We start from the raw sequence: 144179 nt of genomic DNA on the forward strand, positions 1-144179 counted from the left end.
CATGATCTGTTTGGGTCTTGCATTTTCACTTCAAAGAAGTTTACAGGAAAATTTTGATTTCTTAAGGTACTCAGAAGTTAAATGGATAGCTTGAAAAATGCCAAGTGAAATGGCACCTTTCAGTGTTCACAGCTGATTTTCCTATGTTTTGGAGCAATGTAACTCTAAGCCAATGTGTCCCAGTACATGAAGTTCCTGTAAAAGTCGGTCAGGATATATCCTGTAGGATTGTTATGGAGCATGCAACCACGAAATATGGATCAGAAACGTAAAAACGGACCCAGAAATCTGCAACTAGTTAGGGCTGTGCAAGACGTCCACAATAAAAACAGAAACCGCATGACATTTGTTTAGTTTAAGGATTTGTTTAGAAATTCAGAATAAAACCTGTGTTTGTCCAAAGGTTTGTTCAAGTTCACTAACTTGCCTACTGACTCCAAATTAATTTTCAGATAAACCTGGGTTGATTTATAAACTGGTATCAAAATCACACTAAATTTATGGGTTTGTACAGTTTAAACTGGGCATGTTACTAAGCCAAGTAGCACTCGATGGTTTCGGTTGGGTTTTGACTGGCTATTTTGAGTCCATTAGAGCCCCAAGCTCGAGGTTGAAAGCCTAGAGGTGCCACCCCTGCCCTGCTCCCTGCTTTGGCAGGGCTGCAAGAGTCACACAGGGGAGCTGGGTGGGCTTCTGCAAGGACAGGACTATAAGTGAAGGAATCTGTCTTTCTCGTGGCAGTAGAGGCACTTCTGCGCTCGATCGCAGAAGAAAGTGCGTGTGCGTGTGTCTGTGAATTGCTGAAAAGCTGATTTGGCGAGTATGCATTCAGGCAGGGAAGTAACTGCTGCGAGTTCAAGACTTATTTATCCAGTTGTGAGTTGAGAGTGTTTCTACTTGCGTTATTATGTCTACTAGTATTGACCTCTTTCATGCCAGATTTTATCAGCGATATATGTTTTGAGAGACAAGTATCTATTTTTGGAATGGGGCTTGTGTTTCTGTGACTGCTTCTTCTGCATCTGTCTTTGGTGATTTGGGAGCAAATTTATCCACTTGTCTTCGCTGAAGTATAACCTGCCATGCTTCCCCTCTTCTGTGCATAATTCCACATAGTTAAATTTATTTCTTGTGCTGTATTTATTTTAAAACTTTACTCAGTCACATGTCTCTGTGTGCATTTAAAAGGAGCCACAAATATTTACAGGCCAGTTTTAATGCTTACCAATTGCTTTTGTGGGGCTTGGTATTAGAGTAGGTACTCCAATAGCTGTGGTTGTATCAACCTTGGCTGATATTTCCTAATTACTCATATCTAGAAGTGTTATCAGCCATCACAGAGCGTTACCAGCATCATTTTAAACTCTCTTCACCTTCTTCAGTCTGGGTTTTATTTGAAAAGCAGACATGCAGTCCCCAGTGAGAATTAAAGTAGAAGCATTAGCTTGCAAAATATATGCCAATGACCTAATGATTCTGACATTTCCACAATACAAGCTTTACAAGAAGGCATGCAGACAGCAAAGTCTGTTTTTCTATCTCATATTTTTTTAATGGCTAAATGTTTGGAGGAAACAAAATGGATTTATTCTGCTCAATCCAGGGTATAATATCAGGACTTATCCGGTTCCGGGCCCCAGGGCTTCAGACAACTAACAAAACACATCTTACTTCTGCTCTGCTAGTTCTCTGTTATGCTTTTCACATGCAGGAAGAAAGAGTAAAAGCATAACCCAATTGAATAAAGCAGCATGGCCTGCTATTCTTTGCTTATGAAGCATCACATGATAGACACCAAATTAAGAAGAACCCCCCACCTGTGGTTAAGTATGTATGCAACCATCAAGCCGTTTTATACAATATAGAGGGAATTTTACCATCCCCTTTGCTGCCAGAGTGCATATGTTAAAAATGTTAATGTATTACCAAAGCATCCTTCATTATTTTTGAATAATCCAGTGATTTTACGTCATTTAAAGAAAATCAAAGATGCTGCTCCCCAATCTATTTTGAAATGCTCCAGCCTTTCAAAATTTTTGCTCTGATATATGGAAAGAAAACTAATCTGAGGTTCTCCTTGTAGAGTTTAAGCTGCAATTTGTTTTTTGGCTATTCAGTAGCTGTTTATGTAAGGATGTATTGGGATAGGACTGTCTGCCATGATATGGTAAAAAAAAAAAAAATCTTTTCTAATAAAAATAAGATGCTATTTAAACAAGAGGTTACAGGAAATCTTCCTCTCCATTGACCTTTCAGACTGTGGTAAGCATAGAACATACAGTGCCAGTTTTATGACACAGTCGCATCAAAGAGATTGTATGTGATATATATTAATTGCGATTTCAAAGGGTTTGATGTAAGAGTTAGAAAGGAGAACTCATTCGAATGTGTTCTTGTTACTTCTCATACAGTAACTTCATGGACCAACCTCCTAATGCCTAAGACATGCCATATACAAGAAGATTCCCTTAACCACGGGTTTTTCTGGTTCATTTGCTTGAAGTACTCCAAATTTTTCCTGTCGTTGCTCTGGTAAGTCATAAGCAAACCTGGCGGTGCTGTCAAAGTCTTAGGGGTGTCTGGCAGTTGTTTGGATACTGAGCTGGTAATTTTGTCTTTTGTGTTTTTCCTTCCTCTCCCTCTTTTACAGGCTTTATCTACTTAAGTGACGAGCGAGATGCAGTGATTTCTCATATCTACATATATCGGGGTCCTTGCAGCAAAAGGGCTTAAATTTCAGAGGCATCCTGTGTACATTAAAACCCTGTAAATCTGGATTGCTTTCTTGTGATACAGTGTTCAGTAAATAAGCAATGAAGGAATCGCTTCAAATTCATTGGAAGGATCTGTACCACAGTTGCCGTTGCTGACTCCTGTGACAGAAATATTTCAAATACCTGGCTATAGACCAAGGAAATGCCAGCTTCAGAAGTGGCAGGTCACTGTGTGCAAAACCCCGTCCTTGCTAAGCATAAGAATCATTAGTTGCTTTGGGGGATTTAGGCTGGAATTAAGGTGACTCCTTTTCTTCTGAAATTTCCTCCCTGGAGTTGCTGCTTCTCTCTGTGCGTATGGAGGAGAAGCATTGCCAGTGCCATCATTAGCTTACGGCGTCTCTTTTCTTTCTAACGTGGGCTTCTATTTGCCACAGAGGTGAAAGCTGTGGAAGGCTTCTGCCTTTGAAGAACTACTTAAGATGAAATGGTTCTGAAGTGCATTTAAGGGTGTTTACTTTAGGCACTTTATTTTTTTCTTTATTTTTATTCCTATTGGAATTGGCTAATGTTATTCATTAAACTAACAATTTCTCCCCTGCCTGTTCTTAAGTGTGACTTGTGACCTTGCAATCTGTGTATTTTGTCATCACAATGTGTTACCATGGAACTGATTTTGATGTCATGAATAAGGGCATTGTGAGTTTCCACGTTCCCAAGCATATTTGAGACACAGGTTTGGAAACAAAAATGACTTCACCAGTTAAATATTGTTAGATCCTATAGTATATCAAAGGTAAGAACACTTGTGCCCTATATTCCTTTACATAGAAGAATCTAAGGTTAGGAATTTCAAAGCAGGTATATACAAGAATGACACTACAAATAACATTTCACAAGGTTAAATATTTTGTGAGAGCATTGAACTCTAACCCCTTTATGTTACTGTAGACAAAAATCTTTCATATTGTTCGTGGAGACTTCTCAGACTGTCTAATACGGAGCCTATATAAAGAGGAAGAAACGCAGTGTGCACAACAGCACTGGGATGCTGCTGGGACTTAACTCCTTCAGGACAATAGTGGCCAAAGGGAATTTTCCGCCTGAGATCGCTCACAGGCAGGCAGAGGGCAATGTAACATTGCTGGGTTTGACGCTGAGAGTAATATTTGGGCATTTTTCAGAAGAGAGCCTTAAACAACGCACAGAGGAAAAATATACTTTTGTTGTGCAGCAGAGTGCGTGTATTGCGTGCCTCAAATTAAAAAAAGAAAGCAAGTTCCCTCAGTGATCTACCTACCAACATGAGGTTAAAAGAGTTCAATTGAATCTCTTGTCAGGCTGTTCCCCAGGGTGTTTAATTCATCACAGTTAAAGGGTTGATAAGGTTCTGCAATAATGAAAAAGTTTGAAAAGCCTCAAGTGAGGTTAAAATCCTGGCTTGCATAAAAAGTGCTGGTATATCAGTAACCTCAGATACATTCCTGTTTATTTCCAGATGAGACTTACCCATCCTTTGCATTTTACACTCTAGTTCAGTACCATTTTGCTCCTGGCACCAGGCAAATATGTCCTCATTAAGTAAAATTTATGCTAATACCATTCTGATTAGCCAGCAGTCATTGATATTCACTCTCATTAGCTAAATTGGTTCACTGGAAGACATCCCACTGAGGATTTTTTTTTTTTTCTGTTTTAAGTGGAATATAAAATGTATGGATTCGCAGAGATGACAGATGATGATAATTATACCCTGTGTTTACTCGAGCAGTTGTTTTTTTTTTTTTTATCCTAGAGGCTCCCAAAGTACTTTGCAGCATTTACATCTGCAAGGAGAGAGAAGACTCTTTTTTTCCCCTTCTGGTTTCACTGTTATTAGGACAGATTGCACAAAGGAATCTTCCATTCTGAATTCAGGAGCACTTTTTAATGAGACAAAATGCAGGTCAGTTCATAGGAAATCTAGCTGGGGAATAAACTCAATTCATGAAGTAATGGGACTTTCTACCTACAATCTTTTTGGAGTAACCTTGAGACTCTGACTAAACATCTCTGGGAGTTTTGCCTGCAGTAATATTGCAAAATTAACCTCAGTGTGAACCTTTCATCAAAATGACAAGGATTCTGTCAGCTCATCCTTACACATCTTGGTTGAGAGGACTGATAATTGCAACTGAGAATTTTATTATGTTTTCTTGTGTTAAAGCATATATGATTAATTCAAGCCATGGTTTAATACAGTCTGGTGTGATGAATTATCATCCATTTTCTGTTAACTCTCTTGTTATGCAGGGATGACCAAGTAGGAAGCTGTTATTGCCAAGGTGTGATAATCTTGTCATTAACACTATTAGAGCTAAGAATGTGTTTCTCTGTACCAGAACCTCCATTTCAAGTGCAATATTTTTTATATTTTAAAAAAATCTCAGTAAATGTCTGTCTATATATGCAGGCATATCTGTCCTTTAGAAACTTTGCCCCTATATTCTTCTGATAAAGCTCTGTTTACCTTTAAATATTGATACTTCGTATACAGTGTTTTCTTTAAAGAGGAAGAACATTTCTCTGGTCCATTCAATCCTTGACTTAGCTAGAAGAATTATAAACAAGGATGTCTCTTCATGCTAATTTTTTACCTTTTGAATCTGTAATCAATACTACTTCATTTAGGCTGCCAAGCAGCAAGCAGATGGCAGCAACCATCGACCATCGGCAACGACAAGATGGGAAACGCTGGCCTACAGTGACCTTCGACTGGGCTTGAAATTCCTCAGTTTGTCTTTGAATCCCCCACTGCTGAACAGTTCACATCACTCCTGAGCAGTAATTGCAGTGTTTTCACATGTGCTCTTCTGTTTCAAATCGTCTCACTCTTATATTGATCTAATCTTTTCTTCAGTAATCAAAACTAATTTCACATCCAAAAGATGCTTTGGAGGGGAGATCTGTGATCACAAACGGTAACGTGAAACCACCCAGATGCAGATAAATTGCCATTCTCTCTCACTGCGCAGAGAAATTGCGTCCTAATAGTATGGCAATTACTTTGTTTCCATGGTGACGTGTGTGTGTGAGAGAGCACTATAAATAATGTTTGATGTTTATAAACAATTCAGTTTATACTGAATTATAAATGCTATTTGTATGCTAATATCCAGGATGCACTTCTAGTTATTTCACAGCAACAGAATCGAAAACAGAAAGCTGAAAGTTTTGGGAGCACGGCAGTGAACCATGTGATTTATTTTTTTTCCTTGCATTTACATCCAAAGGAAAAACTACATGAGATGAATCTATTTCCTTATCATAATCTATACACTTAATAACTGAAAAAAATACCAGAAAGAAAAACTCACAGAATTAACAGATTTTTTTGCTACCCATCGTCATTACTATACCAGGGGTTTGTCCCAGAGGTAAAAAACATTTAGGTTACAATTCAGCAAACTGTTTCTGTGCATGTTCATTTTTAAGCATGTAAACTGATAACTTATCTTAGTTTGATGTTTTAAAATTACTTTTTTCCCCATTATTGTGTAATAGCAAAATGTTTCCTGTGTTGGCATCGAATTTTCATGAATGCTGCAAAACCAACAAAGAGCCGTCAGCATTTGCTTGAATAAGGTAATAAATTCACTTCAGTAGAAGTTTGTTTGCTAGTCGCAAATAATTGTCAGGGAAAAAAAAGTGGCTGTTGCTACTATTTAATATGGTTGCAAGAATAGTTGCGGTGGAGGGAAATTTTGAGAATACACACGTGAATTTCCCCTGGCAGGTAGAAACGCGCGGGCACAGGCACAGCTCTAAAATGAAGGACCGCTGTCAATAGCAACACATTAGAGGCACGAAGGGAATTCCTCCTCCTTCCCCCTCGGTGGCTGGGGAAGCACAGTTCACTTCTGCAGCTCCTTGGCCACCGGCCAGCGCGATTAAAACGCTGCACCCTACCTCGACGTGCTTTAATTGCTGCCTACACACTTTGCGAGCGGTGTTTGTACTTGTTTAGCTTGGGACCTTTGATAGGCTTAGCAGCCAGGCTGGAAGAGGGAAGCAAACACAAGCGAACAAATTTATGTTAACAGACGGTAAGTGTTCGTACTGCATAACACCTGTGGGCAGACACGTAGACAGCGGTGGGTATGCCATTTAAACATCAAGAGAGTGCCATTTACCCATTGTTTAGGAGTAAATGAAATACATTGCATTAAATTTGTTCCTTGGCAGTCATCCCAGTCAAACTGCCATGCTGGTTAGCCGTGGACGCCCCTGTATTTACATTAAAATAGTTTGGAAAATTTCGCCTTTATTCAAGCCCTGAGTCTGCAAACACGGTCTCCCCAGCACGAGCTGGGGGCGATGCGGCGAGGTGTGCTGAAAGCTGGGCTTACGCCTCGCCGGCTCCTCGGGCTGCGCCGTGGCTGTTTGCTGGCGGCAGGGCAGCCATCCCAGGCCGATCCCCTCAGCGGATGGGGTCCTCCGTGCCTTTGATTTCTTGACACATGCCACTGCCAAAATGAGACAAATGGAATATTTGCTTATCAGGTGGGGTGGGGGGGGTTGGTTGGTTGTTTGCCTCATCCACGCTTGGAGGGTGCAACCTGTACTGAAGATGTGTAACAACACGCTCTCATGACAGCATGTTTGTTTTGCACTGACTTGTCACTGGTCTTGAAAAGAAAGACATTTGCCACCAGGTTTTGGGAAAGCACCAAGGAAACAAATATGACCCAAGGCTTTCCAAATCATAGAGGCTAAATATTGTGGGATCCAGTAGGGAGCTGGTAGCATTAGTAGGACTGCACTGTCACTTGAGAAGAGCTCGGTGCTTGGGCACCTACTGCATCTCGCTCTTCTCCCTCAAATAATTTCTCCATCATTGGCCATCAAGTGTTCTGAGCTGAAGCTGCGATAAGCAGAAATGACCGCGCTGATGCCAGAGCTCTAGTTTTCCAGCAGTTCACCTGCAGCTCCCAAAATCAAGCCTTGGAGACTTGCCTTCTCCCCTCTTCTCCCCCAGAGGATGCAGAAACAGTCACCGCTCGATGGTGTGGAGAAGACAAGCACTTCTCATGGCTGAAAATAACTCTAGCCGCGAACTGCCTATGGTAAGGCTGTTGTTATGAATATTTTTGTGATTCACAAATAGCTGTGGTCACGTTAAAAAAGCCATCCTGCCACACCAGGCATGTGCTCCCTGGCTCCCCAGTTTTGATTTGGTCTCCCTGAAGTGTCCTCTGCTACACCTGACCTCAGGATCGAGTTCTACCAGGGTTTTCTGAATGAAGGAAAAGGTGAAACTATCCAGTCATTGGGCAATGTTTCACAAATGAGATCTCAAGTCTGGCTAGTAAGCTCTTATTTAATCACTTGTGTTTATTTTAAAACTGTGAGAGAATATGACAGCCTGGCTTTGTTTTAATATCAGGCTTCTACTATTTAAATGTTGGTCGCTGCGGTTTGTTTTTTTTTCTTTATATTCCCACTGCCTTTAAAAAGTACTCTTAACACCTTTCAGCTTTATATATTTATCTAAGATGAAGATGACGGTATATTCCAGTTTTGTTTGTTTCAGTGCCTGAACTTGGAAGAATGACATCTTATATACTATATATCTGAGAAGGCTTAAAGAGGAGAAAAAAAAGGAGCTGTCTTCTTTTGGAACTGAAATATGAAACTCCACCACTGTCACATGGTGGGTCTTTTTACCAAAGTGGGAGGGGAAGAAAGACTATGGGCTCTATTTGAACCGAAATGTTCAAAAAGATAACATACTCCTTAAACTAGGAGTAAAATGATTTTCCCAACATGCACACACCCAAAAAAAAGAATCCTGAAAAGTATTTTCTTTCCAAAGGAGCACAAAAATTTATAGTTCTGGGATTTCTTGGATCTAAGATAGGGTCTAGTTTAGACCAGCCAACTTATTTCATTCTGATAGTTGTGAAATCTTCTAGTTTCTTGTTTCTTTCCCTTTTTTGAGCTTTTAGCTTAAATATATTAAAATATATAGATAAAATTAAAAATTAAAACATTAAGGTAGCCCACTCTAAAAAATTTTCTCACTTGCTAGTGTCCCATTTTTAGGAACAATTTGAGAGATTCATCCCAACTCTACCTTATTTTGGTCTTGATTAACTTCTCTTTTTTCACCAAAGACATTTTTTTGCAAAGTTCTCTCACAGGTTTGGAGGCTTTTTTCCAACCAAGGTAAGTGTGTGAACCTGTTATAGGATAGATGAATGTGTGCAACTCTGCCAGCCTCATAACTGTTGCAATTATATACAGTTAGGATCTGTGTTAACGTTACTGTTCTGCACAGACTCCATCTTTTCAGTACTTTCTATTTTTTAAGCTTCATGTGGCTGCTTTTATGATTTTTTTTTCTTTCTGGTGCTTCTGTTGAGCGTTTGAGCTACATTATCAATTTCAGACTAATCCCGAAAATCCCTTGTTGAGAGGTCTTTTTTCCAATAGGTGAATTACTGAAAGGTAGTGAAACGTGGGAATTATGCTGAACAAAGCTTTTAAACAAAAAGTGTTTCAAAATTTTCAAAACTGAAAGGGATATTTAGAATGAGGTGTTCAAAAATCAGAGGAAGTTAATCACTTTTGAAGCTGGACTTAGGAAACCCTCTCATTTAGGTCACGGCATCCTCTAGTCCAGCCCTGCTGGACATAGAGTCGGAGCTGAATTTGGTGATAACTGTCACCGTTGACAAGTTTCGGATCAGGAGCCTGAGCAGGGCCTGGTTTGATTTACTGCTCCTTAAATTGATGGAGCTTACCTTGCAGTCATCCGCAGTTGAAGGGTAAGCTCAGTTCCCTCCTCTTTCAGCTGGAGACGATGGGAGCAGGCAAACACTTCACTGCTCTGAAGTGCCAGCAGAAAGGCTTTCGGGACTGTGGCCAACACCCTCTACAAGTACTTTTTGGATCTGTCTCAGCTTGAGTAGAGACATTTGAACAGGCATCAGATTGTGAGGGAGTGTCGCTAACTAAAAAGCTGAAGTGGAAAAAGAAGCTCAAGTGAACCCATCTAGGGAAAAGAAGCGTCTCTTGAGTGCAAAAGGTTTTAAACAGAAAACTGGGGGTACTGTTTTTAAAGAAGAGCAAATGGAGGTCCTCAGGAAATCACCCATTTGGCTAGTTTTTAAAAAGTGTGATTTCTGTTTGTCCTCTTTGCTGGCGAGTATTTAGGGATGGGGAGAAAATTTCAGAAATACCTGAAAACAAAAATTGTCGGTGCTGGTTCTTTCACTGAAAGTGTTTTGCATATACATGAGTTGCTCAGACAGAGTTGAAGACTACAAATCCAGTTCAAATACTGGTAGAGGGCATCTGACTTATTAAATCTTAATTTCCACTTCAGGAAACCATCACCGAAGGGGTGTATGATCTCTTATTATCTGCTTGTAAAAATGCATTGAATGAAAATGAGTACTCCCCCTCATTTTAAAAAGTAATATGATTTTTTAAATATGCACAGATTAAAGATAAACATTTTCCATACATACATTATCATTTTAATATTAAGTTTGCAAATACAGTCAAATCATTTAGTAGCACTACCAGGAAGTGCTTATGGCTCATTGCTTCCTACTTCAGGTCTTCGGGACAGAAAGTTGATATTTACAGATACCTGTAAAATGGAGATACCTCTAGATGAGCTAGTGGGAGCATTACAGGCACTCAGGAGGTTCTCTCTTATGAACCTGAAGACTAGAGCAGCTGGATATGAATAAAGTCATTGGGAACAAGGAAATTTGGTGTTCTGACCTGACACCTGTGTCCTTTTGCTACTACTTTTTCCTTTTCTAAAATTAATTTGAAAATTTTATTGGATATCACAGGGATTATTTCTATTTTGTGGAAACTTTTCAGCACAGAATATATGGACTGTTGCAAAGGGTTTGGAGATGAAGAGTGCTAGGGGTATAAATAGTCAAAATTAGTGTGGGTGAAAAAAAAAATCCAGGATATTCAACTTCTGTAAAAAGACCATCAACCAGAATAAAAGAATCTTGTTCAGAGGCTTATACCAAGTATAAAATGTATTATTAATGCTTAGGAGTGGCTCTGTTTGACTAAGAAAATGCCATTAGAACCAAGTATTTATGACTAAACACACTTGAATAGAAAACATGCAGAAAAAACTCTTGGTAGTTCATTTGTCAAAAGCTGGCTGAACTGTAGCCCTGTAATAATTATGTACTGGATATCACAGGCAGAGAAGCTGGTGACCGCAAACTGACTTCCTCATTCCTTCTCCTTCCTCCAGGAGTGGTTTGGATTAGGTAGTCAGCTGAAACTTCCAAAGCACATATTTTCTTACCATGCTGCTGCGACCTATCTCCAGGTATTTCTTGCTTAGATTCCCACTAAATGCTTTTATTTTTTTCCCCCTTTTGCCCATGAAATGAAAAGTTTATTAGAGCATCGACTTAATTAAATATTTCCCAAGCCCCCCTGCATGCGTGCACACACACACAAATGCACAGAGAGGAAAGCAACCTATGCACTGAAAAAAAAAAAAAGACAGCTGGGCATTGCTGAACGTAATCCAACAACTCTCTGGTTCCTTGTCCTGAACAACAGATATTCTGTATCACCTAATATTAACAAACAAAAGACTTTTTCCCACGCCATTATATATTTACATTAGCCTACTGTTCAAGCTTGGCACGCTGGCTTCCTAAGACTATTTGATCCCAGATGCAACTCTGTGCCAGAATTGCTGGAACAAAATGCAGTGGGTGGACAAACCTGTCCTGCTGCATTGCTTCTAGCCTTTTAAAAACAGAAAGCATTTCTCTGACTCATTACTGTAAATGTACTAACAGAGCATACCAGTGATGATTTTCTGACTGAAAGTGCCTGCATCTGCTCAAAAGGTTAATACGGGTGCAAAGTAAGTGCACATCATGACACATTTGTTGATACCAGCCAGGGGCAAATATTAAGTAGCTTATCTTTTAAAGAGAGAGATAAGGAAGAAGGGTTGTGAGGTGCTTGCCAATAAACGTATATTCATCACAACTGACGCTCCCGTATATTGCAGTAACCCTGGCGGGTAGGGCTGGCAATCGGAGCACCCGTCCGAAAACCACGACATCTGAGTTGTAGCCCTAACTCTTGACTTCTGCTGAGGCCTTTGGCAAGTGATTTAGAACTAAATTAGGCTGCCTCCTCTTCCTGACTAGGTGAAAGGGGGCTGGGAGGCAGGTTTCACACATCTCCACCTTCTCCAACCGCAAAATGAGAGATTTTTTTCTTTTCTTCGAGACCTACAAACAAAGAGACCTACCAATGAAAGAAAGAAGTGTTATCAGGTGTTATCACGGTGCTGAGGACACAGTATATCTGGAAGGAAATGTGAAAAATTTGTATCCCTGTATTTCAGTAAGAGGCCACAAAACCCACTCCTCTTGAAAATGGAAGAATTGAGGAATTTCTTAGAGAAATTGCTCTGAATATCTGCAGTGTGTATTTTTCAAAGATGCACACACATATATATATTTTTAATATATTTACATATATTTGTGTGTGCGTGGAAATACAAGTGTGATGCGTGTGCATTTTAGGCTTTTTACTTGGGATGTATGATACAATCTGAGGAGTGCCTTTCTTCCTCTCTCTGGGTATGCTAATTCTTTTTAAGTACTGTTATGTATATGTTACTTTGTCTTTAAAGGATCTAATACTTACCTCAGAAAGGTGTTGAGACAAGGAACCGTATTCTGTGTGATGGCTAGCATTACTGAGAATACATGACTGTTAAATTTCACTGCGTTTTTAAGAAGCCTAACCCGTAGGCTGGGCTCAGCTTCAGTGGCAGGGTGTGATCCGTGCTGGTGATTGGGATGCAGCTGCCGCAGGAGCCTTTCGGCGGAGCCTGATGTGCTCTGATGAAATAACCAGGAGAGCATTGCAGTGGACACCCATTCAGATCCTTCATAACCAGTATCGTAATACTATTAAACGTTCACCCCTTTGGATTAAAGTTCTCTGCACAGCACGTATGTTAAGAGGAAGTAAAAATCATAAATAAGCTGCTTTGTAGGAAACTGCTTCATCAAATCACTGGATAATAGTCTGGCTTTTACAATTCTCTCTGAAATCATTTCTGCAGGGAAATAGCTCATGCATAAAATCAGGAGTTGGAGACTGGTTGGAAGAGACAAGAACAGGGTGGCAGTAAAAAGGAAAAGCAAAGCCAATTTAACTGACATAATAGAGTATCTATTCCACAACACATAAAATAATAAAGCTTGCCGTTTAAAAAAAAAAAAAAAACCAAAACAACACACTAAGGAAAATATAATTAGTGCCCAAGAGCATCTGAGGGAAATGGTAGAGGAGAAATGGGAGTTCATTCACACGACACAATTTTTGGTGCTTAATTTCAGCAGATAAATTATCTGGCATGTCTCCCTGGGGTTTTTCTGCAGTTGAGAAGGAGGAGAGGGCCTGTCAGAGCTGAACTAACGCCTCCCCCAGAGCAAGCTTGCTCTCCCTATTGTAGAGGGAGTCCAGGGAGGCTGTCAGCTCACTTAGCCTGTCTTTTAGTCTTTTAAGTTGAGTGGTGTGAATAGTCTTCAAAATGCCTTTGGGTTTCCCTTTACCCAAAGATTGAGGGAATGCTCCTTTTCATTCTCAGCCACAGGAATTAAACAATAAGATCAAAATCTTGTAATCTCCTTGGGAATTCCTTTTAGTTGTATGGGATCTAAAATGCTGGTTTTCCCTTAAATTGCTGGGCAAATGAAGGCAGAGGCTAATCATACAGCTGGCTTTTGATGCAAATATTTCCAGTGTCTGGTGCGGTGCCATTTGTTTGGGATCGCCTATGAAGCAAATATCTTAATTGTTTTTGATACCCATACACAAGTTTAAATGTCATTAAGCTGATTCCTTATTGATCTTATGGTCTGTTTACAGCTAGAATAAGAGGACCCAGAACCAAAGTAATCTTTCTTATTCCCATTTCTTTGGCCTTTCATAGTACCAACTTATGAAAAGGACCATCCTATAAAACGGAATTGTGCTAGCATCTCCAAACAGGTAATATTTAGTATTTTGCTTTCAGTAAAACCAGCATGACTAGAGATTTTGAATTTACAGCAGTGTTATTCCCTCTGCCTCAGCCCCCTGTGGAACACACTACAAACAACGACAATGTATTAAGTGAAAACTGCCATCTTTATTCTTCACCAAACAAATCTTTTAAAGCACATGTATCTGTACTGCAGGAATGTGCAGGGAAAAATTTCCTAGATCTTCATTTAAAAAATGAGATGCAAATTTTAAATTTGCAACTGCGTGTCGCCTGTCCGAAAATGATCCCTTACAATTTCCTAATAGCAAGTAGAACACCAAAAGGAAAATACTTGCAAGGCTTTGGGTGTACTTGTTCTCCAGTGAAACACCCTGAATGTGTAGAGATGCAGACAGGGACTTTGGACTCGAGGGGAAAAATGTTTGTGGGTGAAGTTCAGCCTACAATGCGGTTTGTTTTGCATGCAGGAGGTTTCTTACAATATCAATCTCACAAACTGAAATTGCTTACTACTTCCCCTGCCTTTCCAACTTGGATGTTTTTTTCCCTTAGACATAGTTTCAGTTGTGTATATCCCATCGTGTGGCCGTCACTCGGAGAGAAGAATGTTGAGTCTTTACTGTACCACTTACTGTACCGCCTTCGCTGTGGGAACTGTCATTGCAACAAAAGGTCTGAAGGACTGAGAAGGAAACGTGCAGTCATTCTGTCCAGTTATGAAAATTGCTATGAATGCAAATTACCTCTAGCTTTATAGAAGGCGTTTTCTGTTGAACGCCAGTTGTGCCTTCAATAGTGAAAGGCTTATCGAGTCATTCACATGGGAAAGCTGGTATAAGGGAAGGTCTTGATCTGTTACGTTGGAGGTTTCTACCTTAAACTAAGAAAGAAATCCATGGAAATATGTTTGAAACTTTAAGTGACCTACTCGCAACGTGCTTTAGCTTTGCTAAAAGATTTGTAAACCTTTTGACGAGTTTCATCTACTTTCCAGATGTCATCATAGAAACAAATGTAATATTACCATTTGCTATAAAAGCTTCCTGCAGCTCTATTAACAAGTTTCCCATGATGTAATTAGAAAGAAGGTGCAGTGTTTTCTTTGGCATCTGTGGGTAAAATGCTGTGCATACTTATGCTGCTATAAACCCAGGGCAACTCAGTTCATTTTAATGAAGTTATTTTGGACTTAGTTCCTGTGGAATTTGGCTATACCTTTATCTATAGCTGGTTATCTTCCCTGAGGGGCAAATACAACAAAGGTTGTACATTTTCTTTAGATTTTGTATGGGAAGACACTATTCTCAGCATCAAGGAGGTTGCTACTATGCTGGCCAAAGTAAATGCTGTAAAATCTTTTAGGTCCAGATTTAGGTAGAGTTTTCAGATGTGTCTATAACTTGTTTGATTGAGCTGGAGCATGTGCAAGTGCTGAAGTCAGGGCCTTCAAGACTCTCCTCTATGCCTCTTATTCCTCTCCGTTCACTAATCTGTTATGTGAGGTTCATGGTCAAGAGCCATTTTGGAGTAGGATGCCACATTTCTATACAAAAACATTTATCTCCTCCTCATTTGAGCCAACTGAAGTCTCTGGTATTAGCAAGGTTGGTGCTTGTGCTGGTTTCTTTGTACCACTGGTGTAGGTAGACAACTTTGGACTCTGATACCAAACACAGGCAGGTTCATTACTGTTTCTCACAAAAAACCAAAAACTGCTTTGGCCTTGGAATCTGCCTAACATTTCTCATCCAGAGAAGCCTGTACACAAATGGCCTTTGCATGAGGCCTTGTTGCCTTCTTTCTGATTTCTAAATGAATAACAAAGAAAAAGAAAAGGAACTAGAAGGGGAAAAAATTAAATTTTAATGGAAACACATTTCATCTTTTGTTTTCTGCTTGCCATAAAACATTAACATAGTAAACAAATTGATCTTTGCTGTTAAATTCTTTAATAACATACAGTATTTTGAGTTTTGTCATGGCTAAGGTATGGTTAAACCACATTGTGTTGCTGGTCACATTCAAACCTCTATTGTCACAGTTCTCTGACATCAAACTACATTTTTTAAAATAAAAGTTGCATGTAACCCACTTCTGTTCATAGACACCTTCATTAAAAGGTTGCCATTTGGGGGGCATCTCTCAGTACATTAGTGGTAATGGTGTTTTCTGACCAAAACTGCTTTTTCTTGGGACATAGTTCAAAGTCCATGCGTTCCCGTGGTCAGCCCCTGCTTTGTGCCATACAGTACCTTTCTGAATGCTGCACCCACACACGAGCAAAACTTTTATAGGATGCTCTGAAATGTTATATTCTAGACAGCTAATCCAATTTTAGGACTGTTACCATGGTGTTACAATAGCTGACAGAGCTATTTGAAATAGGGGTATGTAAAAAAAAGAGAGAAAGTGTCACTTTGGTCCACTTTTCAGAGTGGTTGGTGTTATAATATATAACCTTTTTTTTCTTTTTTAACGCAGTGTAGTTCACAATAATTTAAAATACTCTATAGACATTTAAACGATATACAATAATATAACTTAATTGGATTCCTCAATTGTACTTAACAAATACTATTCTAATATATTTACAGTATCTAGTACCATAAGACTGTGCATTACTGTATTTGGGAGCTTAATTTGCTTCCTGTCAAGAATGTAGTGAAAGTACAGTATATCACTATTATTCAACAGCAATACCCATGAATCAAAGGGACTTTAAATCATATGGAGTGACTCCAGCATTTTGGGGGGCCCCTGTTGACTTCTGTGGAGTTGCACTCATTCACGCCAAGGCTGGTATTTAGAAACCAACAGCAACAATGACAAAAATGGGCTCTTCAGTTTTGGATCGCTCCGTGGGAGACTCATCAAAGGGGTCTGATTTTCAGAGGATAAGTGCTTGGGGTCAGAAAGGCAGGTCCTCATGAGTGTTCAAACGAAGGTCCCCAAGTGGTTAGTTACTTTTGATAATACAGGCCCATAAATTACGGAGGTAACCCTGGCTCATTCACATATCCAGCATGGGAGCGGGCAGAGCGGTAGCTCCACCAGCCCCTTGCCCCAGGAGCACCGTGTGGTGTGGCAAGTGCTCCCATGTCAGGTGGGGAAGGCTCATGGCTGTGCAGCCCCTCAATAAAAGTAATAAAATGGAACAAAAGCTAGAAATGCAGATATGCAGACATTGGGAAATTTTTAATCCAAGTTTTCAGAAAATCAGGTAGGGACCCTTGCTACAAGCAAACATTTATGTGATTAAATTTGCTGTGTTAGAAGTGGGCATATCTGGCTCTTGGGATTAAAAACTCTAGATTTTTTTACAGTAGTAAAATATCTGAGGATTTTTTTAAAAATCTCTCATAGTGAAAAGGTGTGTGAATTAAAATTGAGTGCTGGTGTAAAAAGTCAGCTTCTTTCTTAACATTCATGTATTTACCAGGGGGTATGTTATTGCCAACCTTAGAATAACGACGACACAGACTAACTCAAATTTTAGCTTTCTTATGCTCGTGAAGCCACCACAGCTCACAGGTTGCAGCAACCTAGAGCTCAGCTACCGTATTTTTATTACCTTCTCAGTTCATACTAGGCATAAGTTATTTAAAACTATTGGTAGTATTAACTTTCAACCACTAAAGGCAAAATGCAATGCTTGGAAGATCCAGCTAGTGCATTTGACGGCAAAGCAAAACCTTTGATACTTGTCGAAGCGTGTCTTTGTATCCTAAAACTCCCTACGAGGAGCTGAGAGCAGGTGCTCCACGCCTCAAGCCTGAGTCTAAAAAGAGTCATTCTTATTCAGGAGGCAAGCGGGAAAAGTCTTTATCAAGCATTTGTAACCACAGTTTCGCGTGATCTTTTTGCTCAGTTCTGGTAATTGCTTAAGGCCTACAGTAATTGAACTCTCTAATAGTGGAGTGACAACAGATCAGTAGCATTGAAGAACTTAGGGAGAACCAAATACAAAAGTCATAAAGTCAGAGTTCCAATAAGTTTACATTTAGTACAGAATTAAGACATAGCTACCCGTTAGTGCTTAGAATTTTTTGATACTATTAAAAACATAAATAATTATTTTTAATGTTCATTCAAAGAGTTCCAGTGTCACTGGCAGCTGATGTAATTTTGTGAACGTTATTTTTTTCTGAACTGATAGTGGAGTGTTTCAGCCACAGATTTTGTCTCCCTACCAGTTGTTTTCTCTCTACCTGCTTTCTTAGAAATTTAGGTTTTTGCAGCAAGAGTGCTGTGTTCTAGTCAGTGAAGATTTCATTTCCTTAAAAAAAAAAGTCTTTATTTGCACAGGGCTCGGTGGTTTTGTTGTTGTAAAATAGGAGAAAGTGTCTTTTTCTTTTAAATTTCATGGGAGCTGCAATGCAATCAGCTTCTCTGATATGTATAACTTAAAACACATACTAGGAGAACTCTACAACACCCAGATTGTAGTTAAAAAAAAAAAAAAAGAGAGAGAGAAAGTTTCATGTGGTGGTCAACATCACCTTAATCCTGTTGCCCTGGTTTCCAAAGCAGTTACAACAGCCAGCCAGCCAAAATGCACCATCCTTAGAAGTGTAAGTAGTGGGGAGGGAGTGGTTGTGGTGGTGTTGGTTGGGGTTTTTTTCCCAAAGAAGATTAGATGTGCAAAATGATGCTGTCGTCGTTTGTTGTACTCCACTTTCTTCACTCGTGGTGATTTGTTCTGTTCGTTTGCACATGATGCCGTTATTTGCAGGTGAACACCTCTGTCCGCTCGCTACACGTGTTGCACTTCACAAAGCAGCACCAGTGGAATTTGCAATTACACTGCCACACCTTGGTGTACTGGTGTGTGTTGTACCCTCTTCCACAGCACATCATGTCACACCCATCCGCGTTGGGAGAGGTACGGTTGCAGAGTCGTCCCTGGGTACCGACGCTCCCCGTGGAAGCATCTTCCTCACAGTAGTTGGGTGACTTTTCGATATACACTAAATCCGTTTCCATGGGTTTCTGGTAACTCTTAATCTGCTTGATCTTCAGGAAGGTCGGCTGTCTTAGTCTACTGGCTCGTACCACCTCCACTTGCACTGCAGCATTGTATTTCTCTTTCAAAATATATCCAATCTCTCTGAATTTAGGAAGCGTGGTCCAGCAGGTCTTAGTTGTACAGGAACCTGAAACTCCGTGACACTTGCACTCCAATTTCATTCTCTCTTCGAGAACCTATGTGTACAGACATTTGCATGTTGTTACTTCAGGAAAACAGTATTGCAAGCTTGCCTAAACCTCAGTCTGTTCAGTTCATATGACTAGCCATTACTGCATTACTGCTGGTTGAAATTTTTCGAATGAATGCTTATCAATCTTCTCACCTCCCAGCAGAATGCTCGTAACACTTTTTGTTTTATGTGCCACCTGGTCGGAAACACAGTGTTTTGTCATTTCATTGGAAAACATTTGCATTCCGTTTCCAAATATTGGAGAATATTTACTTAAATTTCAGAAGACATGTCTTTAGAGCCAAAGTAATTCATGGGGCTTCAGTGACTTAAAAAAATATTGTCAAACCATTTTCATTTTGAAATTAGAAAAAAATACTGTTCTTTTAAAACATTGTAAGATGCAGAATATTTAATCTTAATTGCTTTAGGAATGTTTTTAAAAAATTTTGACCAGCTTTAATATCACAGAAATATATATATTGTGTGTCTGAATAGGTTCATGTTCACTGCACAATTAAAAATTTTGCCTATACCAGCAGTGGGAATACTAGCATACCTATTAACTATTCAACCCACAGAGCATACCATCCCCTTTAAAAGCAGCACTGCTTGCAGTATCTAGCCCGACTATCAAGCGAATGTTCACCCACAAATACATTTTTTGCACCAGGGCAGCAATTGCACAATGTTAGAGGAAATAAAATCCACTGAGGGTCCTGCTCAGCTGTGAGCCAAATTGAAATGGGAGCATTTATTATTGCTATTGTTAGGGGAGGTTAATCTAGCAGAGGTTAATCCAGCATGAAATGGTCCCTAGAAGGTACCCAGACTGGTGGGTGCTGGGGCTCACGCTCCGCTCCCGATCGCCCGCCTCCTGGCTGGCACATCCCTCCTTCCCTGGGCAGGGGTCTATGCCCGGGGGGAGGCAGGCAGATGCCCTCCCACTCCGTGTGCTCAGCAGAGGGGAAACCGGCCTCACGGAAGCGCCTCTCTGTTTTTCTGCCCTCACGCTACCACTTAAGCCTGACCACAATTACACCCACAGTCATCATTAGCTTATGAAAATCAGGGCCTAAGAACAAAGCAAACTGATCTTTCCCCTTCGCAATGGGATGCTAACAAAGAAATATGAGCTACCGAGCTTGTCTTAAAGCATTACTGATGCTGCAGACCATCTCCTGTAGTGGTTTCATTGCAGATCCCAGAACATGACTGAAATGGGCAAAGGATAAAAGGGCCGAAATCTGAGTACAATGGCATAATGAAGTAGAAGGGAAGTAAAAAATGCTTACTGCTTAAGAAACTGGCCTTAAAATAAAAGCTGTACAGATCTGGTTATCCCTGCAAATAGAGGGCACCCTCCTGAGTTGTTCGAGTTTCACTTAAATTGTATGTTTTGTTTTTTCCCAAATTTCTGGGGTTTCAATATTAAAGAGAATATTTGGTTTTGATTCTCCCTTGCCAACGTACAGTAGCAAGTACAAGATAGCTGAGCATCCTATTCAAAAATACCTTAGACCTTCGGGAACCACAGGCTTTTCCAAGGTCAAGGTCAAGTTAGCCTGAGGCAGAGAAGCTGATTTCCAGGAAGGGTTACTGGGTTAGGGAAGAAGTTCCTATAGCTGCAACTACTATAAAAAAGAAAATCAGCAAGGCTGCAATGAGCTGCTTTTTTGTGGACACTGGAAAGCCACTGACAGGCTGTATCACCTTCCTGTCTTCCTTACAGAAAAAAGCAAAAACTTGCCACCCTCTGCTGCAGCAGCAGCGTTTCAGTGGCAGCAGGTAGAGGGATACCTTATGAAATACTCCAGGGTCGTTCAGGGGTCTCCTCTGTGCAGAAGGACATGATTTTTCAAAGATCCCCAAACAACATTCCAATCCTTTTCCACAAATTTGGGTTAAAACAGTCTATTGGTATTTAGATGTGCATGTAGATATGTCTAAAAGTTTTGCTTGATATTACTGAAATATGTTTTTTTGAAACTAGCTTGTTCCTACAGCTTTCTCAACCACTGGTCAAGAAACCAGTGGCTGCATTGCAGCCACAAGAACTACAGCAAAATCCATGACAAAAGGTGAATGGAGGCAACCTTCTCTACACCTTCACCGAAGAGCACCAGGAGCTAAGGGCTTCCAGGAAAGCATTACCAAAGAGACGCATCTGCCACACCTGACTCATGCTCCTCTTCTCCCCAGGTAGTAAATCTTGGTGAAGAGTACATGTTTTGTCATGTTTTGCATGTGTTTCTGATGTCTGGTTTTTGGTTGAAAAGGCCAAGTCAGTAACTCGTTCAGAGAGTGGGACGAAGTGAAGCTTGTGAGGCTCCTTATGCTTCCCTGATACAACAGAACGTGTAATTTTTCCTGAAAGACAAAGATATCACCCATTCTGGTGTCCCAGGTGATATCTTTGTATATGCATGCATATGTATATATGGATGTGTGTGTGTATTTGGTTGAGATGCTGCCATTTATTTACAGCACTGCCTGGCACCTCTCTGTAGTGCAATCTCCAGCAACTTTATCCTAAGTCTTGCTTTCTTTTTTTGTTGTTGTCTTTCTGAAGGTCCAGTTTCATGACTCATTTTGCTGTACAGAAATCTGATTTCACTGCTGTATTTTTTCAGAAGTCGCCACTGTTTATGGTGGTGGAAGAACTTGCAAATGCAAGCCACACAGGCTCAAAAAAGCAGAACTTTCAAAAAGTATTAATTCATGATCCTGAAGCCAATCTCGCAGGTTTTTTTATTTTTTTGGAGGCTTCTCTCATGAATGTGGAATGCTTGGGGTTACAACACTGAGCGCAGGCCCAATCATCAGGTAGTTAAATTCCTGAATGCTATAATTTGCGTGCCCACAGTCAGCTGTGGGTATAGAATTGTGCCCAAAAACTTGGAGGTCAGGGAATACAAGGCTCAAGCTAAGCAGATTCTAAGCAACATTTTTTTTTTCCCTCTTTCCACCCAGATGCTGCAGAGCGTTCCTCTTTGCTGACAAGCCAGCACACTCTGGCTTTCCCAGAGGTACGTCTGTCTGCGCGGTATCTCGAGCAGCCTCCCACATGCCAGCAAGGTGTCACTGGACCTGGAAAGGTTGGCAGGATTTCACCTTGTTCCCTCAGTGCTGTGACTGAAGAGCAACTAACGTTTTTCTTCCTAAATGTCCCTCCAGCTCAGTTTTCCTCAGCAGAATTCCCATCAGACCTTTGACCCTGAGCCTTATTTGCTCACATCTAATGCACTATGCCAAGCTAGGTGCCTGATTAAAGATTGAAAATCATTAGCTCATATGACCCACTCTTGCAGCAGTTTCATTTGTCATATGTCAGTGCCTCGTATCTAATCTTAAGCGGTTTACAGCAAGATCTACCTCCCAGAGCAAATTCCCATCGTTGGACTGTGCTGCCTCAGACTAATCGTAGGAACATTCCTCAGGTCCCTTTTCCACATACAGGCCCACTCCCACCCCAGTATGATCTTGCCAAGTAAAATTTTCTAGCTACTGCTACTTTGTTAAATGAATTGTGAAATATAATGTTAAAGATTTCTTATCCCACATATTTTTATACCTATATAAATCATACACTGAAAATGCAATTTGAGGGTTGTCCGCTGCCAGTTAAGTAGAAAAAGACTTGCGAAGACTGAAATAAAGCAAAATGATAGGCATGAAAAGAAATTCGTTTTTTCAAGTTCCATATCTAGACCCAACTGCTTAACATCAGATACAGTTTCTGTACATATTAAAAATCCTATCTGGATAAAATATGTAAAAACAATAGTAACATTTTGTGTGTGTTTGTTTTGGCTTGCCTTTTCTGGTTTGTGTTTTCCTTAGTGGAAATGCACATTTTTGGACCAGATGTTGAATGTAACAAAATCCATATTACTTTTTGACTGCAGTATCAAAAAGAAATAGAAGACGTTAGGAGTTTTCCTCCATCAAATATGCAAGTGATCATCTTTTGTTTTGGGTAATAACAGTACCAGAAGAGATGGATCCTGGTCGCAAGATGTCACCACCCCTTTGATACTTGTGCGGCTGCAGCCGCGAGAGCTGATGGCTTGCAGATGATGTGTGGGCACTGGCTAACCTTAGTCTTGGTGCAGCCTGGGGTCCACTACTGCTGACAAAATGCTGATCTCATGGACCCATCTGCTGGGTTTGTTTGGGTTTGGGTTTGAACTCAGATAGGCAGAGGTGTAACTAATATTAGTAGGGTGTAATGCTGCTCTTCTAATACAAATGTCCTGAAAATATTCTTCATTAATAGCAGATCACAGAGCCCAGAATTGAGCAGTTCGTGCCGTCTCTCCTCACATTGTGCCCAGCCCTGTGAAGAGAAGACATGGAGCCAGCAGGAGAGGAATACAGGTGCTTCAGCTGCGTATTTTTCTTTCTGCCTCTCTGTGAGGCTGTTCCATCAAGCACCGCAACAGCGTTTATACTCTGTGGGATGGGAGATGAGGAACTGAATTACTATGCTCACTCCTTCTCTTGTCACATCTCTATTTTTCTTATCGTTTAGTTCAATGGGAGCAGGGAGCCTCTGCTTTGCAGCAGGTCAGTATCCAGCCACAGCATGAGATGGTTTTTCCCTGGCACTGGCTAGAGCTCAGCAGGGCTGGGGACCCTCTAAGTTGCCAAGAGGCATCAATTCACCTTCTCCAGCCCTTCACCTGCCTCCCTGTGTAAGGCATCCTCTCCCACAGTAGTCCCACTGAATGCATTTATAAACCTGAAGAAGACCCACTAGTCTCTTTACCCAAGTTCTCTTCTTGGCTAGCAGGAAATTAAACCTGGGATTTTGGGACCTGCTGCACATCAGATGAAAGTCCCTACTATTATGAGGATGGGCTATAGAGCCTAACCCATCTGTGCCTCTTCCCTACCTTCTAGAAGAGTAAATAGCTGCTAAGTTTGAGCAACAAACTGCTGCAATTGGTTAAAACTTTCAGAATTTTATTTTTACAGTGGAATGTTGCAAAAAGTGAAAGTCTGGAGAAGCACCCTTCAAATCATCCGCACATCAAGTATGATTGCAGTATTTCACTCTCTTTTCTATGGAATCTGTTGTAAAACTTAAAGGTAAAATTTTAAATATCGTCTGAAAGGGTTAAAAATATTTCATTGCTGTTTTTATTCCGTCAGGCAGCATAGAGATGTCAGGTTTGAGGGGGTGCAGTAATATTTTACTAGATGGATGATATCTTTCTTGCATACATTGCATGGTATGCATGGGCATGCGCATTTCTAGAATAAAACCATTTAGCAAGTCCTAAAATATTTGGCTATTCCCCCCTCTAATTTTAAAGCAAAATGTTCAAAAAGTAGGATAGTACCAGATGTAGCTTCTGGCAGTCAATGTTAAGGGTGTGTTTCTGGAAGAAAAAAATAGGCTGGTAAATCCAGCCCAACTGGAAGCAGGAGAACTATCCTCATGAGATTTTGAGCCAAAGCTTGCATATTCAGGACATATGGATAAGCATTAGTTATCCATCTAACCCACCCAAGCTGTAGCACCAAACTTTTTGAAATTGGAGTTAGAGCTGTCTGCAAATCACTTCAAGTGGGAAAGTGGAAAGTCTGCCATGAAGCACAACTATTGAAAGCTTTTCTCTCATGAGTGTTCTCACAAGGGATGTGCACTGAAATAGTTTGTCTCTTTTAGAAAAAGAAACTTTCAGAAAATGATGGAATCAGGGCTGTAAAACCTGGAAAGTCACATTTTTTAAATCGCTGAAATGTCTTAGGAAACAAACTCACATTTTTAAGAATATTTTAGGCTTATAAGAATATAAAATTAGTTGGCTTTCACTTTTGAAACCGGGATTCAGCCTCCACTGTGACTTTGGAGCATTTCATCCAGAGTCTTTTTCTGGGTATTGCTTCTAATCTTTATGTCCTGTTAGGTGACAGTCTGCAGCATGTTAGGGCATGCTGTGCATCTTGCAGAAGTGAGCTTATTAATTTAAATTTCATGTGAGGTGAAGTGAGCTAACACTTTCTTACATATTTTATGCACAAATATCACATAAATATGTATAAATATCCATAATTATGCACACACACACTCTACATATATATATGTGTGTGTATATATATATATATATATAATGAATGGTGACCAACAAATCACCTCATTAGTTGTCCTACAGCCAAAGCATGTCAGCAAAAAAACCCTTCCCAGTACCACAGTCCTGTGGCGCCAGGAACTGTGAGAATGAGCCATGGCTTAGATAGAAATGTTGTCCCAAGTAATTGAATAATCTCCTCTGAAGAGAGTCTGAATTATTTTTTTTTTCCCCACACTCTTATTGTTTCAAATGTAAAATAAGATGTTGTCATCTTCTAGGCATTCCAAAAAAACAACAAGAAAAACCCATCAACATTACAAAGGAATAAATATTGGGATGGTACCAGGCTGAGTTGCTGGCAGTCAGTGTGATGGGTGTGTTTCTGGAAGGGAAAGAAATAGGCCAGCTTTCCCCCACATAACCACAGTCATTGTCTATCATAAAAGGCTAATTGATTGATAAACTGTTAGAAACATTTATTTTCTTCTTTTTGGTAAAAGCTGTGATCTGCTACCAATTTGTCAGCTTGTTCTTTTAGCTCCCCCCTTAAAAACAAACAAACAGAAAACCCCATTTTTCCAATTGAGATTGCCCACGAGAGCCGGTCATTGTTTTGAAGCTTTCAACAAAAAGTTAAGATTAATGACATGCATTCCCAGATGTTACTATTTCTAAGTTCGTTTATCCAGACTAAAGATACTTGTTTCTAAAAATACATGGTAGAAAGCTGTCTCATAAAACAGCATCAAAGCTTACTTGGTTTTGTTGGTATTTAATTTTTCATTACTCTATCAAAGTTTTGCCCACAGATCTCTCTGTAATCATTCAGATTTGCAACAAGCCATTCTTTCAGTAACATTGGCATTAGACTTACACTAGTCTTCCTTCGGGGGCTTGTTTTCATTTACCACACTTGTACTTTCCATCCTGAATCATCGCGGCCATTTAGAAACCGATGGTGAAGTTAGCTACTTCGCTTTTTTACACAGCACGGCGCTGTTTTGCCACAAAGCATAAATCTTCCATCAGTAGTGTCTCATGTCACCAGGAATCACTAAGCATTTATTTCTTCCAAATGGCACCAATGGCAAGTTTATTATTTCGTCACTGGTGCTATTCATTACAAATTTATTAGAAAATTCACAAACTTGCCATTAGCTGAAACAATTCTTAGAAATGCAATGTAGAGCCATTAGGGGATGCAGTGCAGGGCAATTAGGGGATTCATTCTTTCCACAGTCGTCAGAAATTCCCTGAAAATCCTAAATATCATCTTCTTTTTTCCAAAGAGGTACTTTATCAGTGTTGTGCTCAGCATCTCAGCCCCAGACTCAAGTTAAAGAGCCCCCCAGAACTCTTTCTTCCCTCATCTCTTTGCAAAGTTTGTGCAATTATTTATACAGCGTGCTGCCTTTTCCTCAAAGAGAAATTCCTCAGGACCCTATTTTTAACAACAGTGAAATACCAGCAGGCCAGCTTTTGGGAACTTCCCTATGAGAGCAAAATATTATAGTCACTGCTCATAAATGCCTCTGACTCCCAGGCGTGTCTGGGACAAGTGCTGCGAGAGATTGAGGATGGGCAAGATTGGTGCTTGGCACATGAAAATAGTTTAAGAGAGCATCCAAATAATTGCTCTGGGGACAAAACTGGTGGTCAGAGTCATGGATAATGATCCTAGCCATGATCTTCTGGACACCTGGTAGAGGTCTAGAGAGGCCATCAAAGGCCTTCCACTGACTTCAGAGCAAGTTGAAAATAACTCTAGATGGGGTTGGGAGCTCTTTGCATCGTTTTTTTTCCTCATGTTTCTGTCTTAGGAGGGTCTGGGATTTAAAGAGAAGGCTAAAATGAAGATAGCAGATTTATTGGCTAAATACTGTTGCTTTTACCTAACTCAAAAAGCCAGTTTGGTATGACTGAATAAGAACTGTGATCCTTACCATTATAGGTGTAAATGCAGGTTATTTTAAATAGTGAAAGTGCTGTGAAATCTCTGCAGGAAGCTACAAAACCATATATTTCCTTTACTGCCTTGGCATTACCACCCTAAAGTTGAAAAGATTATCTGAGAACTTCTGAAGCAAGAAAAAAGTAAAAAAAATAATCTGAGTTGCCTGTGGTCTCCTTCCTACCTTTTATTTCTATTCATAACAAAGGTAAAATATCCTTACTTTGGTCCTTAATAATAGCCATCATGAACCAGTTTGGCTCCAAACTGTTTCCAAATTTTAAGACAAGTCACATGCAGATCAGCAGGATGGTACTGACAGTCTCACTCAGAGAGGTACAAGCTTTTCCCAGTTGTGTTGTGAGGTATTTGGAAGGGAAAAGAAAGATGATGGAGGTTCAGTGTTGTGCTTCAGCAAGTGTCCAGCCATAAATGCAGTTATTTCTGACTGGTGTGTGAATAAGGACTGTGTGGAATATGTCAGAATGACATCCACACATAAGCAAAATCTGGTTTCAGATCTTGTGCCAGGCTCACAATCCAATCTAGATTTACCCAGGACCCCCAAAACTGCCAAATTTCAGATTAATGTAGGTCAGATTTTAAGTTTGCCTGGATTCTCAGAAGGGAGTTGTGATTTCATGTTGAAATTGCACAAAAGTCTGTGGCTGCTTTTGGTCCAACCCAGAAACAAAGAAAACATATCCTAGTTTCCAGAGTTTTGTTCTAACCTTAAGTTTCAGTCAGTCTCGAATGCAAAATGTCTAATTTATACAAATAGCAGATGATCTCAGATGAAGCAAAATCACTATTATATACTGTACAACTTTGCATATTCATTTCACATGAATGTGTGTCATAGCACCAACATTATTTCTAAACATGACCCCCAAACTATCTTTTATATGAGCACATTCCTCGGGATTTGATGGATTGTACTTAAAAACAAAAACAAAAAGCTACACCAAATCCTTTCAATCATCCTTAGCTTTTGAAAGCAGTATGATACATTCATGATTACAATGAATATATATATGGGTTTAAATAACTACTGAAAAATGCAAACAACAAAGTGTGTAAATTCCAAAATACTATTTATAAAAAAGTGTATTTGGGGGAAAAAAACCCTATATTGTCAGTATTTACAAGCCTTTTTATTCCTGTCTCAAAAACATGAAAGTCAGTGTTATCATTTGGTTTTGAAAGAACATTTGCAAAAAATTAAGTTTTTAGAAATGTTAGAAGAAATGCATTTGCATGAATGCTGCTACCAGAAATATCTGTAAAAACACACACTTCTTTGGTTTGCTTATGTCCCCCTGCTTATGAAATTCTGATGAAGAGTAAAAATATAATTTGCTTAATAAGAATCAGCAATGTGGTCTAGTGGTTACTGGGCTATATTTAGAACGAGGGGACCTGGGATCAGTGTCTGGCTCAGATACTGAGCCGCCTTCTTGGGCAAGGGACTTCACTGCTCTCCTTCTACACATCCACTTTGGCTCTTTTGTCCCTCTTTCACATCTAGGCTGTAACACATTCAAAACAGGACATTCATCAGCATCTCTGTGGGGGTGGCACAGTGCCCACCACGGAGGGTTGCCAGTTTAAGCAGGGATGATAACGCATCTAGCGGTAATAAATGCTCCCTTGCAAGTTTAACATGTGGCTTCCATCTTCTTTTTGCATCCAAACACGATGCATGACACCGACATGAAGTGCCCAGGCTCAGAGAAGTGCTAAGACCTGGATAAGTGTTACGCGATAAGACCTGGAGCTGGTCTTCCAAGCTGCTGGTCTTCCAAGAGCACCTCATACAGCAATATGAGGTGCTTTCACATTATGAGGTGCTCTTAGACCCGTGGCAGCAAGTTTTTGGAAAGAAGACTGTGCCCTTCTTAAGGATGTTTTTCTGTCTGGCTCTTCAGTCAGCTGTCTCCTTCACATCTGAAGACCTCAGTACTCAACCATCATTTGGGTATCGATCCTGTCTCTACACTTGAGATTATGCCTGGTCTCTTTCATTGTGTTGAATTTATATAGTAATTTCATCCCAGTGGATAACTGCCCACACACCACCTTCAGCTACCTTCAATCCCCAGGAGGTTTTGTTGCATGGACTGAGTGTTAATAAAGGAAATACAGGCAGTAAGATAATTGTACTGCTTCTGTCACCACCAATTCAACCCTCTGTGCCCACCTCAGCATCTAGTGCTCAGTGTAGGACAGAAAGCACACGCTTTCAGAGGAGAAAATATCAGTCTAACTTTGGAGGCTAGGTGTGGAGGAGTGGTATACTGGAGTCTCCTACAACGCTGGAGGGTAGAAGCAGCATTTTTTCACCTGGGGGGAAACACTTCAAAGGGTTTAGTAAAATCTCTCCTGAGGTAGGTATATACTATGCAGAAAGACTTGTTGTACTTTTTAAAGGGCAAGCTTTGAGAGCTATGAGGATTGTTATCAATGGATATAAACTGGTGTAGCTCCATGATGTTTATTGTTTCCATTGCAAGCAACTCAGTCATGGTTGTGGGCATGAAACTGTTTCTTCTTCCAAAGTGACGCTTACGCAGCCGTTTGTAGCCCACCAGTGAGGAATGGACAATTGTGCATTTTCTATGAAGTGTGTATTTCATTAGAGCTGTGGTCAAAGAAGGGGTTTGGGTTTGGACAGAATAAATAGCTGCAAGTGCTGTGAGAGTTCAGCAATGCAGACACTCCGTCCTGTCCCATCACAAGCCCTGACATCTCTTGCTAGATTTTTGCACAGGAGATGAAAAGCAAAGATTTATCGTTATGCCAAACAGCTCCAACAAAGTCCTCTCTGTTATCAGTGGGACCGGAAAAAAGGTTTAGGAAGCAGAAACGTCTAGGGGAGCATCTATAATATATGGCCAGCTCTGAATAAAAAGAAACAGCAACAAGATGTAAACATTAGGTGCCATTGGGTAACCTGCTGTGGGTGTGGGATAACAGCAGAGAGAGGGGTAAGTTTCCTGGGAATGCCTCCTGCCACCAAGCCAGCCTCCCCCCGTCCTCCAGCGCACACATTTCCCCATCCCTCATCCTTTCTGGAATACCTTTCTTCCAGCCTCATTGTTGTGCAAGTTCATCAGCCTCCGTGCATTCTTTTTGATTTCTCGGGCATCAACAAACCTCCGGGAGAACTCAATGCCGTATCTGATATCCGCAGAGCAGCCTCCCCACTTCCAGCCCTCCTCCTGGTTGTAGTAGCCCTGTTTCTCTCGGTCACAGCCACAATTGCTGAGGTTGCCCTGGCTGCAGGCGGCCGTGACAGCGTGTGCAACCCCGGCAGCAGTAATGGCATAGGTGAACGCAGCCTCCCTGCTTCCTGTGGAGAGAAGCCAAAAGCTGGTGGGTTGGCAGAAAGGCAGCACTTACTAAAGAAAGTACATAAATTATCTACGGCAACAGTGTCAGGCAGCAACGTGAGGAGGGCATAACTACTGAGTGTGTATTTCTCATTCTTATAGAATTACATATTTAAAATATTTGGTTCAGCTGGGCCATATTACCCCAGGTAAGTACCAGCCATATGACAGTGCCACCTAACCTCCCTCACCAGAGGGGAATTTGGCAATGAGTCTGGACAGTGGTGAGGTGAGGCAACACGATTTGTTTTTACACTGTCTAGTCGGGTTTGCAAGCTGAACTTTATCTATTTCAGATGAATAATAAGCGAGTCACTGGTGGCAACACTCACCGGAAAACAATAGTTACCTCTAACCATTGGCACTGCATGGAAAAAGAAAAGCATTCAGACAACATAAAAAATACCAGACCCTTTCAGATGTGTGAGAGGGCTAGGACACAAATGAGGAAGATTAATAATCCACTTTTATAAATGCTTCAGTAGCATCCATTAGTGATGCTGAGTGTAGAGTATTGCAAGAGAGGCCTATAGACACGGGAGCTGGGTAGGTTTTGTTTTCTCTCACTGTAAAGTAGAGGCTACCCCTTTCCCTTGCTGACTTCTCTTGCATCTTAGTTTTGCTGTAATGACCCTTTTCCACTCCTACTCTGACTCAAACCTCTGCATTACCTTGGCTATTGAGCATACAAGGGGTATGGAAGTGCTGCAGCAGCATTATTTCCTCTCCAAAACAAGTAAGATACTATCATGGAAGCACAGTCTTTTTTAGAAAAAAGTCCTTTTAGAAAAAAGTTCTTTTTGTTTTTCTATGATGCCACTAGTTGCCAAGGTTCCTCATTCCCAGTTCCATGTTATAGCTGCTGATACTGAGTATATGAAGAAAGGAAAATAAACCCCCTTTCTTTACTAGACACCGGCTGACTTGCCCGTGGGATGCACATAAGCAAGAAGATACAGAGGCAGAATGAGCAAAAGAGAAGCTACAGCCCATTCATGCTCTCACATGAGACCACATTCTGTCACTGGCTTCATTTAGGGCTGGATCATGACCCTTGGTGTTTTGCTGTTCTTATTTATAACATTTCCCTAAAAGTTCCCTTCTCAGCGCTATCCTCATTTTCATCTGTGCTTTTATCTGGTGATAAACAGACAATCTGGTAATACTGCTGTCAAAGAATAACTGTAAAGAATTTGCAGAAAGTTGCTGAAATGCTTTAATGACCACACACAAAGCTTTAACATCGTTAATAGATTTGGGAAGAAAAAAAACCAAACACATTTTTCAGAGGAGGAAAAGAAAAACACTAAAAACTTAAATGCTATTTTAATTTTTTTTGTTATTTTTAGGATTCACAGATATCATAACTATTCTGGGATGACCAGTGCACAGTGGGGGGGGTTATGTTTTATATTTCTTATATTCATAGATAGCTTCCTGAAAGGTTACACCTCTGCCGGATATGAGAAAGATCCTACAAGAAACAATCATAAACTGTTTTTTGGCACCATTTACTTGTTTCTCCAAAGCAATAAAAAAGAAACTTAAGGTAAGAGAAAAATAAAAGCGTGCTGTGTTCTTCAGGTACCAAGAAGGTTAAACTGACTTGTGTATTATTTGAGTACATCGTGCAATAGAAGGACTGACTTTGCTTTCAGACACAGAAGTGTTTTGTTGAGGTGTACTATGTGTGTAGTCTGGTTCAGTGGTTCCCAAACCGTGGTCTGCAGAACACTGGTGGTCCAGGAGGCGACGGTAAAGGGTTCGCAGCTAATCCGCAGAGCCATATTAAACACTGTTTTTAATAGTGTTTTCAATTAAAAGTTTGATGATAACGATGCCTGGTGGTCCACAAGAAATTCTGAGGGTTGATTGCAATCCAAAAGAGTTTGGGAACCTCTATTCTAGTTCCTAGTGTGTTCTCTAAAAACACCTATCTATATTCACTCCTCTCTTCTTCACCCGCCAGCTGAAGTCAAAGCCAAGACCGTGTTTTAAAATGTATCCTGTTGACTTGCAGGATTTCTTTCTTCATCTCCTTTCAAAAAAAATCTATTCTTATCCTATAAATTGAAAGATTGGAAATATGAGATATAGTGGAAACTACATATATAGATACATTTTCCTTCCTCTTCGGGATGAGGGTAAATGAAAGTGCAAAATCAGACCCAGGAAAATTTTTGAGTTCACACATCTTCGAAACACATGTAGAAACGCTTGTAAACAAGCAGAAACATATTCCTGTCAGGGAACATAGCAATTGGGAGCTACAGTTCAGTAGATCTACTCAGAGATTAACCAGAGAGAGGCTGCTTACATTTTAGGCTCAATGTATTCCACATGTACCCAGAGTGGAACGTAAGCCATTTTATCATGGCCACTGTGCCTGGGACCTGTCTGTGAGTTTTCACACGGCGCTTCCCTTGATCAGTTTTGTAAACCTAAAGAATATCCTGTCTTCATCTGCCTTTTGCTCCCCCTCATTCCAGTGATACCCCTGATTACCTTCAGGAACAGAGGAAAGTATCTTTCCTTCACCCAACTGAGAGCTATAGCAGCGATGGAATTAACTCAAGTCATGGGATAATACCAAATGGAAACCATATTGACTCTCTGAAGAGAGTACTCTTCTGTTTCAATGCAGCTCTAAAATAAGAAGGGCTTGGAAGGAAGACCTGGCTTGAAAATCAGATTCCTTTTGAAAGTTAAGTTGTCCCGCTAAGAATTGTTTTGGGTTTAGTTTTTTTTTTTAACCAGAGGATGTTCCAAAACTTCCCTTGAACTTCAACGTAAGCATTACCTCAGCAGTTCTCTAAAGTCCTAGGATCAGTAGAGTCTATCAGAAAATGCTGATGGGGGAGGGAGGGGAACCTCTGTGCTCAAATAATGTGTCTGCTGTACACAAAGCTTTCCATTAGCATGTCATCACTTGGAATCAGTTCTAAGCAAGCCTTTGTCAGGCAGCTAAAAATATTTAAGTAATGTTTGCTGTGATACCTGAATGGAGAACAATAATCTCATTTTATGGAATTTTCTGAGATTTGAAAAATATTCTTGTTCGGCAACAAAACAGAGACAAGTCTTTCCAGAAATATTTGTGAAATGGAGAAAGATTATAAATAGCAGAAGAATTGGGATTTGACCCAACTTTGAAGCTAGATTTTTCTTTTTCCAGTGACTATCCTGGTCACCTTCTTATTTGGCACTATATATGTTCACTATCTATGTCTCAGAAGAAAAATTCTTGTTTGACTTTTTAATGTTTTCTGCCATGTAGACCAGAATAATTCTGTCAAGATTTTATTTGGGTGGAAAAGACACTTTTTTGTGTGACCCTTGGAATCATCCATTTCCCTCAGAAATGCCTGCTTTGGTGTCAAAGAAGAGAGTTCTGATTTAATTCCCAAAACACAGAATGAATGTTTTCATGAGTAATGTGAATGTTACTCTGTCTGATCTAATAACTGTCTGATCTGATAACTGTCTGATCTGATAACAACTGTCTGATCTAATAACTCCAATAGGAGATTACCACCAGTACTAATTGAAATGAAGCCTTTTGTCATTGGTGAAGGTGCTGAAGGTCACTTCTTGCAATCTGCCAGGCCATGAGAGAAGTCTTGCCTGTGATCTGCTGGTCTGCGTTACTGCCATTTGCTACCGTTCATTTGCATTCTGAAAGCTGTGTTTTAGAAGTTCTCTAATACCCAGCAATGCAAGCGGTTGCTGCTCAGACAGATATTGGATCACTGCTTCCTAAAATGATTGATTCCTGGCAGGTAAGGTGAGAAGAGACTATTTATTTGTCATTGGAGTTGTGAAGCAGCCTATACTTTACCCCTAATTCAGATGTCACCTCTGACTAAGTTTTAGACTGCTAACTGAGCACTAAACTTCATATGGTCTGATGTGGAAATTATTACAAGTTCCATAATTGCTGTAGTTTACTACATTCTAGCATGCACACATTCAGCAGCATATTCTCAGCATGTAACCACAATCAGCTGAGACTCATATGCTATATATATATATATATATATATATATATATATTGATCATTCAGCTGTGAGTGCAGGGTTAAAGATTTAACTGTTTTCTAGTTATTAGCAAAACATCTATTTTTCTGAGTAACTGGATGAGAATATTACTATTCCACACATCATTCTGAAATGTCTTATGTCAGCAGCTAGATGAATGAGTGCCACTGAATGTCAGCCATTAGAACTGTAATTTAACTTAAAGTATTAAACTGTAGAATATACATTGTTTAGCCAGTAATTTGGTAAATCTTGGATCAACAATGATAGAGAAAAATACTACACGCTGCTGTTAAACAAAACAAACTCTTCATGTCCTTACACCATCTGTACACACCAGATTGATTATATGACACAATACAATATAGGTCAGTGGTAAGAAGAAACGAACCATGGCAGAAGTTTGATTTTTTTGCCAAACCTATCTTTTTCAACAAGTCTTCTTTTGCAAGTGAAAGCTGAGGACACATAGAGTTTTTTACTGGCAAAAGACAATAAATACACTAGGTGAGTAAACTAAAACTCAGACAACAGCACGCCAAGTAGGGCTGGATGAAGACTTTTACAAAGTTTAGTTCCTTTGTAACTTTGCATTTTATTCAACACACTCATTAGCAATTCTCAAGGAAAATAGTACAGGCTCTTCTCTTTGGGTTCGATCCAAGGGCAATAGAAGTCAGTGAGAGTTTTCTCACTGTCTGGAGCAGATCCTTTCCCTGTTTGCATTTTCAGTGTAATTAATTTGGGGCTTCTTGGTTTATAATATAAAAGCAGGGATTGGTTTAATTTCTCTATCCCTGTAATTTACTACACCCAGTGCTGCATGTCAGAATTACAGACCACTGAAATCACTTTGTACAAGCAGAAAAAAACATCATAGAAAAACAGGGTTGGCAGGAACCTCAGGAGGGTCTCTAGTCCATCCCTCAACCCTAACATAGGCTAATAACACAGGTGTCCTTCACAACAGCTTTTTGTTTTTTCTGTTCTGAAAGGGGATTCCACAATCTATTGCAGTGCCTCAGGACCCCTGTTGGTACACATTTTACCAATATTAACCTGAAACTGTCTTTCTGAACGCAAACCCACTGCTTCTTCCTCTACACTAAGAACTGATTGCTCCCTTCTTCTAGCAGCAGCCTTTAAATATTTTAAGTCTTCCACCCCTTTCTAGACGTGTTCCATCGTCAGTCCTTGCAGAGCAGTTTCAGGAGCTCTGATCCTTCCCGCTGCTCTCCGTGGGCTTTCCCAACGGGCTGGCCTGTGCCTTGCGGTGCGGTGCCGGAGACACGGCGGGGAGCTCCAGCTGAGGCCTTGCCTGCTCGGGGCCGGAGCAGAAGGAGCACTTCACATGTCTCACATACTACACTCCTGTTTACTCATGCCAGCATGGTGTTTTCACAGCAGCAGGATATTTTTGACTCTTATTCAGTTTGAGGTCGTCTTCTGTGCAGCTGCTATCACACCAGATGTTTCCCATCTTGCATTTGTGCAGCTGATTATTCCCACGTATAGATCCCCGTGTATTTGTCTTTTGGATTTGCCTCCTCTTTCTTTTTTTTTTTTTTTCTTTTCATTTTCTTCTTTTCCAGATCATTTCTGCATGATCATTTTCAATTTTGACCCCAACTTCCTCCAACTTTCTTACAGTCCCTCCCAGCCTGACATAATTTGTAAATTCAATGTGCACAGTTTATTGCCTTGGTCAAGCCAAGAGTACAATACTGACTGGTACCAGATCCAGCACAGATCACAAAGGAAACCCAGTTAGTACATCCTTCCATTTTGATAACTACCCTCCAAGTATGATTTCCAGATAGTACGTGCCCATTCGGTTAGCTTTTCCTTAGTTTTCTTATGAGAATGTCATATAAAGCAGTGTCAAAAGCTTCACTTAAGTCCAAGATATATGGTATAAACTGCTGCTTCTCTGACTCTGAGGCCCTGGGTGGCAAAAGAAGGAAATTAGATTGGTTTAACAGTATTTGTTCTTGACAGATCCTTGTTGACTGTTAGTCATCTCCTTGTTCTCAGTTATGAGCTTACAAATGTGTTTTTGTTCCCATATTTTTTCATTTACTGAAGTTAAGCTGATTGGTCCTATAATTCCTTTCTTTTTTTCTTTTAGACAAAGGCAATACATTTGTCTTTTCAATTCTTCTTAATTAGAGTTCTCCACAACTTTTCAGCGCTAATGTCTGTCAGGGCTAATGGGTCTAAAATGGCTTCATTAAATGTTCTGAGATGAGGGACAGCTAACTGGAAAGCATTCAGCCTGTACAAATACTTCCCTCTACCTAATGCTGAGATTGTATTTCTCTGTCAATGATATTAGTTCTATAACTATCTGCTCACCATTGACCTTTTTGGTGAAGGCTGATGCAAGAAGTACTTGACCTTCTTGACATTATCCTTGGTTTACACTCTCCTTGGGGATCCACTCCACTGAGTAGTGGGCCAGCTATTTTCTTCATTTTCCACTCATTGACAAAGTACCGACTGAATGATTACTGTGTAGCCTGTTGTCAAAAAAACAGATATAGTCATCTGTGGTCGTGAGGTTCTTCTTGTAGCACCTGTGCTCAGAAGTGCTCTTGAATTATGAACCTAGTGCAGATTGAATACCTGTTACTCTGGCAGGACCTTCTGGTCAAATCTGGTGCAGTCTTCCAATAGCCACGTTGGTAATGTTCTTTTTACAGTATTTATTCATTTCCCATTTCCCCCCTAAAAATCTTTTTTTGTCTATTAGAGTTTAATTAAAATAGTCTTGTTTAATTTTGCTTATCCAGATAGAGCTAGAGCAGGAGTTGCACATGATTTCATCATCTTCTTCCTAGACTGCTCATGATGTCTATTTCCAATTACACGTGGTTGGGACAAATATTGGAGATTTCAAAGCTGAGAACGTGTAGTGCTGTGACATAATATTTTATTTACAGATTCTTCTCTTATTCAGCGTTTTTCATCTCTAGACTCCCACTAAGCTTTTATGGGAGGTGCCAGAATTTTGGCCATCAGTCTAGAATCACTCTGTCAACTGGATTGTTTTCTGTTGCTCATGTGGGTTTGTCAAATTTTCTTTTAGAATGGGCTGTACATGAGACAGATTTATTGCACACTTGCCTTTATGCAGCTCCTTGCTGTCACTATTTATATACTTTTGGAAGTATGTCTATTAAAAAGAGCTGTTTACTATGCCTCTGCTTTTCACATTTTTTCAAGTATTTTTCCAATTTCATGGTTATTTTCTAAAGACTTGGTGGTACTTTCTGCAGGGGTTTCTGTAATGAGGCTTCTAACAATTTACGGGGTTTTTTAACTTAATTTACCCCCTAAACATATTCAGTGAACTCCTGGCAACTGTAAACAATAGTCAGCATTTCTCTTCCAAAGTGAGCATAATTCTGTTGTGTTTTTTACTGTCTTTTGGCAGCACGTCCCTTGGTGGAGTTTTCTGGGACGGCTCCTGAGAGGTTAGTGAGTTAGCTGTGATCTCTGGGAAGATGTTTAGAAATGCCCAGAGAAATACGAAATTTTTGGTCTCTCCCCTGTAAAACTATATTTGTTGTAGCAAATATTTCTTACTAACTCAGCCCTAACAAACAATCTGTATCTCATTCTTACAGAAAATGGGGAAATTAAGTTTTGATCCCAAAGCACCACTGCTTGGTTTTGTCAAGGTTTAATCAGAACACGGTGCTAAGCACTCATATAAAGAATGCACAAGAGCATGGCTTGAGAAATGCACAGTGCACAAAGCATGAGGGGTTAGTTCTCAGATACACTGTACCATTGAGAAAAGCCTGTGCAGTGTCACAGCCGGCTGTGTTTTCACAATGCTACTGCTAATACTGCCAAAGTAGCATGTGGGAAGCAAGAGCTGGAGCAGAGACATCGTCTCCTGCCTGTGTTCTCTTCTGGACCTTCTGACGTCCCATTGTGGGACTTAATGATTCCCTGCTGAATGTTTGGTGCTTTTTCTTTTCAACGATAACTAGTGGTTTGATATATCATAAGATGTGAAAGCTCAGCTGGAGACATCTTGCAGAGTACGGGGGTTTAAAAAAGTTCTTTGCACCCCTTGTCAGAAAGCACGGATTCCTGGAGGCATCTCAGAGAAACTGGGTCCTAAAGTATGCTAATGTCCTTAAATTAAATGGGGCTATGAGGAACCAGATGTTGTTACATATTCTATTCTATTCTATTCTATTCTATTCTATTCTATTCTATTCTATTCTATTCTATTCTATTCTATTAATTCAACTGCCTCAATCTATTCACGGTGACAGTTCTTATCTGTAGGATTTGCCAATGCATTACGATCTCTTTTTTTTTAAGGGCATTTCACATGGAGAAATAAAAACAACATTTAAGAAAAAGGGAAGGGAATCTATAGCTATGTGGGCATGTATTTTTCTTTTTTTTTTTTTTTAGGTTCGCTCTTGATAGTGTTCTTGCACTACAATATGGCCTGTTAAAGGTTTCTGAGATACCTGTGTGATGCTCAGCAAAGGAAATAATGTCCACTCTGATTTAAGAAATAAAAAGTATGCTTGCCACACCATCAAAAAAAAAACCCAAAACCCAGCAGAAAAGAAGCCACCACTATGAACCTGTCAGGGAAATGGAGGACAGTGCTACCACATTTTTAAAGTAAAATGATTTTCACGTCAGCTTCATGCTCAATTTGGTAAGATACAACAGCAGGGTAGGTTGCTACCAAACCATTTCAGTCCCTGAGACTTTCATGTGTGTGGATTCTATAGGCTTGAGCCTTTAGTGAATGAATCAGTTCAGAATGGCTGTTCTCCTTGGTTGTCAATAGAGGATCCTTTCAACCTAAATTATTCTGATTTTGTGATTATATTTGACTTTTCTATGGGCCCAATTTCACAAATACTCTGTCATCCCTACTATCGTGCTCATGAATATTAAGAAGTCATCACCCTGCAGAATCAGACCTTTTCAGTGGACTCTCTGTTGGGTCAGTATTTTAACTAACTCATTTAAATCATTTCAGTGGCCTGATATAAATAAATCGTGTTGAAGAACAGCTCTCTAAAAGTAAATCTGCACTGCCATTTGCATGAAGTCATCTTTTCCTGTATCATCTTGTGTCACTTCTAACCTAGATAACAAATCCCTGAGGGCAGTGGTCATGTCTGTATTCTTTTGTAAATCACGGTGCACACCTGTGTTTTGCTGTAGAAACATGTTAAATAATAACACCTTTTAAAGGGTTGACTGAATTATCAGCAGTTGTAAGCACTAAGATCCTATACCTGGGCATGTCAGAGTGTCTGTGGGTGGGTGTCTCTGTGTGCGAATGTCTGTGTACGTTGCAGATGAAATTTCAGCTCTTGCTTCAGAATTTCTTGGGGCGGTTTAATTGAGCCATGAATGTTACCTCAAAATATTGCGCAGAGCCTATTATTGGGGCAGTACCACTTTGCCATAATTATTGAATTACAGGTATACTAAGTGATACCCAGCTGGAATTGGTGTTAGACACAAATCTGGTTATGCAAGAGGTAGTTCTTGCCTTAAGTGTCTTTCAGCTGGAGAGGGCAACAGAAGAGAGATACTATCACCTCTCTTTCACAGGGACACAAGGAGGTTAAGACGTTTATCCATATGGCAGAAGGACCTGTAAGAGAAGAAGCTGTCCTCTTGTTGGATTCTCTTTGTGGGAAGGCCACAGAGGAATTTAGCTGTAGACTTCTCAACCGACAACTGAAGCACAAATTCAACCCTGTTTTCAGGGAGGATGTCCATGCAGCTGCATGGTGGGACAGGAGAGCTCCAAGAAAGAAGCAGCAGCTCCTGGGACTGGATCTTCTCTGCTCTGCTCTTCCACATACTGTTCTAGCACAGTATGGAACTGGTCACCTAATGCCAGAGCCATAAAGGGGTTTGGACACAGCAGTGCTCAGTATCACCATGCCTGCCAGAGAAATACACAGCACTGGGAGTCCACTGCTAACGTTCTGCACTCACACCTCCTCACATGCCACACCTGCATAGCATTAGATCCACATCCTTCCTTGACTTCTAATTTGAAAAAATAACTAATTCAAGTGTCTTGCCAAAAGTTTTGCTGAGGTTGTATCTGCTTTTGTTTCAGAGGTGCTAAATGTTTCTATGTCCCCATTTGGAGTCGATAATATTTCTTGACTACTTGGTAAGACTTGTGCAACTTTAAGCAAGGTCTTAAAAGATGGCTGCTTCTATTTGTCAACACAGACTTTTTTTCTCGAACGCACTTCTTATGTTAGCCAACACAATTGTTTGATATATATGTATATATGTATTAATCTAGAAACTCCCTTTTGGAACTACATACAAAGCAAGCGCAGTAGCAAGCAAGCCCAGCCCAAGACATTTTGCAGGTATGAGGTACTGTTTTCAGATTAGACACCAATGTTTACTGTATACAAAATTAATTACATCTATAGGGCAACAGCTAGGCACCTAGTGCTAAATCTGCAAAGGGATGCTAGTTCTAAAACCTGTCTTTTAGATGTTCTTCCACCTAGTATTTTCCATGTGGCCAGGACAGGAATCCAGCCTTACCAAGCACCGAGAGAGCAGACACCAAAAAAGCAAGACTTCCAGAAGCTGTCAAGCTGTATAGGGAACTCCAAAGCTGGGAGCAGAAAATGCAAAGAAAGGGTGAAAGTCTAAACTGATCCCATCAGAGAGTTAAGCCAGATTTCCCTTCACAGTGAGCCTTTCCAACTATGCTGGCAGCAGTCATCTGAGTGTAATTGCTGAGGGTATATAGTGGTTTTAGAAAAGGAGATCCCACCCTTAACATATTCCACTATCAGTCCATTATCCTGTTTTATATTCTGACTGGAGAAAAAAGATTTCATTACGTTAAAGGCCAGATTACTTTGTCGGTTTCACTGATTAGGATAAAAATATTCTACTGAACATAATATAACTTCTTCTAGTGTATTTTTCTAGTTTGTTTCAGAGTATCGTTTAACTTGATTCTATCAAGTACAGAATTAGGATGATTTTATATAAAATAAAGTACTAATTCTTCTTAGTCATGACATTTGTAAAATAAGGTTTATGAAGTGCAGCAGCATCTTTTATTAAACTGAATCACATACACTAAGCATCTACTTGGTCTAGACAGGATCTAATAAATAAATATTTATTTAAATTATTTGTCAGATTTCCAATCTAAATCCAGAGAAATATCATAAAATGGCATAACCATCTGTCACGTTATAGCTTTCAGTGCAACAGCAATACAAGAGGAGTATTATGTCAAATAACTATGAAATAATGACATCTAGAAATACCTTGATATACACACCCTTCTGTGGTAATAGCAATGAATGTGGAGGAAGTGCTGCCCAAGCTCAGAAATGGAGACAGACAGGCTGGGGGCTCTGAAAAGCATTTCAGACTACTGGTCATGGAGAAAGAGCTCTTGCGTGCCTGGGATAGCACTTTTCAGGCACAGAAATTGTTATGCTTCATCTTGTCCAGTGACTCTGCTCTTCAAGGTGGCCCTAAGATATTCTTCAAAAGTGTGTAGGCATAGACAAAAGACTGTTTCCTATGCTTGACAAAAAAGGAAGAATAATTTGTATCAAATAGTGTACCAGAATGTTGCCTTTTTCTGTAAAATTCTGCACCGGAATGTAGCAGAGAGGTTCTTGTTGCATTTGCTGGGAATTGCTGTTGGATTGTCTCCTGGAGGATAATTCTGCATATTGTTCTTTAAGGTTGTCCTACAAATCTGTTGCTGACATAAATTCCTGGCATGTTTTCTGATGACAGGCAGGACACCTTAGAAGACCAACTCAATATGTCAAATTTCACAAGCAAATCTGTACCGTGAGCACTATCACCACTTGTGACTCACCATTCATCCTTTAGGTGTGTGGGCCTTAATGTGTTTCTCTGGTGCATTCTTGGCAAGGTGGGGTTTGACAGGTGAGATGCAGAGAGTCTTGATGTGGCTGTTTAGGATGTTACCACTCCCTTGATAACTCCCATGGCAGCAGAAGGACCGTGCCTCATTGGCTTTAGCTTACAGTCCAGCCCAAACCAGCCCTTCCTTGGTGGTTGCAGCAGAAAGGCTGTGTTTGCAGATCATCAGGATGAGCCTGCATTCTGCTCTGCTAATTCTGCTGCAGAGATCACATCTTCCAGGCGTAGGGCAAGCAGCTGGGCAGTAACCCCATAAGTCACTGGAGTCCCCTGTCAGAACTCATCTTTCGTGGAAAGCAAATGAGAAAGTTCTGGTGAAAGGGCTGAGTTGAAAGTTGCTTTTGAATTTGCTTAAATATTTTCCAAATGCTCTTACACTCCTTGTGTGTCTGCATTCACATTTCTGATACATTTGACTTGCCTGACAATCCTTCTGGGAGGAGAGCTAGTACAAGTAATGATGGCTATGCTTCTTGGTGTTTAAAGGGTCTTTGCCTGGTAGTCAAGTTTGTAACCCCAGTGAACAAGACATGGCACAAATCACACATATGAAAGAGATTTAAGAGAGTAAAGAGCTCAGAGGGTTTTGGATAAATACACAAAATTTAGATTCTAGTCCAAACCTCTCTGGTTTGCAAAATGAGTCTGGAAGCATCACAAGAGCAAAGTCTTTTTTTTTCAGCTCTGGAGTTTCTGGTCCTGACAGGAGTTGGGGATTGACAAGATTCACTTAAACAAGGAAGAATCATATGAATCTGCTCAGGACTCAAGAAAGCTCCTGAATCAGTGTTTAACCTGAACCTGTTCAGCTAACCCTATCAGTCAGGTTGTCTTATCTAGTAGGTTAGTGGTCAATATTTATTATTTGTGTTGTGTTAAGTTTGTGTTTTGCTAGGTACTGAGCAAGCTCGCCCTAAAATGCTGATCCACACCTGCAAGAGTTTGACAAACGGGTGGATGCTGGCCCTGTGAGTTAGCTGCCCTTTCAGCTGAAAAAAAAGTTATGAGGATAAAAAGATCAAATTTCTAGCCCACAAAGAGCTTCCATTGTTTTTAAGTGCGATATCCTAGAACTGAAGGATGAGTTTTAAACAAAGATGAGAAGCAAAATCTGTAGGTTTTTAAGATACTCCAGCTTCAGACCAGGATCCAAGCTTTGTGACCAGGAAAGGAGAGACAAGACCCTTTCTGCAGTATAAATATAAGAGTATTTAAATAGAGTGGCATTAACACCAGTCTTCAAGATGCTGCTTACGTAAAAGTACTTCTGAAAAAGGCTAGCAAGTGTCTCTACTGCAAATCCACCATTAAAACGAGATATGGGTCTCATTAAATAATCTTTTCAGCCCCCTGCTTTGTAGCAGCCCATTTCCAGATCTGAACTTTGAAGCTGACCCCTGTCTTTGTGATGGGCCAAACCAAAAGCCAGATCTGAACACCACTGAACTCTGGGAAAGTTCAAATCTATCGTTTGTGGTTCAGGTTGAGCTCTAATTAAAACAGAGCAGTTAGAAAGGCAAATGTCTTAAAACCAAAACAAAACAAATGTTTCACGTGAAAAGTCTTGCATTAGGCTATATGGTACCAAGTAGTGTTTTTGTCTATCACATGATGTCATGTTCCTCTGGCTAACGCAAACTGACAGCATGCACATGCTGCTACATGAGATATTCCATGCAGACACTTTGAATTTAACTTCGAGCAGGACACAGTATTCACAGAAATACTTCATGCTGTGCAAAAACACATCAGTAATCTTACTGCCACTCAAATTTGAGGGTAGTCTGCTGCCTTTCAAACTTTCCATACCCATCCCTAGTAGTACAGTAGTCCAGGGTCTTTTAAAAATCAGTGTCTTGCCTTCTTTGAGCGAAGCTTATGCCTGATTATGTCAGCAGTATGTGGAATATTGCCACTAATCCCTGAAAACAAACAAGAAAGTGGTGCTGCAGAAACTTCAGTTGTGTAAGAGGGCAGGGAAATCCCAGCTAACTCCCCTGCTAAGAGCTTCTGTTTATACTGTAGTTAATACTACAGTGTCTGTGATAAAGCAACATGGTTGATCAATGGACAAGGGAAAAGCAAACAAAAGGGAAGGGAACTCAGTTTCAGCATTACTGAACTGCCAAAGTGAAAGAAAATGGGAGAAAGCAAGGAGAAAAAGAAAGAGAAGGAGGGGAAAAGTGTTCAAGCCCCATCGCTGGTGTCAGGATGTCACTGTGCACCAGTAGGTAGAAAAAGAGGGTCCTAGGCAGGAAGATTTACTCGAAGAATCACAGCACACATCCAGCAAGCGTACCGTAAGTAACCAGCAGTTACTCTCCCTGTGGGCTTTATTCTCTCTCTTTTATGTTACATGTAAGTACTGAACATTTCCTCTTTGTGAAATTTGAGTTTAGGCTCTTTGTGGACAACTGCCTAAAGCTTCCAAACTTGCTTCTTATGCAGACTAAGCTAATAAACTTACCAGGCCTATTCTGCTGAGAGTTTTTAGTATGGTCTTTTTTCAGGCCTGGACTTGCTTTCTAGAAGACCAAATCCCTCCACGACATTTCTGTCCTTTGCTTACTGTTTGGATAAGAAGACTTTTAACACCAACCATTTTAGTTTGAGGAACCCAGAGTACTTCACAAATGTTTAAGTGGAGGTTAGTCCACATTAATTAAGCTTTTCAATTCCCCACTGAAATTAGTCATCTTTAGTGTCCACACTGCAAAATATGAAGTGACTTGCCCAAGGTCAGAAGAAAAGTATATGGCACAGCTGGGAACAGAGTCCAAGTCCATTATCTCCTGATCCATGCTTTAACCATAAAATGATAGTTCTCACATTGAACTAGGAGCCACAGGGTATGTGAAAAATTATAGGAAGGGAATTGTATTGAGCTTGTTGAGGTGACGCCTTCTTCTTGGCTTGGACAAAGAGAATGAAAAATCATTTTGTCCATTCTGAATGAGTACTTCTCAGGTTAAAGACTATTCAAATGTTTTCACTTTTTGCTCAGAGGAAATTTTCAGTTCAGACATGTCTTTACTGGTCAAGCTGTAATTAAACAAACAACCTTTCTAAATTTCTAATTAATCATTCTCTAGCAATATATTAAATTCTATTTACAGCATCCTTTAAAACATACCAAAACAATAGAAAGCAGTAAAAGACATACCTATGCAAAAAAAATGAAAGACTCACAATATTTTCTTCTGCATCAATTTTGTAATGTTCATGAAAGAGGATTGCCAGGAACCTATGTATTACTTTAGAATTTTCTTTAAAGCAAGAAGTACAGCAGAATGTGAAGAGACACCTACTCGTGTCCTACATATGATAATGCATTGATTTACAGCAAATCTAGTTGAAAGATTCACATGCTCTTGTGACATTGTGAGAAATATGGCAGAAATTGTATGCTTATCGCCTTGTGCTAAGCTTTCTCTTGAGTATGGAGTACCACAAGCGCTTAGGAACAAGAAGCAGTTAGAGAATAAAAAATGCTTCACTGTTTAGGAAAGTTCACCACCTTTGCTATGCAGTTAATAAAATATCCCATGTGTTTTCTCCTGGGATACTGGCATTGGCAGTTTTACAAAATACTGACTTAGACATCAAGACTGTCTTTTGGAGATGCCCTGACCTCAGCCTTCTCCCAGCTACCTACCATTAATAGCCAGGACTAGCCCAACTTAATGAAAGAGCAATGCACAGCTGCTCCGTGCTGATCACTTCTGATTTTGGAGCCTGCTCGTTGCCATTCACCGTTACCAATTTTTCCTGCTCCTGGCCCATCTCTCTTTCTTTCCTTCTCCCTTTACATGCATTCATAGATCTGCTACACTCTTTCCCACTTCCTCATGTCCCTAGCCAGGCAGTTGAAAGGCTTCCATCACGGAGATTGAAAACACACTCCATATTAAATGTAACAGAATAGTATGACCGGCAGGTCCATGTTTCAAACACATTCAATTTATATCACAGCTGAGAATAAACAGCAGGGGAAGCAACTTGATGGGTTGCTGGAAGCTGTGGCTACCCTTTCTTGTGGAACATGTCTCTGTCACTTGCTAAATAGGTGCACCATCTGGTGGTAATTTTGGACTCCCACTTGTTCTTAAATTTCCAAATAGCAGCAGTGGTTATGCCTGTGGTCGCGGCATTTTTTTTTTTTTTTTTTTTTTTTTTTTTTTGCCAGTATCTGTCTGAAAGTCCTCGGCTAAGACAACTTTTTCAGGTACTACTGGTGAATAAGTACCAAGAATAACTAGGACTTTAAATGAAGATCAAGTTTCCATGTCTATGCGGGGCAAGCAGGTATGACTTTATGAGAGGACCGCATGGTCCCCTGAGAAACATACATGGAGAGGTGGAAAAATTTCATAGACAAACAAAAATTAGATATTAACAAGCTTGATACCTAATTAGGGAGCCTAAGCTCCCAGGATAGTCAACAGGGACCTCCAAACAGTCATGCAGTCAAATTAAGATCCAAATCACCCTCTGGAAGTGCTTCTCTCTCTTCTTTGACCATACAAGGAATACAGGCTGACTAGGTTCCTATCTTAGACATCTCATGCAAATGCCTGGAGCTATGTGGTATGAAACTGGGCCAAAGAAAAGAAGAGAGGAAGGGGCTCCCCATTTTTCTGTCTTTGTTGTCTGAAGCCCTTTAGTTCAGCAAAAGAGACAGAAACCGCTGCTACCTCTTGTGCCGTTCCCCTCAGAAACTGCAAGGTTGCACTGACCATGTCAGATGGGACTTTGCATGGACACCTCTTCTGAACAGGATGGGTGGAGGCTGAATCAGACAGAGAACAAGTTTCCATGTTATCATAAGGAAATGAGTGAAGAGGGAAAAATAAATCATGATTCATGAGTAAACTTTTTTCATTTTAGCAATTCGAATAGATCTTTCCAGTCTACAGCAATTCAGTCCGTGTGTGTGGAGCTTCTATCTAGAGATAGAAGTGTCTTCTCCAAGGGCACCAGTGAGCTTTCTGTGGTGAGAGCAGATTACTTAGAGACTCCTCAGCAACAAAAGGTCACTTTTTACACCGACACTGTTTAAGTCTTAGGAATCATCTTTCTTTCACAATCCCAGAAATTGGAGATTGAACCTCTTCAGTGGAGAGACCATTATAGATAGCAACGGATTCCGCTTTGACTAAAAGTTGTCTCCTAGATCCACTTCAATCCTAGGGCCAAATCTGATCAAAAATGGATAGGTGTGACAGTTTTTACTAGTTGAGGGTCCCATCGTCAGCTTGATCTTGCATGCTGGCTGTCACTCTGACTTCTGTATTCTGCAAACTACTCGGGCATGCATTTAAAGTGAAACACTTCCAAAGCATCTTTAATAGGGCTTTAAACAGTTTAAAGTTAAGCACATATTGGGTAAACAGAGCACGACTAAAGTTGTTGGCCAGTTTGAATCCTGAGAGCTACCTTAGCACTAGCATGCTAGATTCATTTTTTCAAGCCTCCAAATAATAAAGGATATAGTCCTCTTTCTTGCTTGATTTATTTCTTTCATTTTAATTTGACTCTTATGTCAGTAACAATAATATACTTCACACTTATGGACATACAATACGTCAGTAAGAAACAAGCTACAGTCATGGGTAATTTAATTCAGTGCTAAAAAGTCATGCACGATACTCAAGAAGGAAATTTTGTCAATTTGAAAATAAGGTATTTGTCAGATGTAATATTTTGGAATACGCCAGCCACTTCATTAGAAAAAGAAATTGCTCGTGACTGGAGGCAAGACAGCAAACTGCACGGATCGGTGCTCTAACCCTGAATGCTGAAACATTTGTTTGCAAACCAAAATGTACAGATCAATGACTGCTGTGTTTTTTGTAATGTTTGTAAATGCCTCTCTGTGCATTTCAAGCTTTTCAATTTAGAAACAGATGGTTTACCAAACAGAATGTATCCCAAAGAACAGAGGAGGAAAGGGAGGGATGCTGCTACACATGTAACTCTGAAGTCTAATGTTATGTTTAGCCTGTCCTGCTTGATGTAGAGGTTGAACTAGATGACCAAACCTATCATCTGTAATTCTAGGGAAGAGATTTTGACAACATAGTTAACCGCAGTAGTAAAGCTCAAGGAATCTCCAAAGTCATTAGAACCCCGAGTTATTACAGGATCGCATACTGGCAGGTTAGCTGCCGTCCCACGCTACCTGTCATCTTACGTAAAGAACTTTCTTTGCAGTGGCAAGATTTGGCAGCATCTGCCTGTTTGCAAAGTTGCTCTGCACTTAAAAAATCAGATGTAGTAAGGTTGATTTCCATTTAACTAATTAGGTTTTAGCTGAGTCCCTGCTATGGAATTCAGCTCCACTTTGAACTTCTGCTCGTGCCCAAAAGCCAGGAGACTTTTTAGTGGCTGTAAGATCCTGGCTCTGGTGAAAGCAGTGGCAAAATTTCTACTGACAGCAATAGCACCAGAATTTGGTCCCTGTCATTTTGGATTAAGCCCAGCACCACTTTATTTAACTTTAAATGTTATTTGCCTTCCTGTTTTAAGCATGCATTACGTTGTAACTCACTGATCAATGGGACTGGGACACTGGAAGTAACTAATTGAGTCAGCATGTTCTGGATCATTTGTAGCCAGCAATTTTATTACGAAGTGACATGAAAAAAAATTATGTTAAAGGAGCATTAACGTTCCAAGTGAGGCACTCAGAAGTAAGGAATTGCCAAACTTAATGCTGTTAAGCAAAGTTAGCCCTGTTGTGTCCAAATTTTGGTACAGTATTCAATTAAATAACAGCCTAGAATTTGCATATTATCTTTTCCACAGGACCTCTGACTCACTCGTCCCAAGGCAGACCAGACAAGTGACATGGAAAATTTTATCCTGAGTAGCTAAAGATGAAGTTAAAAGCAAGAGAAAAGGAGGATTTTTTTTCTGGCCAGTGCTGAGCAGGAGAAGATCAGAGTTACAGGTCATTACAGACTCTGCCTGTAAGGCCACATTATACATAACAGTACCCTTTTCCACTACAGCTAATTACATATTTATTAGGATGATTGCAGAATGCCAAAAACCACAAGTACCCACCCCTTTCCAAAAAAATGTTTCTTTTCCATACCGACATTTAAATGGAGCTATTCCATTTAATAAAAAACGGGTCCATTTAGTTTTGAACCATTGAAACAAAATATTAAACTGCATCCCATGTCAGTCCGTTGTTTTTTGAGAGACCTGAGGTTTAAGGTCACAGGAAGAGAGTGTGTTATGCTACGTGATGTCTCTTATCAAGCTGTGTGGTGTGTTACGGAACTATATAGCTTAGAATACATACAGAAGCATGCGAGAGCAGAGCCCATGTGATATGGAGACTTGAGTCTCCCCAGTTACAGTTGCCTACACCAATTTACATCAATGCACTTAACTAATTTAAATTAAGTGCACTAACAAACCAAACTGGAGTTGTTCAGAGTCAAGTATATCAGTGTATTCTAGTTTGAAAATGTCTACAGAAAAACATCTGTTCCAAGAAAATCTTCATTTTTATATGTAAAAATGGAATGAAACAGAAGTTTAAAAAGTTAGGACTTCCCTCGGGATGGAAATTCCAGATTTCATTCAAGTCAACATCTACCATTTCTCATCCAGCTGCAAGCCATGCAGAGTTCATGAAGTAATTGTATTAACATATTAGTGTTTAAAATAAGGATGTCTGCCTTTTAAAGCAAGCCTGCTGCCAAAGAGGTAAATATTTAAATGGCAACAATAACATTTTAATTTAAGAGAACTTGTACTTTTCCTCAAACTCATGACCCTTGAGGGAAAAGAAAACTCAACTGAGCTACACCTGAACTAGACAGTAGTACCTTACAAAAAGACTAGGGAGTAGAAAATTGGGAAATACAAAAATTTGTCTGTTCATGATTGGAAATTATTGTATGCTACCGATTATATATGCTAGACATTCTTTTTATAGGGAGACAAAGAAAAAGACAGAGATGATAAAATTAAATGTAGCAAAATGACATTTTTTCTAGTAAAGTCAAAATTTGTTACTGTCGACTCATAATTTACAAATGGTACTGTCCACTCACGTTTATCTTTTCACCTATGATTTACACTGTGTTTTGAAAACATTACTAAAGCCTCACCAGATCTTTATGAGACTCTGGCATTAAGGAACTTTTAAAGCATAAACAAATTATCACCCACAAATTTTCAAATTGATTCACTAAGCTGGGAATCATCCGTCCTCTCAAAATAGGATGTTTCCTTAATACAACAGTACTTCCTTAGAATAGAAAGGTATTATTTCTCTAAAAACCTCCAAGTGACAGAAACCTACAAAAATGAAGAAGAGTCTGAACCTACCACTCTCACAATAGGCTGTCTCCTCAGTTAAAATAATATAAATTCTTAGCACAGTAGTTGTTTCATAACTTTTTTACCAGTCCTTCCCAACCTCAGCTACCGCCAGCTGGGAGGTTTATTTTCTTATTCTGGTTTGGGTTACTGTCTTGCTTTGCTACTTGTGATAGTAAAAAGCTTATCCATCCTTCTACAGTCAGAAAGTACGAGCTGCTTGAATCAGCTCCTTAATTTCCTCCAAAGATGATAATGCAAACTAAAATAGCCTTCTCACTTACTTTACCTTGTAACTACTTATCACAGCTTTTTGACAGTGCTTGGCTTTCCATCAAGATGAATTGCATTGAAAAAAACTGTCCGTGTAAGGCAGCTTGCATGCCTTATAGCAGTTACTGCCTGTAGGGTAACTAATATATGTGCGTGGGTCTTCAGGTGGAATAGCCCAGCTTTGTTCCAGAATGGCCTTTCTAGTATTGCAAGGCAACTTGTGGGATAGTCACTGACATAACCGAAATCCTTCTGCAATATTATATATCTAATAAGCTAGAACAAATATACTGAATATCCTAAAGGTTAAGGAGATTTTTGTTTCTCCGTCCAGCAGCATGTCAGTTGTGAAAAGAAATGCGCTGAGACATTTTAAGAGAAAGCTTTGCAATGAGTATTTGTGGTGTGATAAATCTGTCCTACAAAATGAGCACACTGAGGGCGTCCTCAGATTTTGGGGTTTTTTTCCTCTTTACCAGCTGCCTCTGCCTGCCTGCCTGTCAGTTACCCAGCCAGTATGGGTGGTGGTTTACTATGCAGGTCTTGTTATTTTTTTTAATTCAGCCTAATAATGAGAAAACTCTTTCTCTAAATAACCAAGAATTATACATCTTGTTATACACCTCTGTGCTTCTATTAAAAACTACCCTTGCGTAAGTGACAGCTCATTAAATTTGTTAATTTTATTTTGCTAATGCCATTTATAGATATAATGCTATATTGCTAATGGTATTTATTGCTAATGGTATTTATAGCATCTGTTAGTTTAACTAAATCACACTTGCCAATGCAATGCCTCCACAGGCCATTTTGTGACAGGGACGTTGGCAGCCGCTCCAAGGTAGCCGTGTGGGTAATAAAGACCCAGTTTGTACCGGTCCTGTGTGGTCTTCTGGAAGATGCACACAGTCCTAGTACAGATTTCAGCTGATTGAATGCATCCTGTGCACCTCTCTCCTGGCATCCCAGGCAGCCAGCTGTGCTAGGACTTGAAAGCTGATGCCATCTCCTGAGAAGCCACCTCTCAAAGTGACATGCTTTTTACCATATCCTAGCACCAGCACAGACATCCAGTTCAAATTACTGAAAACAAGTTTCCTTCTGAGCAGTTGCTTAAACACTCAAAGGACATTGTTGTCTGGGACCGTGCTATATGACAACAACAAAAAACCAGAAATTTTTCTGCATTAAGTCCAAAAACCACTGTGTAATTGAGGTTCACAATAACTGACAGATGCCTAAACCAATCATAGCACCTACTGCTATGACAATGATTGCTGCCTTTCCATCGGTGAAGTGTGTACCCTGCTCTGTATCACATTTAAAATAATCTAATTCCAACTCATTTTCCCCCTCCAAATTGTTTCCAGCTGTATGATTCCTTTCTTTCCCCCATATTGTTTTTATTGGATATAACGCAAGTCCGTAAAGATAGATTTTCCCATAATAAATACACAGATGTTAGAATAATAAACATACAGTCAACCTGATATATGAATATTACTAAGCATTAGTAAATATATAACTAACGACATAAATTGATTAAAAAATCAGAAAATGAAAACATAAAGTAACAGAGAAAGAAATGGCAGGAGGAAAGAAAGGCAAAAAGTGAGATAGAAATGTACTTACTTTAGGAAAACTATCTGGATTCATTTATGGTTCCTTTTATTGATTTGCTGATAGCATTAAAGCACAAGTATGGTTGTAAAGCATTCCTAAGAATGCCGCGTGTCTTCATGTCTTGCAAGTTTTCTGCTCGTACTGAAAGTCAAGCTTTCCAAGTTGGCCAACTCATACCATACTAGATACTACTGTGCTAGATTAATGTATCTGCTTGGATGTGAATTTCCATTTTCGGAGAATCATGAGCCTCTCTACTCCTCCCATTTTTGGTAGGAGGTTTTTTATGAACATTTGGCATCTCGGTTAAACCACCATCATAGCCCAGAATAAAAATGACTGGATTCATATGTGAGCCTGAATCCAAATTTAATTAAGCCTATATATGGCCTGAACCAAGAATAATTTACTGACTGACACCCCCTCAGCATGTATAATAAGATGCCAACCATTTCTCCATGATGTCATCACTTTTTCGTGCCCAATTCCCATGTCCTTTCAGGCCTGCAACTAAAACACTGGGATCCAATGTGGACTTAGTTACCTGTTTCCAGTGCAAATACAGAAAGAATCACTTTTTTTTTTTTTTTTTTTAATGAGTATCTGTCCTTCAGAAGATGTTGCCTTCCCTTCCTTAATCTTCTGTTTGAAATTTTGCTGTCTTCTTAAGCAGTTTATGTGGGCATGTGTATATAACCGTGACATTCAACTTTATTTTCTGACTCTCAAAATAACTTGTAAAGTCTTCCTCACCTGTGAGTTAACAAAATCCATGCACAGATTTTGTTAGTCTTTAAAATTGTAGTTTCTGTCCCATCCCTCCCCCTTTCTGCCTGGAGAGTGCACCAAAAGTTGAGTGAATGTGTAGCGATAGGAAGCTTCTTAAAATTATGTTCTTCTCTTAAACGTCCCATGGTAACCTGGGCTTTAACCTCCCTTCAGATGCATCCTTTCAAGGTGCCAGAAATCTACAGACCAATACAAAAGGTCAGAGATTTTTTTAAAAAACTTCAGAACTCCCTTGGGTTTTGCCTATTTCTTGATTCTTCCCTGACGAGTGTATCAATGATATATCCAAATGAATACTAATCATGATCATTATCCACATCACGAGTCTGACAAAGGAGATGTCTACAGATTACTTTTGATATTTTAAAAGCTATATTTCTCAAAACACCTCATTTTTTGCCCTGGATTTAGCACTGATAAGAGCAGTCTGTTTATAAACACTTCAATCTGGAGAATTCCAGCAGAAATGGTCAATACACGAAGAATTAGCCAGAATAATCCACTTTCAAAGAACAACAGTAGGTTTGACTTCTGTTATTGATTCTGACTCCATACTTCAGAGGCTGTACTGCTTAGTTTTTGCTTGGACTCACTTGCTTTCAACTGTTACTAATGATCTGTAACTTTTAGAGGTACCTGCATGATAGATTGCTCCAACCATCATTTGGGGAAATAGAGACCAATCCTTAGTGCTGGAGCATTTTTGCATCAATAACTTGAGAGGACCAGAGGCTATACCCTTCCAGATCAGAGTCCTTGCCTTCAAAAAATTAGGACAATTATCTTTCATCAAAGGTTATCAATAATAACAATTGATATATCATTAACCAATTAATTTGTGGATCCATTTGCTAAAGAGGTAATCTTTAAAGAGGTAATTTGTTAAAGAGGTTTGCAGCAAGAGGAATGAGTGGAGAGTGCAAAAGATGATTTTGTGAGACACCGGCATGAAAACTAGGGATGAGTGCAGGAAGGTGACAAATACATGTACAGGGACAGGATGAGTAAAGTGAGTGTAGTAGTTACTTTTCTTTGGGGTTGGCATGACTATGGAAAAGTTCCCAGCTATAAATATACCAAAAAAAGCTATACACAATGCTTGGCTAATTCATCCCATGCTACATCCTTTGTTCATGCTACTAATTTGGATTTCTCCATCACATTTTATCTCTGGCTGCTATAAATCTTTCACACCAGCATAAATGCCCCATGACTAACATAAATGTTATGTTGTTATTCTGACCTCTGAACTATTTCAATTGTTTTTAATACAGACTCCCATGTATTATATAGGTGGTACAACCCTCATTCACTGAAGTACCTCTTTGAAAAAATAGCTCAGCACCAATCCAGCTTAGCTAACTTTCTGGGGATTCCACTGGCACAGCAGGATCCCCAGAAGTTGCAAGGATGGACATTTGCTTCTATGTCTTGCCATCTGGCTGCTGCTTGGTTGTGGCTGGAAGACATGCATAGTTGGAGCATAATGGCACCCAAGAGGTTGTGTTGGCAACAGATGCACAGCTGTTGGAGAAGCCTCATGTTGGGGGAGTCTGGGGGTTTGCTTTGAATTTTGAGGGGGGAGTGTTACCTTGGGATACGAATTAGAATAACCATAAATATGCACTTGTCAGTGCTCGTGGTAGAGCCTTGGCCCAGTGGCTAAAGAGTAGATCCTCTCTTTCCCATGCAGACTGAGAGCAATTAATATCATGCTGTCGTAGTTTACTTGCCCTCTCCACACTACAACCTGAATAACTTGCCTTGATCGTTCATCTCCATAAGCAGTTCTGGGAAGAAGCTAGATGAGCTTTCCTTTGGGGTGAAATGAAAACCATGCCTGTCTTTTTTAGTCTTAATGCTTTCTTCAATCTGTTCAGGCAGAACCAAATGTCTGGTTTAGTGTTTCTGTATGTGTCAGACACGGATGTGTTTTGTTACACGTGTGAATATTTATGCTTACAAGTATTTTGTACCTTTAAGTGGTTTGGGTTTTTTAAGCTTTGTCTTTTTTTTACTTTTTTACCCCTCACTAGTGTAATAACACCACTTCCTAAACCCTGTCCTTTTCCTAGATATTGACCACATCATCTCTGGGTGCTACTCCACTAATAAAACAAATAAAGACATGTGGATTATGGGATCCTTTATAGACCTGCATGGAACTCATCTGGCTCAGCTGGCAGGGGTCATGTAAACCTTCTCCATCCGTTAGAGTTTGTGTGGTTTCACACCCAACAAATGTCAAAGCAGAACTCAGCTGCAACTGCCAAGTTTTGTCTGTGTTTGGGTTAAGCCATAAAAGAACCCACCAAATTCCACATCAGTCATTTCAGAGTTGTAAGAAACCACCCAGGTTCGGTGAAGAGGTCAAGAATACAGTGATCATTTTGGCAAATATGGATCAAGAAAACCCTGTTTTTTCAAACTTGGTATAGTCTGACCAACCTGATAGCTGGTCCATCCTGATGCCAAACAATTTTTGTTCCTTGTAGCTCTTATTTTGTTTAGAAATGTTGAGAATGAAGGCACAGGCATGACTTGTAGTCCTCTAGGCATTTGGACTGTGCTCACTTGCAAGATTTCTGAGGATGAAAGGAGTCTCTCTGGTGAAGAGGATTATTACTCATGAGTACAAGGATGGAGCTGATGAGGTGCCACAAGATTCTCAGCTTGAAGAAGAAAGCAGGAGTAGTGAAAGCCTTTTCACCAGGAAGCTTAGTGATGACATCAACTCTGGTACAACCCTCCAGAGAGTGCCTCTTCAAGGACATGAGCGATCTCACAGAAGTTATGAGGACTTATTCGTCTAAGGGTCAGAGCATGCCTGCAAGGTTTGGCAGATCAAGACAACATACCACAAAGAAGTACAATGGTAGCTGTATATTTTCTGGCAGCAATGTCATTTTGGACATCAACTTCACACAAACAAGCATAAGACCAACCAAGAAGGACCAGACCTGTGATTCTAATAGTCAAGGCAAGTGACTAGATGTTTTTCTGGTTCATTTAAAGTTGAAGGTAAAAGTCAAATGTTAGGTTATCTCCTGTATATGGTGTCTTGATAACGTTTAATGCCTTCCACTTACACTCTTTTTAAGAAACAAAAGTTAGGCAAGAAGTATTACCTAAACAGAATTAGAAATATGTTAGAACAAATGTGGGAAGAGACACTAAGCAAATTCCTCACCATCAGCTTTTCAGCACCAAAATCAAATTCTACCAAACTTTTTTCTAAAGTTCAAAAATTTCAGGCTTTGCTTTTGCCATTGATTTGTTTTACTGAGTCTTTTTATTACTAGTTTTAGCCCTCTCCACTTCACTTCTGTGATTCGGTGTGGAGTAATGCTCGCAGAATGACAGATTCTTTGCAGGTGTAAGTCAGTTCCCCTGATGCCAATGGATTTATTCAATTACAACACTTCACAGCTGGGCCACTGTGCCCTTAAAAAGCCCAGACCTCAGCCAGACTCTCAGACTTGCATGTCTTTTGAAAAAATATTCAGTTCCATTGTTGACTTTTGGTGTTCGTTTCATGAGGGTGTTGGGAAGAAAAACCAAAGCCTTGATCTCTAGTAACAACCAAAGCACCATATAAGTAGTTTCCTCTGCACAGATGGGACGCAATGTTATGCCTTTTTTTCACACAGCTTTAACGAGATCTTTTGTCTGACCACATTCAGTTGTGTTGGAGGCACAAGACTACCCAAACCAATGAATTCAAGAAAGAGGTGTCACCCAAAGAAGCACCAGGCAGAAGAAGAACAGGCTACAACCCCACTGAGAAGCTGGATGGTATCACTCTGAGCGCCCTTGTGAGAGCCACCCACTACAAAATGTTATCCCAGCACTGAGCAGCAAACAGTATGGGGGATGGTAATTGGGCAGTTCTTGGGGGAGAGAGAAAAAGCCAGGAATGGGCTAAGGATACTTAAGCTGTGTGATGAGGAAAATAATGATCTCAGTGCTGGAAAAAATTTGCATAATGTCCCCTATGAAATAATATCAGCTGTAGGATAAATGGAAAGTGATCAATTTAACTTCTGTCAGCTAACAGCTTGTCAGGCCAAGGTCCTGTATTATTTTATTTGAATATATTTCCTGCCTCAAATCATTTGCAGTATTTTCTTTACAGTATGATAGCAACACTAGAATGGTTATGTATCACTGTCATATATTGGAAGGCCAGTGTTGTAGGCATTATACTTCCATCAGTTAATTGAGACTCTGCTATTACTTAAGCTTGTGAGAAGTCTTCAGAGGGATGTTTTTGGAGCTGATTTTAGTTCCTTTTTGATTGGCCATAATATGCACTGCAGTTATCATGGCAACCTCTAACAGGACGACAATTGGAAATACTTTTGCATGGGGTGTGATGACTCTGCCCTTGGATGCCTGTGCAGGCATCTGGGTCATTGCTGGGTATGAAGTCACACAGCTATGAACGGCTTATTCCCCAGATCAATAGAGATTTAGTGTCTCTTGTCAGTTACTTTTCAATGAATGAAAACATACAGACCACAGTTGTTCTGGGAGCATCACTGTTGAACTCCAGTAGACAAATACTAGAGGGTTACAAACCTTTACAGGACCACAGTGAGATATCTAAAAGAAAACCAGCCCCAACATATCACTTCAGGACCATATTAGAGACACCCTTACCTACTCGAAGCTCTTGTCCAAAGACTGTTTTCTCTCCCAGCGCGGAGCAGTTCCACCTCCCGTACCGAAACTGGTACTGGCACTCATTGATTCCCATTTGTGCCCCTTCCCCAATCACAATGATGGCATCAGGGCGGCTCTGGCAGATCGCTCGCTGCCGAGGGGCCAGGCCTGGGATTTTGTTGCAGATGATATTAGCTCCTAAAGCCACCACGGATGACAAAGCTCTGAAGAAAAAAAGCAGAAAGACACATTATAACCAAATTGAGGCCATTAATTGCTTTTGCCATGTGCTGCCATGCAGGCACTGGGCAAAAGGGGAAGGGTTGGAAGTTGGGTTCCTGTAATTATGCCAACTTATCCCAACCTCTCTGGTCTGCTAAAAGAGGTTGGAAATCTTGCAGTGATTGCTGATCTGATTTGTGCCAGAAACAACAAAGAAATGGAATTTTGGCACTTCTGCTTCCAGCCCTACACAGAGCCATCAGCTGATGAGATGTGAAAAGCAAGACGTATTTAATAGTGATAATTGATTGTCCACAAATCTCTGAAACTCATGTCTGCTTTGAATGGCCTGTGTAGATTCAGGCTCAGTCTTTTAGTTACTGCAGCCAGTTCATCCATCCCTCATTTGAAACTGTTAAGCACAATTTAGAGAAAGACTTGACGCTACCAACCCTCTTGTCCGTTATTACCCTCAGGGTATTGAGTGATTAATGAAAGTTCACCAGCATATCTGTGCTTTTAGATCTGGCAAATATCATGGAGCACATTGGAGTGATCCTTAATATGTGCCATCCAGACTAGAAACATTTGTAGTCCTCATTCTTCAAGTATATTTTCAGAATCCATTATAAAGTTTGCTCATAACTTGCACCTGCCATATGTTTCCACTTTAGTGCGTTTATTTTTCATTTTTCAGCTCGCTTTTCAACATCTTTACAGGCTCATTTTTCAACATCTTTACAGGCTACATTTTAAGTGGTAATATTTCTGAAAAAATGAGACAACATAAGTACACGTTCAGTGATGCCTCAAGTCGCATCTACCGAGCACCAGCCAGGCCCATGCCAGGATGTTTCAACTGGCTCTGGCCAAGTCAGCAGGAGCAAAGAGAGCAGTACAGCTGCGTTAGCAAAACCAGCCTTGCTCAGCATGGTGTCATGGACCCTAGAAAAGCCCCTGCCATGCTGCCCAGCTGGCTGTCCCGCTCCTCAGCTGGCAAACCGGGGTGCCGAGAGCACCGCTGCTTCTCGGCACCTGCAAGGAAGGATCTCCACAAACCATCTCCCCTCCTTAGCTTGTCCCAGCTTAGTATTGGATCATACGGGTAATTTCATTTTCCCATCAAATGCTGTTGTTGGCTGCCTCTGTAATGTAAAGATGCTTGCCCAGATCATGCTGCAGCACCTTGGATTTAAGTGAGGTTTCACAGTAACAGAAGTCACCATATATAAATAGATTAGTAACAGGATACAGACTAACTTCCCCATTACCTTCCTCTCCATCTTGAACATTGACTTAAGCCTTTCTCAGTGTTAAAAATTTCCCACTGGCAATGCTCCTTTTGGAAAATGATGACTAAAGATAATTGAAGAATTTTATAGGAATTTATCAACTTCATTGCAAAGGTAACACCAAAATTACATAAATGTTGCATTTCAACAAAATCAGAGTGTTTCATTTTGCCATTTCAATAAACTACAGTAAAGCCAAAGCAAAAAGGGTGAAATGGAGAACTCTTCCCTGGCCAAAATGAAATACTACTTTTACTGTGGAATGGAAATTCCATGATGATTCACTCTACCTTTAATAGGTATTTGTGCATCTTTTCCAAAGTTAACAATCCATGAGAAATTCGCCAGTTGTATTTTTTTTATTTATGGCTTGGGGGGAATTTATAGATATAGAGATAAGGTATTACAAACACAGAGCATGCATGCCATGTGGTACTACTACCTATTAAACAAAAATAAGAACAAAATGTGGTTGCAGCTCCAACCACTCACAGTGTTTGGAGCCGGAGCACTCAGACCTGTAGCTTTAATTCATGTTCCTTTGGCACTGAGCAACAAAACTGGAGCATCAATTGCAACCAGCAAGTCCCCAAGATTCATGCAGCTTTTGAGCTACGGTTTTGTTTCTGGTCCACCTCTACTTAAGCAACTGAATAAAATACTTAAATTATGAAGTCTTTAAATCAGGGCTTTCCAAGAGATATGATAATCTTCAAAAAAACATTGTGAGTTTGATGTACAGATAATAAGATTCTCTGACCTTTATCACTGCACCTAATATATTAATTTGTGGATTCAAAAGTTAATGAAAATCACAAGGGAAAGTATCAATATTTCTTTTTTTTAAAATCAGGCACTTCTCAACACCAAAAAGTTAAAGTGTTGTTTTCTTTCATAGCTCATGGAGATTTTATCTCTCTGACTTCAGCAACTTTCCACATCAAGTAGGATGTACATTCTGAAAATGTTGCAGTAAAATGGAAAGAAAAGCATTTTCACTTTATAGCTGATGTGTTGCAGTCCGAAACATGTACTCTCTGATGACTCTAAAATGCCAGCACCCTTTCCCAAATCATGTTAAAATCCAGGTCTGACCCTTCCTTTTATATTATATATAAAAATTATTTGTATATGGTATAAATTTTTTTAATTAAAAATACTGATGAAAGCTATGAGATAACTTTCTGACATCATTTTTTTTAAAGTGCTGAGCCCCCAAGTTTCCACTAACTATTCTCTCAAGTTGAGCAGCAAAAGCATGACTTTCAAAACAAAGGAAAGCAAGAAAGATTTGGCTACAGTATCTACCCCACGTATAATTTTCAGTTTAGTTGCTTCCTCCATACACATTGCTACTGTCTCATAATTAAGTTAAAGAGTGTATTCTTTGGTCTCCCATTGTTTTTGGAGCAGGCCTTGGTCAAAGTATTTTAATACAGTGGGTCAGTTTATTTATCCAGAAAATAAGCATGATCCTATCTGCCTCAGAAGGTATTGTGAGGATATCGTAATTATTATGTGTTTGTAAAGTGCTTTAAGACATTTCTCATTAAAAGAATTAAACTGCAATTATTAGGGGTGGAGGAGATCTTAGTTTTTTTATTATTACTTCCAGGGACTTCCCCCTCTCTGGCCTGAATTTACCAGCATATTCCCTCAGACTTGTTTAACCTACTTTTAAATTGTTACTATGATTTCAGTGCCAAAAGAAATGCTGAATCATGAAACTGAGGTTTTGGAAAACTTTATTTATATTAAAGAAATGCACCCAACAGCATTTCAAGCTTCCTCTCTGCTATTTCTTGCGGCGTCCCTCAGTTTGTGCATCTGTCACACATTCAGGAGGGTTGTGCCACGCTCCTGCCCCTTGGCAGGTTGAAGGCTACATTTATTTTTTTTTTTTTTAACTAGATGGAGAATGTTTCACTTTATAACTGTCAAAAGGCAGATCCCCATGCCACATTTTGGCATGTTCTCCCATCTAATCTTTCTCTGTCGTGCAAACTTCTTTGATTCTTATCACAAATCCTGAGTGCAGCATTTTGTTAAGATTTCTGGGGCAGTTTACAGTAATTGCAACCATCCCACACCACGACAGCCTGCACACGCTTCAGAGTTTTAAGTTGGGTCATCCACATGAGTTATCCAATTAAACATCATTAAACACATGGGTTATCCAACTAAAAAGCATTAGTGGAATAATGTCACATTTCCTAAGCAATTAACAGTAGTGGCTGGCGTATGGAGAGTCTTCACTTTTTTTCATCACTCACTTAGTCATTAATCCAAGGGAAACACCAGCACTGAAATTGAGCAACAGTTATAAACAGAGTTACATCCAAACTAAAATAACACTGATCTGGGCTTGGATAGGACCTTGCAGTTCAAACTTCCAACAAACTAAACCTGAGGAGCAATATTTTGGAAGGACGGATTTCTGCATCAGAATTCTGAAACATCAAGGTTTTCATTCTTTGAAAAAATAACTACGACTGCAGTCACAGCAAGCAAAAGTTCATGGCAGTGGGAGACAAGTTTCAGCTTATTTTCTGAAATAATGCTTGCTTAATTATGCAAAGACAGATGACTACTGTCGCAAAAAATGAAAATTCTCCCTCAAAATGTATTTCCTATTATAGTTGTGTCTTCTCTCTGGGACCTAAACAACTACAGCTTTCCTTTTCACAAAATTATGTGAAAAAAAATTGAAATATCACAACCACAAAAATTATTATATATTCCAAGCAATTCATAAAAGTCAGGGTCTTTGAGAACACTTCCAAAACTAAACACTGAGGCCTAAAATCATGTGAGTTTTAAGAACATAAAATTTAGTGCAGTATTGCTTGTCGGAAGAGGACTATACTCCTCATTCATAATTTGCTTTCTTGAGTCTCTATTTTGTATTTGCAAATGTAGGCATTTGCTTAACTTGATCACATTAGTCATTTCATTGATTTCAAATGGTATTATGTTCTTGCAACTTCAGATGAATTTCACATATAGGAAGGTTGAAGTCACTTGAACTGTAGTTTATAGAGGGTCTTAGAGCCTTTGCACAAGTGGAAAACATATAAAGTAAATCCTTATAACAGACAGTTGTACAACCATATGCGCTACATGAGGAAAATTATGATCTTTACTGTTGTTAGAAGAATGTGAATTTTGACAAAATTATTAAATAGAACCAAGTATAGATAAATGGCAGTAACTAACCAGTCTTCAGAGTAGTCCCCAAGCTCCTGTAGAGGCAGAGATGTGTACTGAGATTTCTCCAAGGAGCTTAAAATTCAGTTCCGACAAATATATAACAAAAGAAGATGTAAAATAGAGAGATTAAACCAACAAATTTCATCCAGACAAAGCACTTAATAAAAAGTTGATTTTAACCTTTTGATTTAAAAAAAAAAAAAAAAGGCCCTAAAAATTCTTCTCTAGCCTCCTTGCTCCCTGGGCAAATAACAATCTACTGCAGGCCAGGGGTGGCTTCGGGAGCTACACCTTCTCCTCCAACACCCTCGCTCATTTGTATTCCTGGCCGCACAGCAGCACAGTGCATATTTCCCCCCAAGCCGCTGAGCCAGCCTTACTGCAAGGCCTTTGAATAGATGCCCATAGGGTCACTGTGATCTCACCCCTAATTCTGCTACTCGATATCCACCTGAAGCTGCTGTTGGGCAGGGGGTTCATTTTCAGCAAGGAATGAAGGGATTTAGCCACACGAATCCCATTAACAGCAGAGGAGCTGCAGAGCTTAAACCTCAGCGCACTGTACTGAAAACTTACCCCACCGTCTCTGATAAAAATCCCCATAATGGATTCTTTGTTAGAAGGAACCACCGAGATATTCTGTGGTGACACTGCAACTCATCTGAAACACTACACCACTACCGAACGGTTTACTTAATTAAGAATTCCTAAGTAAATATTTTGAGCATGCATCAGTTGCAGAAATTGGCAGGAGCATCCCGGGCTCTGAATGCCATCTGCATATGTTTAGGCTTTCAATTTTGTTTTCCACTGCTGGCTTTGGGAAATCATTGCTCGGCACATGTGTTATTGAAATGGAAATCAAAGAGGGCTGCGTGGTACTGTCCTGCGGTGCACTGGTCTCTGCTGGAGCTCCAAGCCCAGCCTTCCAACCTGGGGGCCATGGACAGCAATGTGTTCACTCCCATTATAAATGAAAGGTGGAGATTTCTCTGAGGAAATCGCCCAAGAAAAAGAGCCCACTATATCGTAGAGTGCGATTACTGGCATGGTCAAGGATGAAAGCGGTGGGATAGTTAAGCTTGAGGGATGACTTACACAGGGGCAGAGCGTGCCTCAGGCTAAACATTGACTTTAGAGAGGAGTACGAACAAGGACCCCAACCCTGTATTCAATAGTGATGGGGGGGAACATCAGCAAAGCCTTGGATGCACGCCCTCCCCTACCTGCCAACTGGGAGGTGCAAGATGGCTGCTATGAAGCTGGCAGTGAATGATTAGACTTCAGGAGGAAGGAGAGGAGGCATTGCCTAGCAGAGAGACGTCCCAGCACAGCATGGTGGCGGCCTGTGTGCTGTCCCTAGGACCCATGCTTACAGCAGCCAGCAACAGCTCTGACAAGGAGCATCCTCGGGATCCACATGTTTTCAGCTCCTCACAGATGACACTTTCATGCGATGGCTGCTGGTGTGGTATCTACCCCACTAGTTTTCTACTTTATACCAAAGAAAAGCTTACACCAAGTACCAGAAACAGCAGGTGCAGGTGTGAACATTATGAGACAAAACGGAGATGGTAAAAGCCCCATTACTCAGCTGAGCACCTTCATCTACAAGAAGGATTTGTAGCCTGTGCTGTGTCTTTAGCTGCTGTGCAAAACCATGGGATTACCAGTGGTCCTGAGCCCAAAATAGAGGATAGCTGGGGAGTGGTACTCGCTTTGGCTTCCCAACACAAGAAACTCCAACTGAAGGCCCAGAAGCTTCATCTAAAGAGCATTATGGCAGGGCAGGAGGACTGGGAGTGGTTAGAGACAAAATTTGACTCTGCAACTCACGAGCTGTCACAGAACCCGTCAGAGCTTGGTACCAGCCTTTCACTAATTCTTACTGGTTGTGACAAAGCAATGGACAGCAAAAGCATCTAAGAGTCATGAGTATTTCTGGCATAATGTCTCCTGAGCATTACCCTCAAAATGACAATCCAGTCTGGTTGCAAGTTGACTCATAGCTTATTTGGTGCATGGCTGGTCCACTGTAATAATTTTTATTCATCAGTCAGTGAGGCAACCCTTGATACATAACAGCATCTCTTGAAGACCTGCTAGATGTCTAGTTTACCTGTGTTCATTTTTTTTACACCAAGGGAAGACTCACAGAGAACAGAAATGCCTCACATGCCTCATACGTCCTATTGTATAGATCAGACTAGCAAATTGGACATTTACATTGGACATTTACTGTCTTACAGCAGGCATTCTGAATTTGCACAGCAACCTACTATATAACAAGCTTTTTCTTTCTTGTCTCCAATCACATTATTCTAAGGGCATCTTGTTATATGGTGGAAAACATTCACATCTTGTATATATAAAAATCAATAAAAGTAAAATAGGATGTTAAAATATCTGAAGTGTGGGAAACGTTGATTCCAAAGCAATTTGGGTTTCAAAAAGCGTTTGATTTGCTAAACCAGAGTAAACTGATAGGCCTGTGTTGGAAGCTGCAGGAAGGCAACAGCTCTGCTGGCATGCATGGGGAAATTTGTGAAAGGTTGGAATAGTCCTGCTATGGTCTTGCCAGTGATGGGAGTGGTGACACGTGTGGCATATTTGAACTTATCTGAATAAGTTTCATGAAAAATTGTGTTGATATAAAATTGATTCCTTTTAAAAACCCAGGACCTTACCAGATTTAGAAATCAAACCGAAACACTTCTGTTTCATACAATTTTTTTCTTACGGATAACACAATTAACAGGACCTACCATGTCAGTTCTGCAGGCATCCACACACCTGTGTTATGCCCTGCAAAGTACCAAAGAACTTCCACCATCAGTAACAAAAAAAATGTCCATTCCTGAGTGCCAAGATGGCTGCTGAGCACTTGCAGTTGGTATTACTGTCTTGCGCTATTATTTGCCTTCCACCCCATTTCTGTTTTCCTTTAGCGCTAGAAAGAGTCATGCTGATATCTAACAGAAAGTTACAGAGTTTGCTGACTAGTGATCCACCACAGTGGAAAGCAAAATTACCTTGCAGAATAACTGTGGTGGGATATTGCAGCTCCCCTGTGGGGCAATACAGCTTTGAAATACCAAAACGGCTGGAAGAGATAAGCCGTGGATTTTCTGTGTCGACACAAAAACAATTCAATATCATGGAGAAATAAATTTTCACACTTGAAGATTTAAAATCCATGCTTTTGTTGTGTTGTTCATATAGCAAATAAGAATGAATAAACTCTCTCCATTGCATATGACATATGGGCATTTTCCAAACTTTATCAATTCCAAGCCTTAGTTAAGCACAACTGGAGTGCGTATTTTGGCTTTAGTTTAGCAGTCCTCTCTATTCTGTGGAAAGGTTAAAAGGGAAACAGAAAGATAAAGTCCTTCGGGCAAAGTCCAAGACTTGGCAAGACCACACCCATCTCAATTTGTGAGATCTGATAAATGTGTGTCACAGTATGGTGTGAAACCGTGGTAGAAGAGTCCTCGTGCACAGAAGTATCTATTCCTTGGTTAGCTCACTCTAAAATGTCATTCCGTTAATAGCAGGTATGCATCGTGCGTTTGAAATCTTAAAGATGGACTGCTGGTGGAATCCATTTTAAAATACATGCTTTGTTATACTTCCCATTTAACATTTAAGTATATGATATATCTTAATTTTTTGGCTTTGCGTGCACAGGGCTTCCACGGATATGATGCAAAATCGAAAGAGGAAACCATGTAATCGTGGGTCTACAGGAAAGGAAGATACCTGCTTCTCAAAAGGAAATAATCTGGATTTACTGCTATGGTGGTTCAGGTAGGAACTCGTTTTTGTTAGCCAAGGTCTGAGCAGTCAATGAGAATAAATTCTGAAAATATACTAATAAGCCATTATGTTGAAAAATTAGTCTTCTGTGTTAATTTTAAGACCAGTGGCTGTTGATCATGAGGATGAAATTATGTATCTGGCTTTAAGCTTCACCTGAAAAGCCATACGAAGTAGTCTCAGAGGTCCTTTGGAGGAAGGTGTCAAGGCCATATTGACCCCACACACAATGTGCAATTTGGACCAAATGACCACTGGAGGTTGCTATTTGTGCACAGATACATGACCAACAAACAAGCTGTCTGACTGGTCTTGAATTAGAAGCAGAAGGAAAAAATTAAATTCACTTTGTCAGTGACATTGAATTTTTATACACTGAATACACCAATATACTCTGAGGTACCATTTATTTCTTCTTTTCTTTTCCTCACCACTATTGCCATGGTGGTAAATCTTTGCTAAGGCCATGAGATATCAGGATATGAAATTAAATAACATCCACAAACAAAATTAAAACCTAAACCCATAGGCTTGATGCTGTCAGGTTTACCTACTGGTCTGTTTCTACATCTGGAATGGGTGCAGTGCTCAAACCAGTGGCAACGTTTGTTGCTCTAATTGACCCACTGAAGGCAAGACCGTTGTCTGCCAACACAGAGGACAAAGAGCGTGAGGTCCTCTCTTGATTTTTCTCTACAGTTGATGAAGCTTGGGATGACACACCAACAGGGGAAGGGCAGCCTCTACTGCACAGGTGTGCAGGAGGAAAGGGAGCGAGTGTGAGGACTGGGTGGACGCTTGACAGAGCCCAAGTGTACCAGGCAGACCGTTGGCTCCTTGACATACTCCCAATTTTGTTGCAGGGCCTTGAGCCCTAGACTTTTTCCTCCTCAATGGCCCACTTTTACCTTTCCCTCAAATTACACTAGTTGGTGTACATTCATTTATAGTGAACACACTTGCATTGTTTCCAAGATGTGGGAAAAACTGGGAAAGAAGCACCATCGCCCTGCCATGAGCTCAACTTCATGCAGATATATCCAGACTAGCTTTAGGTGAAGTCAGAAGTTGCAGTGCAACCACATACCAGAAGTAGAAACCGTTGACCTCTCCAGGTTTGGCATGAAGGAAGATATTCTTTGCCCTTTTTCAGAGCAACTAATTACACCACAGTTTCTCCTGGGTGATCTGCTTTTGGAATTAAGATATTTTGTCTATTCTAATATTTTTCTGTTGATGTAGAGGCCTCACACCCATTCTGTGGTTAGTACTGTCATGTTGCTACCAGTAAGCAAAATGCCATGTCACATTACTCAGTGGTAGGTCGGCACAACCAGAAAAAGAGTCCACGGAAAATTACACAGATGCAAGCTAATGGAAGCAGAAGAGCAGCATCTGTTCAATTTTAGGTGATGTGACAGATACAGCCTCCCTCCCGTCCTTGGTGTTGGAGATGCAGAGGATTTGCCTGCCTCTCAGACCAAGTTACTTCCACACCATCACCCTGCCATGAGCTCAACCTCACGCAGATATAGCCAGACTAGCTTTAGGTGAAGTCAGAAGTTGCAGTGCAACCACCACAGGCCTGAGATCAGCACGGGCTGATTGCCTGGCTACTTGTCCTGCTGCTGGGACAGGTTTGGCGAGCAGGAGGTTGTGCTATGGCTATGACAGGTAGCTGTAAGAGAGCTCACTAGGCTGGCTGCAACGTGAGCGTGCTCCTCAAACAGAGGTGCCCTGAAAGTCCCCTTCAGCCTGCACAGCTCAGATAAGGCCTTGTAAAGCCTTGATTGGAGGAAGGAAAATGCTGTTAGGACCAGCATATTAAATGAAAGAGATCTGTCACAGATTTCAACATGCTAGATGCATATTGACACCCTTTGGCCATCTAGTCCTATTTGCTTCAGCAGGAAATTTGATATTAAGCCACAAGTCAGCCTCACTGAATGTATCAGAAAAGGTCCCTGCATGAAGACTTCATAGCAAACACCAAGTCCCAAAATGAATCAAAGAGGTAGAAGCTTTGCACTTAGGCAGGTAACTAATACGAAGTGCAGAAATGCTGCATTTGGTAGGTTTTGTATACTTTGAACAAATATTTGTTTAAAAGCAAGAGAAAAAAAAGAAAAAAGCAGTATATTTTTGAGCAAATACCAAACCAAGCTGCGCTTGTAAAAATATTTTTTTTAATAGCCTATTAGTGTATCAACTAATCTTGCCTTTCGTCTTCAGAGTCTGTTTGGTGACCTTCATTTCCCAGTGAGAAAATTATCCGCAGCCTCTCTGCACCATCATAACCAACTGTAAGCAAAACTGCTTACCACTTTTATGGAGCAGGCCTGCATTCCTTGCACCCAGCAAAACTCCCACTGGCTCTTGGTAATCATGCAAAGAGAAATTCTGATCCATCAGATAGATAATTTATGCTTAACTTCCTTACATGAATTATCCCACTGAAGTTGTGAGACAGTTTTCCTACGTGAGGTTATTCACGTTAGTAAGAAAAGGAAACAGGGTTTGGTTGTTAGTACACTATGAGACTCATCAGACCTTCAGACCTGTTCCCAGAAGTTGGACATTAGTATAAAATGGCTGCAGTCTAAGAAAGCCTTGAGGATAAAAAAAAAAAAAAAAGGAGGGGAAAAAACCCCCAGAAACTGTAGAATATAAAAACCATATATCCTATATAGATTTCCAAACATTCAAAATGTTACTGTATTCAGCATGTGGGCTTTCTGCAAACAGAAACACTGTGTTTTATAATCTGAACTGTCAACGCTGGCGCAAAACAATGTAACACCCAACAGGGATATCCATGAATTTCCAAAGTTTCTTTCAGCCACTTATTTCAAAATTTTAATTTTGAGTGATGTAAGAGCCATGGTAAGCCACACAGTAACTTTTCTAGCTCCCTGGTTTGTTGAGCTTATTCCAGGTGTTCAGAAGGATCAGCAAAAGCCATTTTGAGTTGTTTTTCCAGAGGGAGTTTCTAAATTTGGTAGGCAGCCATAAAAATTGTGCATCTGTGTTATTATCCCAGTGGCCCATGTTGGGTGTGTCCCTGGCTTTTTGCAAATCGCTATAAGCTTCTGAAAGCAGCTGGATGAAACACTCCTTCTAAAATCTCCTCTCAAAAGATCACATGCACACTGACAGTCATCACACGTAAGCATTTACCTGCAGTTTTGTTGTGTTGTATATTGACCCCAATTTAGCTGCTTCTTGCCTTCCAACTGAAGATGCTGTTGGCTATGGGCACCTTGCATGCCTTTTTCCTCTAGTTCTCTTTCTAAATCTAATAATTTGAAGAAGTCCCTTTATGGCCATGCAATCCAAAGAGTGAACATATTTAAAGAGGTAAGTGATAATAAACGTCTGGGATTCACAGCTGAGCCAGCAGAGGTGGTACTAAAACAGCTACATAAAAATGAGGTGTATGAAATCTATAGGGTACGTAGGCAGATGGTGTGGCACACACAGTGTCAGTCAGCGAGCACCCAGGGCAGGTTAAGCATGGCTTTTAAAAGCTACATCTGAGCCACACTCCAGCCTTCATCTTCTGCTGGCCTCACGCTCAGATAAATCTTTCTTCACTGTTAATACTTACTCTGTTTTTTTCCCAATGCTGCCATTCTTTTGCCACTGATATTTTTAACTTCTTCACCCTTACATTCTATAGAACTTGATAGAGAAGTGTAATTTTTCTGTCTGAATTACATTTAACCATTCTAGAGAAGAAAAACTTAGGTTAACAGCAGTATCATAGACTATAACTGTCGTGAAAGTATCAAATTTTCCTAAAAACCTACAAGTTACAGATCATTAAGCCCTATGGCACTTACCCACTACTCAGAAGGTGAGGTTAGTTAAAAAGGGTTGTGATTATAGCCAATAGTCATCAACATCCTCTAAGGTGTGAAATCTGCAGCCTGCATCCTTAGTTTCTCCCAGTGGTTCCCCAGATGATGTGACATGCCTTTGTGTATGGTGTTAAGCCAACCCTGGCAAAACAAAGCACTATCTTTAAGCCTACCCAGCAGAACACAGGCATCAAAGGATCTATAAGTACATGCCAAAGCACTCTGCTGGACTGGCATCTGTATGCACAGCAGTGTGCAGGGCTGGCCACTGTATGCTCACACTGAAAGGCTCCTGCTAGGATGTTACAAGACCACAAATGCTGGAGACTGAATGGGCTGCATTCCCCAGAGAGAGTTTTGTGAGAAAGCAATGTGGTAATCGCTTCTGTCTGAATGGCGATGGGAAAGCACAGTATTAACAGAAGGGAGTAAATAGGACAGAAAGTGATCTGGAGGAGATGGTAGTCCATCCACCTCCCCTCAGGCAGGATCAGCTACACCTTTCTCACTCCTGACAGATACTTAGTACTATTAATAAAAACACCCTAACTTTATTTTCCCTAAATTTCTACAATCAAAGCTCAGTGCTTCTTCTCTGACCCCCAGTAGAAACAGAAGATTTTGTCCCCAGAGGTCTTGCACAATCTTTTATACTTTTTATAAGTCTTCTGCAGAGCAAAACAGTCCTCATTCAACTTTTCCTCTCAGGCATGAGACCTCTGATCATTTCTGTCATTCTTTGAAATGTTCCCTCCCACTGGGCCATGTTTTTCTGCACAAGAAGGTAAACTGAATATCATGACTGGCACTGAAGGAAATACACTCCCCTCTCCTCCTCACAGGGATACTATACTAAGATAACTGGTTTTGCTACCTTAGTGCCATTCTGGATGCTGCCTGCTACCCAGTGATCCTGAGCTGCCCTTAGCTCTAATTTGGGCAATACCTCAATACAGCCGTGATCAGTGGATATCTTCTATATCACGCTCTCAGCCTTCCTTGCTCACCAACATTACATCCCAAATCAAACCCCAAAGTGTCCCTCCTTCCTTCATACCACAGTCTGAAAAGGCACAGAGCAGAAAAGGCAGGAGTGCTGCTCCCCTCGGGTTTGGCCCAGTGGAGAGCTGTCCTGTAGGAGGGGGATAACTGACTCCACTGACTTAAGTAAGGACCAGAGACCTCAGGCCATCTGCAGTGCTGAGGCTCCCTGGCTACCCGTGTTGGCTTAAACACCACACCCTGGGATAGCTGTAGCTGAGGGGGAATGAGCTGATCTGAGAAATTGTTACCATATTGAGAGTGAAACTTAATATATGGAGTGTATCAAAACCAACACTGGCTCAACACTGAGGTCTTCCTTTGTATCCTTCATAGCTGTATAGGAGGAAAATGAAGCAAAACACTGCCAAATCTGAAAATACATACACGTGGAGGGAACAGAGAAACAGAGGTGAGACCTGAAGTGACTGTTTATTCCTCATTTTACAGGGAGTTTACATTGCTTCTGGCTTCCTCAGTTCCTGCACAGACCCAGTGTTAAGGCTATCCTGCAGCTGTGTCAAATGGGCCCTTGCAAAAATATTTTGACTCCTTGAACTTGTGTCGCACCCCCTCATTAGTGGAACAGTAGCAGTTGTGCAATTAGCATTCAGTTATCGGCACTCCTTTGATTTGCAAATAAGGGGAGTTGCAGCATCTGACTTTGAAAACATGGGGCAGATGGAGGGGAAGTACAGTAAAAAGTGTAGAAACACAATTTGCATAGATCATGCCTGATATTTACGTTAAAGGATCTAGTGTCTGAGACAGGGTAAACTCTGGCAAGTGAAAGTATCCTCACTAAATACTTAAAATACAAAAACTCGTTTTAAAAACATCTATTTTGAGAGTTAAAAATATTGCATACATTGGCTCCCACCGATACACAGTCTGAATAAATCTAAACCACGCTTCGGTGCAGTATTGAGTGGAATTATGGCAGAGGAAACGAGTTTCCCAGCAAACGATAGCCAAAGTAGGCTTGACCTGGTTTGGTTTCATTGCACTTCCGAGAATCGGAACAACTGCACAGAACTGCTCTAACCTGAGATCTAAGAGAAATAAGGAGGTGGCATCACTTCCAGCCTTACTGGGTCATTCTCTCATGTCTCAAAACAAAGCCAAAGACGTTTTTGTTGTAAGGAATGACATGTGTTGGTGAAAAAGTGTCTTTCAGTTGCAGGCTGAAATGCAGTCTCTCTTTAATTTGTAGGCCAGTCAGTATGCTCAAGGGACCCTAGGAGTTAAGAATAAGACTCCAAATCGTTAGATGCTTCTGAATTTGCTATCATTCATGGATTTTCTATAGAATACAGTATAAAACTTTCTATCCAATACTGCTTTAAAGAAACATCTCTAGAATTAGGTCAGTGTTTACATTTTTTTATTCAACTTCTGAGCATTTCATCCCTAGTAAAAATCAAAATGCCTGATTTTACTGGATTACCATTGCGTTATTCGATCAAAGTGAATCCTTAAACTCCAGTTTCTCTATCTCACACACAAAGGATTTGGGTCATATCCTCAAGCTTTCCTAGCTTAGCCTGTAGGATCCAAGATGAAAGTTTACTGTCATGGCAAAACAAACATGTAGCACGGGAAAGACAACACTGTAACATACAATTGTGCAAAAGCTGAAAGCCCAAAGTAACTTTGAGAGCTGGGTTTTGGTTTCTTTGGATCTTTAATTCCCAGAATGGCTCAATTTTTTTATCCAAATTGTTCACCCAGGTCTAATGACCATTGAACAGTCTAGCAGGCACTACACATGAGATAGGATTAGGAGGTCATGGGTTCAGTCCGTAAGTAGGACCACTCACCCCTGTCACAAATCTACTCAGTTGACAGACAATTCTTTGTGATAAGTTGGCCACCCATTTTGAGGGTCAACAGAAATCTCACTTATTTTGAAAATTTGACCATGAGACACAAACTGCCTTTCTGTGTGGGGAAGCCCACCCCACAGATGCCCAGAAAAAAAATTACAGTTCATGCTGTTCAAATCCATCCTCCCAAAGCTCTTCTCATGCTGGCTAGTGTTTTCCAAGCTGAGTGCTTTTATTCTGACTTCTGCAGTGTTCTAAAAAATACTTACAGAATGCTGTAAAAATCTTTATTTTAAAGGAAAAAGTAGTTGCAGTGAGTGAACACCATACATATTTGTTCTGTAACTTTAATAAAGAGAATGTTTTGAATGCTTTCACAAAAAAAGGTATTATAAAATAATACCTTAATGCCATGTCTTAAAGTATACTTTAGACCTCTCTTAAGCATCTTGTTTGCTATGCTTCAAAACTTCCTGTCACCAGAAAGAAAAAAAAAAAATCCACAGCATTCTTTCTGTCTTACAGAAGTACAAGAGTAAGAAAATCGCCCCTTTGAGGTTTTTTGTTTAGTGTTTGGAAAACTATAGCTTCATGAAGGATCTGATAACTAACCCATATGGTGCATGATCCTGATAATACAATCCAAACATCACAAACCAACTCCCAAATGCTAACAAGAATCAGCGTCTTTGTTGTAGAACAAAACAATGCGATCTCATGCTAACCCAAAATCCAGTTCCTCTGGAGATACCAAATGCCTAATTCACAATGAAAAGAGATGGTGATAGATGGTGACGCATGTCCTACAGTTTCATGTTGCCTCCCAGAGATGAAACAGAGGGCTTGATCTCTTGTGGTGTGAAAAATTCTCTGGCATTTTTTGGAATCAGAGAACTGATGGAAAATCAGATAATCGTACTTGCCTGTGTGAAATTCTTGCAAGTATTAACTATATATTGTATTGTCCTCTTTCTGTTTAAACTGTTTTTCTGCATTTGGTCTGTACAACAATCATCCTTGCTTTTTTCTGGTAAGGCTGCGGGCAAGAAACCTGCTGAATACTTGACTAAATGTGATACCATTTCCTGCTGAGCGGCTGATATTTTCCAGTTCTGAATGGAATGATTCTACCTAGGAAATTAGACATGGTTTGGTATTAACTCTATGGCCCAGTGGGACAACCCTGTGAATGTAGAATCGAGCACACATGTTAGAGGCCATGCAACTGTTTTGGGACTTCTTCAGAAGGGACAGAAATATCGTACATTCATGACTTAGTTATAGACAATGCGTACGAAGTGTACGCGCAGGGGTGTCTAACTCAGAAAGAAAAGGTGTACGATTTTGTGTGTTTGTTAGGATGCTTTCTGACTGGAGAAGCCAAGTGATGCCAGGATGGATTTTGGCCATAACCTACCACGGAGGAATTGTGGGTGGCAAAACAGCTGCCTTACAGTACGGCCAGACTTACAAAATAGACTTATTACTTTTGAACTTAATTCATGTATTTTGAGGGACTCTGGGCTTTCTAGAAATGGCATTGGATGAATCCACACTGCACAGAAGAGGATGATCACCCTTCTTGTTTTGCTAGTAGAGGAAAATGTGATTCACAGAACTGGAGACTTCAAACAGGAAGCTTGACATGATAATCATTTTTATACCATAGACCCTTTTTGAGCCATAGATGTCATGATCAGTCCTCTAGCCAGTTCGGTTATTTAGCTCAGAACCACCCTTGTGCTATTTCAGTGAAAGACATAAAAAATTACAGTTTCTTGGTGAAGAGGTTATTACCAGTTCTGCCAAACGTTCAGCACAGTGTATCCTCTGTTTATACACAATATCACTACATAAAACTCTAACGCAGAGAAAAGTTCATCAAGAGTAAGAAATGTTTCCCATGACAGGAAAATCAGTCACTCAGAAGGAAAACATAAACCCAAAAGAGAAATAAAATCATTTGTGGTATAAGGTCCTAACACACTGCAGCCCACTAAAGTCACTTTTACCGACTGAAGTCTACAGCAAGACCTGACTGAAATGATAATTTCCAGGAATGAGATAGGAAAGACCAGAGAACACTGTAATTCTTGGGAGAAAGAGACCTCATAGACCAAACCTGCTGCCCTCCATTGTTAGAGTGTCACCTGTGTCCATAATGTACTCACAGCTGTGACAGCAGCGTGGGAAGATCTATGCAGGAGACCAAGCAATGTAAAGAAGGTAGAAGGGAACGCAGTCTGGTCTGAGGAAGCTGCACTTGGTAGGGCTGCTATCCACGTCAAGCACCATGCTGAGCTGCTAGTGGTAGCCAAGCTAAGCAGGGTCTGGTGATACCAACAGCTGCAACATGCAAAGGGCAAGAGTGATCCCAGAAAAGATGTGCGCTATGGCAGAGATGACGGAGCTGCTCGACCTTAGATGACTCAGTGTGACAAATATTGCAAAAGAAAATAAAACTCTACGTAGCCAAGATTTAAAAAGTGATAATTCAATAGTGGGTGTTTGCCTGATGGCTTTTTTCCAGTTATAGAAGAAATCCTCCTCCAGCTCTTCCAAGATATAGTTTGTGTATCTTTTTAATTTGAGAACGACAGGACAAAAAAAAACCTTTTGGCATATTTCTTTTGGTAAGTTTCTAAAACTGATGTTCTCCCTCCTTTATTTCCCTCTCCACACCCAATGACTGCAGTATTCAGCGCTGAACTGGAAAAATCTTCTCTGAGGGTGAAAAGGTAGTTCCTTTTTTATAACCATTCAGTCCTTGAATTCTGTGTGGAAGCTGTCAATGAGGCAGTGGCAGATAACGGCAGCTGTGGTGTTCTGGGCTGCCGGAAAATATCCCAAGGCTGCTCAGACTCACACCATTCAAAACTACTAGTTTCATCACGATCTGAATCAATGGTGTGAAAATCAAAAGCTGTGTTATATTTGCCTACAGAAACTTTTCTCCTTGCTCACTGATTCCTTGCAATAATGTCTTTATGTCTTCAAGAGTTTAAAATTCTGCACCAAATACTGCAGATTCCACCAATATCACTCACACTTCACTTAATTCTGTAAACTTACACAGAAGTAAGCGAATATTTTCAAACTGTTACTTCAAGCTAGAGGGGATGGAATTGCATATCCCTTACTCTGAAGCACGGTAAACTGTTGGGTGGCTTTTATTTTTTGTCTTATTGACAGACTGTCTTCCTAATGGATGAGATCCTTGGGTTTGATTGCAAGTTGTTGACTTGCAAGCTTACAGCTATCCTGGCCCGCGTTAAGTCATAAGGAAAGTTGTGTAGGAAGCAGCCAAATTGTAACCTGACACTGGTATAGATGACTAAAAAAACCACATGAACAAGTAGGTCCCTGTGAAGATCTTGTGACTTAACTGCAGCCAGGAATCAAGCTGGACTTCTGCAATTTCTGTACAGCAACTTTATCAAGGAGTTGAGTGCTGCTGCAGCAACTCTACACTTACCCTTGCTACAGTGCATTAGTTTCCATTATTTTTTCTTAATTGGCATCAGCTGTCAGTGGGACCCAACACATTCTGAACCTTCCTCTGAGCATGGTAAGACACTGTACAGGCAAACTAAAACCTTTTCAAACCTGTCCTGTCTGAAATAAAGAAAAGCCTAGGGTCTTAAAAAATCAGGGATTGAAAATCCACAGCAACAGCAATAGATGAGAAGTGGCACTGTTAGAAATGTGAATACTGAGGCACAGAACTATGCAAAAGACTGTTTGTTTTGAATCTGAATGTGGCAATTAATCCAAAACATCTTCTGCTTCACAAAGCTTTTGATGGAAAAGCTGGAGAAGAATATCTTAAATGGCTCCCTACCATCTTAACTTAGTGAAATTTTTCACATGCAGTATCTTTGCCAAGCAAACACTTACTCAGCTCCTCAGTGCTTATTGAAACTTGCAGAATTACCCGTTCCCTCTTGGGGTTGAGTGATTCCAACCATTATAGCACAATGTAAAAGGAAGGGATCAAAACCCCACACATAATTTTGTAGAAAATTATTTGCTATAGTTTTCAATAGATATATACCTTTAGATAGGATCGAAATCAAGCAGTTGCTGGACACTAGATTAAGTTTTGCTAGTTTTAGTTGTCTGCCTCAATATCCTCCACATTATAGAGGCTTGAAGCTTCTAAATGGCACGGGAAGCCTCCCTGGCATATACTTAGTGCAGTATTTTACCACGTTTACCTTCCTATTGTCTTTCTGAATGAGAGACCTTAGCACTATAATGTTAAATCAGGAAGGTGATAGGCCAGATCATCCCATATGTTTAGGATTTGAAACAGAAATCTGTGAGTCACAGACTCATAGAAAACCAGACAACCCGACTCAGGGCTCACGCTGCTCTGTTCACATCTAGGGTATCAGCTCATTTCCCATGTTCACAGCCTGAGCTGTGGGGGGATGTATCAGATAGGAGCAGGTTATCGAGAGTGTCCTGGTCCATTTTTCCAGACACAAGATGGAGACCCACTTCTCCAGTGGCTCAGATACTGGGTCAAAATAACAAGATCTGGTCCTAGTCTTGGCTCTGATTTGCTGTGTATCTTTGGGCAAGCCACTTCATTGCCTCGTTCTTCTTTCCTACTTCCTTGCATTCATCTGGTTTACCTTCCTGGATGGTATGTGGGCCAGGACGGTGACTTGCCCATTCTTGTAATCTCTTCCACAGTACAGACTCAGTGCTAGGCATTAATTTAGTTGAAAAATTAATTAGAAGGCACATACCAACTGACTCCCACATAGGTACCACCAGTAACAAACAAGCTGACAGTAAAAAAGGCAGGCAGTGAAAAATTAAAGAGTACCATCATTTTTAGTGCTTCCTTCTGCCATCCAAATTATCCTTTTCAAAATCTTTTAAATGATCCTGATCATTTTTGCTGTAGTTGCTGTTATTCATTTGCATAGAAGAAAGATGTTGGGTTAGGATTTTGTTTTGTCTTTCTAGCTGCCCATAGGTTTTTTTCCTAGCTGCGCTTATGTTGTTGCCAAAGTAGAAATTCTAAAACAAAGCATCCTCTTCATTTTTGCTAAACATATGTCATGTTTCCCAGCTCCAGAGTGTAGGTATAACAAATCTTAAAAGTCTCCCTCAGGTGGCTCAGCAGTACCATCTTAAGAACCATTTTTATATTCAGGTATGTTAAACAGACTAACATTGACTAACATCTTAGTTACGTGCCTAAGATGTTAATGTTGGTTGGTGTATTGAGTATCTCCTACTAAAGACAAGGAGGACATACTGATTATAGTATAGCTCAAATTCTTATCATAGATGCAGCCCAAGAATAAACTCAGCAGAAGTTTTGTGAATTTATAAATGTTGACTCCCCACTTGGCAATAACACACCTCTTCTCTGCTTCGCTGTCCTTTCCTTCCTTGCTTGCTGCACATCCCCCTTGGTCGGGAGGAGCTGAGCCCCTAACGACAGCTGCTGTGCTGTGCCTTGGCGAGTGCAACCACAGGACGCCCATACCTGCACTGCCTCTCACTCCTCCACCTTGCAGGAACCAAGTGGCTGCATGCTGCCATCTAAAACTTTGTAACATCACCCAAATCCTCTTTTGACCCTTAAAGAGGTCACAAACTACTCAATTGAGAAACCCAGAACTAAAGCACATGGCGGAAAGCATCCAGACTTTACGTGAGTGCTTCCCAAGGTGAAGAGCCCATCACTCCCCTTAGCAGTTTGCTCTAGTGACTCCTGTTGTAACGTTGGCTGTCATAAAAATCTGAATGATTCTGTTTTCAGCTTCCAGTCATTGATTCAGACACTAGCATTTGTCACAGAAGAGCAAACAGCAGTCAGAAAGAAAACCGAAACCTCTGAGATAGGAAATTTAGTTCCACCCTATGACACTGACAGTAGCATCCTATGATATAGTTGCTTTCTCTTTCTTCACTAACCAATCTCACTGCTTTTCCTCGGGGTAGTTAAACGGTGAGATAGCAAATTTAACCCCTTGAGTCCCATGGTTCTTCCCAGCTGCCTACTCTCTTTGGGTGTTCAGAGGCCAGAGGGTGTTACAATGCTCGCTCTACAAGTTTAGCCACAACCTAGGGGCCTCTCAGAGGGAGAACTCTCACCTTCCCAGGCCTGTCTCTTAGCCTTGGAGCTAAGGCTGGAAAGAGGGGTGTTAATTACAGAAGAGGCTTGGTGGGACCCACGGGAGAGCTGCTGTTAAGTTACAGCATACATTTTCTCCTCAACCACCCACTAGCCGTGGTGTGATGATGTCTTCCAACTAATGCGGCTCTAGACAGAATTTGGCCAGATCACCATGAAGGTGGGAGATCTCTGTTCCATGAGCTTTGGTCGACCTCAAGCCACCACTCTCCTGTTCAGATGTATTCCACGATATTCTGCTTCTACTACCACCCTTCTTCATTTACCCTGGCCTAATGCAGCCAAGCTGGTTTGCAGGCTGCACCTTTTACAAGTTTTTTTTTTTCTTAAAAAAACCCCAAAGCAAAACCAGAAATTGCCAGGGTTGTCTTTTTCTTTCAAATAATAGTTAACTCAACCTTTGTTACAGATACCTGCACACACACGCACACATACACACATACCTATGCTCACACACATCCAGCCATTCCCTTTGTTTTCCTTCTCTTGCAAAGTGTAATCACCTGTAGAAATTACAGTGTCTTCTAACGTCTTTATCTAAAAATACACCTTGTTTTATTAAGACCTAGAGTTTAAGAGTTAGGATGGATTTAACCAAGAGCTTATAAGCAGGGTGCAGTCTTCAGCAAACTGCCATGTGAAATTATCACTTAGCGGTTTTCTATCAGCTATGTGGCAAAGTTTTAATTTGCCCTGTGAATGCTTTTGTTTCTTTGGCAAGACACAAAGTAGTTCTTTTTTTTTTTTTTTTTCCCCTGCATAGGCATCCAAATATGTGTCTTCATTTATTGAGTTGTTGACACAAAGGAGCCCAGTGTAATAAATGAAGTCGATGTATCTCTTCATTGTGAGTAAGACTAGCAGGATTAACCTTCCAAAATGAAAGGGGTGCAATAAGCCAAATACCAAAGTCATTAGAGTAATACGAGGGATGAATCTGGGCAATGCCTCTAAAATCCCAAACTGTTAAATTCTAGGATTTAGCAGACTTCAATTAACTCACTAATTTAAAAGTGAGTGAGCCAATATATTAAGATACATGTCATAGAGGAAGCCTCAGAAGATCAAGTATGGAAAGACCTGTTCCCTAAAATGCAAGGGGGAAAAAAAAAAGACAATTTACATCAGGGTTTCATGCCCTAGTTCATTCTATCAGTCTTTCCATTTAAACCATTATAAGCATACATAATATTAACTGATAGAAAGCAACTCTGCACTGACATTTTAAGGTCATGAGGTCAAGTACTTGTAAGTTAGGAAATGCCAGAACAAGGACTGACAATGAAACTCAAATTCAACTGTCTTCTGTGTGTGCACAGTGATACAGCCTGAAGTTCAACAGCAACACAACCTTTTCATCCACAGGACCCTCTCCTCCACTTAGTGCACAGGGTGGATGCACTGCCTTGATGAGAAATTGCTCTGTCTTGTTTTCTCCTTGTTCACTGTGCACACCCCAGGTTTTATTAGTTCTTCAAACTCCATTTTATTGTTGAATTCTGAGCTTGACCTTGGCTTTTGTATAGTGCTGATCAATACAATGTGTGAGAGAAGCACAGAAAAATTATTTCATTATACCCCTTTGAGGAGAGAAGACATGGTTCCTCCCACCTTAGAAATTTAGCAAGATTTAGCTATCAAGTATTCACCAATCCAAGGAATTCAGTTTGACAACTCTTAGGACACCAGCCTTCAAAATAATATTTTGGTCTGAAACACTGATCCTTCTGACTTCTGCTGCATCTGGGATTGCTCCCCACTTCAGCAAGTCACATCCTGGGAACCCAAATCAAGCAATCAAATACAGGGAACAGCTACTATTAACTTGGGGGGGAAAAAAAAAAAAAACAAGTTTAAATGACTCAGCCAGCAATACACAGGCAGTTGGGCCAGGGGAAGAAATAGGACATAGTTCCTGATAGCAACACTCAAATACTTGACCCACAGGAACCCCGCACTTCCCCGTGCTCAATCACAGCCCCAGGAGGAAGGCCCACCAACCCAAAATCACTCAAAGTAAATGCCTCAGAGTGTGTACTCTTGAAGCAGGGATCCTGTAGAAAAATGTGACTGTGAATTAAAGACCACACACTAATGCCCACTTTGGTAGGAGCCACACTCAGGATCCATTGGCAGTTCTCAGGAAAAAAACAAATAACTACTAAACTGAAATTTTAACCCAAACTTGGAGCTTTCAGAAGTCAAATTTGGACACAACTTTAATACCAATTGCAAATTCCTGTTCAAGAGCATACTAGAGATTAGGAGAGAAACAGTCACGAAGCTCGGGGCAGTATCTTTTTCTGGTAGCCTCTTTCTAGGAGTATTCTGAATTGTCTTGTCTGAAATTACTGAGACAGTCACAGAACAGGAAAAATCTCAACACCAAATTAAATCCCTCCTATAATCTCAGATTAAAATTCTCCCTCCTTGCCTTGGCTTGTATCTATAGTCCTAATTTATATCAATTGTGGCCCAGTTTCTCACCCTTCTATCCGTTCTGAATGGTGCTCTACTTAACCTGTAGATGGAACCACCTGAGAAGGTTTAGAGTCCAGCATTGACAATTATATTTGAAAGTCACTGCAATCTGTCCTCCAGAAAAATTTGTTTTAAAAAATCACTTCTGCATGCTGGGTATGCCCAAAGTTTAGGCTTTATTTTATAACATTCTAAAAGTCAGAGAAAACTCTGCATTTTCCTAGGAGTCGTACTGCTGCCTTACCTTCAAAGATGCATTTCTACCATTTTTTTTCCCAATATCTTTTTTGTTATTAAAATCAAAAAGCTACGTAAGAAGATTGTTATAAAGCTTATAATTTCCTTCACCCTCCAGTGCATTTTCTGAAGAAGAAAAATGAGTCATTGACGGGCTATTGCACCCCACAGGGCAGGCCCTTGTGAGAGATAACATTGTGAAGTAAAAGTAGTAAAGGGTGATCTCTGCATCAACAGAGCTCCCCAAAAGCAGGTTTCAGAGTTAAAAATATTTCTGCATAGATTGTAAGCCTCACATTTCAGTGCCATCTGAAAAACAAAACAAGCAAGACACATAAAACTGAAATGAAGCAGCACTTAAAAAAAAAAAAAAAAGTATCTTGCAATGCTTTTTGTGAAAAACTTACAGAGTTATGGAAAGAAAAGCCACTAGAATAAGAAGGGTTTTTCTTGTATTGTTCATGCATTCTAGCACTCTTTAAATAAGAGATTACTGGGAAAACAACACAGCATCTTTCTGGAAAAGCTAATCATCTGATCTTGTTGTCCATGCCACATAATTGCTGCTAATCCATATTCCATTACGTCATACTCAGCAATACCCCTTCCCTTGCATTCACAGTCCTGTTATCTCTTTTTCCTCCACTCACGTCTTCTTCCCTGGTCCATCTAACCACAGGATACAGTTTTCATTTACTACTTTCTGAGAGTTTGTGGCTGCTAAAACCTCTTCAGTATTTATGATAAATATTAGTATCTATAGGATTCAATTGACTCACAGAGCAGCCCTCTGCTCTTTCATGGTATTTGCCTTCCACCCACATGCTCTACCTTCCCAGATTTGAGCTCACTTCTCTCTCTCTCTCTCTCTCTGTCCCTCCCTGTGACTCACTCTTGCTGCCTGGAAGTCCCAAGCACACTTCAGCAGCTCTAGAGATTGTGTTACCTCTCCCAGAACTGCTGCTGAACCCCTTACCTGAATTAGAAAACAAGTTTGCTCTGCCTCCTCCTCAACTGTACACTGACCAGGCACTGATAACCTATAACAAAGGCTGAGAAGTTATTTTTTCTTCAGCAATAGCAGACTGTTGGTGTAAGTGGGTCTTCACTACGCCACCTTCAAAGAGATGTTGCTGTCTATCAGTGCCATCACCCTACTCGGTCCAACAGCCTAAAGAACCACTGCTGCAGGGCCTCAGGACTATTTTAATTTATGAGGAGCTTTTAGAGCTCCCATTCATCAGTCTGAAAATCCTTGCAGCACAAAGACTGCCAGTGCTGCATTTTTCCTTACACTACTTGTGACCCACACGTACCTTGGGATCACGGGCACAGAGCAGACTTTGGTCCTCTGCCTCTTTAGCATCCATCCCATTTACTCCCTTCTAACTCTTGCATCTCAGCATTCAGGCAGCCAGGCTAGGTCTAATCCATTTTAATGGGAATTAAAGAAAGATGTTTGGTAGGCTTCTTCGCTGGGCCCCATCTTCTGGGCCATTCACAGTGCTGCCAGAGGTGCCCGAGTTAGGCAACCAGGCACCCCAGGTTCCCTCTGCCATCAAGGAAAGAGCCAGCCACCTCCCAGGATGATTCAGAAGGGAGGTGGATTGAATTACCCCATGCACCTGCCTGTTTCTCCATTAACTATAGGAGGCACCCAGGGAGACCAGACTCCTAACTTGAGAGCCTTTCCTCATTGCCTAAATTTGGTTGTATGAATCCACCTCTGCATGTTGCTGCAGATAAACATTCAAATGGATTGCAACACGCCGCTGCCTTTCATGGCTCCTTTTGTTCTTCTCTTTGTCTACCTCTTATCATGGAGCAATTGTGGTTTCCACATATTGAATTTTTCAAAGGAAAAATCCTACACACAAATATGTATTCCAGTTGACTTTGAAAACAACTCTGGATATTAACACTGAGGCCAATTTTCTGCTACTCCACAGCAAGTCATCTCTGAGGAGCCACTCTGGTATGCCTTGGCTTTAAGAGGAGCTACCAAATATGAGCAGAAGCTGCGATAGCTGCCATCCTTCTGGGCCACAGTTAGTGCTCGGTGTGCATTATCAGCCACTCCTGGGCTTGGTCCTAAGCCTATTGAAAACAGCAGGAGTCTTTGCACTAGATTAGTTGGACTGGGAAGTCAGCTCTCGGATTAAAAAGAGTACTTTGCACCTTCATCAGTACGTGACAGATAGGTGGGTTTCAGGTGTTTCAGGAGAAAGGGGTCTGAGCTATGACTGGATTGAGGTGTCAGTTCTCCAAAGATCAGGGGCCACTTGGGGCCACTGTTACAATTTCTAGTATCTATACTTTTTAACGCTGCTGGTGGTGCACTAATCTTCATTTGTTAGGCTGGGGATGACTTGTCATAACACATGAGTGGTTTAACAAGTGAAGATAAGAGCCTTTTCTAACACTAAGCTCTTCTATATCTGCTTCATACAGCATTCTGCATTTGAATAACAGGGCTGTCGAGTAATCTCAGACTTGCACTACCATTTATGGCTTAGCTTTCTACTTTTATGCAATTAGCAGAAGTGGTAGCAGTTATTTGCTTTTAAAAGAGACTATTCCCTCTTTCTCCCTCTCACTGCAACCTCCACACCCTCTCCTTCAATCAGCTGTGTCTCAAACTGGGAGGGAGCTGGAGTAATTTGACTCACCCCATTAAAACAAATGATTGTATCAAACAAAGGTGGCTTGTGCCAAAGTCCGTTTACGTCTACAAGAGTCTCTGGGGACTCCAAGGAAGTGACTGTCCTCACTGGCAATACATATATAGGTAACCAGGGCTCATGACTGTTGCCTTAGTGTTCCTGTCCTGTGCAGGACTTTGCCTCTGCACAGGTTTTTCCTTTTCCTTCCCTGTTAGACCAGGGGTGGGTAGTAGATGATGAACTCCACTGGTGCTGGTGACTGGCCCTGCTAGAAGCCACTTTGTATGGGCAGCTGTAGAGCAAAGGCCCAGCTTAAAAATAAATAAACAGCAAATGTTAGAATGGCACTGAGCGGGAAAGGACAATGCTAGGGGAGGACCTAGAGCAGAGCTGGAGAAGACCAAAAATAAAGGGTCATGCCATGTCTCTGCATACGGGGTGGGGAGGCAGCTGGGGGTGCAGCTCTGTGAGAAGAGGCACTAGGAAGGGAGCCAGTGCTATATGCATATGCATCTTCAGCCGGATGTACAGACAATTGCACACACATGTGAGTGAATGAATGTTCTCCAGGCTTTCAGGGAAGGTGATTACCTTCAGTAAGCTTTTAACAGTACTAGGGATAACAGCGGAAACAGGTAATTAAAAGGAAATCTGTCCAGCACCCAGATTTTCCAAAGAGTTGAAAGCTAGATTGCCAGCACAGGAGCAGTCTGATTTCCTAAAGAGCTCCTATCTCCTTTAGGCATCTACGTGACGTTACACATTCAGCATGTTCCATATGCAGATTTGTCCCTTTCGATTTTGACAGTTGCAGGCAGATTTCCCAAAGAGGTCTGAGCTCCTGCGTTAAAGGCAGCTCTTAAAAAGTGACACAAGCCGTCCAAGCAAAGGCCTGAGAGCAAAGGGACAAACTAAACAACCCTGGTCAGGAAAAAAATGTAACTGAAAACAGTTTGGTGAAGCAACCACCCACCCAAGGGAGCGTGCTGTGACCAAAGCATACACGTCACCAGCGGCTGCTGATGGCACACAGCCTTTCGGTGTTCATCCCATGGAGCACGCTGGGCACGGGCTTTAGACAAGCTCTTAAGAGTGTGTGGAAAGTTTTAAAGACGCATATGTTCCCACTGAGTTCGAACCAGAGCCAGTGGGATACTCCCAGGCTTAAGTACTTTGGTGAAATTAGGCCACAAAACGTCAGCCTCTTGCTGAACTGAGCTAGGCGGGAACCCAATACAACAGATTGCTTTGTTCAGCACATACATTGATATCACTTACATTGTGGTGATATCAGCTGGTAAGCTGCGGAAATGCCTCCTACGTTACTTACCCTGCACCTCTCATACTCTCAGTACATTAACCCAGGCTTGCTGGAGCCACTTCTGAAGCTCCAAACCTAAGCAGCAGTTATAAAACCACTGGTGCATAAATAAACATATTTCCCCCCAGAATCAGTATTTCCTACGTCAGAGAGGCAACAGTCAGCCTTGGATGACTGACAGGCTTCATGTGTCATATAAATTTTATAAGTCATATGTGTCTTAGAAGTCATTAACTGCTGGAAAGGAGTGCGCTGTACCACCGAGGAGCTAGGAATTGTCTTTTGTTCGTTTCTAGGCCTTATAGGATCATACTTATTGACTCTGGGACAATCCACATTTTTATGTAGATAGTGGCCTCAGGCTGCTGAAAAAGTGCTCCTGTTATGACATGTTCTCATTTGCCCCATGGACTGTAAAGTAGGGAACTTTTCGCACTTATAAAAATACAGTTGCGTTTTCTCCTGGTTGCAAATAACTGCACTAGATAACAAAATATCCCATCCAGCATCAGGACCAAAGAAGACATGATTCTGAACTTCCAGATCTACAACAACCACCAAGTCATTAGGGCAGTGTTGGCTGAAGGGATTTTACACAAGTGGACACTTTTACGACTGGATGCTTTTGCAGCTCCGCAGTGCTGGTGCTGTATTACAGACAAGTCCCTCAACTCTTAGTATTAAAAACACCTGGCTTTAGAGGGAGATGGGCATGACCAGTAGTAAAAATAATATGTTTTATAACTCTCTCAGGTATTTCTAGCATAAATCTTTTTTCTGTACAGGGCAGCACAGAAGAATATATGAAGGTGGGCAGTGCTGGGCATCACTCCAGGCACATCTGGCTGCAATCCCGACATACAGGAGTGCCCACAGGGTCTGCCTGGCCATGCGTGGGGCTCCAGGAAAGCCTTCCCTGGAATACATGATGACAGAGGCAACAAGGCTTTGCTGGCAGAAGTTACACACACCCAGCAACACTTTGCACATATGCTGGCAGGCTCTCACACAGACAGTAATTGGGGCCAACCACATTAACATGTCCTCGCTCACTCTTTGGAAGCTGCAGCACCATTCCGATCCTGAGTATTTTCTTAACGAGTTCATTAGCCCTTCAGCACGCAAACTACTGTAACCTTGCTGTTCCCCTCAGTCTGCAAAGAGTCTGAAACAATAGCTCTGAGAGAAACGTGAGCTGCGCAGTTCATGCTACAAATCTGCTTTTCCTGAAATCTGGCGGAAATGGCGATTAGTGCGCTTAACCATTTCACTCCTAATAATGTAATCAAAAGCTTTTAGGCAATGTTCTTGTGGATCACTTCACATTGAAGGAGCAGCTAAAAGGGGTGCAGCGTGGAGAAGGTTCCTCAGAGTCATTTATGGTTGTGGGACTTAAGGAAGGAATTCAAGCTCTGCACCTTTGCATAACAGCCCTGCTCCACCTCCTGTCGAGAAGATATCCCAAGGGTTCAAGTCACCAAGAACCCCTCCAGTGTGTGAGAGATGAGAAACCAGGCCTGCGAGAAACTAAGAAAAACAGGGACGTGACACAGTGGAAGCCTCCCAAGTTCCAGAAGTGCCAATTCCCAGATCCTTGTCTCCAAATTTCTGCTTCTCCTCTGACAAACTCTTGCCTTAAGGAGGCATGGGAAAAGGATTAATATCGCATAATTAAAATCTGGAGCAACACAAAATGCCATGTATTTTATATCAGAATATATAAATGCACAAAATAAGTCTTTTAACAGCACAAGAGGTCATGCCCAACTAAATGTCTTATGTGACTTCCAGAGGTATAATTTAACTGCAATGTTACTGTGACACATTTTGCTGGTGCAGGTATAGGCCAGGTGAGCACAGCTCCACGTATTTCCTCTCTCATAAAATTCAAACTTGTTTCCAAAGTCACAGTTCTAGTGGGATTGGAGATTTTGATGAAGAACAGTGTTTGAGTAGGTGCTTGGAGTCAGTCCAGCTCCAGAGGTGGTGCAGTACAGAGGAGGAGAGCAAGCAGACATAAAAACACTAATAAGAATGCGTGTAGGACCTTAAAGCAAGAGGTGTAGACGAGTATCGTTCTGATATTAGCTTTCCCCCTGTGCTCTGCAGGATGGTTAGCAGCAAACTCCAGCATTTTTCTATCTGGTCCAAACCGTGCCAGCATACTGTCAGACAATTTTTGAGAATTCCCTGCTCCTCAGTAGTTAAATTTTGTCCTTTGCAATTTTCAGATTTCTGACAGAACTGCTGGTGACAGTTGTAATAATATTCTGTAAAATGTTGTGGTGGTGATTCTTTGAATGCCTTTGTGGTTTGCTGTCCAGAGTTATAATAACCTATGTTTGCCCAGATATGTGTTCTCAACTTGGAAGAACTGGAGCTAGAATTTACTCTTCTGCCTGGGTGACTGCACGTGTGTGTCAGCGTGTGTTGCTGAACATGTGAGCGAGTTTCTCTCCAGGTATTTGCCAGGTGCTTCCTGGTCCCTGGGAAGGATATTTTTGGTTCACGTCTCAAGAAAAGTGGGTGACTTGAGGTTTATTGCGAAGAGCAGGATCCACCGATGGGGATCATAGGTGGTTTCTGAGCCTCCTTTCAGTTTCATGTGTTTCTCTATTAGTTATTTCCTTCCTTAGAAGTTTCTTTTAGAAACAATAATGGAGGGAATAGAAGAGAGGGAGAAAAACATACGGCTCTGTGATTGCACGGCAAGACTGAAACCGGCATAGCTACACTGAGATTAGTTTTGATAAAATAGTTTACTTCAGATGACAATCTTGCTCTGTTCATCTCAAGGAGCTTAATTTGAGTTCCTCAGAAGGATGAGATGCAATAGCTAGCTTACATTAACATTTGCCTGGTCTTAGGTCTACGCATATATGTCCTTGGTGAAAACTGCTGAGTGAAACTTTGAGAATCAGGCTTCTGAGACATAAATTGAAATCATATATGTGTGTATGAAGCACCAATTTCAACTAAAACTGCATGTAGCTTTGGAAAGAGAACTCTAAACAAAGCTAAAAAGAAGATCCCCAAACCACTCATAGTCATAAAGGACCTTCTTGGGAGTCTTTCTATGTCTTAAAAACCCTTTATATATATTTGCATCCACGAAGAAAACAACAGAAAAGGACAAGGGATGTGAAATATGCATGGTACTGGACCTAGTTTTATATAAACAAAGATATTTCACAAAAATACTTTACAAAGTAAGAAACTAGACCCTGGTAGTGCATGGATGCTATAAAAGCCAAGGTCTCTGTTCTGTGCCAAGCAATAGCTCCTATATATATTTTAAAAACTGGATCCCAGTCAGCTGAAATATTGAAAAGAGTTAGCTCTAGAGATGGAAAGAAAAGAGCTGAATTTAATTTGAGAATAAAATCCTTCATGGTTTGGCTGCACACAAACAATGCTATACCCCCTGAAAGCCTGGCTTTTGAAATTAATTCATGCTCTAGAGGAAGGGAAAGCTGAGCATCCCCTCAGCAGTGACTGTCCCAGTTCAGCCTTGCACACCGGTATTACACAGCATTTGCTGTGACTGAAGAATTGCAATATTATCTACTGCCATTACACACTCCAGTTGTGGACTCCCAAGCCAAAGAGTACATTTACCCCAATACTCACAAATAAAATCCTGTAAAGAGAGCCCTTAATCCGTGTCTTTTTTAACCATTAGTATTACAGCATTCCTGAATCTCTAAACTTAAAAGTGCACCCACACAAGGCTTTAGGTTTTGTGGATGGTAACATATTGGGATGCTAAATAGTAAAATTCTCCTTAGGAGTTGAAGAGCCTCATCAGAGACCCCAAAATCCTGCAACTGTAGAGTTAAGCACAATTTATGTGGAGCAGCCATGCAGAAAATCTTCTTCTAAAGCCGAATTCTCTTACTGATGTAAACTGCGCTTTGTCTCTTACCTCTTTTACATTCCCTCTCCTGCACCTCTCCCCCTGCCCCCTCCTCAAAAGGGGGATCATCCTCTGCCAGCTGAAATTAGCCAGCTATGAGTCGTGCTCTGTCCTTTGTTGTCTCAATTCCTGGCCAGTGATGGTCAGTCTCATCCTTCCCGGGGACAGACAAATAAGCCTCAGCTGTACAGCGGGTGGCTCTGGGCTGAACAGCTCTGCTCGTGTTTTCTGATCATGCTTCCTAACTCCGTGTTTGCCTCCTGGTTCCAGGCTATGCTCCTCTCCAGACTGTTGTCCTCATGCTGAGTTGCAAAAAAGCTGCTCTCGAGTGATTAAATTTCTGACCAACTGACGGGGCCATGACTTGGACCAACAAGACAGGTTGAACGACGATCGGCTAAATACTGAACCTCCCAAGAACTGCCTCCCTCTCTGGCAACCATCCTAAAGCCTGATTTGTTCTCCAGCTCCATCTTTTCTGTTTTCCATGCTTACCTGACTTCTCACTTTCTTCCTTCCAGCTGCTGGGCTCCTTCCCCTTTTCTCTTCCAGGTTCACTCACTCTCCTTCCCATTGGGTTTTCCACCCCACACTTCTCTCCATTCCCTTCCCCCTGGGGACCAGCCAGGCCCTGCCCTGGCTGTCCTTCCCCATCACCTTTCATCTCAAAACTCCTGGGATGGTAAGTTTGGTCCTTGCACACAGCCAACAGGCTGAAATGAAAAATCTGACTTACTTATATAAACTCATATGCCCCAAGCTGAGATTTCACTGACTGACACTGTGCATTTTCAGCTCACTTTTCATGGGTTTGCTAGTGAAAAAGTAAAATTGAGAGCTATCACCAGAATTTAGAACTTGGTTTAGGAAAGAGCTAAGCATGTGTTGGAATCCCTTTGTACTCAGGGAACATACAAGGGTGCTAGGTACTGTATATGTCCTGTGTTTTCTACATTTGGGACATGGTCTGCTTAAATACAAGTAAGTAACTACAAGCTCTCTTAAACTAATATGCTTACATTTCTCCATGTGTTTTCCTGAATTTAAGCCTTGGCTGATACTGAAAGGGAAACTTCTATTCTGGAAAGAGAAACTGTACATAAAAGGGCTCCAAATAATCAGAGAAACTTTGTAGTACTGCTTTTTTTTTTTTTAAGAATTTTTTTAAGAATTAAAGAATTATGGTTTTTATACGTATCTATATGAATGCATATAATCTTTCAAACACAATTTTTCCCCTACTTTTTCCATCTTCTTCTATTTCTCTTAACAGAAACAATTTTTCACAGTGGAAGGATAAATTGAATAAAATAATTTTTTGTTTATTATTTTAAACAAAATAAAAGGAAATCCAAAGTACATGTTTCACAGCCTAATACCAATAAACCACTGTGAGATATCTACTGGTAAGATGCTCCTGACACTTTTCTTGCTTGACAAAAAGCGGATTCTACCAGAGCCTCACAATACCATCAGCTCAATACCATCATTTTTTCCTCTATCTGTTGCTTATGAACATCCACAGCTGTAATGGATGTGCTCAATATTTTCTATCATCCTAACAGTCCCTCTTTGATATAACAGCATGCGTCACGTCCACATAGAATAGAGAAGAAGAAGGTAAGTGACTCACTGTTCTGAGGAACTAATGCAAACAAAGTAGTGCCTTCGTGCTAGAGTAAATATAAGTTACCCCCAGGAAAGAAAAACCCAGCCCCCTCTTAGGATTCGCTTCAGCTCAAGGCAGAGCTGGTGCCAATATTGCGCAGCTTTGTATTACCCAAGAAAGTCCAGAAAGACATTCTTTCAGCACGCTGACAGTGTGCTGCTCATCCCTGGTGTTCTCTGAGACTGGGTCTCTTCTGGGCAAGAGACACGGCCCCAGAAAAAAATACTGTTCATTGCCAACCAAACTAAGAATTTCAGCTGGCCCTAGCTCCACTCACAGGTGTGCTGAAGAGAAGAACTGCTAATGGCTTGGGGGCTAGGCTGAGATCAGGAAAACTCCACTCCAGTTGCCTGTCCTGCTGGGCTGTGTGATTTGAGGCAAATCGTTTAATCTCTGCTCCCTGCAGTTCCACAGCATCTGTGAAATAATTCATCTCCCAACAAGGTGGGGTGCTAATGGGCATACACAAAAGTTTGTGGTGGGTTCAGCAACGACCACTGATGATATAATTAGCTGCTGGAAGAGCTACCAGCAAAGCTGGTCGATGACACAGACCTGACACAGATATCTAGGTATCTCCAAAAGAACAAGAGCAAAGGAAGCAACGTGATCATCTTCAATTGAATGGCAGTTTCCCTGCTGAGGGAATGTGTGAAAAGTTTGAAGGTGTAAGACCAGTCTTAGGTCCAAATATAATGCCAACTGAGGTGCCAGAATGTTCACCCACTATCTCCGAGAACTCACTTTGGATCACACCACATGGATCCACCACCTGTCATCTTCCAAAATCTTCCCCAGCATCTGAACCCTCTGCAATCAAGCAATGAAAATTATGCACCTTAAAGGGCCAATATGCACGCTGAAAATCAGCAGATCAAAGGAGAGTCTAGGACAATAAATAATGTTTTCCCTCTTTAAAAAAATTATTCCGGGAAACTGTATGGCTCGGGGAATTGGTATTGGGATATGGAGCCTTTCATCGCTGATCCAAACATGACCCAAGTCAGTAGTGACCAAAAAAATGGTTACTGTTTGGCAGATGCTTTGTGGCCTAGAGTATTTGAAATGAGTTGATGGTCTTAATCCAGTTCCCAGTGGACGACTATCCACATCACAGAAACCACCACCACAATTGGCACCCTTATTGGCAGCCTTAGCAGGTTGGCCAAGGATTAAATAAGTACAGAGACTGAGCCACCCGCTTATGCCTAGCTAGAGGTTGCCCCTCTAGGTCATGGATGAGACACAAGGATGGGGTGGAGTGGGGAAGCTCACACACCCTCTGCTTGTGCTGTGCTGGTTTTGTGGGTAAGGAGAGGAATTCATTTTCCAGGGCTGTGATTCAGGCACCCTTCATAAGCAGTGTGTTCATGTACACGCATTTAAACATGAATTTTAAAAGGAGTCAGAAATGGAGAGAATTTCAGGATTTGCTCTGAAAAAACAAGGCGCCAGGTTCATTTCTGGGGAATTCATCAAAGTCAGGGTAATTATACCAGGGCTGCATTTAACAAAATGTGTACAAGCAACCTGTAAAGCGGCTCCACTTTGAGAAACATTCCTTTTGCTGTGCTATGTTGTCAGTCATCACTTTAATTATCTCACGAGATGTCTTAGAATGAACATAATCCGTGCCAGCTATTGTCAGAAAGGTAAAGCTGCTTTCTAATTAGATACACAATGGCAACTATCATGTAAGCAAAGATCTGATACACCTCAAAAAAACATATCTGTGCAATATGAAGAAAATCAGGACTTTTGTTAGCACTGAAAGTGTTTTTCATTTTTGGAGAGATAAAATACACCAGTCCCTCTGATTTATCTTCACCCAACGTGGGACATCTTCCTCAGTGAGTTAATGGATTTTACCATTTCTTTCCAATAAACAGCACTCTCCTAACAAAACACTGCGACCTAAATCCTGCAGTTATTCAGGCAATGTCTGGATGAAGCCAAAATTTAAACTTCAACTTTAAACTAGGCAGGACCTAGGCTGGACGAGTGCAGGGCAAATAGCACAAGTTTTGCCTGTGCTTCCCTGTGTGAGGGCACAGAAAGATCTTTCCCCACTGGCAGCCCAAGCAGGCAATGCTGGAAGAGGAACTGCAGCACACAGGCTTCCCCAAAGTCACACCAAGACCTTGGCAGCCCTTGAAGCTACTTCTGTGCTGTTTCATTTTATACCTCTTTTTTTTTTTTTTTTGCAGGGGCAGAAGACATGGCAAGCAATGACAGCTCTGCCCAAGTATAGACATGGGGAATGCATTCTGCAAGCAGCTGGAGGCCACCCCTTTCCTATTCACCTCTGCGATAGCCAGAGCATCTCATTGTCTGTTGGACCTTATTACACCAAGTCTTTAATAAGAAGGTAGGAACCTGTGTGAGTATCTGACTGGGATATTTCACTGCCAGACTGATTTAACACCTAGGTTCCTACCTACAGTAAGACTGAAACGCAAGCCAGCCTGTGAAAGCAAGGCATTTTCTACCTACAAGAAGGAACTGTCATCTGATCTTTGCTGCAGTACGGCCCTCATATATTTTAGGTTTTTAAGCACTTCTTGCAAAATGGAAATCCCAGGAAGCCAAAGTGGCAAGCTCTTAAAAGCTTCCTTGTTTGTGACACGTACGAAACGGAGTGTCTCGTCCCAGGGAGCCTTTTCCATTTAGTTCTAGTTGCACCTGAATTAATGCTCAGACTCGTGGGTCTTCATGAAGGGAAGGTCCAGGTTCAGAAATAAGCAAAGTGGTGAGAAGAAGGATCTCTTCATTGTTACTTGCAGGAACACCACTCAGCACAGTGCATTGCCTGACCCTGGACGTCCACATGCTCCTGCCATGCCAACACATGTTAGATGTGAAGAGCACCCTAATAGAAGTACTTGACCTAAACTGAACAAATTTCCTAATTGCAGTAAGACAACACTTGAGGGTGTGGTTACCACAGAAAAATCACACCCATGGACAGATTAGGAGCACCTGGCTGCACCTCATGCCTCCTAATGTCCCAGGGGCACGATTATCTCATCAGGTGCCACCTGCCAAGTCTTGTTGCTGAGGAGCTGGCTTTGGCACGCTGTGTAGCTGGGGTGGGGAGAGGAGAGGAGCACACAGGGGCAGGCACACATGCTTGTCTCAAGTGCATTCCTTAAAAGTGAGTATTTACAGCAAGACGATGCCTTGGTTCTGCTCAGGAGCACGTCTGCGTTTGGGGTTACAAAGGAGCAAGCTTTGTAACGGCACCCCCCTATCCTCAGCACAGCTTGCACTGTGTGTTACTGGTTCATGGACACCCCTGAACTCCAGCCACAGCTTTTCCAACCACGCAGCGCAGCCTACAAGAGACCCAATGAGCCTGGAAAATTGCTTGGCTGGCAATTTGCAAACTGGTTTGCCTTTTTTTTTCCTCCCAAAAGAGGACAAAGCCAAAGTGGGCTTTATGACTTCCAAAGTGCTCTGACCATGAAAACAGCACGCTGACTTCAAAGTAGATAGCGTGTGTCCAGGTGAGGTTATGCTGTGCACGTTGCCCCTGCATGCAAGTCCTTCTCATCTCTCCTATTCTCTTTCATCCCCGGTTCAAGGTGTGAAGCCTAACCTCCACGCAGCAATTAGTGGATCATGGCCCAGCAAGAGAAGACAGACCAAACCTCTGCCTCTGCCAGGGCTGTTGAGCTCCTCTGGAACAACGAAGGTCGTAAAACACAAGACAAAGCTCTGAGCCCAGAGGTACGTTACTCTCGGTCGAAAGGATCTGTCTGGGGAACAAACTTTCAGAGATTAGACTAATCCAGAGGCTGATGACCTTTAGGTCATAGTGCAAGAACTTCCTCTTTGATACATCTTTTACAACATCACCAGAGTGACATTAACAACAATAAGCTGACCCCATCCCTCCCTTCAGAAACACCTACCCTGGGCAGAGCTCCCCAGAGACAGAGAAGGGAGAAGAACAAAAGACTCCAGGAAGTCTACTAGGGATGTGCCAATCTAATTATTATGGGCAGTGCTCAGATACTGTGATGAGAGGAGCCAATAAAAGAAAACAACCAAAAACTGTAAAGCTAGCTGGTGTACCCTTTAGGCCATGGGAGTGGAGAAAAAGGAATTTGCTATGAATCAGATGAAGCCATATTTATTTGCACTCCCACCCTTAGCCCTTTTGATAGCATCAGAGTCCACTGGATCTGAAGCTACCCTGACAGGTTTAGGGGTAGTCCACAGCAGTAGGGAATAGATTTAAGCCCCATCCTTTGCTCCTTGCTCCCTGTGCTGTACAGCAGTGCTGTTCTCCATCCAGCAAAATCCTCCTCTCCTTTAAGGCTCAGCACAACAGGTCTGATTCAGAAATGTTCCCCTTCCTCTTCATTCCCCTTGAGTTTCTCACCCTGAGTCATCGGACTACACTATAACTTTAATGTGGAAAGTTTTGTGGGTACGTTTTGTTTTCTTTTAACTTCAGAAAAGAAAAGGTACAACCAGAGGGGGGGGGAAAAAAAGTGTCTCATGGTTGAGAGGACTCTTTTAACCAAGGAGTCACATGGCTCCCTGGCAAGCAGCCAAAGGAGTCATGAGAGATGCTGCCATTCCCCTCAGCACTCTCTTAACCATGTCCTGCCTGCTACCCAGCTTGCCACCAGCCACCTCGCACCCCGAGGCCAGCAGCTCTCCTCGGCCCAGCCTGGCTCCACTGTTCCCGGGGTGGCTGGCTGGCTCCCGAGGAAGGAGGAGGCACCATCAGAAACAATGCTCATGACTTCAGCAAGGCAACGCTTTCCCCCTGCCCTCTACCCGAGGCCGCACTGGACATGGTGTTGGAGTAGGCCGTCACGATGCCACGTTTCAGATGAGACGCGATCGTGCCGTCTCTGCTGCTTGCGGTCAGAAAAAGAGTCACTGAAAGTAATGACGTGGCACTTACACCGCGTTTTCCGTTTTCAAAGTGCTGCAGCAGCTTTCGCTCTCCTGCCCCTCCCCTACCTCCAAGCCGTGCCAGCGTTGTTATTGCCCTATTAAAGCTGTGGGAAACTGAGGCAGGCAGAAGTCAGGATACTGCTATTCAGCATCTCAGGCATCGGTCCAGTCTCAGACCTTGACTATCCTCACCTCTGAGCAAATCCCACCGTGGAAAAGCGGAATCTTTAGAGGGGCCGTCTGGGAGCCCTGGCCAGGGTCCAGATCAATTAGAGATGCACTTGGCCTTTTTCAGATGCTTTCTTGCCTTGCTGCCGGGGCTGTTAGGACCGGTGCTGGCCCTGCAAGTCCATACAGCTCTGCTGGGTGCTCCACAGCAGCTGCTGCATTCCACCCCAGTGGTGAATGAAACGGTCCTTGCCCAATTCACTTGAACACTGGGAAGATTAATTCACTTACGATCCTTGAATGAAAGAAACTATTATTAAATAGTAGTCACATTTCATAATTGTGTCTCACTTCAGCCAGATTAGGAGGGTGGATACAATATCCAGTCCCAGTAGTGCAGCACTTAAACAATTTTAAATTAAACACACCTCAAGTTGTTTTCCAGGCCCTACTTGCAGGCAGACAGTGGTTTATATCTTTATGGCTTCTGCTCACTTCCAGCTTTGAAAGCTGGGCTGCTCCACAATGCCTTGCACATAACGAGCAAATGCCACAGTGCTTTTGAAGTGCTTCTCCCCTCAAAAAATAAATAACATTTTGTTTTTATGTCAGCTCTTACTGGCACCAGAGGCCATAATGATTCTTTCAATAGCCCATAGAACTGATTTGGGGTTTTCTCTGACATGGCCTCCTATTAATATTGCTTTCGCTGTATGTTCTTGGGAAATATGGCCACATTCCCTTTAAATTGCGTAATATGGCAGCCAGTGCCAAGGCTGTACTCGAATGGATACTGGAAGAACAAGGCTTGTGCTGACTTTCTCTTTGGTTCTCCTCTCACTTGCACCAGAGCCATTCCATTGAGTTGCTCCTGCTTTATTAACTTACTGAGCTGTGGACGTAAACCCACGGGAGAGAAGCCTTAGGTCCTCAGGGCTGAAAAGACAAGACATAAGAGCTTCCCAGAATGCTGCACCAATCTATAGCGATGGCCATCCAGAAGAAAATGCTTTTGAGTGCCTCTGTTGTGTATTCCAGGTGCGTGCTGGTGGAAGGTGCAACTCATCAGCGTTATCTTTGTGCCACAAATCTGCCAGGAGAGCCCCCGGAGTTCAATCGGTTTTGAAAGATGTGCCACTGATTAGCAACACGGTGGCTTTACTTCAAATAAAAAATTTGGGACACACAGTACAGTGGCTAGTGGACTTGGTGCCACTTCACAGGGGAAAATTCTTCCGCCACATGTTAAACATCTGAGGCTAGCTTTTGCCCTCATTTGCACACTTGCTATACTGCTGGATGTCCTTTTTTTCATATTACTTAGGAACTCAGGGTGAAATTTGACCTTGGACAAAGAGCTGGAACAAAGACTATGTCACCATGATGATTAAGTGGGATTTTTGCATAAACGTGAATTTTATTCTTTGTGGGTTCCTGCCACGAGGGAAATCTGATCCACAAGTACAGGCTCAAAAGAAAATAAATGTTCAAAACTGTAACTATGACATGGGTACAAACTGTATGCACTATTAAAATTATTTCCAGAGAAAGATACATCAACTCTCTAATTTAGCCTGTCTTCAGATTTTCTAAAGAAGGTATGATTTGCCACAAAATAATTAATAGGTGATAATCATCTTGCTATCAGATCCTAGTGGAAGAAAGATTTTTTTATGATGAGAACAACTATTTGGCCATAACTATCTTAACTTTCTAAAAGCTGCCTATGCCCCTTTAGAACTGAATGAGGCAGCTAACTTTCAGCTCCATCACACTATCAAGAAAACTGCCTTTAGAAAGAAAGCCTGAGAGGAAAGTGGGGAAAAGACAACTTTATCTAAAGGTGTGGCCTAACAACATTTAGATAGTAACAGAAGAGAGAAGTCATATATTGCTTATGGACAGAAAAACCTACTGAGAAAATACTTTAAGTCTCTGTATCTAGTATTTCTTCACATTTACTCTAGTTGAAGTATTTACAATGCTCCTTGTGCGTGTGTTGTAGCAAAAGCAAAGGAGCTCTCTAGACAAGAAGTAGCCAGCAAATCCTATGCAGCTCTCCACAACAGTGGGAAAATGTTTCCTTTTACCTTTGGGGGAGGATTGAAGGGAAAGTAAAAGAGAAGGAGAAGGTGCTAATAACCCTTAAAGGACCGAAAGTCATTCTCCAGGAACCCGCTTTTCTTCCGGAGCGCTCCTGTGCCTGAGCTCCTGGTCTTTGTTAGCCTCCCAAGTAATTCTGGGCTTGTAAATCTGAAGCTTTTGGTGACATGTTTGTTGAGCTCGTTGCCCAGGTATTCACATGTGCACGGCGCAATCTCATGACCCAAAACTGATGGAGATTTTGCTTTCGTGCGTAGACATTTTGATCACGGTTCTTATGACTTGACCAAAGGCCTGGCTAGTTCCCATACAGCCCTTCCACGTAGTGCACTACTGTATACTCTATAAATTATATATCTGGGGCAGGTTGGGCTACTGCTGTACAGCAGAGCAGCCAAGCATCAAGGAGGAAAGAGCAAAAATAATGAGAAGAATCAAGCAGGTAGACCTGGAGTTGCGAAAAGCCATCTGTCAGGTAGTTAGCAGGTAGAGGAGGTTTGCCAGCATGCATGAAAAACACTGGTGAGAGTCCGCTGAGGGTAAAACGACATGCAAAGGTTATGGGCTGAAGAAATCGAGCTTGCAACATTAACCAGTTCTGTAACGCGTGGTGTCAGCACGTCTGCAGAACTCCTTTGATCTATAGCTGGTCCCAGCTTTCTGTTGCTTGTGGTGGCTTGGGAGGACTAGAGGGCTGAACTGTATTTTGGGGGTTAGGAATCTCTCTGACAGCATTCTAGTCCAAACGATGCAGTCCCATGCACGGAAAAAACACTTAGCACCGTTCTGCCTTTAGCATCCCATATTGCCAGGTACACATGGTGCGTTTTTTCCATTGCAGGAAATACGTTTGTCAGTCTAACTGTGAAATTGCAGCTCGCTTTGTTTAGCTCTTTAATACCTCCTTTGAAATATTGTCTTCTGTGGGTTTAGCCTCCTTCTTTGTTTAATATGTGAGCATATCTGCATTCAGTCTTACCTACTCACCTGAATATTTCGTGTTGCTTTATACCCACTTGTTATATTATGTTAATAATGCAACATACATAATAATTCCACGCCGACATCCTGGCTGGATGCTGCCACCTTTCCTTATAATTATTTAAGTCACTACTTTTTTTTCAATTTTAAGGCATGCTAGACATCTAATTCACAGAACCTGTTTGCCACAAAGGATTGACAGAGTTGCCTACATCCAAATGCATTTGGATTCAAGGATATTCAGGACCTGAGTGCTTGGCCTAGGCCACAGCAGGGAGAGGGGTGGCCAGTCACAGATTTACCAAAGCTCTGCTGGTTTTAGACAGGGAATTTTAGCCTGGGTCTCTCAGAGAAATGGTGGTCTTTATCTTCTAGAGATACCAAGAAGTCATATCACAATCACACTCCCATCTTTGTGTGGCTGCTTCAATACATGGAAATAGCCAGTATCGGGCAGGTAAGCCAAGCTCACGGCCATTATGGCAGACCAGCATGAAAATATTCTTTATCTATCTTGTTTCAGCTGAGAAAAAGCATTAGCTTTAGGTGATCCTGAAAATAGTCAATACCCTTTGGAGGTTCACCTGTTTGGTTTCTAAGCCAACACATCTCTGGGGGACAGTAAATTTGAAGTCCTATTCCAAATCCTTTTACAGATTACTATTATGACAGTGCCATGTAAAAGGAGTATCTAAGGATCTCAACAGAGCTCTCCTCAGGCATGGGACACTGCCCAAACAGAGGCTGAGAGAGTGAGCGAGCTTGCCCTAAGGAGCGGACAGTCTCAGTTATAAGATGAACAAGGTGCAAAAGCAGGGGAATGATGGATTTACGCCGCAGTCCGGTGACCTGAGCCAGAGACAATCCTGTTCCCCTGACAGCCAGTTTTATCACAGAGGTCGACACAGCCCTGATCTAACCAGGATGGGAAGCGTGTGTCAGCCTTGTAGCCCTGCCTGTATCAGCTACTGTGGGAGCATCAGTCACGCTGGCTGATATTAATGGTGGAGCCGTGCCTGCCGCCCCCTTGAAGGCTTTGCCGGCTGTTCTCTGCTTGTGCAGCTCCCTCCCGCGCTGCACAGATTAAGAGACGAGCTTCGGGGACTGGCTCCAGCACTCTTAATCTTTAGGGATTAGGAATGAGTACTTTCCTGTAGGCATATGCAAAACATGCGTTCCTTCTCACCCGCTTCCCACGAGTGTGGAGAAGCCCCGTCATAAAGGACATGGAATGGTGAGGGCCAGGGAGCACCAGCAAAACAGATGCAAAAGGTGCAGAGGGGTTTTTTCTCCCTCTACGTTTCCTACCCAGCCAGTAATATCTACTCACTAATACAAATTATCAGCTGTATTGTGGTGTTAGAATACATAGCCGCTTTGAAGATTTATACTGCTATTACTACCTACAGACACTCTCCCTGACGAGTTATTCCCAATTGCCTTATAGCAAATAACTGATTTAACTCTGTCTATGTACCAGCAGATAATCCCTGAAATAAGATGCTTAGGAACCGACTCTCACATTGCTGGTGAATGCATCCAACCCTAAAGAAGATGAACAGTGAAAGGAGTACACGAATGGAAAGTTAGACTAGCACCATCCTCTTTAGAAGAAGCTAAATATCTATATGTGTAGAGACACATGCACACTCAAACATGGACTGCAAGAAACGGTGCCAGACAGTATTATATATAATCCTGGTTTTTAGACATTTATACTAATTACATCGATATTATTAAATGTCAGTTTTATACTTTAAATATATAATTGGATTACCAAAATATGTCCAGAGCATTACAATGCATCAATCATCCTACTACCAGCTATTCTAGCTACAGTTTTCTTTTCAAAAAAGTCAGACACTAATTGTTTCTGGTTGTAAAAATGTTTACAGTGTCTCAGAGGGCCAAAGTTTAGTAGGCAAGCACGCCAAAGATTACTTTATCAGAGAGCATACCTACAGTGTAGAAATCATTTTTATAGAGGAATTGGTTCTTTAATTTTGGATGTAGTCTACCATAACTTCACTTTCTTCTTCCCCGCTAGTGCACACAAAACACCGAGGCCCCGGTGCCTTTTTCATTCTGAGAATGAAATTTCATTTCATCACTGCCTTTTTTTCATTCTGAAAATTCCTGTTTCCTCACAACAGGATTTTTGCTTCACAGATTCTCTAGCAGAATAACGGAGCTGCACGGTGCCCCCCTCCCCGCCCCAACTCACACGCACCGAGAGGGACAGAGCACCGACACCCCGCAGTCGCTTTGCTCGTCCGCTACGCACTGTCCCTGGTAGGTTCGTCTTTATCCCGAAGGACCAGAAACTCCGAAGCCGAGGAGTTGTTCCCATACCCAAAAGATGAGGGAGATCTCGGGCAAAATGATCATAACCCTTGACGGTCCATGAGAACTCACTAACTAGCAGCTTGGGGAGCATCCTCCCCTCCAGAGAGCAAGGGCAGCAGACCCAGATAATGCTCGAACAGGCTCTACTATGCTTTAATCTTCAAAAGCTGCTATTAGGAAGCCAGAGAAGTATATTTACCCACAAGATAAACACCACAAGTTCGCTCGGCTACTATCCATTAAGCACTGAAATAACTCCTCTTGCTTTTAACTTTCAAACGGGAGCGGGGCGAAGCGTCGCAGCGCGCCCGGTTCTCCCCGCTGCCGTTCCCCGCTTACCGGGGGGCGGCAGAGGGGGGGGGGGGACACACACAGAGCTGAGATGCAGCAAGCCCGGCCGGGGGTGACACGGCGTGGGGGGGGGGGGGGGGGTCCCGGGGAGCCTCTCCCCACCGGCTCCGGGTGCGCTGCTCCGTCCCTCTGGAGTGATGGATGGATGGAGGAGGGAGGGAGGGAGGGAGGGAGGGAGGTGCGCCTGGGTTTGGGGCTCCGCTTTGTTGGGTTTCACCTCCTGATCCCTTTCCCTTCTGCTCTGCTGGACTGCAATAGCCTCCGCCGGTCCAGCTCCCAGTGACCTGCCGCTGGGGGGGTGAACTGGGGATGGCCCAGGGAAAGCCGAGGGAGCATTATTTCTCCGCAACAACTCCTCATTGTCGCGGGGCAGCGTTCAAAAGATCCCCAAGCAGTTCGCTCTAAATAAAGCAGGCATTGCTTCCCTTGTATTTCCCCTCAGCAGTCGCCTTAGTATTATTATTATACTTCTATAGCTTTTGCTTTCGGACCTTATAATTATGTCACACAGCAAGGGAAACCGCTAGCATCCCAGCATCTGGTGTGCGGTTTAAAACTTTTGTTTCAAGATTTGAACTATTTATAGAAGGAAAACTTTGTAGGATAGTAATTTCCTACGGTTTTGAGAAAAATATGGCTACGCTTATATTAAAAGGGTGTATTTATTTATTTATTACGACTCCTTCCTCCTGTTTTTTTTTTTTAAGAAAAAGATAGCACTGCAATATTTTATTTTTTTTTTTTTTAACAAACTATGGTCACCTACCAGCAGACATCTCCCTCCTGTGAGCAGAAACAGGCAGCTCTGGCTATTCGGTTTAATCAGGAGCATCCAACCGAATTAAAGCTAACGTGCTTCCATAAATCAAGCGCCTTTAAAAATCGGTAGCCAAGGCATGTGCATTTCATTAAGAATTAAGAATGTAGAAATAAGCGTTTAGTTTCTTTTTATGGGTGTGTTTATTCCTACTTTTCTTCCACAGCGGTGGGTTCTATTTTTTTCCATAGCCCACAGAAAACACGCGCACACACACGGAGGAACCCACGCACACGTGCTGGTTTATGTGCATACATAGGGGAAAAAAAAATAAATAAATAAAAAGACAGAGAACTATATAAATCCACAGACAGTTCAGCGGTAGGAGCTCAAATTTTGCACCCACCGGGGTACGAAAAGATCCGAGCTCGGCGCGGGGGTGGGAGAGACGGGAAACCAGCCCGGAGCCGAGGGGAACGCGAGGCCGGGGCCACCGAAGCGGGGGGTCCCCCCCTCTCCATCCCCGCCCGAGCCGAGGGGATCCCCTCTACCGCGGCCACCCCCGGGCCGGACCCGCTACGCTCCCCCGGGCCCGATCCCCGAGCCTGGGCTTGGGGGGGGGGGGGGGATGCTCCAGGGAGGGGGGAGAAGGGTCCCCGGTTTTAAACCGGCTCCACCGGCCCGGGGGGAACCTGCCGCCCCTGGCGCCCTCCCCACGGCCGCCACCCCAGCGTGGTCGGGTCTCGCCCGGAGCTGGGGAGAGGAGAAGCCCTTGACAGCCGCCCGGCACCCCCCCACACACCCCACACCCTCCGGGCTCCGGCGTGCGGCCCCGGCCCCCCCCTCGGCACCGCGGGGACCCCGACCCGCCACCCCGGCCCCTTAAAGCAGCACCCGGCGGGGACAGGGACCTGCCGAAGCACGACGGCGAACACCCTCTCCGCAGCCCGGCACGGACTAGCCGAGCCGCTAACTTATCCACCGCAACGTTAGATACAGATATAGATATTAAAAAAAAAAAAAAAAAAAAAAAAAAAAAAAAAAAAAAGAGAGAGAGAGACCGAAACTCCTTGCAGTCCCACCCACCGACTCTCATTTCCCCCACCCCTACCTCCACCCCCTTCCTCACAAGGAAAAGGTCCTGGAGCCAGCTCTAACTGCGGGACTGGAGATCCCTCCGGAGCCAAAGCAACCGGCTCCTAAGAGCTTCCGCGGCCGGGGGCTCTCCCCGGGCTGCGGGGCCGGTCGCTGGCAGCACCCCCCCTTCCCCCATCCGCCTCCCTTTTTCACGGCTCCTCGGGGTTCTCCGCGCAGAAACACGCTTCCCCCCCCCGGCGAGCGATGCCCATCTCCGCTTTGGCAGGAGGAGGAGTCGGGGTCGGAGTCCCCAGGGGAGCCGCCGGCCGCTCCGTGTGCCCCGTCGCCGCGCCGCCCCCGCTGCGGGCACGCCGGGCCCCGGTCCCCGCCGTCGGGGCAGCCCCGGGAGTTACCTGGCGGTTTGTACCTTCCCCCGGGCAGGGTCCGAGCAGCAGCGACGGCACCGGCACCGCCACGCACCGGCTTCTCCCGGCTCCCTCTGCTCGCCTTGCCCCTAGGTAGCTGCTTAGCGGGGGCATTTTCAAACAGTATTTTGAGAGAGAGAGAGAAAAAAAAAAAAAAAAAAAAATCTGGATCACTTACAGGTAACTCCCACTGGTAAGGATGAGGAAAATCTGAGGGTAATACACTGAGAGTAACACACTGCGAGATGAAAAAAGGATCATGGCTGAATCCCGTTTACAACTCTTGGAGTTCGCTTCCTTGGTTATTCCTTTCTGGCCCCCCCTGGTCGTAATTCCCCACCCTTTTTGGTGTCAGCTGTGGCTTGAATCTGAGTTGGAATCCAGTCCCTTGGGCTTGGGGGGGCTTTGTCTGTTTGTTTGTTTGTTTGTTTGTATTGTTGTGTCTAGTATTCCCCTGGTGCTAATGCTGCTCCCTGTGCAGAGTATGTGCTGCTGCTGCTGCTCTCGCTGCTGCTGCTGCCTCTGGGCTCCTGCCTGTCATGTCTCAGTGGTTGGAAGTTGTTACAGTGGGTTCTCGTGTTGGAATGAGGATGGTTTAAGGGATTTGGATGGCAGAAAGTGCCTCTCTCTCTCTCTCTCCCTCTCTCTGTAACTCTCCTGAGACTCGGGGCTGCCATTGGGCAGTCAGTCACTGCAATCCGCCTACTTTTTTTCTCTCCCTTTCCCTCTCTCCTTTTTTTTTTTTTTTTTTTTTTTTTTTTAAAGGGGAGGATGACAATGGAGAGACACTGATCTAGCCCGGGCTGCAATGAATCCGCTCTCCCTGGCCGAGCCCGCTCCTCACCCTCTTCGCGGGGCAGATTTAAAGCCCGGCCGGCTCCCCGCGGCTGTCGCGGCACCTTTCAGCTCGCCCTGGGAGGGATCCTGAAGGAGCCGGCAGCTCCCAGCTCCTCTCTCGGTTAATTGCTTTATTATGGCCGGCTGCCCCAGTTCCCTCGAAGGAATCCCCTCCTCGGCTTGGGTCTTGTTGTCCCCGGTGTTGAAAATTAAGCTCCGGTTTCAGGGGGATCTCCCCCCCCCCCCCCCCCCAAAAAAAAAAAAAATTAAAAAACTTAGATAAGTTGTCGTAGCCCGCCTGAGAGTGAGAAATAAAGACGTGCACACCCGTAGCCTCCCGGCGAGATTGGATTTCGCCTGAGAGGAGGGGAGGGAAAGGACTGGTGCGAAACAGCCGGTGTAGGGGGGCGAGCGGGGGGCGGCTGCCGGCGGCTCCCGTCTCCCCGCACCTCTCGCCGCTCCCGCAGGAAGAGCTGTCGTCTCCTCTCTTCCCTCTCCCTCTCTCCTTCCTGAGAAGATGTCGGTCCGAAGAGACGTTTCCCGGCAGGTTAGTTGCCTCTCCCTCGCCTTTCCCCCGAACCGGGCGGCTCCTGGCACCGCCAGGGCCGGGGGATGCTCGACCCTTCCCGCTCCGGCGGGCGGGAGCCCTTCGCCCCGTGTACCCCCAACTGTGCAGCAGACGGTCGCTCTTCTTCTTTGCCTCGTTGAGGGTTTGTCCTTTTTTTTTTTCGGAGGAGGGAAAAGAAGAAAAAAAAAAAAAAAAAAAGACGTTTTAGTGATGGGAGAGATGGTGGGAAGGCGGGCGCTGCGGATGCCGGGGTTTGGAAACGAACCCCGAAAAAAAACCGTGCACCGCAGAGAATTTACCCCAAATGCGGCCGAAACGAGCAAGAACCAGGCTCCTGGGTCCGTAGGGTTTGTAAATGTTCGTCTCAGGTGAACTGCCTAAGGAGTGAAGGAGTTTCCTTGGCCAAGAGCTCTTCCAAACGCCCTGGGAACACCTCCTCCGCTTAACCAGTCCCAGCACATGGGTGCAGCTGGCCCCGCGACACAACGAAATATTCCTTCGGATGGCGTGGGCAATTGCAGAATTGGGGTAAAAACGTTGTCTGCTGCCCCAATACGCGATAAAAATCTTCTCGGGATTTGGTTTCATTGAACCACTTTCATCTCCAAGTTCAGTACAGTTGGGACAGTCGAGGTCCTTTGGAGAAACGTTAATCTCGATTAACAAGGGACAGGAGCTTAAGCCTTTCAACGATTATTTACATCCCAGAATCGTCTTATTTCTAATTCTTTAAGATTCTAAAATCGTCGTATTTATACTTCTGTAAGTGCGTGTGTATATGTGTATATATATATACATATAGATGTCTATCTCCAGTAATGCCCCTCTCGGACTCCCAGGTTGTGGTTGGGGCAGCTGTGCTCAACGTGAAATAGGAGAACGGGGAGCGACTTTTGATCTTTGATTTCTAGCATTTGTTCAGCTTCGGGTATATTTTTAAATGTGCATCTGCTTTTAAAGATGTGCCTGGGGGAAAGGAGAAGGGGGCGGGGGGGGGAAGGTGAATGGTAAAAATGCAAAATAAACGCTGGCGCTGGAAAAATTCGACCTGGTGCTGGTAGAGTTTGACCCGGTCCAGCTGAAACGAAGACTATTTACGAATCTCCACAATTTTCGGGTCGAAGCTGGTTTTGTCCACAGCTTAGCTGTGCTGTGGGAGGAAACTTGTATAAAAATAAGCCAGATGACGCCGTTTCTTTTCGGAAAGTGAAATTTTACTCTAAAAAGATGGGCCGGTTATTACGTCGGAAAATTAATAGTGATGATGATGATGATAACAATAATCTGCTAAATTCCATTCGAATGGTTTCTGGGCGTATGTCAGCCGGGGGTAGCGAGCAGTGCACTTGTTTTGTTGATTGAAGCCGGATATATTCCCTTCAATAAAATGATGTGGCACTGGAGGAGAGGGTATTGTCGGTAACACCTAATATGGGCATTTCAGCATCTGTCGTTCCTTCTTCCACAAACACGTGTATTTTGGACAAAATCGGGGCAGAACGGCACTGAAATGGTTGCTGACACCATGGTCGGGCAGGTGAAGCGGAGCAGGCACGAATAAAGTATTTATTTTTCTTTTTTTTTTTTTTTTCTTTTATCTATTTGCAGCTGCGGTTCCTTTCTCACCCCGCACCCGGAGAGCGGCCGGCACAAGAGCACGTCGGAAGCCGGTAAGGACTTTGAAGGGACGCCCGGCAGGCACCGGGCTCCTTTCTGGTCGGAACCGGGTATTTCTTGTATCTCACCGAGCTGCCAGCCTAGTGCCAGGGGACAAAAAAGGGGGGAACGACGAGTCTCTTAAAATGAGCCCTGGGGAGGGCGAGGAGGGGCGGCGGCACGACGGAGGGTGCCCGTGGAGGGGCCGGGGAGCGCTTCGTCCCGTCGGGGGGGGGAAGGAAGGGACCGGGCAGCCGTCGAGGCTGAGCCCCAGCCCCGGGAGGGGAGGGGGGGAGGCATCCGGACCCCCCGCAGCCGGACAGCCCCGGGAATGGGGTGAGGCGAGCGGGATTTCGTTTGCTGTAAACGCCGCAAAGCCAAGGGCGAGCTGAGCCGTAGGGGTGGGGGAGCGGGGTCGGCTGGCCCCCTCCCCGCCGCAGAGGGAGCGGCGAGCTCCAGCCCCCCCTCACCCCCCCACCACGCCGGGGAAGGGTTCCCGCAGCCCTGTGCACCCCCAGCTCCGCTCGGTTTTGCCGTGGGGGCACGGGGGAAGCGGCCCCGCCGGCCCCCGCCGGGCTGCAGGCGCCTTTCGTTGCTCCCTCGGGCAGCGCCAGCTCCCACCGCCCGCACCCCTCGAACCGCACCTTGGCCTTCTCCCCGAGGGAAGGAGCGGGGGAGTCCTGTCCGCTCCCCCCGGCGCTGCCCCCACTTCTTTCCCTTCAGAAAAGATGAGGGGAAAGGAGCGTTTTGCCCCCAGAGCCCTGAGCCGGGCAGTGCCCGCGGCTCCATCTTTCCAAAGGTCACATCCCTCGTCCCCAGAGCATCCGCCGGGATTTGCATCTGTGGTACAGCTGTGATGTTTAACTTCCGACGTATTTATTAATTAAACCGGAGCCGAGTGCTCTGCGACCTTCGCAGGAAATATTTCTGTTTCAGTCCCACTGCCAGTCGAGGTCGAGATTTGATGGGATCTGTTTTCGCGAGGGCATACGGGGAACGTCATCGACAGAAATATCAAAGGATGCTGCTTCACCTCACGCCTCTCTCTCTTTCCAGCAAACTCGGGGATTGGAAATAGAAATGGGAACAACGAGAATTCCCTGTGAGGGAGGACTACCTGAGCGGGATCGTGCTCTCTCCTCCTCCCTGGGCTTAGCAGCTTCTTTATGGTACCCTGCCATGTCACCCCAGGGGGAATACTGCTGTATTGCGTTATTTTCTCCCCCCTCGGTGTCATGTTTGCCACTGAAAGTGGAGCTTTTAGCACGTTTTATTAACACACGAACACGTGCTCCGCAGCAAAGAAAAAAAAAAAATAATAAAGAAAAAGCCTGCCAAGTCTAACCTCTTTGCTACCGCTGACACAGTGGCTCTCCCCTGCACGCTGCAAAATCAATCCAATGCGATGGAAGACAAACTACGTTTATTTGACTTCATTTCCCCCCCTTTTCTATGCAAAGAGCTCACTAGAAAAGGTATCATTACACTCAAAGGATATGGTTTCAACAAAATGGTAGTTCCAGTGGCTGGTGAAAGAGGAAATAATTGCACCCCGCATGCCTAGCCTAGAAGTAGCCCCTGGACCTCAGAGCGAATATCTCTCCTATTGTTCAGAGAAAGTGAAGTATCCTCATCGCCTCACAGGCACGGTGATGGATCTGATCGGGTTTCTGTAAGGGCTTTTACTGTTCCTGCCCTCCCCTCAGTTTTACTTCCAGGCTCAGTCCAACAGCATTCTTGTGATTTTTGCTCTGAACCCCCTTCTAAAACAGCCACAATCCATTTCGAAAAGAGATCTACCTTCCAGACTGTAACATGTGCCCAATTTTCTGTTCCCTTTAAAAATAAAACCGCAGTGAGAGCGAAAAGCAATACCATCACCCTTATTTTGCAAAGCGTTTTCTTTGAGCTCGCCTGCCGCTCTGCGAGGGGGTGTGTTGTACGGAGCGCTCCAGCTACCGAAGAAGATGGGGTGCCCCCTTCATTTACGGATACACAGCCTCACCAAATCCCCTTCTCCTCTAAACCCCTCTCAATCCGAGCCCGGAGGACGCCGGAGCCCCCCGCAGCTCCCACAAGGGCGGCGCAGGTACTTACACCCCCCCCCCCCCCCCTCCCGGAAAACCCCCTCCTGTCTCCCCCAGGCAGGATTTGGGGCTCCCCCTGGCCATGTGCCCCGATCTGGACGCGGGCTCCTCACCGGGGCAGGGCAAGGGGCAACGCGGGGCGGGGAGGGGGGAGCATCTTCCGCGCCCCCCTTCCGTCTCCGCGCATCCTCCGCGGTTGCACTTGTGGCTGTGGGGGCGGGCCGAGAGCCGTGCCAAAAAAATAAACAAACAAACAAACAACACCCAGGGATGCAACCTGCTGGGACCCTCCGAAAGGCAGCCGGTGGCTGCCCCGCAACCGGGGGGAGCCCCCGGCGGGGGGGTGTGGGCGGGCACCGACCCAACCTGGGCAGCTTGATTTAATTCCTCCGCTCCACCACCCCCCCCACCCCCCCCGCCGGTGTAACCTTAATCCCGGGCTCTTGCCCATCCTCTCCCTTTCCCCGCCAGCCCCCTCCTCCCCGCCGCTGCCCGGGCTGCTGACAGCGGGGACGGGGCTGTCCCCGCCGCCCGTCGTGCCCGGGGCGGCCCCAGCAAGTCGCGGTGACCGGGAGAGCCGGGCCCGGGCATCATTTCCCCGTTCGGCGCTGCCCTCCCGCGACGGGACCTGCTCGTGTCGTCCCCCCCCCCACTTTGGGGGCTGCCCTTTGGCTCCCCCCTCCACACCCCCCCCACACCCCTCGCCGCCGCCGCCTCTTCCCCGTATTGATTTCAAGGTGGGAAGCGAGCGTTTTTGGATTGCAACTCACCTTATGCATTCTTGATCATTTAAAAAAAAAAAAAAATCCCGCAGCTATGCAAAGACAGGATCTTTAAAGAGTTTGTAGCTCGACAGGTAAGGACTCGGCTGGGGCTCAGGAATGTGGAAATTCAACTCAAGTCAGCCTACTGCGACGAGCAATATTAATAAGGGCATACAGGTACGGGGGGGAGAGGCAGAGGGAGAAACTTGGCAACCGAAATAACACCACGATCTCGATCGCGGTGCTCAAATACCGAGGAGCACAGAGCCGGGCTTGCCGGGAGCCCCGCTGCCAGCCGGCCTGAGCCCCCCCCCGAGCCGGGCCTGAGCCCCCCGCCCCCCCCCCCCCCCCCGAGCCGGTCCCTTCGGCGGAGCCCGCCCGGCCTCCCGGGCGCTTCAGCGCGGAGGTAACCGGGCCGGTTGTCAAGTTAATTTCAACACGTCCGTGTGATGGATAGAAACGCAAATTGTGTCTAGGCCTGCATAAAACAAATCCCCGAGTGCAGGTTCAGAGCAGGGATTCCCCTCCTCCCGCCCCTTTCGCCTTTTTAATACTTAAGCTCTGCTCTATTGTCCCAGCAGCAGCGGCTGAGTTAACTCTGTCAGGCTGCTGCCTTTTTTTTTTTATTATTTTATTTTTTTTTCCGAGGGTACTGTATGCCAGAGATAATATTTAAGTTCGCTTAAGCAGTACAAAATAGAAGGATCCGTCATCCCCCGCCACCGGCCGCCTCGGAGCGCCCCGTCGCCGGGCGGCCCCGCAACCGGGCATCGCCCCGCCGCGCTGCCCCGGAGGGTCTTCTGGGGGCTTGGACACCCGGGGGAGCGGGGCGGGGAGAGAGAGAAATAATCACCTTAATCACCTCTTCTTTTTTTTTTCTCTTTTTTTTTTTTTTTTTCTCTTTTTTTTTTTTTTTTTTTTTTTCCATTGCAACGTTTTGTTCACAACTCCGTAACAACGTGACCCAAAAGCCAAGGAGATTTGTCGTGCACAAGGACTTACCCTAATTTGACATAGATGACTCCAAAGCATAGAAACACGTAGAAAATCCACTTCCGAAAGTTTCTGTGCATGATCTAGAGAATGGACTGAGCCATAAAAATTGCACAAAAAGTCGAACTGATCTTGTCGATTAAATCCCAGTCAAGAGCATTGCTGAAGCTACCCAGGAGCAAAGCCGGCCGAACGGTAAAAAATCAGCACCGTGCAGACAGGCAGCTCTTCCCAGAGCCATGGTGACCGAAACCGGCTCCGATATTAAAGCTAAAGAGGGAGGAAAAAATAGAAAGAGCCGCTCAAAACAGTAAAACAAAAACCCAAGACAGACAGTCTGAGGGAGAAAATGAGCAAGCACTGATCTTGATCAACTGCCTCATAGAGCCCTGAAGTTCAATGTGTTTTTACTTGTTCTGACTTCCCCAGGTAACACTACGTATCTTGCAATCTATGGCTCCAGGTAGGAGGATCTCTCTCTCTCTCCCTCTCTCTCGCTCTCTCTCCTGCTCTTCCCCCCACCCCGTCTGTGTCAGGATCTAAGACATATCTCTTATCTGTCCGGGTGCATGTGCGAGTTATGCGTGTGTTTGTGTTTCAGAAGGCATGTCCTTAAGCCGGAGTGTTGGGGAAAACAACATGAAACGTGTCCAACAAGGGAAGTAAAGGACTCGTCCTCTCAAACCGAAGCATTTTTTCATTTCCTCTAGTATGGTAACGCGGCTGGGTTTGCAATGTATGGACTTCGCAAAAGAGATTGTTAAAACTTTTTTGTCTTTTTTTCTCCCCCCTCTTCTTTCTAATCAAAAAGAAGCAGGCGTTAACCCCCCTTTGCTTACAGCTCTGTATCCTAAAAGACGATGTGTGTGTGTGGTGCCCAGACTATTTCTCTTTGGCCATCCGACCCTGTTGCACACTGACAAACGCCTGTCACTAAATTTGACTTCATTTTCCACCGTAAGAAAACATTCTTCCTCCTTTAAGAAACAGATATGCTTGGCTTTAAACACAAGTTTAGGATAGTCAGTTCGCTGCTCCTAGGGAGATTAATCACTGAGACAAAACCTCACTTTGTGTTCAGACACTAACAGCCAAGCAAGGCTTCCTTTTCTTTCTGTCTTTTCGTTCTCTCTTTCTCACTGATTCCTGAGCTGCTCAGTTTATTCCTGCGTTCTGCGGAATTATCTATTCCAGTCTACTACACACTGTGTGCCTGTCTGGAAGCATATATCTGCATGCGTATGCATGCTTAAATAGCACTCCAATACAAGTTTGTGGTAAGTTCTATAGATATGGATAAACCCCTGCACCTATGCCCACTTATATACATTTATACACATGTAGTAACAGCAAGCGGGGATAGCTCCAGGCATCTAGAAGAGGCTAAACACACACCAGTAAGGGCTGAAAGGAAAGCAGGCAGTGACAAGCAAGCAAAAGAGGCTGAACACAGAACTTTCATCGTAAAGTATCCATCCTGGCGGAGAAAACAAAGGGGGTTTTAAAGGCCGGCCAGGCTGCCGTGCTTGAAGAGATGCAGTGTGCAATCGCAGGTCAGTTTTAGATGACTCCCACAGTCAACGCTGCCCGCACCTTGCCATCGCCCCCCACCCACCCACCGCCCGACAACAGGGTCCCCGCGCAGCCCCCGGCCGTGCCCAGGGAGGCGAAGCCGCGGCGGGGCGGGACGGAGCCGGGTCCGGCTGCGGGGCGGCTCTGCCGGGACCCCGAGGCCGCTCGCCCCCCCTCTCCGCTGCCTCTTCCCGCTGATCGGTTGCGCTCGGCCTTTCCCCCCGCATTCCTCACGTTTTAGCCTTTAATAATCAACGCTCCGGCTCTTGCGGGCGACCAGCCCTCCTCCAGACCGCTTCTGCTACATTTTTCCTAACTATGAACAATTCGTCCTTTTAAGATGCTCAGTCTTCACGCTCTTTCCTTTATATTTAAATGCCCTTTATTATTTTTTCCCCCTGAGCCGACACCACTTCTTTGTCGCATTCCCGCTATTTTTTAAGGATTTTTGGGTAAGACGAGGCCAAGTTTGGCAAAACCCTTTCTCCGAGAGCCCCGTAGCGTTCCCCAGAGCTGCCACCCACCACCCAGCGAGCACTGAAGACGCAGCTCCCCAACCCTCACCCCCCTTCTCCCGCTTTTTGAAGCCTTTTGAAAGGCAAAGCGGCCCCTCAAGGCCCGCACGGAGGGGCCGAGCCCCGGGGCCTGGGCGGCGGGAGGCCTGAGGCGGTGTGTTGGGGGGGGGGGGAAGCAGCGGCCTTCCCGCCGGCCCGGGCGGGAGGCGGCGGGGGACTCTGCCCCAGGCTCCGTGAGGGCCGCCGGCCTGCCGCCGAGAGCGGGGCCCTGGGCGGCCCCGGCGTCGGGCGCGTCCCGCGGGGTAACACCGCCACCCAGGGGCGGCAGGCGGCGGCGCCGGGGGGGCGGCCGGGCCGGGCCGAGAAGGACCCGAGTGGCGGGGCGAGGGCCGCTCGCGTTCCCGCCAAACCGTGAGGGGCCCACAGGCCGCGGTGGCCGAGGCCCGGCCTTTGCCCCCCGCCCCGGGCCCAACAGGCCCCGCCGCCCCCGGGTTGAAGAGCGCGGGGTCTGGGTGTCGCTGGCTGCCTCCCTTCCCTCCGCACCCCCCAGCCCCGCGCACAACCGCGGGCGTGGGTCTGAGGAGCGGCGCGGAGCGGGCATTTCTCCTCCCTCTGTGGAGCTGTGCCGCTCTGTGTGCGGGAGTGGGGCAGGAGCTGGCCAGGGAGACTAAGAAAGAGTGAGGGGCTCAGCGACACGACTATGAGTTGTTACAATTCTCCTCTAAAGATCGCTTCGACGTGCTCATTTGCCTTTTTTCTCACAAAACCCGTGGAAGTAGGACCGCAGGTCAGATTGCCTGCGACCCCCAACGACCGTCAGGCTAGCGCGTCCTACACTGCTTCTTTGAACTAGTGAGTATTATTCATGTTTCCATGCAAACCCAAGAAGTTTCAGCAACAGAAACGAAACTAGATTGTTTCTAAACTAGCTTGGAGACAGCATCGTTTAGAGGGCAAAATCTTTTTGTATTTTTGACTCTTACTCCACTGTTACCTTCAGCTAATTGATTTGATGATGCTTGACTGGGGAAAAATGGTAGATTTTCTTTCCTTCAAATATCAATTTTAACTATTGCTGAAAGCCTAGGCTGAGGTTAAGAAGATTTCATGAAGTTTAATAATCCTGTGATTTAAGGAAAAAACCACGCTAGAGTATTAAAATAGGTAATGCTCACATCAGCATTCAGAAATTCACGTAGTTACTTTATAGGCAAAATATGTAAATCTCATTGAACTGCTTTAAATAAATACCACCTTAGAAATGCTAAAAGACTTCCTGAAAATAAGGTTATATTCCTGAATACAAAAGCATTGGGAGATGTGGGTTGAAACCATTTGCTGAGTGCTCTTCTAGTGCACAATCATTATTTATTACTCATCCAAAATAATTGGCATAGCAAGTGAGATAGTGGATTGAAAATTCATTCATTTTTCCACCCACGCCTGCTGACAAAGCTTAACATTGACTCCTCAAAACCCGCAGAAGGAAAGGTCACCTATACCACGCTGCTGCCTGCTCCCCAGAGCTCCCCAAAGCCTTTGGATAAAATGGCTCCAGCGGTAGAATGTTTCAAAAGCCTGTCGGGACTTTCACAATCCATCACGAATGCATCTACCTCCGCTCCTTGAATTGGAGAGGCTTTTCCTGCACCCAGGGAGGAGAACCCGAGTGACCTTCAGAAGTCAGCAGCCAGGCTCTGAATTTACCCGACAGCTTAGTCAATGGGAGGTAACTATCAGGTGTGCAGTTTCTCAATGGTAACTTGGGTAACAGATTCTTAAAAAAAGGAGATGACAGCAACAAGATTCAGAGGCCAAGACACGGGTCTTATTTTATTCCAGACTGCACATCACCCATACTGTGCCACAAAGGACACAGTGCTTAGTCTGACCGGGGCTACTACGGCTTGTAGGGCCTTACAGCCAGGGGACTCTGTCCCAGCCCGAGGAGCAATCCTCACAGGATGAGTATGAGTCCACTGTAAAGCTCTGTAAATGGAAGTATGAGCAGGGTGGAGGGGGAAAGGAATTTTAAACTGTCGGTCACAGCTCGCATTGTCTTCCCTAGAGCTTATTTTCAAGCATAGGGTTCAGAATCCCTTAAAATTTCTGGGGAACGCAGACAACAGGGATAATTCCTCTGTGACAGGCTGCATTACCCACCTTTCTCTTCTTTCTGTACTGCTCAGATCAATCACGGGTAACTAGCATGCTTGTTCCGAAGGCTTAACGACAGGGAAAATCCAGCTGCATTTATCCCAGCCAGCCACTGTCTGGCACTGTTGCTCCACGCAATTACAGATGAAGGCCCCCCATCTAACACTAAGAAAATAAAATGTGAAAATGTTCCTCCGGGAAAATACACGAAGTATATGTCGTTGAAAAAGAGAGAGGAAAAGAACTAAAAGAAGAAAAATTAAAATAAGAAGCATACAAAGAGAGGTATCTTATATCTGACCAGGATCTTCCACACAATTTACACGTGTTCTTAACAAATGTATATGTATATGCACTTACTACTAGTCTTTAATATTTTCTATGTATGTTACCAGGCACGTGAAGTCTTTTCTTAGATTACTCTCCCTCATTTACCCAACTGCTTCCTAGGTCTAAGATGTCCATTCTTTCTGAGAGACTGCCAAACCCCCTGTCTGCCTCTCGAGATTTTTTTTTAAGACTCGGGATGTCCTGCCGTGAGCTTCTGATGCTGAGCCCTGTTGTCAATCATCCGGTCCTTGAGCTCTGATTCAGCAGAAGGACATGAAACTCATCTGATGAGTGACCATGCTCTTGGGACATACATCTGGCAAGGTGTCCAGCACAACACCAATTCATGGCAATAAAAACTTTGCACCAAGGTCAAGGTTTGGATCTGGTCTTATAGAGCAACTAAACTTTCCATCGCTACTCTTGCTTGTTCTCTCACTTGGTATTACGCAAAACAGCATTTGCCCGCACCTTTGATTACCACTGGCTTTCATCTCAGGTCCTTCCCCATTTCCCATTGCCTGTTTCTCTCCCTTTTTCTTTCCTCTCTTTTACATCTCATTACCTGGAATATGTTCCACTTCTCAGGGTGTCTGTCTTCCTGTAATTCCTAAGCCTGTTACCATTTCATCAGTTTAGCAGACACCAAATTAGATTAATAAGTAATGTAGGTGTCCATGCTCAGCTGCTTCATGTGTTTCACATTTTCAGGTTAATCCTGGTTTGAAAATTTTTGTTTAGTCAAAAACGAGAGGCACTGTTCAAGCCACAGAAATGTATAATTAGATACGTTACATGTGTCTGGGGTTCCAGCATGAAATGGAACTAACAGGCTTTCTCCCTAACTCCTTCCTTGCTAAATGGATCTTTATTGGCTTTGTTGCACTGGACTTTATATAATTTAAGATTCTTCTGTTCTTCATGGACTGGCTTCTTACTCCATTGACTATGTTAGTCTGAAAGATTCTCTGCAGAAGCAGGTTCAGCGGTTCAAATGGAACATCAGTCAGCGATATCATATAGTTGCAAAAAAAGTTAAATACTCTGAATAAACTGGCATGTTGTACGTGAACTAATCCTTTTACTCTTTGCAGCAGTGGGAAGCCGAGAATGATGGATGAACTGTGTCTTCTGGGCGGCATACTGCAGGAAGGATATAGATCAACTGGAGGGTGAATAGGAAGATATGTAGATGACATGATCCATGAAGAAAAGTTGAATCAGCTGTGTTTGTTTATTTTACAGAAACATGGACTGAGCGGAGAGAGGATAATCGTCTTCAAATGTGCAAAAACATGTCACAAAGATGGCAAGGTAAGGAATCGTACACAGACACAGACGAGAAATGGGTTTGAGCAGCATTTAGACAAAATTAGTTTAAGAATTAGGGAAAATCTTCCCAAGATTTAAGATCAGGTTAAGTACATCTACAGAATTTTAGTAGTACAATATCCTACTGCAGGCTACACGCATCAAGGTCCCTTTTAGACACGATGCCTATGACTCTGTGACTCTGCTTTCAACCACCGTGCTGTGAAAATGCTATTCTCCTTCATAAAGCATGGCGAGATATAAAATAAACCTTTACAACTTACTATGAAAGAGTTTCAGAAAGCATACAGCTTGACCAAGGGAGTTGCAGTTTGTATCCAGGAGTTCAGGGGAACACCTGCAGCCGTTGGCTCTAGGGTATATTTCGTGAAGCGACCCATTTCATCCTAATCTTCAGTAACAAGTGCTCCCACCGATCCTCACAGAGGAAGTGTTTAATAAAAGGAGGCTTTGCACGTTTCCAATTAGTTCAGCAATTCAGACACTTAAGGTCTGAGACTTTAGGTTTTGAAACTCGTGAATAACTTTCATTCCATGCTTCAGGTGATACAGTGAGACAACCTCATTGAACCCAAGTTTGCCTAAGGTAGCCTTACTAAGGCAGCCTGAATGAATGCAAACTAAATATTGAGTTCAGCAAGGTTTATCCTGGAATCAAGATAAAATAAATTTAGTCAAGTAATTTCATCTGTAATCAGCACAACCTTCTACTGTTGGTTTTGGGTTATTTAAAGAGGAATCCCTTCTCTTCCCGTTTTCTAGGAGTCATTTCAAGTCTCTAGGTCAACAACTACCTGTGATGCAACAAAGGAAAATCAGGACTCAGAAAGTAACTTCTGTTGTGATTTACATGATCATTCCTGGTTTTGAATCATATTTTCAGACATGTCTAGGTGGGCAAACATCTTTTTAGTTATCTGTGTTTTCAGATGATGAGTACAAAAGGTACCATGGTGGGTTTAGATTACACCTACCCCTTAAAATGATCTTTTCAAAAGCTAGGTGACTGAATAGTTTTATGTGACATATTATTTTTTTTCGCCTGCCGATTGTGTGCTGGAATTTTTATAATATTGAAAGGGAAGCTACACATTGTTAAACAGTCTGTAGGAGAGTCTTCTCTCCTAGCTGATCTTCTTCTATTGTAACCTTACTCCATCTGATGCAAGATTCTTTTTGGCTTCTACAAACTGCAAGCCAATAAGCACTGATAATCAGCCTGTGAAGATTAAAGCTGTGCCTATTCTGTGTATTTGGCCTGATGTTTCATCCCAGTGAAACTGCATGACTGTAGATTTCAAATATGACTTAGGAATTACTGTTTGCATCACAGGAACAAACCTTGAAATCTTGCTAAGGCAAACCTCATCTGTGCCTTGGTTCAGATACAGTGAGGCACACAGAGTGTTTCTCACTAGGGCAGCATCCCAGAGGGGCCACAGCGCCAAATGACGGGATAAGGTTGTAGATGGGGAGCATGACACTCTTCTACCAATGCTAAGGGGAGATTGCTTCCTTGCCAAAATATGAAAGAAACATTTTTACCCTTTAATTACCAAACAGAAAACTCTACCGGGCCTTTCCGCCACTGCAGCTGTCCCCTCATTTAATGTCAGCTCCATCCCTATTATGTGTAGCTAGATTATGAGTCTAGAGTTGCAGGTCCTTTTGATTCCTTCTTGGGGTCACCCTCTGCAGAAGTACTTTTCACTGTAAGAAGCTGAGGCACCTTGGTAAGAATCATCAAAGGTATACAGCAGAAATACTCATTAAAAAAAGAAGTGGGAGAAGTGGGGGTGGGGGAAGAATTAGTGATAAATAAAATAGTACAGTAGTTCTCTTCTCCAATTGAGTCAGACATTTGGAGCTCTAAGGTCTAGCGAGACCCCGCCTCATCTCCATCCGTCCATGCCCCTGCCTCATTGCTAGACAGTGAGAGAGAATTTACTCATTTCTAATTTGAGCCATGTGGAGATTACTCACTTCCCGTTGGCTTGACCACAACATGGATGAGTTTACCTCTTTTTTAATTTATCAATATAGCTGGTGATACAACTTAATCATGTGAATCTTCTTTAGCAGTTCATCTTCTTGCTTTCAAAGGTATTACTCATAATCTCTCAGATAAACCACTAAATGCATTTCTGTCATCAGAAGAAACACATGTCTCTGTGGCATTGCCACCAGACCAGTAAATCATCACTGCATTTAAGCATACAAAAATCTTATAATTTCACTAATTGCAAATACAAAAATCTTATAATTTTGCTAATTGCAAATACAAAAATATTGTAATTTTGCTAATTGCAAATAACCATATTAAAAAATGTGGGGAAACAGCCTTTTTTTTCCCTGATTTCTAAACTACATTTCCCAGAAATCTCAGGTCTAGAGTCAAAGTGCACATCCGTCTCTTGCTAGAACAGCTGTAGCTATCTGGTGCAGCCTCCTGTTAGGGAAACATCCTGAAAGGCGAACAGTAAGTGCAGAAAACCATATAATAGCATCTTTTTTTCCTCTCATACCAAGAAAATATTCAACAGGTTTCAGCAACCAGTAGAAACTTTATAACGGCAGCCACATGTTTGGGTCATATTCTGTATCTTGTAATTGAGCTTTTAAACATCCATTTTTTTCCTAAGAATAACTCATTAAAGGACTTGATAACCATCTCTGCATAAAAATACAGGACTTCATAGGCTTTATTCATATTGAAATTATTAATTTGTTTTATTGTATACTGCTTACTATTTTCAGATAAATCTGTATGAATGCATGCTCTCGTGTTTGGAATAAAAGTATCATCTCTCAATTTTGTGTACGCTCTTTTTAAAGATGATCTGATGATCCATATTTATATGCACTTGACAGTACATCATTCCCAGATTTCAAAAGCTAATCGCATGCCTTCCAATGCTTGATGTTTTTAACTAACAGATGAGATGAGAACCTCTGGATTTTTTTTTTCCATATGTGTGAGATGCCAAGAAAAACTCGGAAATGTGATTTTCTTTTCCCCCTCCTCCCAGAAACTGTGATCTTCTAAGAAAAGAAAACACATCTAGAATTGCTACTTTTAAAATTATCTTGATTTTTTTAAGTAAATCTAATAATGGGAGAGGGGGAGGGAGAGTCCAGGCATCAGTTTTGAAAGCAGAGGATTGATGATCCTAATGTTGCCAACCTAAACAGGAGGACATGGGTTTGTTTAGCTTCCTGTCTCTTCCACCCAGCCATCATCAAGGACCATCTACTGCTCTTACCTAGGAGGGCCTGCATTTCATTTAAAGCTACAGCAATGACAGTGCTGAGATATATGTCCATTCATTAGCCTGCTTCTTAAGAATTTGATCTACTTCTAGTGTCTTAAATCTAAAAAAAATGCCCCATTAAAGACGTTTTCAGGCAAAGATGATGCCTAGTGAGTAGTTTTATAAAGCTGTGTTCAACTAAACTTGCCCTTCGTTCACCCTTCATCTGTTTTCCAAAACATTTATCTCTTTTACACTGATATTTTAAACTTTGCCTCCATGTATCAGGTTTTGACTAACCTTGTTATGTTGTTGCACTGCAGCTCTATGATATAATTGCATTGGATATATTAATTTAGTTATACAGAAATGGCCAGGCTTTGGAAATAATCCAGAAAGGTTTGCCGCTCTTCCCTTTGCCGTTTTCAGCGATTCATCAAATAATGTTGTTTGTGTCATGTCCTCCCCCAGGTCACTGAATTATAATGGTCACTTATCTACAAATCTTTCCTACATTTTCTTTCTATTACAATAGGCCTCTCTTTCATCAGGATTATCAGCAAAAGCTGCAGGATATTTTATCTGGCTGCAATTCAGCTTCATGTGGGGGTGCTCACATGCACCCTGCGGTATTTTGTGCAGTTATAAGCAATTTATGAGATGTTTAAAAGTGCATACTTTACTTTTCAGATTTAACTCTTTGCTTGAATCCAGTGTCTGATTAATTTCAGTACAAGATTTCTGTAGAGACCAGGGTCTAAATCCTAAGTGGTGTTGACTGCCTCTACTCTTTCATCACCTTCATTGGAGATGAAGGTTTTCAGCATTTTTTTGGATGCAGCCTTAACATACCTTATATGCATTATAAAAGATGTTAAAGAAATTCTTTCCAAATCAAGCACAGGCTTACTAAGAAAGGGCCCCAAAAAGGCAGTATCTTCCCCATTATGCCTTTCTGGCACGATACCTGCACTCCTGCACTGGGGGTTGGACTAGATGACCTCTAATGATCCCTTCCAATCCAAACCATTCTACGATTCCGTGATTATCTGAAATCATCGTGTGGCCACCATACGTTGGAGAAAGTATAAACAGTTCCTGTAGGATGGACAGGTTTCATATCAGGGTATAAATGAAATTATTTCAGTTCTCTTTGGGTGCAGACAATGACTTTTTTCTGCACGCTCCTACAAGGGTTAGCAAATTGGAGACTAACTTTGTGGTTGTTATGTGATACTGTTATATAAACACGAATGCTGTTTGTGCTAGTAGGAAATGGTGGGACAGTATTATCTGTCCATGGAGATTTTTTTATATAAAAAAGAGTAGCTGTAAAGTAGCTACGTTCACTCACAGGGTCCTAAACAGAGAAAATACATACTTCTCACCAGGAAATACTTTGCAATGGTCTCGGTATGTATGACAGTGCATGTAATCAATGGGTTTTTAATGATTGTCTATTGTCTGGTCTAGCTAGAGAACAAATGCAATCAAGAATCAAGGAATCCTGACTTCTAGATTGTCTCTTGTTTCCTCCATTAACCTATTAGACATCCTCTTCATCCTTCCCAAGCTGGCACCGCAACACAAAATTGCTGATTACCAAGCTTAAATGGTTAGTTCCCAACAGCCTTCCAGAGTAGAGCCCCGAAATCTGGTACCACTCTGTGGGATGTTCCTCACCAATTCACATTGTGCCTGCAGGGTCTCTGGATGCAGGGGAGTTTTGTGCTGAGTAAATTATTCCCTCTAAAGTGATAGAAAGCTTTATTCACAGAATCATTATGGGCTTGTTTGTGTGCATGCCAGAGTTAATACGGTCTTTTGCCTTTTGCTCTTTGATTGGTATAACAGGGATCTTTCAAACTACAGTTGATTGTGAAGCTATTGTCTACTGAGTCTCCACGAGTCGTAAACTGTGAAAGTATTTATTGCTTTTACCAAACACAGTCTCTTGGCTAAATGTCTCATTATATTTTTTTGCTCCCTTTTTTCTTCTTTTATAAAGTCATAATTTGGTTTGATTCTAAAGGCAATGTCCCACATTATCCACAGACAATGTCTCTCACAATCAATGTGAGGTAAGGGGGAAAACCCCTCTTTTGGATGACACCTGTAGGTGTCTGTTTACTTTTGGCAATTTAAAAAAAAAAAAAGACATAGAGTTTCTCATGAGACCTCGCCAGTGTGTCCAGCTCTGGGGCCCCCAGTATAAGAAGGACATAGACCTGCTCGAGTGGATCCAGAGGAGGCCACAAAGACGATCAGGGGGCTGGAGAGTTCAGGTTGTTCAACCTGGAGAAGCGAAGGCTCCGGGGAGACCTTAGAGCAGCCTCCCAGGACTTAAAGGGGCTACAGGAAAGGGGGGAGGGACTCTTGATCAGGGGGTAGAGATAGGACGAGGGGTAACAGTTTTAAACTGACAAAGGGGAGATTTAGATGAGATCTAACGAAGAAATTCTTCCCTGTGAGAGTGGTGAGGCCCTGGCACAGGTTGCCCAGAGAAGCTGTGGCTGCCCCCTCCCTGGAAGGGTTCAAGGCCAGGTTAGACGGGGCTTTGGGCAACCTGGGCTAGTGGAACGTGTCCCTGTCCATGGCAGGGGGTTGGAACTAGATGATCTTTAAGGTCCCTTCCTACCCAAACCATGCTATGATTCTATGATACTAATTTTCTAGAAGTGTCTTTTCAACTTCCCTGTTGTTGTATGGGTACTTTTTCTTTGTAATGTGGAAACCAAATCTTAATTGTCTGTCATTCCTTAGAACTGCATTGTGTCAGCTCTTGTAAAGATTGCCCTATTAATAAATCTTACTTTTTGGTATCATAATACAGAGCAACCTGTATGTAGCATAAGTACACGCTTTGGAAGAATTTGATACAGGACAATAAGTATTCAAAGGGCTTTAAGAGTGGCTATTATACCTACTTACACATTGACAAAAAAAGACTGTAAGAGAACAGAAAATGTAAGGTAGTAATTTCCTGAGAAAGTGGGAAAGGACAGTGATATAAGAGAATAATGGTGTGCAGAAGAGAGCCAGCAGATAGTGAAAAGAGATGTGTTAATTGGAACAGGAGTGAAGGAAAGAAAGATTTTGGAACCAAATGAAACAGAAGCACTTTGGTAAAATGAACTACTTTATTAAAAATGTACAGGAAATACACCATTTCTTTGGTATTTCTAAGAATTTGTTTGTAACAACAACTATATTTTGAAAATAAAAATGAAAGCTGGGTTTAAGAGTGTAATCCTACAGCAAGTGTAGTATTTCTGGAATCCACAAGACCCTGTTTCTGCCAATAATTTCCATGGCTATAGCTCCCTCTTCGAAATTAGAATCTGTTAGCTCTCCTTCAGAGTGCCGTGGCTTTTCTGATGGTCGTCCTTGCAGATGCCGACAGACTAACTTTGTTCCAGTTGTTTTGAGTGTATTACATTGTCTGTCAAGGCATCCTGCTGATAATGTAGTAAAATAATACAACCCTTACCCGTAGAAATCAAACAATCGTCAAGTGGGCACCTTCTGCCTTTTAATTCTTTGTCACAGGTTAATTCAGCTAGTCACTGTTCATGTAGTTTGTCCTGATGTTAAGGAAATTTGAGTCCACTGAATCACTGGCCTACGGAATGATTTTGTGTGAGTCATTTCCATCACCGTGCCTCCTGCCTCAGCAAGGAGATGGGGACTTTCATGCTAGTTCCTCCTCTACGTGCTTTGCTATCTACTCATTAGTAGTGCTATGAAAGACAGCGGCGGTATTATTAGCGAGGCAAAACCTACATGTATGGCAGTAGATTTGGCTGATAACAAAAGAGGCAAAAACAAACCCAAAGGATATAAATATATCACTGCCTTTGGATGTTGGAGCCAGTTTTGCTGAATGGGAAATGCCAAAACTGTGAGCTAGACATTTGCATTCATGGTCTGCAAAAAGCAAGAGGGATGTTTTGATGTTACTACTGACAAGATTGTTAACACTTTCCTACATAAAGGGTAGGGTATTGGCCACTCTTGCACGATTGGTAATGAAGGCACTTCTTCAGAAGTCATCTGTGGACGCTAGTGACCCCATCAGTTGTTGCTCCTTAGAGGGAACATTGCTGTTGGTATTCTCACCTAAGAGGCCTTCCTTTCATTATCTGTTCAATTGCGGATACAGATGAAACAGGGGAAAAGTACCATTTCCTCCCAAGGACAGAAACAAGTAAGGAGACCAGGCTTATCTTGTTGAAGGCACTGTATGTGTTTTGTGAGATACACCAGTACTACCTGAATCACTCTTGGCTTGTTCAGGGAATTTTGTGGAAGTACAAGGCTTTTGCTTTCGGTGGCCATTTCTACTCCCTTCATAAACTCTGGATACTAAAATAATGGTTTACCCATCTTACCCAAAACTACTGAAGTTTCCGTAGACACAATCTTATTACTTCTCGGTATGCAAACAGTCTGTATGAAAAAATACTTTCCTCTTCCAGTTACAGAAAACGAAAGAGTAGATTGAGTCAGACTCAATTTAACCAAGATCAGGGCAATACTGGTATGTAGATATACCTAAGAGAAAACAATTCAGGCATGCTCTTGATGCAGAAACAATTTTCACAGTTCTGCCAAAAGACCCAGTGTGTTTGTTGCACTAAGCACAAAATATTTTAAAAAACATATATACTACATAAGTTTCCTTGGACCTTAAGATGTACAGAGAATCCCTCCTTTTACTGAGGGCTCAACTCCAAATCACTGCTTTAAGAGTAAACCATTATTCAGAGGCAAGAGCATGAGAATGGATACACAGCATCAAAACAAACTCGGGTTTATGCACCATTCTGGGTTTTGGTGGTGTTTTTTCTTTTTTTCTCATTTGAGCATGATTCATTGAATAAAAGCTTCACACACAGAGAGAATTCTCATGGCACAAGACAAATCTCCCGCCAAGTAAACCTCAAGTACTCATCTAAAGGGGCTCACTTGTATTTCTTTTGATAGGTCTACAACTTTCCATTTCTCTTCCTCCAGTTGTTATTGTTTTACCACTCTCTATGTTCTGCATCTGGGTTTACAAGATGCTACTGACCACACAAACCAAATTGAATATCCTTTATTTGGATTCCTACCAAACCACAAGACCATATATCCTATTATATTTTTGCTAATTTTTTCTGTCTCTTGTTTTTTCTTTTATGTAATTCTCCATCTCATAAGAACAAGCACAACTCTTTCTGTGGTGCTGCACTAATGTAACTGAAACTCAGATTTACCCCTTAGAAATTAGAAACCCAGTTTCTTCTGTTGATACCGATAATACTTTTTCCATAGACTTCCTCATTCTCCCACTATTGTTTTATGTTACAGCAGAATATTATTCTAATTCAAACATTTTTCAACCAACCTAATACAGCCCAAAAGTGGATTAGCCAGCAGGCGCTGGTAGACTGCACATCCATCAGTTGACAGCTACAAAATCACTGGATAATTAAATCCAGAGGGAGATCCAGAAAGGGAAGGGAAGGAACAATTCATTTGTCTCCTACTTCTCCATCTGTTGCTATTCACTTCATACAATTGAAGATCAGCTCCTTGGCCTTTCTTCTCCCAGCCACCCAAAGCTGGAAGTGACTTCCACCCCTGGGGCAGGAGAAACAATGCTTTGAGAAACTGAATGCGACATAAGGGAGAAGAGGAGATGTCTGGTCCCCCCACCTCCTTTTTGTCCCTAGGCAGGAAGTTTCTTCAGAAGTCACACCAATACTACAGTATCTACAAAGGCATTTGCCCCGTGATGGCTGAGTTGATGTAACTGCAGCACAGCATGCGACCCTACGGCTTGCAAGCCCTGAGTGTGGGCATTCTGTAAACCATCTGTAAACTGTCCTAAAAGCAGGACAATATATGATACCTTACTGTTAGACTGAAGTAAACAGAATGCCATCATTCCATTACTAAGCGCTGACGGTTTTCTCCTTCGTGTGCATTTTTTATGATGGGCTTTTTTTCCTTCTTCACCTTTCATCATGTTTTGAGAAAATAAGGCGGTGAGTCAGATTTTCTTATGAGCTTAATTTCTCTCTTTCTCTCTCCTCTCCCTTCCTATCTCAAGTAAATGTCACCAGAAGATGCAAGCATGCAGGTTCTCTAGTCATGATTTCTTTTAATCATGTTCCTTTTCTAAGCGGTTTTTCTTAGACTGCAGAAGTTATCTTCAGAACAAAGAATGAGCTTGACCTTGTATGTTCTTTTCATAACAGGATGTCTTCCTTCAAGCTGGCTGAAAAACACTGTGCTAATACTAATGCTAATGCTAATACTGGTTAGGATGAGCTTTACTATTTCTGCTCTTTGAGGCGGCCATTTACTATTTGTAAACAGTAAATTTATATTTACTATAAATATTTTCTATGTCATTTTCTATAGAATTAATTGCATTATGGTGTTCATCTAACCGAATGTGGCTGGTTATAAACTGTGCAGACTTTTTCCCTGCTGTACCGGTATCCCCCATGCTGTCTTTTCCTAACGTCGTCAGAACTGCCACACTGTAAATGCTACTTAATCACCACTCTTGTCAGTGAGTTAAAAAAATAAAACTTCAATGAAAGTAAGAGGTCCCTTTCTCCTTTTGGATACCTGCCAGCAGATTAGTTGCTGGAGGAAAGGTGGTTAGGGTTTGGTTTTTCCTTGTCCTGCTTCAAGAAGTGGCTGTTGAGGGAGGCTGGAGGAAGCTACAGAAACTAACGGTTTTGTTAGTTGCTCTGTGTTCATGAGACAGATGCTGTAGCACATTTTTGTCAGTCTGAAATAAAATAGCTTTCTTAATGGCGTGGACCCCTCCCTGCTGCCCAGAGGGTGCCTCGAACAATTGGAGTGGAACGGGAATTCCGGGGAGGGAGGAAGATGAAAGAGTCACGAGGACTCCAAAGGACTCGGGCTGCCCATTCCACAGACCTCTAACTCTTGTCCTAACATTTTAAAATAATCCTCTGGCATTTAAAATAAACCTAGTTTTCTTCTTCTTGGACCACGAATGAAGTAACATTACTCCTTAACTCTTCAGATCCAGCTCTTTTGACAGGCATACAACAACTCCCTTTCTCCAACTCCAAAAAGGCGTTTTGTAGGATGTGGCTTTATTTCTTTAACTGATTGAAGGGACTCATGATCAAGCAACATCCAGAACAAGCCCACCCACAAAACTTGACTTTCTAATTTGCTGCATCTTAAAGCCAGAAGCACCAAAGTGATGGACAGCTTGTGAGCGACCCTTGAAGCAGGCACCAGCCACTTCCCAGCCACCTCACAGAAGATGGTGCCGCGGCTGGCCTGGGGTGGGATGGTGGCAGCCTGGCAGGGCTCCACCGCTCCCTGCCCTCAACCTGGCTAGTTTCAGGGACTTACGCTCAGCTCCGCATTAAAATCTATTAGTTGGAAGGGTCAGGAGAAGGTCTTTCATAACAAATTATAGTTACAGAATCACAGAATCATTCAGGTTGGAAAAGACCTTTGGGATCATCGAGTCCAACCATCAGCCCGACTCTACAAAGTTCTCCCCTACACCACATCCCCCAACATCTCATCCAAACGACCCTTAAACACACCCAGGGATGGTGACTCCACCCCCTCCCTGGGCAGCCTATTCCACTGTCTGACCACTCTTTCTGGGAAACATTTTTCCCTAATGTCCAGTCTGAACCTCCCCTGTTGCAGTTTAAAGCCGTTCCCTCTTGTTCTGTCACTAATCACCTGTGAGAAGAGACCAGCACCAACCTCTCTACAATGTCCTTTCAGGGAGCTGTAGAGAGTGATGAGGTCTCCCCTCAGCCTTCTCCTCCTCACACTAAACAGTCCCAGCTCCTTCAATCGCTCCTCACAGGATTTATTCTCCAGACCCTTCACCAGCCTCGTTGCCCTCCTCTGCACTCACTCCAGCACCTCGAGATCTCTCTCGTATTGAGGTGCCCAAAACTGGACACAACACTCCAGGTGTGGCCTCACCAGTGCAGAGCACAGGGGGACTATCACCTCCCTACTTCTGCTGGTCACACTATTTCTAATACAAGCCAGGATGCTGTTGGTTTTCTTGGCCACCTGGGCCAGTTCTACTGGAGTAAGTCATACTAATGGCACAATGACACTTGTGTATCTGGGAACTATACAGGTGTAACCGTCAGCTTTAAATAAGGGATTGCTAATTGAGGTATCTAAGTGTGACTACAGCCGCAAAAAAATTTTTTTGAGATGTATACTGCGCTCACTGTTGGTGTTATTTTGTGGTACTTCTGACAGCATCATTTATTAAATGACACAGTGCAGCGTTTATGTGCAGAAGCCGAGCTGCTCCATGTTACGGTCTGCCACCGCTAGATTTGTGTGCTTTGGCTCCCAAACCCAACGGCATTTCGGTGTCTGAGCGCTAGCAAAGTACGGGGGAACGGGGCAGCTAAATGAAGCGCTGGGACGCTGTGTAATGAATGCAGCACCTTCCTGGAGGAGACAGACGCCGGAAGGCACCGGGTGGCCCCCCTGGCAGAGAGAGGCCAGCTCCGCTTCACAAAATGGTGGAATTAAGGGTCTTCCTCCGGCCTCTCGCTCCGAGCTCCCTCCTCCCAGTCTGAAACAGCCTCTGACCGCCCCACTTCTTCACGGCCCATGCCGTGGTACATCTTTTTGTACGTGTCACTGTGAAAGGAAGGGGTTGACCAGTGCTCGATCCTGACGGAGGACATCCTTTCCTCTGGCAGGACAGCGGGTTGTGGCAGCCGCCGTGGACCGCGTTCCTTGGTTTACGCAAGGCACGAATTCCTCCGTACCCCTTTTTACTTCCATGAAATCCCAAACCATTATCGTACCTTAAAATACGTGTTTCAGTGCATGAACACAGCAACACTGTACACAGTATCAGCTAATCTTTGCTTTTTAAAAGTAAACTTAGAATAAAACCTTGATTACCTGCATAATTAATCCCCATCCACAGCAACTTGCATGCCTGAATAATTAAAGAATTAGGGCCTAAAAATGAAAAGCGAGCAAAGCCTGCATTTTTGTACTTGAAAAGCTTCATCGGCAATCATGATAGTTCACAGCACATAAATAATTCAAACTGAGCTTCCTCGGCTTTTTTTTTTTTTTTCCTTGCAGAAATCCTCTTAGTGCTTCCTAATTAAATGAAAATATTTTATAAGCCATCATTTTGTGACATCACAAGAATATTTTAAACTCCGGATTAGACAAGCTGGATTTACATTTTCGGTATTTGCGATCTGATATCCAGAGCTGTTTAATGGAGCAATAAACCCAGCACAAAGCGGTGATCAAACGGGCACGTACTTTCAAAATGGAATGAAAAAAGCAAAAATCTATGTTGTGCTCGTCGGCTGAGTTTAACTCAACTTTTGATTTCACTCGGCAAGTCAGCACTTTCGCCTTAAGTAAATAAATTTGGCAAAATCCTGACAAAAATTGTACAAACAGCAGGTGGGGCGGGGGGGGGTGGTGAGTATACATTTGTAGGATGGCAAAACAGCTTTGAAAGATGAGTGGCTTTTCCTCACAAGATTATTAAATTTTCCATTTCTAACTGTAACCGTTTCCCCGCCGGCCCGGAGCGGGGGCCGGGCCCTCAGGGCAGGGCTCTTCCCGCCATCCCGGGAGGCGGCGGCGGCGGCAGCTGCGGGGCGTGCTCCCCCCGGGCGCCAGCAGGGGGCGCCCTCCGCCCGCCGCGCGAGCCCGTCAGCGCGCGGGGAACGTTCTGGAAGGGGCGGGGAAGGCCCGTTCCCCGCCGTGAGGGGCGTCCCCGCCGACCGGGCGCCCCCGTCCCCCGCAGGCTCTGACCTGTGGAGGGCACCCGCCCGTGGTCACCCCTCACTCCGTGTAGCTGCGGTTTACCCCGTTCAGCGTCCACAGGCGGGGGAGGAGGCTGCCCGCCCGCCCCTCACCGTGGCAGGAAGCTCGGGTCGCTCCGGTGCCCGCCCGCCCCCCGCTCCGCCTTCGGAGGCGGAAAAGATCCTTCGCGCCGCTCCACCCGCTCGGGTCTCCGCTGCCGGCTGCGGAGCGCCGGCTCTGCTCGACCCTGGTGGCAGCCGGCCCGGATCCCGCCTTCCTCCATTTTCTCTCTCCGCCCTTTGCTGGGCTTTCCTCTGCGTTGCGGGCAGATGTCCGCGTCTCTCCCCGGCGGCCGCCCCCAGCCCGCCCTTTGCCGCCGAGGGGAGGGAGCGTGCGGGCTGTCACGGCCCGGGGGTGCCGCGGGAGGGCGGCGGGCCCCGCTGGGTGCCGGCCAGCGAGCCCCGGGGCTGGGCTCCGCCACCGGCAGCACGCAGACATCTTTATTTTCGGTCCCCCCCCCCCCTCCAAACTCCGCCGGGCTGGGTTACAGCTTTGCTTTCTTGGAAGGCCCTGTCTGGAAATGCAGACTCGAAGGGGTTGCGATTCTCCTCCTTTATTTATTAATTTTTAATTTAAAAAAAAAAAAACCAACAAACTTTTCGTTGCTCTGAAACTGCAGCGCTCGCGCGGGGCGGCGGGGCGCAGGGCTCGGTCTGTCTGTCTGTGTGGGAGCCCCACGGCCGTGCCACCCCCCGAAGGACGGGGGTACCCCGCTCTTTTCCCCCGCCTCCCTCCTCAGGCCTTTGCGGTGACCCCGCAGGCGGGACCGGCCCCCCCGGGGCAGGGCTGCGCCGCGGGAATCTCTCCCCTCGCCTCCCCCCCCGCAGTTCCTCGGCTTCTTCTCAGTCCCCAAATTAATGCTTTAATCACTATTTGATGTAACCGTACCCTCCTTTTTGATGCGCGGGGCCTTCGTGGCGACTTTAAAATGGCGAGGTGCGTGCTGCTTGTGCGGGGTGACCGTCTGTTCCTGCTTCTGGTCTCTTTCGTTTTGCGCTGCCTTATTTAAAAAAAAAAAAAAAAAAAAAAAAACAACACTGAAATGCGAACATCCAGAGTGCCCGGGTCTGCCCTTTGCCTCCCAAGTAATTGCACACGTAATATTCAGGGCCCCCGAAGTGTATTTTAAAGACAAGGTTGCTGAAACCACACTCATTCTTTAAAAATAATCACGCCGATTATTAAAAAATACATGCATTGCTCCCGTGTCACAATTTTTTTAATGAGCGTTTATCACTGCGCCTCCTGAACTCTGCATTTCTTACTGTTTGTGAAGGGGAAGGTCAGACCTGGGATTTAAAACTTTCCCCGGGTTAGATTGTGCATTTTAATTCTGGCAGGCAACCCGCGGTCGTTAGTCATCGGCAGAGGTAATAACCGGGGAATGTACCATTATCAAATAATCCGGAGGTATTATGTAGAGAATGGTACGGTCATATTTTATCACTGCGGTTTATCACACTGCTTAGATTCACCGAGGGATCGTTCTGTTTAATCCATTTTACTAAGCACTGTATAAACCAGACATAAAGACAATGCCCGGCTAGAAAAGCTGCTTCTGTTACTGACTTTGCATCACCTCGGGTCTCATTTCTTCCCGATATAGTTAAAGATACAGGTTTTGGTTGGTTGGTTGGTTGGTTTTTTTTATAAAATAAATGTCAATCAGAATATCTCAGTTATGGGCATACCCTTTATTTAACACTGCCCTGTTTTAGGAGGTTGGACAAGGCCTAGCGCAGAGATAGGGGATTGCTGCCTCGTGCAGGAGAGAGACATTGCAGGAAAAAAGAAAATTAAAAAAAGGTTCATTCCCTCCGTGGTGGAGGAAAATCCGAGCAACAGTTCAGTGCGGTGTTGCTGACCACCCGTCCTAAGCTTTTATTTTGGTTTTTTTTTTTTTTTTGGTGGTGGTGTTTTGGTTTGTTTCTTTTTTTTTTTAAAAAAAAAACAACCTTTGCTTTACTGAGATCTCAATAATGTTTTGAGTTGAGGTCTGCGGTAATTCTTTTAACTGCTTCTGTTGCTAAATTAACCCTCGGGGAAGGAAGCGTGCGGGCCCGATCCTGCAGCCCTGCCTCGCCCCACCGGCGGCGAGTCCCGGCTGCTGCCCGTGGCCGTGCCGCGGTTTCCCCGCTTCCCGCGTGGGTTTAATCTGTTCCACTCCATCTGAAGCCCCCAAGCGAGGCTCAGAGCCGGCTTTCAGACATATCACGGTTAAGTTTTAGAGGACTGAAGGGTCTGGGGGTGGGTTTTTGTATGCCCCCGCCTCGGAGCAAAAAAGCTGATGGGTTGCAAAGGCCAGACCCGCCGACAAGAAACCGTGGGGGTCGGGGGGGGGCATTGCTCGGTTCTCGTCCCCCGGCAGTTTTGCTACGGGGTGGGGGGATATCAGTTGGTGGCCCGTGTTCCGTAAATGCCCCCTCCGCGGGTGGGTGCCGGTGCCGCGGGGATTTACGGCCGCGTGTAACTAACACCGCCGGTACTCCTCGGAGGAGGGCGGCAGGAACGGGCTGGCTGTGATTCCAGAGGGAGGGAGCCCATGCTCCAAAGTGCGGCTGTCAACTGTGCTAACATCCCCTAAAACAATTTTTTCGTTGATGAGAGTTTTCTTTTCTTTTTTTTTTTTTTTTTCCTTTGGCTTTAACTTTCGCGCACTGTTTCCGCAGGGCTCCCATCTGTTTATGTCATCTTCGGAGAGTGGTGCAGTGAATCGGGGACCGAAATAAAGTCGTAGGGCTTCTCGTTTGTTAATGCAAGTGCTTAAAGTCAGGCGATTTAAATCCATCGTTAGGCCTTTATTGAAAGGTGGCCTGTTTTCTGCTAAGGCTTCAGGACCCAACACCTTCCAGGGAGATCGACAGTGCTCAGCAAGTGGGAAAATACTTTCATTTGTGTTGAAAATGGAATTAGGAATCTAAGTGTAGCGTTCGTCTTGCAGTATGTGGGACTAACTCTGTGTTTTTCTAGTTGAGAGCCCTCTCGCTTTCTTCTAACAGTGCATATTGTACCCACGGCAAGTCGGGAGGGACTGCAAGTTGCAATGAAGTTTCAAATAAATAAATAATAAATAAAATTAAATAACATAGGCCGTTCAAACACTTAACGGGTCGTTAATAAAATCATTTATTGGAAACGCGAATGAAAGCAGGATAGTGCGGGGTGCTTGATTGAAGCCCCTTTCACCCCGCCGTGGGAAGAACATTTGCAACCCCCCCCCCCGGCTTGTTTCTGCGGCGTGGGAATAGTGGTTCGCTGCGAAACTCGCCAGCACGCCGGCTGGCAGCCGGCTAACACGGCTGTCAGTCCGTCTTGCTGTCCGTAGGTCCTGCTCCGGGCTCCCTCCAAACCCAGGCGACAACCGCTGCCACGCGTGTCCCCTCTCCTCTCCCCACGGTGCTGCCGGGAGAGGGACGCCGGGGAGACTTCGGGGCGGATTTGTACCTCTCGGGCTGCCCCTGGGTGCTTTAGGGATCCCACGGGTTCGGTGGCCACCGCCCCTCGCCAGGCTGGAGGAGGGAGAAAAGAAAAAAAGCCAGTTGGCTCCTGCACAGGGGACACCCACAGTAATTCTCGTGGGGCCTCATTCTCTTCCCACCTAAGTCCACAAAAGTTTTGTCTTTCACTTCAGTGAAGAAGTATAGTCAGGCCCTCCTCAGCGCCTCTATTTTTTTTTTTTTCCCTGGAAATTCTTAGTAATGGTAATAAACATGGATACAAAGCGGTCAATTTAAAAAAAACCCAAACAACCAAACAAAAAAACCTCCACAACAGTAAAAGCCCGAATTAAAAAAAAAAAAAAAAACAAAAAAAAAACAACCAAAAACCCAACCTATAAGCAAAAATACTGAAATCTTGTTTTGTGAAGTCACCGCTGTGAAAATAATTCATTTTTTAAAAATCAATTATTTCTGATTAAGGAAAATGAATAGCTATCGTAGCCTTGTTACCTAAAATGCTTACTTCTTAAAGCGTTAAGGTCATATTTTTAAATGTTCCGTACGTCTGTAATAGCGTGTTACTGAGAGATCTTTAACATTACGGTTTCAGCCAATATTTTAACTACAAAAATAACGATTAGGTGATCGGGATTTTTAGAAACGTATCGTGTGGTGCCTTCTAAGTACGGGGACAGTGGTTTCTCCCCCCGCACTATTTTTTTTTTGCCGCCGACTGTCAATTCTTCAGCTTCAACAGGCTTCCCTGGAAGGTACTGACAGTTTTCGGGAATGGTCTGTTACTTTCCAGTCATTTCCAGATAAACTCCGATGTGGTCTCATAATTAGTCCCTGTATTTATATGTTTATGATTTAAAACTAATTGCGGCAAAGCAGCCCTGGATAGTTGAACGTTTCTAATCTATAATGTTGATTAACATCCCAACAGGGAGCTGTCGTCTGTATTCATTCCCCCCCCGCCCCATTTTACTACTGCTTCCAAATAATCCCGCATCCTTCCAGCAGAAAAGCCGGGGGAGCTGCTTCTCAAAAGTTATTTAACGCGAAATAACGACGCGTTTGAGCATCACAGAGTGCTGATTTCCAGTGTCTGTCCTTAATCCATTACCCCAAATAACATCCCACGTTGGCTTCAGGGCAGGCGTTTGCTCTCCCGGCTCTTCCTGTGTCCTATTAATAGGACAAATCCGCCTGCACATGACCCTTCCTACAAATATTCAGCGACAGTTTGCTTGGACTTATCGCTGGCTGCAAAATGGGTCCTTTAATTTTAAAAAAAAAAAAAAAAATCTCTTTTCCCTTTAAAAACACTTCGATGAGGAGCTTGGGGTGGAAGAGTCGCATGTGTGTATGTCTACAAACCAGCTTAGGTGCGGAGCCTCGCCCGCACCTTGACAGCGGAAATCTGCTGGCTTTTATTTAATAAGTTGTGTTTAGTTTTGTAATTTATTCCCCCCCCCTCCCAAGGAAACGTGTTTTGGTTGGTATGCAAAAAGCAGAGCCGCCATCAGGGACTCGCCGCTTATTTCCCCAAAGTTTCTTCTCAAGCGTTGTCGGGGCGGGAGGTGAAAGCACTTATTTAAAAAAACCTCTTTAAAAAAACTAGAAAAAAGAAAGAAACAAAACCAAAAAACAAAACCGCAAAACAAACCACACGAACCCCCCCAAACTTAGTTTTTTAAAATAAAATACTCCTTAAGAAAAAAAAAAAAAAAAACAAAAAACAAAAAAAACCCAAAACAACCCATATCTTAAAAAAAAAAAAAAAAAAGGTAAATTTATCCTTAGCTGAGGGAGAAACCCAGTGCCTGCTACCCCTGTGGAAAGGATGCCCAGAGGAACAGATACTGGCAAAGCCGAGCTAAAAAAACCCCGTTAACATCATCTCTAGAACCAGGTAGCGCTGAGGACCATCGCCCACCCCGGCGGGGCGTCTCCGCGGGGGGGGGGGTTGGACCCGAAACTGGGGTCCCCCACCGCAGCTGCAGGTCCACATCCCCCCGCTAAAAAGCAGCACCTGCTTTTTGTCAGGTCTCCTGAAGGGGTTGGAAGATGCTTTTGCTGGAAAATGGGCCATTTTGGGAGGGATTAGGAATGAAGGAGAAACAGCTGGTAAAGATGAGCTGGGAAGCTGCCTGCACACCGCCTCCCCCCCCCCCCAATCACCCACACCCCCTTTTTTAGGGGTTAAAACCAGAGTATATTCCCCCAGTAGGTACCTACAGGAATAATCTCGTGGTTTGCTCTCCCGTTTGGAGCTGTCGGCCCCTTTTCGTTTCTAGGTAGGCTTTTGTGTGTGTTGCTTGTGCGTTTTGTTTCTCAAAAGTAGCTACAAATGACTTGTTGTTGGTTATTGTAAAAAAATCTAAAAACATCTGAATGCGCAGTCTGATGGTAGAGAAGTCTCCTCGTTCTCCTAGCAATTAAAATAAGGGTGTTGAGTGGAGTTAGGCAGTATCCTTCAATTTTAAGGGATTGATGCTTGAAATCAAGAATGCCTTTTCTTTTTTTTTTTTTTTTTTAGGCTCTTCCCGTTTAGTATTAAAGTCATGTAGGAAGAAGACATTTCTCCTCCATGCTCGTTTAGGCTAGCCCTGCCTTGGAAACTCCAGACCGGAGGGAAACAGGCGTGCATGTTTTTAGTTTTTTGTGGTTTTCGGGTTTTTTTGTTTTTGTTTTAAAGGTGTTTGTCACGCTGCAACCATTATTCCGAGGAGCCTGCGATGTTTTCATTCACCGCCCGTTATTTAAGGCTCCTTTCTTCGTATCGCAGCCGGCTCAACTTGAGACTCCGGAGCAGAAATAAGTTTTTTTAAAAAAAAATCAAGACAAAATAATAACAATAAAAAAATAAAGCAGCCTCTCCCCCTTCCCTCCCCATCACCCCCAAACTAAGCTGCCCCCCAAGCGAGGCTCCCCTTGTCCTGCCTCTTCGCTCGGGGAAATTACCCCTCGTCCCGCCGGCACGTTTAAGAGTCATTTTAATCCGTCTGAACTTTGAAACAAAGCTGCTTTCCAAAGGAAATTTCCACTATTGCTGTTCCCTCGCACCAGAGGGCGCCGGGAGCCTTCCCAGGCTGCTGCCTGCTAGAAATGCTGCTGGAAATTAACTCTTTGCGCTCTCTCCCTAATGGCTTTTCTAACCTTTTCCTTTAAAAATATACAGGCTTATTCGAACATATTTGTTTCTGGCAGCGGGTTGGGTTTTTTTTTGGTTTGGTTTGGGTTTGTGGGTTTTCTTGCCGCCCTTGTGTTGCCCTTTCCCAGCGCTGCAAGGGTTTCACCCTCCCTCAACAGCCCCCCGAGGAGTCTCAGGAGATTTACAGCTTCTCTCCGTCTCTGCTAACTTGGTTCTAATTAAGTCACTGGATCACGTTTGCGTGACATTACCGTGTTTTCCCTCATAATTGTCTGGGATAAAAGTTTGTCTGGCTGTGTTTAAGCTTAAAGGGTCACTTAGGGCTCTTCAAACAGAACAACACTGAGACACTACACCAGAGGAAAAAAGGGGAGTAAAATGCCCCAAACGATTTCACTTTAACACCTGTAGGGTTTAGCTTTGTGCCTGAAAGGTGCGAAGCCACCCGCCCCCCCCCCCCCCCCCCCCCCCCCGTATTACTGCTTTACCCAGACCTAATTTTACACCTAAAGGAAATTCAGAATTAGGTTTACCATGGCAACTGTCACAGGGGCACATTGCAGGGCCATCATATTTGTGCCTGATGTGTTTCTGTGCCTTAATAACTGTGTCAGATGCTGTCGTTCCATCCTTATTTTTTGGACCCCTGTGCGCAACCGCACACATATAATATTGTGTGATAACATGGCACTGAGTACCTGCCTGCTCCGAAACCAGCGGGAGGGAAGGATCATGCTAGAGGAGTTTGCCACAGTTCAAAGAATAAGTAACCTCAGCCCAAACAGCAAATACTTCAGGAAATTATAAAAGACTTTACCAGTAACAGGGGATTATAAAACCCTAAACTTCAGCGAGAGTATTTCTTCTGTTTATCTGCATATGTAAATATTGTTGCTCACCCACTGAGACACAGTTTTCATGGCAATGTAGGTTGATTATTCACTGAAAAAAAAATCAGGAAGGCAATCTGGAAGGTTTTTTTCAGTGTAACTTGTTTTATTCATACATGGTATGTGTATATATACATATATATATAAAAGTACTGAACAAAAATTATAACAAAGCGCAGGTGGGCAAATCTTTATTATTGCTTTACCTATTTATTACAGCAGTCTGTTTCCAAACATCATACTCCAGATTCTGATGAGCAGTAGAGTCCTCGAGTATTCATACCCGCTTGAATGTTTAGGAAGCAGTTTAGCTGCTTATCCTATACACCTCCCCCTTACTCGCTGAAATGTGCTCAGCTGAAAACTACAATGCAAATATTTCAGAAACTACTCACTGCTTACATATTAAAGGAAAAAGAAGACATAGGCCTGAATGTTGATATTGGGTGACCCCGTTCTAATACAATGCATACTACCACATTAAAAAAAGCTCAGACTTTTTAATGTAATTTTTAGGACACACATAAACATGTTTTCTTCATGACCAATATATTTGTGCTACATTTAGCAATACCAGACTAGATCAAGAACCCACCAATGTAGGCTCTGCACATATGCACAACAGGTAGTTTTCAACAGAGATTATAATTCTAAATAAATGGTCAGAACAAAAAGGAAGAGAAAGAAATAATATTAATAATAATAATTATTGTTGTTATTATTATTTCCATCTGAGATTTTGGGGAAAATTAATTTCGTACTAGCCAATGCTTAAGTTTCTACAAAAATCTTTGATCAAACCAGCAATTAAAAAAAAAATCACCTTTCTCCCAGCTAAGTGGCTTCATTGCAAGTTTAGTTTTCCTTTAGTTTTCTTTAAATATATGAAACTATACGGCTGAGAAATGTAATTATTTTTCATTCCTGTGGGGTTTTTTTTCTTTATTTCAACTTTTAGATGTGCCAATAGAAAACCAGCTGTTTGAGATAAATGTCTGTGGTCAGATAAATCCAGTGGATAAAAAAGATGGGCAGATGTGCAGTTTGCCTGGGTTATAATTGTTCACTTTGTGAGGACTGGTGTCCTGATGCAGTTGATATTTTAAGGGATGCCAAACAAGATTTTTGGGAAATACACCACTACAAAATGCAGTGGAGGATACTTTAGAGAAAACCTTCTGCTGTTATGTTAATATTTAGGGCACTGTAGCGGAGGAATATCTACAAGACAGGAGAGAGAAAAAAACCCAAACTGGAAAACAGAAAGAGGAAGAATAAACTAAACATTAGGACGTGTCATTTCCATGTTTCCTGTAAACTTTTATTAAGAAGCTAAATACGCTTTTGCTATTCACATAGCGTATGCACAGGCTCAGCAGAAATGCAAAGTGCATGATCTACAATATTATTAAAACATCCAAGCATAAGACATAACAAACAACAAAGAAAAACATTTTAATACTGGAGGCTGGTGGAAAAACCCACTTGAAGAGAAATGGTGTTTGTTCTTGTGTTACTTAAATTAAAACATGGATTTTAAAAATTCATGGGACTGCTTTTTCATTTATCTCATTTAATTGGCATCTGTCAATCAAAAAAAATGGATCAAAGGCTGCTGAGTTTACTTAAATCCCTTTAAAGGATTTGTCACTTACTAGTTCATGCTGAGTTTTATCACTGAAGTGTGTGCGTAAGGTGAGAATTTTTGTCTCGGAGCAAACAAGACACTGTGTTGGCTACTGTGAGAAAGGATCCTAAAAAGCAACAGAAGCTTTCCAATAATAAACTTGGAAACACACTGTGTTTCTCTGTGCCCAATGTGCTGTGCGAGGCGGAACTTTGATCTTCAGAGCCCACTTACTGTTACCTGTGCTGAGGTCTCAATGGATGTTAATGTCCGCCCATGACAGTGACTGATGCTTGATAACTTGCTTGAATTTTTCTTTTTTTTTTTTTTTGGGGGGGGGGGGGGTGGGGAGCGTACCAGGGAGGTTTGGAGAAACTTCTTGACTCTTAGAACAAAATAGGAAAAAAACCCCCAACATTTAGAAATGCATCTTGGCCTTTATGCCAGTTCCATTGAAGATGACGGTAAAAATCCTCTTTACTGGGAACAGGACCGACCGAGCCATTTTAAATGCTATGTTGTAATATAAATCTTTTAAGTCTTAAATATTTCCATACAGTGGAGCAAAGAAGTCTCAAACGTCATCAGGAAGACTGCTTCTTGTTAGGCTGTTACAATGTACTATTTCTGTTCAAATAACGTTTACTAATATGAGAGACAAATAGATTTATACAATTTGGAAGTCTGACACTACAGTTGGGTGTTCACAGCTTTTATACATTATGGTATTTATGAAAATAATTTTAACTCTTCGGTTGCGTAAAACAAAGCACAGATGTTTCCCAGCAGCATTTCCTCATCAGGCCTTTTAGCTTAGCCTTATTGGAGTGTAGCGTAGGATTTGGTTACAGTTAAGCTCAAATCAAAATATTCCAAGAGGACGGAGGCACGACGTGGCAAGGCAGTGTAAGAAGAGGGAGGAGGGACATGGAAGGAGGAAACAACCTTCTTCTCCAGCTGTCCCAACTCTTCCACCTGTGGGACCTCAGAGAACTGTAAGTTCTCATCTTTGGACCTTCCTCCCTTCTTGACGGTGGCTTTAAAAAGGTTTAAGTGAGAGAACAGCAGCAGAAAAAGCCCTCAAAATATTGTACTCTGGGAAGGTCAGGGAGGTTTCCTTCTCTAGATGTACAGGGGCTCCAGGGTTCAAACCTGAACCTCTCTGTGCTCCTGAGTTGCTGTGACGTCCTGCCCAGCACCCTGTCTTCTCACCCAGGGACACGATGAGGGAAACACAATTTCCATTAATTGTTTATTTGTTTTCCCCTGGAGTTAGCTTGGCTGGGTAAGCACAACTGAGTAGCATTCATGTAGTTATGCAGGTCTCATCAGTGACCTTCTATCAAGGAGTATTGTCCAAGTGACAGTTTACCTGATCCAAATACCACTACAAGTCTCTCTTCTTTTTTGTGTGTGTTGTGTCCAACTGTGGTCTCTTGTCAGACACTTCATTGTAAGCTCTTCAGGAGAGGAACTGTCTTTATAATTGGTGCCTTTTAAATCTGTATTTCCAAGTAGAGGATGATTAGCAAAGAAAAAAAAAGAAAGAAAGAAAAAAAAAAAGTAAGAGGAGGCAGTATATACCTTGGTGAGAAAGGAGACTTTCATTGTCTCTGCGCTTCCATTGTCTCAGGAAATATCTGCTGCTCCTTGTAAGAAGTGTATGGCCTAGAAATGTTTAAAGGTGTACTGCAAGGGAAATAAAAGCCCAAAATGTCAAGCTATAAAGCCACACAGAGGAAACATATCTTTCTGTGGGAGGGTTTAAACTGTGGCCTTTTCAGAGACAAAAAGAAATACTACCAGCAAAGCCGTGATGAAGGTATAAGAACCAGAAAATACTTCTGTAATGGTACGTGTACATTTCATAGCAGTTGAGTAACCTTTCCTTGTGCTTTGGGCCTGATCTTGAAGAACATCTTAACCAGGGATCTCTTAGGACCATAGTGGTACCGTATAGATCAGTTCCAGGTGTTGTGGGCCAAAAGTGGTCCCAACTGTTAGCGGAGAATTATCAGCAGAAGCTCAAACCCCTTTAAATCAATAGCAGCGTCCTTCCTCCAGTCAGAGGAGTGAAAATGCTCTATAATTGCATCCTGAAAGTGTTTACTGATATCTACTTTTAATTACTGAAAGCAGTTCAGTCTTTCTCTGGGAGAGGAGTGAGCTTAAAGATTTACAGTGATTACAGGCAGTTGTGCCTTCCATACCTTCAGGACCTGAACTGCTGCAGATTCAGAGACTTGCATGAAGATATAAAAACTGAGCTTCATATCAAAACACTGGGAAAATGTAGAGATGGATATGATGAATACCACAATAACTCATAGGATTATAGATCTGTGCAGAAGTGCAAGCATAAAAACCACCAGATTTTTACCAACAGAGCTCTTTGGGTGTTTTCTAACTGCACTAGGAAGAAATACTGTATTTATCGTTCAAATTAGTGTGACATAGTCCATTTTGACTCTACTCTTTCCCTTGAAAGAAAAATGGATTCTCTCTGAGGATGTTACATTGAGTGGGGTGGAAGTAGAAGTCTCAGTGGGATTTTCAGGTCGGGAAGCAATGCAAGACTGGGCCTGTACACGTGCACCGGCGTCTCCGTGACTCTTCTGTTGCTGCTTTTGTTTAGTAGCCCACCTAACCGTGTTCATATCCACAGCTGGAACCCCAAAGCACTGTCAAGTAACACAAGTGCAATAGGGGAATCTATACAAAAAAATTTACGTATTACTCATTTTTCACCTAATGTACATCTGAAGCTAAAGCTGCCAAAGTATTCCTCTTTTCATTACTTCACTGTGGCAAATTCCACTCCTTTACCTTAATGTCAGCCTTATATTCCGTTTTATTGTTGTTTATGGCAACTTTATTTCAGATTGAATTTACAAGCACAAATACCACCATTTAACAATGCTCCTCTGTCTACATTTGTGATACTTTCCAGTGCACTCCAGTGGAGCAAAAGGTAAAAAATATGGTAAAACAGCCTCCTGTTTTGATGAAAAATTGCTAGCAGTTATAACGTAATTAACTTAACCAACAAGGCAATAAAAATTAAGTGCCCTGTTCATGAGTGATGCATATCCCACATTAAGACTAAATTTCCTAGAAGTTATACACTGAAACATTTTCCAACAGGTCTTTACTGTAAAACATTCATAAAATTTTGTATTCAACAACATTGTTCCCATGGGTCTTTTGGAATGCAACAAGAGGACTGCAACTGAGAGAGAAGCAGTGATATCCATGACCAAAAAGTTGTGTTTCATCAGTGGGAAAACTTAGGGAAAATGCTAAAAGAGTTATACATTATATTTTTCTCTGAGCAGACTTTACTTGAATGATCAAACCATAAGGTCATTATTTTTTGTATTCCTGAGGAAGTAATAGTTTTGCTATTTGTAAGTGACTATTTGTAAGTTTTGCTATAGTAGTAACTACCTGTCTGATCAATAACAATTTTTAGCTCTCTTTTAATCTCTTGAACAAATATGTTTACAAGAAAAAGTCCAGTTTGTTTAGAATCATGGAATGATTTAGGTTGGAAGGGACTTTGGAGGTCGTCTGGTCCAATCTCCTACTCAAAGCAGACCTAACATACTAAGCTGAGTTGTCGGGGCTTTTTTTGTATTTCAATAGCAGTATTTTATGGCAATAGTTCTTGCTGAAGAGCTTGTTTCAAACCAATTTCCGTTTACTAGATTTCCTTTTTCATTTTCTCTGCTATGAACGTACCCCGTAGTTACCTTTGGAATCAACAATCCCTGTTCTTCTTTTAATGATTTCTTCTGCTCCTGCCTCTTGCATTGACAGTGGAAATGAATACAGACTAACCTGAAGATTTAGGGTAAAATACAATTTGGAAAACGTTGCTTTCTCCTGTGTCAGAGGGTTTATAGTACCATATTCTAAAGTATAACCATCCCTTCAAATCAAGATTATTGCTTTGAAGGTAAAGGTAATTAAACCATTCTTCCATCTTTAGGACCAGAAGAAAAATGACTTAGTTTTCTATATATTTCCAGAGTTGATGAGCTGCTGATTTATGATTCTTTTCAATTTATAGGAGAGCTGAACAAAATGTAAAACTAAAGGCCTAGCTTTGCTCTCAGATGTTCTGGTATAATTCCAGCTCAGCTTCTCCAGTGTTGATGAATTTATTCCAGTTTTACACTGCTGTGACCAAACCAGAATTTATTGACAGT

At 42.7% G+C, this 144179-nt stretch overlaps 1 protein-coding gene across 1 annotated transcript; it reads right to left on the reverse strand.

The window, feature by feature from the left end:
- Nucleotides 1-15609: 15609 nt before the first annotated feature.
- Nucleotides 15610-105326, reverse strand: WNT7B (Wnt family member 7B). The gene is made up of 4 exons (XM_074825630.1): nt 105095-105326; nt 58075-58301; nt 30083-30354; nt 15610-18972 (listed from the first exon to the last, which is right to left on the reverse strand). Exons 1-4 carry the CDS (start codon nt 105175-105177, stop codon nt 18493-18495), a joined length of 1062 nt encoding a protein of 353 aa, XP_074681731.1. The 5' UTR covers nt 105178-105326; the 3' UTR covers nt 15610-18492.
- Between the last annotated feature and the right edge of the window lie 38853 nt (nt 105327-144179).

The sequence above is a fragment of the Strix aluco genome, chromosome 5 (assembly GCF_031877795.1).
Source record: "Strix aluco isolate bStrAlu1 chromosome 5, bStrAlu1.hap1, whole genome shotgun sequence".
Taxonomy (NCBI): Eukaryota; Metazoa; Chordata; class Aves; order Strigiformes; family Strigidae; genus Strix; species Strix aluco.

Excerpts from the sequence above, each read along its gene's own strand:
- WNT7B (XM_074825630.1), bottom strand. The coding sequence starts at position 105,177 with ATGATCCTTTTTTCATCTCGCAGTGTGTTACTCTCAGTGTATTACCCT. Across the intron at positions 58,302-105,094 it reads CTTACCAGTGGGAGTTACCT|AGCTTTGTCATCCGTGGTGG; the intron begins GTAAGTGATCCA and ends TTTTTTCTTCAG. Across the intron at positions 18,973-30,082 it reads ACAATGAGGCTGGAAGAAAG|GTTCTCGAAGAGAGAATGAA; the intron begins GTATTCCAGAAA and ends CTGTACACATAG.